Source organism: Bos javanicus, chromosome 2 (assembly GCF_032452875.1).
Source record: "Bos javanicus breed banteng chromosome 2, ARS-OSU_banteng_1.0, whole genome shotgun sequence".
Taxonomy (NCBI): Eukaryota; Metazoa; Chordata; class Mammalia; order Artiodactyla; family Bovidae; genus Bos; species Bos javanicus.
The window spans coordinates 20,060,872-20,205,050 of record NC_083869.1 but is presented as its reverse complement, the minus strand read 5'-3'; the positions used below and the strand labels follow the sequence as shown (position 1 = coordinate 20,205,050).

At 41.6% G+C, this 144,179-nt stretch overlaps 1 long non-coding RNA gene and 1 pseudogene across 1 annotated transcript; one reads left to right on the top strand and one right to left on the bottom strand.

Annotated features, from left to right (window-relative positions):
- Positions 1-43,934: 43,934 nt before the first annotated feature.
- On the bottom strand, positions 43,935-45,622 carry LOC133235759 (tissue alpha-L-fucosidase-like; annotated as a pseudogene).
- A 17,595-nt stretch (positions 45,623-63,217) lies between these two features.
- On the top strand, positions 63,218-113,045 carry LOC133258164 (uncharacterized). The gene is made up of 5 exons (XR_009739839.1): positions 63,218-63,828; positions 84,059-84,190; positions 106,089-106,202; positions 112,156-112,189; positions 112,506-113,045. It is a non-coding gene; the product is annotated as an uncharacterized LOC133258164 (long non-coding RNA).
- Positions 113,046-144,179: the final 31,134 nt, after the last annotated feature.

Sequence of the window (144,179 nt, the reverse complement as noted above, 5' to 3'; positions counted from 1 at the left end):
CTCTGGGGAGAGCCTGGCTTCGGGGTGATCCCTTAGTGGCTCCATAACTGACACCCAAAACAGTTGCTGCTCCAACCATAAGCTGACTTCCCCTCAAAGTCAGTCCTGTGCATCAGGAAGTGTTTTCTAGTTAATAAAATGTGCTGCCATCCCTTTCACCTTCAGGAAACATAAAGGAAACCCTCGTTGAGTTCACTATCTACACTTCCTATAGGTCTATAGCGTCCCATGTTCCAGCTGCAGTAAGGGCCCAGTGGGTCTTCCGCCTGCGTTTACAAAACCGGGCATTTAATCCACAGCCAAGCTCCCCCTTGCTGGAAAAGAGCTGCCTGCATCCCTGTATGACGGTCTGTTTCCAGTCAAACCAATGGTGGCACTTGCTTCCCTTGGCCCTGGCGCCTATCTACAGCTGTGTTTACTGAAGTGCGACTGTAATTTGCTACAGCATGCCAGAGTATTAATAGACAATTATTTATTGCAAATCTGTACCATTTATACTGTTTACTGGCTGACACAATGTAAAATTTTGATCCAAATGTTAATGTGTCCATGACACTGCCTAATTCCATTCCATGCCATGGTTTTTTCTTTTCTAAATGAATCGAATTTGCAGTACAAGGAAATGGCATTTTTAATGGATGAGTGATTTACAACCTCAAACTTAGAAGGCTATTATTTGGGTAACAGGGAGAATTGACTAATTGCAATAACACAGCAAATTAGACAAATTTAGGATTGTACTGGGAATAAATTCATAGCGAGAAAATGAAAATAACTCACAAAGTTCTTAAAGGGTAACTGAATAAATCTCACTTTAGTTTTACAGGGGGATTGTATTTTGGTGGGGGGAGATCAGGTACTTTTGAGGCCAAACAGACTTATAAATATTCAATTGAGTAGAACATAGATAAAAATTACCTCTTCATAAAGAACCATATGTGTAGGAGAGAACACTTCCAATTCTCCAAATGTTTACTGAAATTGCCTACACAAATGTTTTCAGCAGTTGGATGAAAACAAAGAGCTTTATAGTTATGTGGTTTTTCATGAAAAAGACACTAATTTTAGCATATTTACCTTGTGTGGTGTTAAGCATGCAACACAATGCCAAGGAAGAATGATTTCCTAATAGAGATCCTCGTGATTTTTCAAAATAAAATATGTGCAGCAGCAAAAATAATATTTCTTTCTTTCTGAGGTATTCCAGTTAGGTTGTTGATATCGATTCCTGTGATTCTGTTACCTCTGCCCACAGAGAGATTATTAAGATACAAACTGCCTCAATGCAGCTCTATTTAAATCTCTGGGAATTACACTGGGACGCCTAAACACAAGTTCAAAGTGAAGATTCCTTCAGCCTTTTAGTCCAGGTGGTCCCCACAAATTAATGAAGAGAGAAAACAGATTGGAGGAGGTGGCAGCTCTAAGAATAACGATAAAATATCTGTGTGTTCCAAATTACATACAAAAGGGCCTTCTCTTCTCTAGTAGGCAAGATCCGCCCCTGCTCCCTGACTCCAGCATCACTGATCCCTTCCTTGGTGTTCTTTCCTGCCACCAGTCTTATTCCCTCTCTTTCTGTTCTCCGCTGTCCAGCTGATCATCTTGCTAAATGTATGCTTGTCTGAATGGTCAGGATATGGCACAAGCACTTTAGCATGGGACACTTGATCCTTCTGAGCCTCTCCACACTCTTATGCTGGTCCCCTCCTGCCCCTGCCCTACCCGTCCAGAGCAGTCCCCCAACCCCGCATGTGAACAGCCAGATGGAGATAACTTGGGCTGCTTGGGACAGGCCATACACGTGGCTCTTTCTCTTTGGAGGGCCTTCACTCATTCCTGCCGCTTCCCTCTGCTTGCGATGCTCTCCCTGCTCTCTTTACCTGCTTCCTCCTGATGCTCCAGGAGTGGGTTCAGATGATACCTCTGGGAAGCCTTTGCTGAGCCCTCCGGGTGGATGAATGTCTCTGCCTCCCCTCTCAGAGCGCATCCACACCCAGGTGACAGCCTTGCTTCTTTAACCTCCTTCTTCACTGGGCTGGAGGCTTCTGGAGGGCGCGACTTGTCCTCTTTCCTGGACTTGGCCACAGAGTAAACAGTAAACATATGAGAAATAAAAGAAATACCTCCCTTAAAAATCTACTTTGCCCCAGGCACTGAACAAGGCCTGTGAAGAATGGAAAAAATGGTTTTCACGTGCTTCCTACTCCCAAATAGAGCTTTTAATTAAGTAGGGGTGATATAAGAAGGCCAGAAATAACAAAACAGAATTTGCTACAACCACAATAAAGGCAAATTTTGCTATAGGATTTCAGAAAATTGAGATTTGTTCTTTAAAAATCATTATCCTCTCTTTGTTCCTCTCTCATGTTCTCTGAAATCAAGCAAGTGAAAGTGTTAGTCGCTCAGTCATGTCTGACTCTTTGCAACGCCATAGACTATAGCCCTCCAGGCTCCTCTGTCCATGAAATTCTCCAGACAAGAACTCGGGAGTGGGTTGCAATTTCCTTCCCCAGGGGATCTTCCAGGGATCTAACCTGGGTCTCTTGCATTGCAAGCAGATTCTTTATCATCTGAGCCACCAGGGAAGCCTGAAATCAAACAAATCGGAAATTAAATCCTTGTTCAACCACTTATTAACAATGGGATGCTAGACAGTTTACCAAAGCCTCAATTTCCTCATCTGCAAAATGAAGACAATAATATTTACCTTACAAGGTACCATGCCAATTAAGACATGGTGGGAAGGGTCAGTGCATAGGAAAGACTCAACAAATGGTGCTGGGAACAGCATCTCAAGTAGATATGCTACTTGACTTGTGTCCTCAGGCCTGCTCCACTGTACTTCAGCCGTTATTATTTAGCATCTCATTTTTCACCTGTCCAAGTGGGAGCCTTATCTGCTTACTGGCATATAGCCAATAGTTCATTTTTAAATTAGGTCACAATATACTCAGGTCCTTTCAAAACTGATTGTAAATTAATAATTGGAAGGGCTGCCTGGCTACTAATAGGCTTTCATTTGGTTCTTTTTGAAAATTTAAGGACTTAAAAACAGAAACCATACCTTACAATCTGCAGGTAGTCAATGACTTTCTGTTGAATTTGATTGGAGAACTGAAAAACCTGGATTATTTGTTCAGCACACATTTATTGAATTCTTGCTTACACCTTCTTACTGGAGCCATCTTTCCTTCCACAGACTTTTATCTAGAATAGAGAAATGTCAGGGAGAAATGGAAAGCAGTTAGCAACTGCAGCAATGTACACAACAGTGATGTAATGACTGGTTGAAATTGAATCAGACTTTAAGATTATTTGTACTGTCTGTGTCAGATAGAAGGACCAAATGCCACTGCTGTAACTTACGTGGTAAATGAAGCCAAGCCATATTAATAGTGGACCCAAGGCTATATAGTGATCAAGAAATTGAGTTGCAAAATTAGAGAGGCCTACACAGCTGTGTGACTTTGTACTGATCTTTTAAAATTCCAGGTTAGGGATTGTAAAATCTACTTTGGGAGATTACTTTGTGACTTAATTGAGACAAGTCTATGGGTCACAAAGAGTTGGACATGACTGAAGTGACTTAGCACGCATGCACGCATATATAAAACACCACGATAAGAACTCAATACATGGATATTTTTATTATCATTTTGAAGATAAGTCATGGAATCTGTGGTATTTTAAAAGACATAAGTTAAGGATGCCCATTTCAGAGAGAAGATTTTTACATTATTCTTACTTGACTGAATGCCCTGGCCGTAATTATTAGACAGTGCGACCTTGCCTTCCTGCAGACTGCCAAAGAACGAGGCAGGTGTTAAACACACATGGAAGGAGAAAGATCAATAGACCCCACGGCCCTAAATAAATCAATGCAAACAGAAATTTGGCATTGTTTATAATCAGCTACCACCTTCAGTACGTGTGACGTCGCTTAGTCTTGCTTTCTTTGCCATCATGCAAAATTAGAATGCAGAAAAATTAAAGACATTAAAAAGGAAAGAACCATTTTTTAAGCTTTATCTCAGAAAGCCTGGAGAGCAGTTTGGCTCAGGCCTGTGCATTCAGGAAGAGCCTCCAATTTAGTTTTTGAACATCTTTTCTAACCTGTAACTGCCCACAAAGACACAATGGCAGAGTTAAAGAAAGCACACATCTGACAAAATTCAACCTGGGTCCCCACGCTGGATCACAAGGCTTGCAACAAACTATTAAGGAACACTGTTTACACGTTATTTAAATGTCTTCAGAACAACAGTTATCTCGTCCAAAACATTTTGTGTTAAAGGCATGACATCTGTATATTTTATTCATTGAAAATATATGCCACAAGCTTTGTAGCCCTGTTTAGATGTTTCTTCACTTGGTAATACTCAGAGCTTCTAGAAACAGGAGTAGCTGAGCCACTATCTTGACATGTCAGGGCTCACGCCCTTCCTAACTCACTCATCTGGTTAACACTTGATTTGATCAACAGGGGGAAGCCACCCTTTTCCCTATTAAATGCATTTATCTTACTTTCACAGCCCATCCAAGAAGAAAAGCCATAAACGAGATATATTGGTTAAGAGCCAGTTTTTAATTGTGTCCAATGGAAGAATTCCTTGGGAGTTGCGTAGGGGTGTATCACTGATGAAAATCAAGAGGAATTCAGATTTTATATTATTTGTTCTAAACCAGAACATTTTACTTATTATTCATAATACACGTTGAAAGCAGACACCAAAATGGCTCATTTGGAGCATTTCTGTGCTCGCTCACTAACGTACATTAACGCCAGTACACATTCTGTATTACGGATCCATAAAATGCATTTGCATAATATTGAAATTATAATCCCAAATGTGTAGTAAAAACCTTTATGAAAAATTGTTACTGCTCAGCTACTATACAGTGGCTAATTTTTAATCTTCAGCCTCTCTGCTGCGAGTTAAGATAGGGTATTCTTTAAATAAAAACCTCAAGAATAGAAGCCTGGAACGGAGCCCTCCTTTCTTCTAAGTAGGATATTTTTAGGTGGAGGAATATAATCCCTACTGTGTTAAACAGTTGCCTTCACAGTGATCTTGGCCTTTTTTGGCACCCCACTCCAGTACTCTTGCCTGGAAAATCCCATGGACGGAGGAGCCTGGTAGACTGCAGTCCATGGGGTCGATAAGAGTCGGACACGACTGAGCGACTTCACTTTCCCTTTTCACTTTCATGCATTGGAGAAGGAAATGGCAACCCACTCCAGTGTTCTTGCCTTGAGAATCCCAGGGACGGGGGAGCCTGGTGGGCTGCCATCTATGAGGTCGCACAGAGTCAGACACGACTGAAGTGACTTAGCAGCAGAAGCAGCAGTCTTGACTTTAGATTCAGTTGAGCACTATCACTAATTCACCAGCCTCACATCAGCAGTGGGAAGAGGGTTTCTCTCATGACCCCACTCAAGGGTCTCTGCTGAGCCCAGGAAGAAGCCATCTAGAAAAGAATCCCAGTGATTTAGGTGGCAAGTAATTTTGGCAGAGAATCCACTGGCCATGATTTCTTGATCCTGTCTCTGTGCTCACTGCTGTGATGAACTCTTTTTTTTTTTTTTAAGATATATATATTTTTAATGTGGACCATTTTTAAAGTTTTTACTGAAATTGTTACAGTATTGTTTCTGTTTTATGTTTGGGGTTTTTTTTTAGCTGTGAGCCATGTGAGATCTTAGCTCCCCAACCAGGGGTCAAACCTGCATGCCCTGCATTGGAAGGTGAAATCTTGACCACTGGACCCCCAGGGAAGTCTCTGTGGTGAACTCTTGATTAGATTATAACAAAGAGCCCTCATATTGTTTCAATGAGGTAAATATATACATCATTCCTGATGAAACAGACTAAAAAGGTTGAACCCTTTCCAGGGTCTCTCATCTCTCACAGATAGACCCATACCTGTTAACTCCCATATTCCAAGTGCTGAACCCAACTACAGTGTTAAGTACAAATGCTTGATTCTTCCTTCAGGTGATTCCACAGTCGTGTTTTCAAATAATTGTCAGAGAGCTCTAGCTGAGACTTTCCAGGATTAATGTTACCGAATTACATTTCTGCTAGGCTTTATTGACATAGCTCTTAATAAAAGGAGCCCCGTGGTTGGGCTGAACACTCACCTTGTACCCAGAGAGTGTTTCCCCTACGGAAGTGGTCATCTCTTGGTCATTGGCCCCTCTTGCCTTTCCCATGCTCCCAGGAGAAGTGCAGGCTCCTGTGCAACCCCATGAAGCTCTACTCAATTCACGTTTACACAGTGACCAAACTGCAAAACAAGAACGTGTTCTCCAGTGCCCTCTCACAGGGCTCTGCCACCTTCTTCCTCTTCTCTTTCTTCTGAAATTTCAAGCTGCTGGAAGGAGAAGAGAAAATCGAGTCAAACAGGCCAGCCTTCACTGGATCCCACTTTATACTAGGGGTTTTCCTGGCAAGGATGGAGGGAGAGCAGAAATGAGACAGAATAGATCTCTTACTTTATTTGTGGAATTTGGGCTTGGAAAAAAAAATTTTTTTTCTTATTTCCTTAGTCATTTATTTTGGTTTGTTTAATAGGTATACAACGCAAGTCCAAAAGGTATAATAGTTCAAAAGTTATTTTTTATACTGTGGAAAGTCTCTTTTCTATTTCTTAAAACCAACAGGATATTGATATTCAACATCAATTATTCAACAATGATATTTATTGTTGAATAAATATCAACAATTATTCAATGATAATATTTTCATTTTTTCATCTATTAGTATCTTTGAGATTCTTTTTTACAGGGACACATAGAGCTGCCTCTTTCTTTTAACACATATGTGCCTTAACTTATTTAATCAGTCTTCTTTTGATGGATATTTAAGTTGTTCCCTGTAATTTGCTAGTATAAACACTGCTCCAATAAATTACCAATTCATATCACCAATTCTGGAGAAAGCAATGGCACCCCACTCCAGTACTCTTGCCTGGAAAATCCCATGGACAGAGGAGCCTGGTAGGCTGCAGTCCATGGGGTCGCTAAGAGTCGGACACAACTGAGCAACTTCACTTTGACTTTTCACTTTCATGCATTGGAGAAGGAAATGGCAACCCACTCCAGTGTTCTTGCCTGGAGAATCCCAGGGATGGAGGAGCCTAGTGGGCTGCAGTCTATGGGGTCGCACAGAGTCGGACACAACTGAAGCGACTTAGTAGCAGCAGCAGCATCAACAATTCATCACCTTTTGAAATGTGTGACTAGATCTGTAAGATAAGGTCCTGGAAATATAACGGTAGGGACAGAGAGATGTACACTTAAATTTGAGTGGATTTTGAAAAATTATCCATCATAGAGATTTAACCAATTTACAGTGCCCCCTTTCCCCAACCCACTAGCAACATATGAGAGTTCCTTAGCTTAACCTTTCAGATCAGGAGGGTCTGGTAAGCAATGACTAGGACTTGAGAGAAGATGGATCCTGAGGAGGACTGTATGGAGGCCTGGCTTGGTGGATGGCAGCTGGACTGTAGGGGCATGTGACAGTTAGAAAGACCGGGAAACTCTTCATGAGCCCATTCTATCCATTTCAAACTACTCTGAAACAAACCCAAACATATGGGTCTCCTGTCTGCTTCTAAAAGTCTCCAGGAGGTAAATTCCACAGCTTTCTTGGGTAAACTATTTGGACTTCTCACAACTCTTCTGAAGGTCAGGACATTTTTCCTTATGTGTATGTAGTATAAATCTTTCCTGCACACATCCACTTGTGAAAAACGTGTCTAATATTTCCCCAAAGCAATGCAAGTTCAACTAAATAGGCAACATGATGCTATAATTTCATGGCTAGAGTATGTATCCTCTTTTTCAGAAAATAGCATACATCTCCTAAATCATTTTAGAGTGATTTAATGCATACATGAGGGATACCATGAGTGTTTTTTTTAACCCTGTGTTTAATGTAGCTATGGACTTTACAGAGACTGTGTGTATGTGTGTGTACATTTTAAAATTTTGCTACCCTCTCTTGTTTTACTCCTCTTATATATTCTAATCATAGAATTATCTTACTTTCTCATTAGATGCTGATTAATATATAGCTTTCTTAATAACACTTCCAATATCACTTCTGCTGAATGAGAAAATGGTGATGTAACCCAGAGGTTTGTTATTTCTGAGTGTATCTTTCTTCCTCTGCTGAGATACAATAACTATTTTAAGAACATTTGGCATCCAAAAAATCTCAGCATTGTGTAAATTAAAACATCTGCTTATACTTTGACATCCTCATTCTTCAAAGGTTAGTTGGATTTGCGGTTGCTTTGTTCAACAAGACTGCTCTTAGAGCCCAAGGATGCACATTTAATTATTGGGAAGATATGTTTGACAGAGCTGTGGGGGAAAAAAATTACCCTTCATATTCACACCAGTATTAACATTTTTATAGAATGAGATTGCCTGAGAGTCAAAGAAGGGGGAAACTCCATGAAAATAAATATGAATCTATTTGGTCACTGGTCTTCTTCTGCTGATTTACAAGACTTCAGCCAGCGATTCTTCGCTCTGATGCCTAGAACTCATCAGTTCGCTCTCACACTGGCATTGCTGATTTCTGCTGAGGTTAAAGGCAGCAAAGTAAACTCTGCTTCCAACAATAAATAACAGAGGGAGTTATTCTTTTCACTCAAACAGGCTTTAGATCACAGCAGACAACTACAGCCAGGTGCATTTAGCTACATTTGTCATTGCCACGAATGCAAAACATGTAAAGAATCTGCAGCAAAGGGGTCCCTAGCGAGCCCTTTTCCCCCTGGAATATTCTTCCATCCCCAACTGTGGTCGAGCTGAAGTCACCCAACACCAGGAGGAAGGGCCGAGGTGCCTGTAGGAACAGCAGCATCTCCCGACCGGTTTGTTAATTTACACAGGTCACTGGTGCCAGCTAGCAGATTGTGCCCTGGAAGGCTTTCTGTGTCTCTGGCCAAAGACTGGTAATCTCCCCGGGCAACGCCGAGATAACACATGTCAGGAGGCAGCAGTGGCTGGTGAGCCAAGTCATCACTCACCTCGCCCCACCGCCCCTCCTGGCCCCCTCTTGCTGCAGTCATTTCATGGCCATTCCAGAAGCCACAGACCTTAGCTGTTGGATTGGCGGGAGTGGGGGAGGTAACGGAGAAGCGGGATACAGAACACAGGCGGCCAGAGGGATTTGGTGAGGCAGGAACCAGCAGGTGAACAATGACTCATTTGGAACCGAGCAGCTGGGGGTGTGTCATCTGCATGTCAGAGACCCTTTGTTAAGGTGGCTTGCCCAGCTGTGTGGGCGCATCCGCGTGGGAGCTGCCGTGGGGCGGGAGATGAATTCTCAGGAGAGCGCAGTTACTTCCTATCTAATTTGTGCACAAGTTAGGGGAAGGCGCGCTCATCCGGGACCTGCTGCCGCTGAAAGGCTGCGAGGTTCTGAGATTTATTTTCCTTCCGCCAAGTATATTATTTCCAAACTCGTCTTTTCAAGATCTTTCAAATTCACTTGAAAATGATTTAACAATTTAATGAAAACAACACTGAGACAAAAGCCACGTTGATGCGGGGCAGAGGTAAGGCTGGGTTGGAAATGAGTGACGAACCTCGTAATGAGGTGTGCAGCTTTGTATATTAAGCGATTTCTCTGCGGTACTTTTCCAGATGTGATGGAATACATTTATTTTTGTGCTCATCTGAACTGAAATAATACAAATGAGATAGTAAAAAGATATCATTACGTGCAGAAGTAGGAGAAGAATTTAGAATCCCAATTCCGTAAGTTAACAGCTGTGCATGAAGCAATTGGAAACTGCTTCCAGTCTGCAGGTTGCCGGGGAGCCTCTGTCAAGCTCGTATGGACCAGTGATGATCAACGTGTGAATCCTGCATGTAGATAGTTCAAGGCGACTTTATTTCAGACAAAAATAAATAGCTAGTAGTAAGAAGTCCTTCCCCACCTAAAGCCTGCAGTATGGCTGAATACAGCTACTGTGGTAGTGCAATAAAACGGGATGAGTTTTAAACTACCAGATGGTACCCTGTACAGTGCCTGAAATAAAATGGAGAATTAGGGTGCCCTAAGGTGTGCACAGGAAAGGCAATTACATGAAATAAATGGGCCTCAGGCCTACAGGATGCTCAAGTATGCTACACAGGAGACAAATAGTACATCTGGTGAACAGATTTTATCACACACTGGAAAGCCATAAAGCACACCGTTGAATATCGGATCCGCATCTCACAATGACATTTTACCTGTGTTGGTATTCAGTGCTGTTTATTTTAAAAGGTGCTGTAATCTCAATGATGTGTTTTAAAAGCTTCCTTAACATTGTTTTCGACTATGTACTATTTTGAGGGGGATAGATTGATACAAGGCAATGAGATTTTGTGGACAAATAGCCACTCTGGTTGCAGGAGATTGTGTTTTTTCTTTCATTTATCACATTGCTGATGTGATTTTAGTAATAGGATTATACTTGTCAGCACTCCCTGTTTGGGAAAATGCCAACATATTTTTAATGCTAGTTCCCACATCTCCATTTCATTGTCTGTAACTGCACTAGAGTTTCCCTCCTCACCCTACCTCCTTTTTCCTAAGCCTCAAAGAAAAACCAATTTTAGGTGGTGGGGGTTTGCGAGGAGAATTCATTGGCACAAAGCCCTTTCTTCTTTCTTGTCCACAAATGCAAATCTGTTTTCTGTTTGAAAATTGTGTGTTTCTTTTCTATTGTAAAAAGACCAAGGAACACACAACATTCATTATTGTTTTCAGAGTTGCTGTAATAAAATCATCTCACTACTTAAAGATAGTTTTAATGCCCCTCCTAGGATTCATTCTGGCTCTGATAATTGGGTAATTGCATCCCCTCCCCCACCAATAAATATTTTCACCCAATTAAGTTTAAAACGATAATAAATTTTAAAGAATTATAGTCTAAAAATTCATACCCTAGAACCAGTATTAAGTATGAATATTTATCTTAAGCTGTGGAGCAGGGCAGCCTGTTTAAATGTTTCTCTACCTCTGTGCAGCGTCCTTGCTTGAGAGCTGCCACTGGCAGTGTGGATTCTCTGAGTGCCAGGTGTGAGGTAAGGGAGCCCAGAACTAGAGCCTTTCACTGCCTGAACTACCCCCCTTGACTTCCACATTCCAGTCCTTCTTTGTTTCCAGATAGCATTATTCAACCCTTCAGCCACTCACTCACTCACTCCTTCCCTCATTTGTTCATTCATTCCTGTCCAGTAACTTCTAATCCAGAGATGAGGCCCATGCCTGGAGCTGAGGCCAGATGTGGAAGGCTCATGGGATCCACAAGGGAGCTACTTGTGCAGGGCTCACTCTTGACTCCTTCCCACGGCTCCATAAACCAACGTGTCCAACTCAGCTTTCCAGGGCTTCATTACAAGGTAAGCCCTCTGCTGCATAGACGCTCAATGCTAAAGGGCAGTCAAGTGACCCAAGGCACTAACCACATCGTTCGCATGTGTAGTAAAGCTCCAGCCCGCTAGAGACTCACAAACCTCCTGTTCCCTCCTTAACAAAGAGAAGTGCAGTCACAGTGCTCAAAGCCAGTAGCTTTTGGCAGCAGTCATACATGGGGCCCTGGAGCCAGCAGCAAGGACAGAAGGACACCACCGGCACAGCCAAAGGCCAGATCTGTTGTTGTTGTTGTTGTTTAGTTGCTAAGTTGTATCTGATGCTTTTGCGACTCTATGAACTGTAGCCCACCAGGCTACTCCATTCATAGGATTTCCCAGGCAAGAATACTGGAGTAGGTTGCCATTTCCTTCTCCAGGGGATCTTCCCAACCCATTGATCAAACCCACATCTCTTATGTCTCCTGCCTTGACAGGCGGATTCTTCACTGCTGAGCCACCAGGGAAGCCCCACGTCAGGTCTGGGAGAAGGGAAAAGAGCAAGAAAGACTTGGTGCAGCTGCAGCAGGAGAGAGAAGGAGGCAGGGAACTGTTTACTAGGGGAAGAAAGAGAACCAGGAGAGACTCAGGATGCTCAGCTGGTGGAAAGGAGAAACCGACCCTGGATCCCGGGGACAGGCAAACCGTGAAAGTATTCCTGGGCAGCTCCCTGTCTTCCCTCTACCATCACTTGCCACAGATCTGCTGCATCCTGTCATACTCGCTGCCCCCTCCTCTAAGCCAGCCAGTTCTATCGTGCCGCCACCAAGTGCTCAGATGGGCTCTTCCCTGGTCCCCCTCCGCCTCCTTCATCACCCATCTGTCCCATTCCCACACTCTATGACGAAGGCGAAGTTCATGGTGGCACTGGGTGCCCAGGTGGTTGTACTACAAATGAAAAGTGGTGAGAGAAAAATGGCTTGAAAACACAAAAGCAGAGGTGTTAACGATGATTTAAGGTGCTGACTTCTATGAAAGAAGACTGTGCCAGTGATATGATGAGGTTGGTGGAAAAAATATAGGATATTTAGAGAAACTTTAGCTTCTAAAGCTCTGCATAAATTTCAACAATTTTTGAGGACATCATCAGGGAAGTTGTTTTAAAATCAGGATTATAATACCTGAAACAATATCCTGAAAAAATTCAGAATCTAGTAAACTTTGTTCTTCAAAACATTTCAGATAAGTGGCAGTGTTTGTGGTGGCAGTTGAGGCAAATGAGGCAAGCAGGAAACACCCCAAATTTTGAAGTTCAACAGCTGAGCAGGAGCTAAAACCAATCTGATATTTGTCTCACTGCATCAGATGCAGAACTGATCAACAAGATGGCAATAATGTGTGATGTTTTATTCACTTTCAAATACTTAAATTGATTTTGAAGATTTCATTTGGGAAATAAAAGTAATGCATTTAAGAAAATAGCTTATTTAAGCCAAGGGCAGAAAGAAGATGACAAGAAAGAATTTGCAGGGAATCTCTTTTGTGTCTGGATTCAATTTTTACTTATTCAGATTTTTCATCAGTTCTTGATCAGCCCGCAAGTTGCAGGCTAGGATTGCATCAGGGGAAGGCGATGTGGATAGCCATACGTTCCTAGGAGGCTAGGAAGGGAAAGCGTGTAGAAGTGTGAGTTCTTGTTAGGAAATCTGTAAGTCAGTTCCTGTGGTGTTTTTCCAAGGTCACGTTGGACCACAGGTGGCTGCTTGCTGCCTAATGCCCTCTTGTCCTGAGGCAGGGTAGCTGAAGAAGGGATCAGACCAGAATTAGCCAAGGTTGCAGGGAGCCCCCCCCTCCCAGGTGGAAGTCATCTGAGCAGGTGCAGAGAAAGGTCGTTTCCATGGCAGCCATCACTAGGCGCTCTGCCCGGAAGGCTGTCTGGGACTTGGCGGACTGGAGGCGAGAAGTGAGCATCTCTGTCCTGCGCTGCTGCTCCAGCAGTTAGCAAGTCACCCCCAGCTTCTCAGAGCAAGGCCTTCCAGCACAACGGATACAGTGGAGTGCGAAGGTCTCACGCCTGCTAGGTTTCTAGCTCTGTAACCTCAGGCACATTTCTTCACCTAAAAACCTCAGTTCTTCACTCTATAAAGTGGACATGAAAATAGTGGTACCTTCCTCATAGAACTACAATGAAGAATAAATGAGATAATCCAAATAAAGTGCAAAGTCTACTTCCTGGCTCACAGTAGGAGCACAACAATTTTTAGCTCTTGTTATAAACAATAATTGGAGAAGGTAATTGGAGAAGGCAATGGCACCCCACTCCAGTACTCTTGCCTGGAAAATCCCATGGACAGAGGAGCCTGGTAGGCTGCAGTCCATGGGGTCGCTAAGAGTCGGACACGACTGAGCGACTTCACTTTCACTTTTCACTTTCATGCATTGGAGAAGGAAATGGCAACCCACTCCAGTGTTCTTGCCTGGAGAATCCCAGGGACAGAGAAGCCTGGTGGGCTGCAGTCCATGGGGTTGCACAGAGTCGGACACGACTGAAGCGACTTAGCAGCAGCATAAACAATAATGCTCCAGGCAAGAAGAAATGAATTAGAGGTGTAGAGAGAACGAGAGGAAAATGACGCTTTCTTTGGGGTGCTGTAGAAAAGCGTCAGGAGGCGTATAAGAGATAAAAAGACTTGGAGGATGGCACAGTGGGGTGGAGGACACATAGGTGATGACAAATAGAATTCTATCAGACTCACTCTCCCCTTGACGTTGCAGGGCTCCTTAGCACCATGGAGCCATTAGCCAAGGAATGGGACTTGTTTAGGATAGAGAAAAACGATGAACATGGAAGGGTAAATCTGAAACTGTGCTAGAAGCCAGTTGGTGGACCGTGATAATTGTACGGGGACTTACCCAGCAGTTGTTGGGTGTGGTGAAGGGGGGAGCATAGCTATCATGGTACATGTGGGTATAAAAGCTGGAGAAAGGGGAGATGGCCTCTGAGGGTGATTGTTGGCTATTAAGAAGAAAAGTGAGGACAACTTATCATCACAGGGTTATTGCCAATGCCATTTGAAGCTCCTTAGAGACCATGGGACCTGCAGAGTCTCAACATGTAAATGAAGACGATGCAATGGAAAGATTTTGTGCTTGCAGGAAATTGGTGACATTGAATAGGAGAATGAATGTAAATGGTATTAGATGCTGGCTTTCGTTTCTTCTTAAGGTAACAGAGTAAAATGCATTTTAATTTGCAGGGAAAATAAGAAATGTAATGAAAACATGGGAATTGAATTAACCTAGAGAGCCTGGCGGGCCACAGTCCATGGGGGTCACAAAGAGTCAGACACAACTGAGCGACTAAGCACACACAGCACAGAGATAATTCCAAACTGAACTGAAGATGAAAAGGATTGAAAAAAATAGCTGATGTGTCAAAATGCATCAGCAGTAATGTTGGATGAAGCAAAACTGAAACTAGATTGTAGAAATATTTGCATGTCAATCCCATCAATTAAACAAATCTGAGATGTGTAAGGCCTAAGGACCAACTTTGTTGTTTAGCTGTTTGTTCGTTTGCTATTGATATATAATTGACTTAAAATATTGTATTAATTTCAATGGTACCGTATAGTGATTCATTATTTTTATACATTATGAAATGATCACCATGATAAGTCTAGTTACTGTCTGCCACCAAACAAAGTTACTACAGTATTACTGACCACATTCCCTATGCTGTACATTATATCTCTGTGACTTATTTTATAACTGGAAGTCTGTACCAACTAATCCCCTTTCCCTATCCCCCATCCTCCTCTCCTCTGGCAACCACCAACAAAGACCTTACTATATATATAGCTGCCTGTTCAGTGCTGAACAGGGGAATGACAAATGGGATTTCTCTAGGCTATACAGAAGAGAAATAGGAAGAGAGAGGCTAGAAGTTTATGAGAACAATCTCCATGAATAAAAACTCCATATATGTACATAATATTTTTGTAATATAATTTTTTACAGACTTCTGTTTTCTCACTACCCTTTTTCAGCTTACAGTCTTGAATTCTAGTTCTGTCTCTTTGACTCCATTAACTCTCCTGTTTGAAAGATCAGTTACCAAATTCACTTACTTCTATCCATATACTCATTTCTTCAATGCATCTTTACCAAGCATTGGTTACATCTAGGGCCCTACACTAGACATTGAGTGGCATGATCCCTACCTTCAGAAAGCTTACAATCCATATAAAAGGCAGCTGTACACAGATAAGTAAATAGGAGTTCTGTAAAGACAGTGTTTTGAGGTATTGCATATGAGGCAGGAGCTATGCATTTTCAGATTTTAGGATTTTAACAAGGAGAGCAGGATTGTGAGAGGGTATTCAAGGATGTGAGAGAGACGGGAATGAGCCAAGATGATTTCAGGAAGTGACAGGAAGTGGAGAGTTCAGGAGAGTAGAAGAAGCACCATTCAGTTACACAAGGCCCCGTTTGCCACAGGATTGGTTCTACATAATACAAAGGGATTGCTCTCAGCAATGTGGGCAAAAGAGAGACCAGTAGGCCTGGGAGGAGATGACAGCAGCTTGAAAGGAAACTGTAGCAGAGGGAGTGGAGTTGAGGGGCCACATTTGAAATGCTGTGGGGGTGGAATCAACAAGACAGAATGACCTGTGGGGTGTGGGGAGTGAGGAAGAGGTTGGAACACAAGATTCTTTTCTGAGTCCTCATTCTCTTTAACCTTTCCCCCATGACACTGTTCACTACGGCGGACTTCTTGACACTCTCTTCTGCTTCATTTAATGAGGCAGCGCTATCTCACTTCTTCTGGTTATGAGCAAAAATTTGATAAATGACCTTTTGTAAGACACTTGGCCCTTCATTCCAACACTCATCTCTCTAAAAGATTAAGTGATTTATGTGACTCAGGTCAAGTTGGAGTTAAGTGCTAGGTCTGAGACCCTGCAACTTATCTACCAAGTTGAGTTCCATCCTCCAGGGAGGAGAAAGGGGGAAGAGGTTTTGGTTACAGGTGTGTACAGATGTAAGCCGAGAGAACTGAAAGGTTTCTAGAACTCTCTTGGCTGGGGAACGTAATGCTTCATACTGGCAGGCAAAAAGAGTTTAAAGTTCATTCCCAAGGTAGTGAGTTTTAAATAGAGATATGATTTGGAATGATGAACATATAAATCTTCTTCCCAGGCTTCAATGTGAAGCACTAGTTTGATCCAACAGACAGCAATGAGTCTTTAAGAGCTGTAATGGCCCATCATGTCAGAGGATATTTATGGATTTACAGTCTTCAGATATCTGGATCTTGAGCAAGCATGATAAAAGCCCTCTGAATTTTTTTTGTTTTTGCACAAATAAATGAGTGCCTAGCTAGCTGTGTTCTTCAATTAAATGACTCAGCCATTGTTCACTTGTGAAATACTCAAGGGTCCTAGTCTACATTTTGGAGGAGGGTGCTGTTATACTTCTGTTGGATGAACAAAGCAGCTTGGGGCTATAGGAAATCGCTAACTTCTTTTTTGTTTTTCATATGGCTAACTTAATAAGAAATACGTTGCTGAGTACAAGTTTTTATGACAAGCATTTCTTAGGTCATATCTCTAGCGACAAACAGGGACGACAGGAGCAAAACTGTACTGTATTAAGGAGAAAAACTGACTTGGGACATAGGTCGATAGTCTTAGGAGCCATTTTGCTAGACTCTTAATTGATGGGATCTACAAGCGAATCATTGTGCAAATGGAAATCCTGCCTATTGAATCACTGAGTTCTCCCATTCCCAGCAAGTAGTTGCAAAACATTTTTGCTATTTTACAAGTCTTCTCCTTGGATATGGAGAAAAATTGTTATTCTCTGTATCTTTTTGAAATGCTTGCCATGATATGGAATTCAAGTACTCCCTTTCATTCAGTGTTTGAAACAAAATACTTATTTTATAAATAAGGCTTTTCCATAAGAAGTTGGTACTAAAATAGTTGACTTCCCCAGAGGATGTTCAGGCTCCGCAGGTATTCTGTATGCCAGAAGGCAAGCGCTTTGACTTACTTAAAACCAGGGACCCAAAGGTTTCCTGATTTGTGTCAGAGTGGTCCACAAGACCCACAAATCTGGGTCCACAAGAATCATTTCTTTTAGAAAATGCTTTCTCAGTCTATACTTCTTGTGAGATCAGTGTTGAGAAAGGGCGGGATATAATGTCTTTCCCTTGTTTTAGGGGATTGACTTGGGAGCATCTCATACAATGATGGAGCAAGGTCTGAAGCAAAGTCAGAGGGCCTGGGGCCGGCTGCTGCCAGCACCACCTCTGCCCTCCAGGCAGTCTCCCAGATCCCAGGTAGCAGGCAGAGTTCTCTAGTTTGCTATCGTGAGAACTAGGAGATTGAAAACTGGAGGGTCGATGGGGGAGTTGGACCTTCTGCCTCTGCCAGAGGGACCCATCTTGCCTTCGAGTCAAGTCTTCCTGGTTTGTTACTTTACCTATTAAAGAAAAACCCAGCCTTTCTGAAGATGAGCAAGCTCAACTTCCATTTATATGTGATTTAATTGACTATTCAGAGAACACTAAAAAGCCATATGTAATGGAGGCTCCCCTAGGAATTACATAGAATTCCAACCATATATACTAGCAAACATTTAAAGAAAAGTAGAAGACTGGCACATTAGAGGCACTGGGGCAGCAGAGATGAAGACGTGGTTCCAAAGGGAAAAAAGAATCAATTTTCAAAGCTGAATTCTAAGTCCTCTAGAGTGGATCTTCAGGGAGACTCTAGAATCAATGTTAGGAACTGAACAGCTTTTCAGGTCTATGAAGCTATAAACATTTCCTTGGTTGTGAAGACATCTGATCCCCAGGCAAGGGGAGAAACTCATGTGGCTTTCTCTAACTCTTTAAACTGCCTCTAATCCAGACGACTGGGTGAAGGCTTACAGGGAGTGATGAAAAGCCTTCCTCAAGTTTTCCAGAGTCTTGCTAGTATTGTCCTCTAGTGCAACCACCAACTCTACCTGGACTCAAGGCTCAAGTGATTGGCAATGGTGTGCTTAGGTCTAAGGTGTTATCCTTTGCTTCTGGCCACTAGACTTACTTGGGTAAGCAATGGACACCAGCAAAGACCACTGAGCAGAGAAGGGGCATGAGTGGAACTGTGTTCTAGAAAGATCACTCCGGCAGCAGTGTAGAGGATGGAATTAGAGCAGGAAGAGGATGATGGCAGGGAGCAGAGTCAGAGTTTTTCATATCCTTCAAGTGAGAAATGATGAATATTTGAAGAAGGACAGTGGCACTCACACTGGCCCACCCATGGCTATAGTTATTGGTGTTAAGAGAAACCATGGGCCTAAAAAAACCCCTCCACATGACCCCAGACCGTGTTATGCCCATCTTAATGACCTCAGATCTATGCCTACTTTCTCCCATGGGATCTTCCACCCCTTCCTCAAACATGAGTCTACATGTCATAAGCATGTCTGCCTCTAATAGGTTTTAATGGGCATTCCTTACCATAAGAGACTTGTGGTGAATTTATGGTTTTGGCACAGGGCCATTTCCTCATCCTGCTCATAATTAACCCCAGAAGAATCTATCACATTTAACTTCTGATGACAAAGACAGGTAGGGCAAGGATGGGCACATGGTGACAGCCCAGTAAACAGCCTTTCTCTTTTGGGATGAGTAAGGTCAGGAGGGAACTCCACAGCTAAACTCAGTGTGGACTCACAGAATAGTGAGCAGATAATTATTACAGCTTTATACCCAGCACTTGCTTTGTACTAGACTCTGGGCTGTGTTTTGTATATATATTTTCATTTATTTCTCACAAAGCCCCTGCGAAGTGGGTAGTCAGTATTCTTATTAAACAAAGAGAAAAACCAAGGCTTAAGGGGAATTTAAGAAACCCTAAATACACATTAAATGTGTACATTGTTACATGTCAATTATATCCCAATAAAACTGGGAAAAAATACAGAGTCTATGGCACACACAAGCCAAAAAACAAAGCTTAAAATTTCACAGGTAGTATGTTGGCAGAAAGAAAGTGAAAGTGAAGTGGCTCAGTTGTGTCTGACTCTTTGCCACCCTGTGGGCTGTAGCCTACCGGGCTCCTCCGTCCATGGGATTCTCCAGGCAAGAATACTGGAGTGGGTTGCCTTTTCCTTCTCTAGGGGATCTTCCCAACCCAGGGATTGAACCCGGCAGAGCAGAGGTTCAAATCCAGGTCTGATTCCTGAGCTCAAGCTCCATGACCTTGTGTCATGAAGACATGGACACCTTGTTGTTGCCTGCACAGATGCTAATCTATTTCTGTACAACCCCATGGTGTAAGTGAAAGTCGCTCAGTTGTGTCCGACTCTTTGTGACCCCATGGACTATACAGTCCATGGAATTCTCGAGGCCAGAATACTGGAGTGGGTAGTCTTTCCCTTCTCCAGGGGTTCTTCCCAACCCAAGGATCAAACCCAGGTCTCCTGCGTTGCAGGCAGATTCTTTACCAGCTGAACCACAAGGGGAGCCCCCGATAGTTCAGTTGGTAAAGAATCCGCCTACAATGCAGGAGACCCCAGTTCAATTCCTGGGTTGGGAAGATCCACTGGAGAAGGGATAGGCTACCCTCTCTAGAATTCTTGGGCTTCCCTTGTGGCTCAGCTGGTAAAGAATCCAAATGCAATGCAGGAAACCTGGGTTCAATTCCTGGGGTGGGAAGATTCCCTGGAGAAAGGAAAGGCTACCCTTTTCAGTATTCTGGCCTGGAGAATTCCGTGAACTATATAGTCCATGGGCTTTTAAAGAGTCGGACATGACTGAGTGACTTTCACTTTCACAGAGTAAGGTCAAACTAAACTAACCAGCAGGAATTTCTTCCCATCTGATTCAATATAGGAAGAAGAGTCTGCCTCAAGTCATGAGAGATTCTCTTAGATTTAATCCAGTACTTGGAACCTGGACCTTGGTAGAAGGGCATTTATCAAAGAATCCAGACCAGATGAACCCTCAAACCCACTATAGTGTGGGTCCAACCCTTCCTGTTAAAAAGGAATGGAATGTGTCCAGCACCCACAATGTCCCTCCTTCCAGGGTTGATCATTAAACTCATTCCAGTCACCTTGCAGAAACTTCTTGGCATGGACTCAATTCATAAAACTCGTAAACCAGTAGACTGTTTGACAGACTTACAAAAAGGCTCAGGTGAGATTTTGTGCCCGGGCGCTAATAATATGCAACCTTGATGAGTACTAGGTCACGGTGTCTGCCAAGGGAAGCGAGTCTATCAGCCAGGGCTCCAAGATCAAGCTTTCACCTGCCACTGTGAATTGGCAGCTAAAAAAGTCACTCAGTCACAAATGGAGAAGCTGCTTCTGGTCATCAGTTAAGAGTACATTATGAAGAAACTCTAAAAAGTCTGATGGCATAGAAAAAGTAAACAAAAGATTAATACCCAACATTTATATGCAAGCAATACATCATTAATGATCGTTATAGAGAACTTGCTTAGTTCAAATGAGGTTCCAGAAGACTGGAAGCATTTCACTGTAGCAACAGTATTTATAATAGCCACCCTGGGGAACAGCAGGCCCATCAAGTTGACACAGCTAATATGCAAGGTAATGGAAATAAGCAGAGGTGAAACGGAGCCACACGGACACTGAATTATCTTGGGAGCCAAACTCCATGCAAATAATTAGAGACTGCCCTGTTTATTAGCAGAGTGGAGAGGACAATCCTTAGACACCTTAGGTCACTCTTTAACTTATCATTTGAAACGGGCACATCAAGTCACCCTGCTGCTTACAAATCACAGCAAATAACATTCTGAGGAAATGCGAGGACAGAGTTTGTCCACACGGTCTGGGAAGCAGCAGGCTGTTGGAGAAGAGGGTAGCCTCCCAAGTGACTCACCATGTGGCAGTTCTCAATTCACTTACCCTAGCCTTTCATTAGTTTTCCCAACTATAAAATGTGCATAGTGTTGCTTACCCTCCCATCTTACAGTCTGTGCAAAACAAAACAGAAGAGCCCCTGGAAAGTGCTTGGTGGCTTGTAAGACAGGAAAGGGAAAATGCAAACGGCTCAGCGGACCACAGGAGGGCACAGCGGGATTTTGCAAACTGGTGATACATGTCCCTGGAAAGGGCCCTTCAGCTCTTGCCCAGGGTTGCCTTGCAGGATACAGTCCTGATGTCACAGGTCCCCCTGTTTTAAAGCAAAATTGGAAATACTTTTTGTGTGTGTGAGAAATCTCTCAATTTTAAAATGCAGCAATGAAAACAGAGATTTCTAAAACTCTCTTCGTGTAGATGGCATCCTATTCATAGACTGCTAGTTTGCAACCTCTCCCTAATGGATCATCTAGTATAAGAGCAACTGGGAATTTTATTAGCTGATAATAATAATAATTGTTAACATTTATAAAATACTTACTATGTACTAGATACTATTCTAAAAATTATATGAAGTAGTCCCAAGAAGCCCATGAGACAGCTAATTTCATAATCCCCATTTTACACATGTGGAAACTGGGTGAGATTATCACTGGCTAAAGTTATCTGAATTTTATAGAAGCTTTCATTTTTTTTAATTCAGCAGAGTGTAATGTAGAATTCCCCTGCTCTCAACTTTTCGTAACAAAGCCCTTCTCTGTGACTGTTCCAAGGAAATATTTTCCTAAAGCATGATTAGTTGTAGATATTGCCTGTACATAAAGACGGAAAATTTGTTCACATTTCCTCTCATACTTTTCTTTAGCTTGCCCTGACTCATGGAGTTAGTAAATGAAAAAGAACTAACAATTCATTTTCATTTTGTCAAACAATAATCAGTATCGAGGCTGTAAAGAACAAAGAACTTTATTTGGGGTCTTAAGAATTGCAATTCAGGAGACGCTGATTCAGATTCAGGGAAAACTGAAAGCGTATTCTGGGAAAGAGAAGAAGTCTTTAACAAAGTTTGTGAAAGTTGCTAGGTGAGAATAGTGATAGACTCTGATGCAAGTCTGGAAATATTTGTTCTTTAAGGAATCACAAGTTGTTTTAGGGTAAGGGTTTGATAAATAGTTAGGGTGTCACATTATTTTAGGGGAAGAGTCCAATAGATATCTTGAGTAGGACAAGAAATGGTCAAAAGTCAGACTTCATACAGGCTGAGGTCCCACTTGCTCAGTGGTTGCCCAGCTCCATGTCAGAGAGCTCTCTTAGTAATGCCAACTCCATTTTCATTGTCTTCACAGGTTACCTGGGCAGAGCAGGGAGAGACCAGAGGAGACAATGTTTAGCCTGAATTAGCTATTTACTGGAGCTGAACATGGAGTGAAAGAAGTGAGCTACATAATGTCTGTCTTGAGCCAACTTCCAACACAATGGCACTGAGCCCAGAGGTGGCTCGGCAATGTTTCATCTTCTTGTTATCATGAATTAAAGACTCCAGCAGAAGTCCTTCATCTGGAAAATAATGTCTCGAGGGAGTCTTCAAGTTCAAGAAAGGTATTTCCAAGAAGATGTAGGAATAAAGAAAAGCAGATGCTGACCAGAAAGGTCTCTCTTTCTGTGTGAGCAGTCGGGGGTCAGAATGATGGGACTTCCTCATCCCTGTCCCCTTCTCCCTCAGTCGGCCTTGGGCTGTGTCCTCGCCGCTGATTAGCATGACTGCCAAAGAGTACATGGAAGAAAACTTGAACGGCAATATTCCTTGTGGGACAATTAGCGGAAAATGATCATTTGTTGTGATTATTAGAAAAAGGGCTAACGGTGAAAGACGTTTCTGATGACCTAAAATCACAAAGCCTGCAGGAGCTTGTTGTTTTCCCTTCCTAGCACTCCAATTTTCCAGCATTTTCTATTGCCAGCATTCTCTGGCAGCGTGGGCATGAAGGACCAACCCCCAGGTGGTTGAAGGCAGATAAAAGGATGAGGAGCTGGCCAAGGAAGGTCACGGTGAAGGGAAGTAAAAAATGGAATCTTACCAAGGGTCAGTGTGTGGCACTCGGGGGATTCCGGTGCACGTGAGTGATGGACTTGGGCAGAAGAGAAGACGAAGTGGGCAGCCCAGACGCCGAGGAGCCTCAGCCCATCTCCTCCCTGTCTATGGGGCTCGGGGCCTGCACCCTTCCTCTTCCCGTCCGTCACAGGCTGAGTGCTTCCCCAAGGAATCGGGGAATTAGAACAGGATGTGTGTAACCCCCAAGGGAATCTGAAACAAAAGCAAAACAAGAAAACAAACTTCCCTTCGTGTGCCCTTCACCAGAAGGGCGTTCATTCTGAGAAACAGAGAGAGTTCTTTTAAAATGGTGTTTCCTTGGCCTGTGAGAGGGAACTAGTTAGTGAATTCTCAGAAGCCATGATAAAAGAAGAGTCTCGGGATTATGACAACTTGTAGGTATCTTTGGTATTAACCATGAAAGGAAATGTCAACCATTAGAAAATTCCCCAAAATAGGTTATACTGGGACAGACGGGAGAACAGTATTCATTTGTTTAAAAGGAGCTAAACGCCTACCCTTTGCACCACCCCTAAAATGCAGCCTGTGGGTCTCAAGCTTTTTAAAGCAACACATTCGACTGTGTGGGCATTTACAGAGCCTTGGTGCAGGCCTAGGACTATGCTAGGTCTGCCTCTGCATGACCATTAAGGGAAGGCTTCTTTCACTACCCAAGTCATCACACTGGGGATGGAGCTAGGGGGGTCAGGAGTGGTTTTCAAGAGTCAGACACAACTTGGCCACCAAACCACACCGAGCTTACTTGGGAATTTATGTCTCAGTCCTTGACGTGAGGTGGGAAAACTGTTTTCTATACATTCCAGAAGCCAGCATTTCAGAAGGTGAGGGCATCTCAGGTAAGGAAGAAGTCATGGGGCTTTCAGGCAACGTGCAGCCCATTGCAGGCCCAAACCTAAGGCTCTGTGGAGAACTAGACTGCGTTAAGCAGGGGGACCGTTGTGCGAGTGCCAAGTTTCTTGCAACTTCCGATGGATTTGGACTGAGGAATAGAGACAGACACAGAGCAAAATGAGCTGAGTTGGGAAAAGGGAAAATGGATTCAGAATGTAAAAGCAGGGTTCTCTGATGGGCTGAGGAACTGACACATGGAAAATTTAATGCATTATTGACAAACACATATGCTGGCTGCAAAAATAATTAATACAAGCAGAAAAGAAATAGGAATGAAATGGAGCACAAAGACTTTGACGGAATGGGAAGTGGCCGCTGAAATTGCCAAGCTAATGTCAGAGAGATGATTAAAATTTTCCAATAGAACAGGTGAGTAGGTAGTTAGGAGAGTGGGATGTAAACCGAGAGAGAGTGGATCGTTCTACGAATCTGCACTGAGGTACTAATCAGCATTTTATGGGAAACTTTGCAGCGCACATTTCAGCAGATGGAGGAAGGTCTTAAAAGCTGATAGCTAAACCGAGTCTGACTGTCTTTCTGTTCCATAATAGCCGTCCTTGGAATGGGTACTTGCTCCAAGGGAGCACTGCCGGACCAGTTCTCTGAACAGAGTTCCAGACATCTCAATATGCTTACAAAAGCCACGCATCTGCAAAACTCCAGGACGGAGGGAGAGGAAATGGAGCAGTGGGAGGTCTTGGTCTTCCTGAGTAGAGGTGCCTGGATGAATAGGTTCTAAACAGAAAAACTGGAGGCTCACTAATCAGAACTCAAAGTGAAGATCAAGGAGCAACAAGAAGAAAATCCTCCGCAGGCCAAGCTGTACGCGTGCACGCAGACACGCATGCGCGCATTCCTGTGGAAACTGTATTGCTGCCATAACAAAAACAATTAGATGGTGGATTGTGGGCATGTTAAAAGGGAATAATTCTTCATGATCAGAATGACTTTTTCGCTCATTCAACAGAAAAAGACTCTTATTTTTTATTTGTTGGCAAAGCCAAATTAGAAAAAATATATATCTTTACGACCCTGGGAGACAAATGAGTGATACCAAATATCACTAAAAATGCTATTAATCTACAGTGATATAAAATTACCATCTCAGCACAAAGAAAGCCTATATAATCTGAATTTCTCTAGCATCATAAAAACGAATGAGAAGCGAAATTGAGAGTAAGTATGCTTTTGAGATGCCGTTAAGAGTTACATGCATTGTTAACAAATGTGGCTGGGCAGAGTGGTGATTTACCTTGAGAAACAAATCTATAGAGACACAGAAGATTTCCACATGAGACCAGCTCATTGCCCAGCTCATGGGTTGATGAAACCTTTGAGGGTGTCATTCTCCTTTCTTAGGTATTTAAGTGTAGCTGCCTAGTTGTTGACTTTAGGGATTATTTCCCTCTGTTTTCATTTGCTCATTTCCTGCACATTTCAGAAGCCAAAACTAGCTTGGGTGGGGTGAGGGAGTAACAGGAAAGGGAATACAGGTCAGGGGTTTCTGCTTCAGGCACCAGAGGACCCTGAGTGACACCACTGGGTGACCAGTGAGGACCACAAAGCACTGATGGCTCCGTCACTAGATGACCCTCCCCAAATCTGAACAAAGCCAACCCTCTGTTACTCATCCACTGTCTCATGGCCCATCTAGGGACGTGGAATATCAGCCTAAATTCTGGGATGCTTCACAAGCCTTTGGAAGAACTGGAAGAGGGAAATGGCAAGGTCAGAAATCCAACAGGAAGTAGAGGGCAGTGGCACTGGGCTAATGATGGGGTGGGAAGCTAATGAGGATATGGAAAGGAAGGGCTGTGTGCCATGTGCTCAGTCGTGTCCAACTCTTTTCAACCCCATGGACTGTAGCCCTTCAGGCTCCTCTGTCTACGGAATTTTCCAGGCAAGAATACTGGGGTGGGTTGCCATTTCTTCCTCCAGGGGATCTTTCTGACCCAGAGATTGAAGCCATATCTCCTGTGTCTCCTGCATTGGCAGGCAGATTCTTTACCCTCTGGACCATGAGGGAAGTGGTATTGGGCTACTGATGGGGTGAGAGGCTAATGAGGATACGGAAAGGAAGGGCTGAGTAACATAAAAAGACAGAGAAATGGAAAACAGGAGGGAAATGAGTGTTTCCACTTCTTCCATATATATCAAAAGAAAAAAGGAAACCTACCACCACAACCAACACCGCCACTCTGGGGAAGTTTAGAAAGAGACATGTGACGGTTTTCAGTTGGTCTCAAGGGCGGTGTGGGGACAGCATGTTTAGGTGGTAAAGCTTGACCAAGATGCTACCAGTAACCTCAGTTTCCTGCCAGCCAGAGGAATGTGCAAGGAGTGAGCGGGCGTGTGTGCTCACTCAGTCGTGTCTGACTCTTCGCAAACCTATGGACTGTAGCCTGTCAGGCTCCTCTGTCCATGAAATTCTCCAGGCATGAAAACTGAAGTGGGTTGCCATTTTTTACTCCAGAGGTTCTTCCTGACCCAGGAATCATACCCATGTCTCCTGCATCTCCTATATAGGCAGGCAGATTCTTTATTACTGCTGCACCACCTGGTAGCTATGGCTTTTTCCTTTTGGTGGGTCATCTTCTTCTACAAAAGTTTTAACATGTATGTTGCAATACTACATGCAGGAAGGATGAGGAGGCGTTCTTATTTAGAATCCCAGTTTATTAATGGGAAAATACAGTCATGAACTTTATAGTCTCCTGCCCAGGAGCACATAATTAGATCAAAGTTAATCCAGAAATAGAGTTGAAGTCCCAGTCCAGCCCACTGTTGTTGCTATGAAACTGAACTAGGCACCAATTCCTAACATCCCTGTTGGCAGAGATCCCCTGAGAACACAGAGATGCTGGGCACAGCCTTTTGTATCCCAGCAGAAGTTTTAGGAACAGATCCTCATTTGTAGCACCTGAAGCTTAATTCATGGGGCACTCTTTCACAGTGTGGAATTTTCACAGTAAGAAATTCCTTTTCTTAAAAGAATTTTAAAATATGAATGTAAAGTCATGTTTGAATGAGAAAATTAATTTGAATGAGTAAAGAAATGGCATCAAATCAGAAATTTTCTAAAACTGACAAATATCACAGATTTCCAAAAACTTCAGAAAAATAACACTATATTTTTATTGTCTGATATAGATCTATGCTTGTTCCTCTACCTTATTTTTTTTTGCCTTCACACTCTTTGATTGCCTCTTTCTGTGATGACAATCTTTTAATATTTCCTAGAAAGGAGATGGACAAGTAATTCAGTCTTTCCTCTAGCATGGTTGATCAAAATGCATTTATTACTGATAGTTTCAAAAGGTGACTTTTTGCTTGAGTCTTTTATTGGCAAAGTCACATCTGTAAAGTCTTCATCAATTTCTTGCTTGAAAAGTGTTTCTTACCTGAGGCCATAGATTTGGAGACTGTAGCCCTCTAATGGAGCTGGGAGCCTCACCCCCTCCACTACCCCCAGTCTTAGGTCCTCACCTTCTCTGTCTCTCCAAGTCTGACCTGAAGAAAAAGGTCAAGACACCAGGTGGGCCATGAAGCCCACATCAAAGTGGTAATGAGCTGTGGCTGGTTTGAGTACTTTCCCACTGAAGGCGGAGATGGGTCAGGCTGCTCAAGTTTCTTGCCAGAAGAAGCTGTCATTATGGGGCCAGGCAGATGGAGAGGTTGTGCTTAGCCTGCCAGTGCAGCTAGCAGCCCCGGGACCACTGCAGGCAAGAGCAGTGATGCCCCCAGGCAGAAGCATTGCTCTTTGTCCTCTAGCATAGGTAACTATTCTGCCCTGTGGGCTGGAGCCTTGGAAAAGACCTTGAATTTTCAGCTTCTTCAGCTATGCTGTGAATCCGTGTCTAATTTGCCCCAGCCACAGTAGGAAATGGGCTTCCCTGGTGGCTCAGAGGGTAAAGAATCCGCCTGCAATGCGAGATACCTGGGCTTGATCCCTGGGTTTGGAAGATCCCCTTGAGGAGGGCATGGCAACCCACTCCAGTATTCTTGCCTGGAGAATCCCCATGGACAGAGGAGCCTGGCAGGCTACAGTCATGGGGTCGAAAAGAGTTGGACACGACTGAGCGACTAAGCACAGCATAGCACACAGCGCAGTACGAAATAGAAGGCTTGCTTTCAGAGCCTAGTTTTCTCCTTGGAGCATTTCCTGTTTTTGGAATGTAACTGCAGTGGAAAGTCACAGATAAGGTGTTTACAGTATTAAGTTTCGAAGTTCAAAAGAAGTTTTCTAACCTACCAATAAGAAACTATCAAATTGTGATCAATCTTGTTAGAGGAAATACTCAACTATCTTTCTGTTCTCTCGGTAGTAAATATTACAAAACTGTCATATGAAGAGTGAATCAGAGTATGCAACTAAAAAGAGTGCAGAAAAGATGTATTGTGGTGGTATGGCCCCTCAGCAGCCCTAGAACCATAAGACATACCTCCACCCATGAGATACTCCCAACCCTATGGGGACTTATTCTTGGCTTCCTACAAGAGGTCATTAAAAAATGTTTTCCTTTCAAATAAATGCCTGGGAACCTGGGAACCATCTAACCCCATCTAACCAGCTAACCCTTGAGTAACTAAATTTAGTTGAGAAACACTTAAAACAAAAGACTTGAAGGAACATAGCTGCAATTGTGGGACTTCATGGAACCAGAAGGGAAGATAATGTGAGGCTGGAGAATTTCCCCTTAATTAAGCAGAAAAATAGGCACATCCATCAGATGTATGTGTAAAGTCAACCCCAAGTCTGAACTTAGCAGGTTTTGATCATCTACTAGCTGTAACAAATTTCACAACCTTTTTATTAGTCCTGGTTTCGTCACGAGTTAGAAAGGGAATGATGCTATAGTTATACTCGACTTGAAAGATTTGAAAGCACCTATCACAGTGCCCTACATATGGTGCTTAAATAAATGTTCTTTCCTTCCCATGGCTTTACAATATAGGCTCTTGAATTTTACAGATGGTTTTCTATGATGTCTTTCATCTTTACTAAATGCTCCTTTTATGTAACTTGAGTTCCTGCTGACACCCAAGAGACCCCATTGTTTTTAAAACCTTACTAATTTCTGACTTGTACTTTATCTTCTTCACCCAAAGACCAAACCCTGAACTCGCGCTTCCACTCTATAATGCCTGTTCTCTGTGATGTTGACACTAATCCTTAGAATAAATGAGCTGACAATGTTAGATCATTTCTTCATATAGCTTTTGATGTTCAATCTTCCTAGAAAAATGACTACACGTCTCAGAGGGAGTATAAGTCACCACGATACATACCTATAACTTTTTCTGCTACTCAGACTTCTCCAGGCTGTACATATTTCTAATTCTAAGAGTGCCTGTGAACAGTCAGGAGACATGCACTTACATAGTCAATGGTATGGGTGATCAGAGAGCATGTGCATGGTTATTCTGAACCCTTTCCTTTGAAATGGATGCTTTAATACTTCAAAGTTCTCTGATATTCAGTGATATACTTTTCCAGACCTCTTACTAAAGTACATGGATGTTAGGGTCTGCAGTAGAGCTTTTATCTGCTCTTGGCTGTATCTTGCTCACTTATTTATTTTTTTTAAAAATTCTTTGTCTGCTTGTAGAGGGGCAAGAGGCTGGGGACAAGAAGGTAGGTAAGGTAGAATTCTGGTTCAAAGCAAGCTGATTTAAAAGTAGTGATTACCTTTGAGATACTCAGCCTCACTCTCCATCTGAGATAGTTGTTTTCAAAAGTGAAAGGGATGGCTAGAAATCAATGCGCAGGCCTTTTGGGAATGTAAAAGTGATCAATGTGGGCACAGTCCATATCAGCAGAGCCTCTGATTGCAGAGGGAAAGGATACCAGGGCTTCCTTCAAATTGATCTGTGTTTCCAAACTTGAACAGGTAAATGCTTGCAGAAATTTTAACTTGTGCAAAAGGGCTTGTGGTGTTAGCATAGTACTTTGAGTTCTTTGGAGTCAAGGCAATGGCTAGATTTTCCTTGCTAATAAATATTTTGGTCACAATGTTGTATCCAATTCCATTATCTGTTCTATGCATACAAGTTTCTTTGGTTTATAGCAGACTATTTTGTATAAAAGTTGTTTAAAAATCATGATCAGGGCTTCTTTGGTGGCTCAGTGGTGAAGAATCCACCTCCCAATGCAGGAGACACAGGTTCGATCCCTGGTTGAGGAAGATTCTACATTCCATGGAGCAACTAAGCCCATGCAGCACAACTATTGAGCCCGTGCTCTAGAGCCTGTAAGCCACAACTACTGAGCTTACACGCCACAACTGCTGAAGCCCGTGGGTCATAGAGCCCATTCTCCACAACAGGAGAAGCCGCAAAACTGAGAAGCCTGCACACCGCAACTAGGGAGTAGCCTCTGCTCACCACAACTAGAGAAAAACCTGAGCAGCGATGAAGACCCAGCATAGCCAAAAATAAACAAATAAATAAAATGATTTTAAAAATCATGATCAATTGCTAAGAGGTATCCTCATAAGCAATAAATCCATGTCATGACCATAGAAATAAACAGGCTGTTAAAAATAACTTGACCATTGAAGTAAATAGACTATTCCAATTAAACCTTAGGAGTAACTTAATCTAATCTGGTCGTTTGACAGATGAGAGTACTGAAGCCCAAGCCAAGCCATTCATGTGATTTGGTCAGAGAAAGTAGCGAATAGTATTAGCATCCAGGTGTTCTGAGGTCTGCTTGAAACCAAGATATTTTTTGATGTGATAATACTTGTACACCACACTGGAATAAATTGGGGGGACTTGAGGACATCTATGTGGGCTAGGTGAAAATATTTATTACATTTTCTTTAAATTTTATTACTATGATAATAAAAATAAAATGTAGGGTGTTAGAGATGGATGTTAAATATTGAATTTGTATAAAAGCCTCAAATAAAATCTTTTCCAAAATTTGTAATGAGAAATTTGAGCTTGCTTTCATGCACATAACTGTTTCATACCAAGTTTTATATTTGAAATGGCTACAAGCAAGTCCTGATCCAGTCTTTTTAATGATCTCTTCAAATTCTTGATAGTCACCATTGATGAGAAACTTTGTTCCCACAAGTAAGTGATAAAAAATTTAAAGCTATTTTTTACAGCCATTCAAAAATTTACAACAGTTGAAATTGTCTTTAAAGAGTTGAAGAGCTCTTCTTTTTTATTTTCTTTCACCAATGTAAATGTTGAAAATGTCTTTTGTTAATGGAAATGGATTTCATATCCAGTCAAACATTTTTGTTCTAAGAATTTCAAAAGATGCTTGAACATGCCGAATGTCCATGCAGCCAGGAAACGCTCACCCTGCCCCTGTGTGGACTCTGTTAAAGGGCACAGGGGCTTCCCTGGTGGTCCGGTGGCTAAGACTCCTCACTCCCAATGCAGGGGGCCCAAGTTTGATCCCTGTCAGGGAACTAGATCCTACGTGCTGCAACTAAGAGTTTACATGCTACAACTACGAAGTAGTGCAGCCAAATAAACAAAATTTGTTTTTTGAAAGGGCATGTTTAAATGGGCTTAAGTATCCTAGATATATGCAGAAAGAGGTACAGGGCTGCCTTTAGAGCTATACCTTGCAGGAGTCCCACCTGGCCTCCTCGCCTCCCCATCTTCCACTCTCAGTCCAGGCTTGGACTGCACGACACTCTCTGGGAACATAACCCAAGCATCTCTTCAGCCCTCTGTCCACAGTGGGCGGCAGTGTGCTCTGCAGTGGACCCTTGAGGTATTCAGTAAAGAGCACCTTCCTAGGAGCGCTCAGTGCCCTGCGGAGAAGCTCATGGAGTCTGCCATCTCCAGGGGCTACGGGGATGCTGTCAGAACCCTCACATTGCCCTTGATTAGTCCTGGACTGACAACCACCTGGGGACCTCAGTTACCCCAGAGCATAGGGGTTGAGGGTTCACTAGATCACAGTATACCTGTAACCTCTTTGAGCACAGCAATCAGGAAGCCCAGAGAGGTACCAATGCAGCCCGGGTCTGCAAGTAACAGGCCAAGACCAGAAAGGAACTGTCCACCAGTCAATCTGCGCTCTCCCCCCTTTCCAGGGTGTATTTTCCATTAATAATATGCCACTATACCTACATCCAATATACTGGCCAATATACCATCCTTTAGCTGAAGGTAATTTCTCTCCAGTTCTGCTGCTGGACCAGCAAATGTGGTAGGTTTATGTCTCCCACCTAATAAATGATGGTTCTGGAAATTCATACAATCAGGATATAATTGAAATTTTATTTTACAAATAAATTATTATACTTAATCCTATTATACCCACTGTGTGATCACAGAAGTACTACTGCTTCCTTCCCCTGAATGCTCAATGTCAGTGAGAACTGCATCACTGACCACTTTTCTATTTTTTTAGAGAAAAATAAAATCAAGCAATTTCTTTTATCATTTTTTTCACCCAAACTCCATTCATTAGCTGACTTTGCATATGCTCCATCCATTTCAATTCCCCTTGGCTGAGCAGTTTATGTTGTAAAGAGCTGCAGCCTGCACTAAAAATGCCCTTCTTCCATCTTTCTTAAAAAAAAAAAAAACAACACATCTTTTTTTCTGTGTCTGGTAAGAAGTGCTGAGTGGACAGCCCTGGTGGCTTCTGTTTGTACTGTGAGCAACTGTGGCACAAATCAGTACCAAGTTTCTCTTGATTTCTGCCTGGAACAATATTATCCTGCAGGGACCCACTCCGGGGGTCCAGAGGCTGATATATTCCTTACTGTCATATGTATGTGCGTAAGAGAGCAATTTTAGCCCCTCTGATGCTGCCAGAAGCACTGGACAGTGATGAGGTGGCACCATGCCACCATATTCTTTTCATAAGCCATCAACAGCACACATTTATCTAGTGCCTACTGTGTACGATTCTATCTCCTAAGTTTATGTACTAAGCACTGTGTACTAAGTGGGCTTTCCCCTTGGCTCAAGCGGTAAAGAATATGCCTGCAACAAAGGAGATGCAGGTTTGATTCCTGAATCAGAAGGATCCCCTGGAGGAGGAAATGGCAACCCATTCCAGTATTCTTGCCTAAAAAATCTCATGGACAGAGAAGCCTGATAGGCTACAGTCCATGGGGTGTACTAAGTATATGTGCTAAGAATAGAAGAAATATTCAATATTTGTTGAGCATTTCCTATGTGCCAAGCACTAAATCAAATGTGTTATGCATGCATTGTCTAATTAGGCCTCCCTCACTATGATCCTTTGCTGGCAGAGTAATGTCTCTGCTTTTCAACACCCTGTCTAGGTTTGTCATCGCTTTCCTGCCAAGAAGCAATTGCTTTCTGATTTCATGACTGTAGTCACCATCCGCAGTGATTCTGGAGCCCTAGAAGAGGAAATCTGTCAATACTTCCACCTTTCCCCCTTCTATTTGCCATGCAGTAACGGGGCCGGATGCCATGACCTTAGTTTTTTTAATATTTAGTCTTAAGCTGGCTCTTTCGTGCTCCTCTTTCACCCTCATCAAGAAGCTCTTTAGTTCCTCTTTCTTTTCTGTCATTAGAGAGGTGTCATCCATACATCCGAAGTTGTTGATGTTTCTCCCACCTATCTTGATTCCAGCTTGTAATTCGTCCAGGCTGACATTTCTCATGATGAGATCAGCATGTAGGTTAAACAAACAGGGTGATGCAAGACATCCCTGTTGTAGTCCTTTCTCAATCTTGAACCAGTCAGTTGTTCCATACAGGGTTCTAACTGTTGCTTCTTGACCTGCATACAGGTTTCTCAGGAGACAGGTAAGATGGTCTTGGCAGGAAAGCAATGACAAACCTAGACAAGGTATTGAAAAGCCAAGACATTACTCTGCGCACAAAGGTCCGTATAGTCAAGGCTATGGCCTTCCCAGTGGTCATGTACGGTTGTAAGAGCTGGACTGTAAAGAAGGCAGAATGCCAAAGAATTGATGCATTTGAACTGTGGTGCTGGAGAAGACTCCTGAGAGTCCCTTGCACAGCAAGGAGATCAAGTCAGTCAATCTTAAGGGAGATCAACCGTGAGTATTCACTGGAAGGAGTGATGCTGAAGTAGAAGCCCAATATTTTGGTTATCTGATGTGAATAGACGACTCATTGATAAAGTCCCTGATGATGGGAAAGATTAAGAGCAGGAGAAGAAGGCATCAGAGGATGAGACTGGACGGCATCACTGATGCAATGAAAATGAACTTGGGCAAACTCTGGGAGATGGTGAGGGACAGGGAGGCCTGGCGTGCTGAAGTCTATGGGCTTGCAAGGAGTCAGACACAACTGGGTGATTGAACAACCACAACACTCTGATCCAATGCAGGCTTTATTGTTATCCCAACTTTATGCTTAGGCATATTCCCAAGATTATGGCACCTCTCTAAAAAGGTACTCCCTAGTTACTTTATCTAATGCAAGTACCTTTTTCTCCATCTTAGCTCCTGGTTTTTTCTTTATAATGCTCTACACATTTTTAAATTTATTTGTTCATTTATTGGATTTTTTGCCATCTCTCTCACTAGAATGTTATGCTGCATGTGGCTAGAAGTTGTTTATCTTTGGTTTTACTGCCTAGCAGAGTACCTGGACACACAATATGATTTCAGAAAGTGTTAGACGAATGGATGCCTGAATGAATGAGTGAGTGAATGAATACAATTGAAAGGAAGAAATTAAGTTGTCTTGCTCAAGCTCATAGAGCTAGTGAGTGACAGAGCTGGGATTCAATATCCACTTGCTTAAGCACATCTATACTCTTCTAAATATACGACAATTTTATCAGGAATTTGGAGTCTAGCCACAGAAAGCAATACAGGGGACTCAGGGGGTCTGCACCCAAGAGAAAAGCTATTTTCTTGTGTGTGGTCTGGAACTACTTCCTATTTTAGAACTTGATAGATCCTCAACTGAATGTATGTTAAGATACCTTCTAAATGTACTGATCCACCGACCACATCACCCTTTCTCATTCATTTTTTATTTCTTTCCTCCACTTCCCTTTGTGCTATTATCATCCTAAAATGATACAGTGGAATTTCCATAGAAGTAATAGCTTAGCTGTGTTCTTCTTCCAGCAGGGCTGGGTCATTTGTTGAAGCCATTGAAAAAAAGACCCCTCCCCTCAACATCATCAAGATAGCTTTATGGGTACTTACAGTGGGCACTGGGCCAACTAGAACTCTGAATCACCTGCATAAAGTAGAATGTCTCTGCAGCCCATCAATACGTGCATTCAAATGAGGTCCCATTAACATTATCTCAAATGACTTTCTCTCAGCCCTCCCTGCTCCAACCTCTGCCAAACTTCCCAGTAGATTCCTGGGCATCCCCAAAGAGAGTATGGCCTAGCTCGCACACCTTTCACACAAGTCCCCTAACACTCCAGTATCTTCTATTCCTCCGCTCATGACAAAGCTGGAGGGAACCTCACCATGGTAGCAATGGATGAAGCCCATGATGGAACAGAGTTTGTAACCCAGGTGATACCTCTCTCACTCACCAGTCTGCAAGAAGCCAAAGCTCTCTGGGCTCCTGAGCATGAGGGTCCTCACCCAGGTTCTGTGCCTCATTCAGTGTACCCAGGAGGGGCCACTTTGGGGTCCAAATAGCAAAGTCTCTCATGAAATTAGCTCTTTCAGCTTCTCCCATCAACCAACAACCCAGCCCAGGGAATCAGTTGCAGGCAGAGTCTAAACCATGTCTTCAGTTCTCCATGTCTCTGCTGCTGCTGCTGCTGCTGCTAAGTCACTTCAGTTGTGTCCGACTCTGTGCGACCCCATAGACGGCAGCCCACCAGGTTCCTCCGTGCCCCTCTCAAAGCCATGCAACACAAAACAAAACAAAATGAAACAAAGAAACCACCATCAAGAACAATACTAGCACACTCTGTTTCCTTGCTCCAAAAACAAGAGCCCTCCTGGATTCCGATGTATACAAAGTTGTACCCAGAATAGTCACTGGTACATGCTGGTATATGTATATTCTTGGAGGCCCAGAGTAGCCTCTCCTGTTCCACAAGCTACCAAAATCTGACCCTTGCTCTATTTTCAGCTATAGCATCATGCTACCAGGCACCAAAGGTCTGTTCCATATGAGAGCCCCACCATTAATTACTCAGGGACACCACCATGCCACTAACTCTCTGTGTCCTACAAACACTATACAGTGCATATTCCTTGTCTCCTTTGCCTGCTCAGTCAGCAGTTTTGCTTATGTCTGTTACCTACAGCTGCAAATGTTACATAACAAACCACCCCCGATGTTGGTGGCTTAAAGAACAACTGTTTCTTCTCACTCATACATGGGGTTTGTCTGGTCCAGGCTTGATTCAGTTGGCCTTGATCTCAGTCTACAGATTGGATCGAGATCTGCCATCCAGGCTTGTTGTCATCCTCATTCAATCACAAGGCTGGCCTTGGCATTTTCTTCTCATGGCAGAAACATGAGAAGGGCCAGCCCGACTGTACTAGCAGCTTTCCAGTCTTTGCTTCTGTCATGTCTGTTACCATCCCATTGAGCAAAGCAGGTCACGTGGCCAAACCCAGCATCAGTGGAGCAGGAAGGTACAACCCCGTGTGAAGGTATGGAGGGCCAGGATTTGGGGGCAGGAGTGAATATATGATGAATAATCACCTAATGTACCACATACCCACATCTAAATGCACAGGGTCAGTAAACATGCCGTCAGGAGGAAGTCAAGATTTGGCCTGAGACTGTCTGCTCTAAGAAGGTTGCGTGAAAGCACACGCGCACCTCTTATACAGTGTGAATAGTTCAATCGAAGCGTTGCCATTTGACATCTTGGTCAGCGACTGGATGATCTTGCTTGAAACAGTCACGACTTGCCCAGTGAGGGACCCTGGTTTTTAGAACCAATGCAGTCTTGTCACTAAAGAAGTCATACCTTCTTTCTCTGATTTAGTATTGCATGCTATTTGAATTGCCTGGGCTCCAGAACCTTCTGTTTACTTTCTGTCTCCCCATCCCAGGCCCATTTTCAACTCCCCTGTGTTCATACTTTTCTCCTTGTCCCAGACTACTTCTGGAGAAGCCTGTGATGGCTTTGTAAACTCAAAGGAAGAAGAAACAGAGGTCCCTTCCTAACTCCCTCCTTCTTCCAGTTCAAAGGACATGTGTCGGGGGAGATCGCTCTCTCTGTATATGATACACCATGTTCAGTAACCACATGCACAGCACTTGCCCTCCTGCAGTGGGGGAAGTTTCCAGCACTATGCTGGGGCCCCTCTGGCCTTTATTTTTCTGCATTTTACCTTTGTCCTCAAATAGTCACAGAGATGCTTTCTTTTACAGGAACAATGGCATAGAATTTAGTCACATGTTTAATTCTTCAAAGTCAATATTTGCAAAAAAACACATAAGCACAGCATGATACTGCCTTGGAGTTGTTGATTAATCCCTTTCTGAGGCTTCTCTTCTTTAAGTTTCTTTTTTATTTTCAGCTCATCATTAGTCCCGTAATGGGGTGTGTACCAGTTTGTGTGAGTACATTGTCTTGTTGCCCTAAAGCCTGGTAAAGACTATAGTGAATATTCATTCTGGGTGTAGACTTCCTCCTTCCCATCTTGCTCCAGGAAGAATAATAAGAGTGACTTAACCCCGCATCCTTGGGAGATAGAAAGCAGCCATAGATGGCTAAGAGAAGCCATATTGGGACTGATGTAATCTGCACTCAGGATGAGGAGGAAGTTGGTCACCTGTTTAAAAGTGAAAGCTAAACATGACCATGAAGTAAATAGCTCTTTGGTACCCATTTCATGTACAAAGAAAAGGAAGCACGTGGATAGACTAAATAACAAAAGAGAGTCACACTGAATTAGTGGGAACTTTAAATGAACTTTAGGAATCTCTGCTTCTCAAAGCATTGAACTCCTCTTTTGAGACTTAGCTGCTGCTGCTGCTAAGTCGCTTCAGTCATGTCCGACTCTGTGCGACCCCATAGATGGCAGCCCACCAGGCTCCCCGTCCCTGGGATTCTCCAGGCAAGAACACTGGAGTGGGTTGCCATTTCCTTCTCCAATGCATGAAAGTGAAAAGTCAAAGTGAAGTCTCTCAGTCGTGTCTGACTCTTCGCAATCCCCATGGACTGTAGCCCACCAGGCTCCTCCTCCCATGAGATTTTCCAGACAAGAGTACTGGAGTGGGTTGCCATGAGACTTGGCACCATGACTCTTTCACTGCACAAATCCCCTTTTACATGGCGTTGATAGGAGCAAGAAGTGGAATTGAGAAAATATCAGAAAAGTTCTGTTCTGTAAGAGAAAGATGAGCCACTTCAGTCTCCTACCAATTTTCCATTCCTCCCCTCCTAAGAGATTAAACAGATTTTAATCACAAATCTGGCCCACTGGTTTTCCAGCCCATCCGCTACACCATGGGATAGGGAATTTTCATTTTTGTATGTCGGTTTATATGATCACTTATGTAGCCTGCAGACCACAGAGAAATGAAGCATTGGTTTCTTTCAAATATTAGGGCTTTACTGTATTTTGTTTTCACTTCCAAAAATGTAGTCTGAGTATCGTAGCTTTGGATCATTAAGTGGCAAAAAATTAGCCCAGAAACATGGCTCATAGAACTTGGGACAATTAGAGCTTCTTGCAAAGCTGAAAGGAAAAGCTTTTGAGTCAAGGCCATTCATCAAATTTCAGATAAAATGAAAATTCCTTTAAGTTTTGTAAAATCTGTTTGCTTGGCAAGAAATAAAAAAAATAGAAACCAATGGAAAAACCTAAAATTCATTCAGACAGGCTTTTCTGGACAAAGGCCTTTAGCAGGTTTCTGCTTGTTACTGGAGCCAGAACATCTAATGTCCACTAACTCTTGGGTCCTCTTTATTCCCAGAGCTCACAGTCTGCCTGTGTCTAATTCCCCTGTACCAGCATATCTGTTAATATCCCAAGTGGCTTCCTTTACAGCCGCATGATCATCTGTGTATTATTAACTAACCGCAAATTAAAGTCATTACTTGGTGCTTAATTTTATGTAACATTTCTTTGTAATGTGTACAAAAGAAATTTGTTTTTATAGGAGTTTGGTAAATAGCATGTGCCATGATTAATTAGAGAATATAATGGATCTGTTGATTTGAAATTAAATTAAATGCAACAATCTTCTCTAAAAATAATTTCTTAAATGACATTTCAAGGTGTGTGAGCCTTTAAAAAGAAGTGAACATCCTGCATCCATAGTCTTTATGCCTGTCCTAGATCTATCTGTTGGATTTTACCTGCTAAAGGACTTGCTTTTATTTTTCTCAAATAAAAAGTGTGCCTGGAGCACTCTAAGAAATAGCAACATTCAAAGAGCAATTTTTAATCCTTTTTTGGGGGGAGAAGGTAGAGTGTATAAATGAATAAACTAACAAATAAGCAAATCCTTAATTACTTGGAGGTCAGTTACAGTTCAGTATAGTTCATTCCTATGTATGTATGTATGTGGAAGTCACTCAATCTTATCCAACTCTTTGCAACCCCATGGACTATACAGTCCATGGACTTCTCTATGCCAGAATATTGGAGTGGGTAGCCTTTCCCTTCTCCAGGGGTCTTCCCAACCCAGAGATTAAACCCAGGTCTTCCACATTACAGGCAAATTCTTTACCAGCTGAGCCACAAGAGAAGCCCTATACCTTCGCATACCTGATGCGAAGAACTGCCTCTTTGGAAAAAACCTTGATTCTGGGGAAGATTGAAGTCAGGAGGAGAAGGGAACGACAGAGGTTGAGATGGTTGGATAGCATCACAAATTCTATGGACATGAGTTTGAGTAAGCTCTGGGAGTTGGTGATGGACAGGGAAGCCTGGCATGTTGCAGTCCATGGGGTCACAAAGAGTCGGACACAACTGAATGACTGAACTGATAGTTCATTCCCCTCCAGTTACAGGCTCTCCTCCTTGTCTTTATACACACCAAGTGCATTCCTGCATCAGGGTCTTTGCACTTATTCCTTCTGTCCAGACATCTTTCTGCCTGGGTTTTCATGTGACTCAAATCTCAGGGACTTCTCTGGCCATCCAAGCTAAGGAAGATCCTTACCCCAGTCCCTCTCACATCATTGTTTAATGTTTTATTCGCAAAACAAATCACTCTGATTATTATTTGGTTTTGTGTCTGTTCATTGCTTTTCCTCTGTCTCTTTCTATAGAAGATAAGATCCTTGAGAATGGAAACTTGCTGCCTTATCCTCCTTATATCTCGAACACCTAGAACAATGCCTGACATATTAGTTAGTGCTTAACAAACCTTTATGGAACCAAAGAATGAATTGAATTGTTCTCACCAGCCCCTTTAACTGTGTTCTTAACGGAGAGAAAGCACAATTGGCTGTAAAGTTTCCCGAAGAAACAGAAAATAGAAATTCAGTATTTGTTGGCTAAGTATGAGATGCACTGGAAGGAATGAAAAATTAAAATGTGAATAAGTTAAATGACAGGAAGAGCAGAAACAAAGGCTGGTACTAATTGCTTAGTTTGCACAAACACAAAATATCAACCGGGAAGTGAAACCTCCAATTAGTTGGCACCTTCTTTATAAATCCAACAACCAGTTTGAGTTATTCCCATTAAAATAACTTAACCAAGACACTGTCTTTGCTGATAGTAAATTAAAAGATCTGAATATTCTTTCACCTTTCTTATATTTAAGACAGGATTCTTGGGGTTGATGCGATGTTTCACAGTGTAGAGATAAAAGGAAGCATGAGATGAGGTTGCTGCAGCAATGTAAGAGTTTCTGACACAATAAGAACTGAGAGGCATAGATTTCCATGTGAGTTATCATATCATATTTATAGTTTGTCTTCAAGATACACTGAAGTCTCTCTTTCTCCCCAGGCTCCTATGCCTTTTAAAACTCTTCTCAACTCAACAAGAAGTCTACATCAAACAATGGAGCTAGCCTACTAATATTAATAAGATTTTATTCTCCAATTGTAATTAGGATCCAGAAAATATCTATATTCTGATTTTCTCAATGTGCTTAGGGTGAACAGAAGTCTCGGTGACAGTGTGCCGTAAGTGACAATTTCCTTGTGTTCAAATCCTATCTCTGCCACTTACTAACTGCAAACTTTGCCAAGATATTAATTTCTCTGAGTCTCAGATTTCTCCTCTATAAAATGAGCCTGATGTAACTCCTGTGGATTCGATGTAAAGCACCTGTTTTCACGTAATTGTACATGTCAAATTTTGTACTTACTACTTTTTGACTTTCAGTTGTAATATAGAGAGTTATTCCTATGCCAGATTTTAGAGAAATTCACCCAGTTTTTTTTTTTTTTACATATTATTTTTAACCTGTAAATTTCCCAGTCATTCAAAAGTTGTCCTGGTATACACAGAAATATCTCTTTGCATATAACTATCCAGTTGTCCTAATACCACTTATCAAAAAGTATATCTTGTCCTCACTAATTAGGGATGCCCTTTTACTTTACACTAAATTTTTATATGTAGGTAGGTCTATTTCTGAATTTTATGCTCATCTGTCTATTCATGCATTAATACCAAACTGATTTAATTATATAAGTTTATGATATGTTTTAATATTATGTATTTTTTTTTTAAATTTTGAGGAGTTTCCTGGCTATTCTTGCATGTTTATTCTTCCAATCATACTATAAAATCAATGTATTTGGCTCTAGGAAAAAACTTAATAGCATTTTTATTGGAATTTTATGCAATTGTTTAAATAAATATAAGAAAAACTAAGATCCTATTACAATGTTGAATTTTTCTATGAACACAGTTCATCTTTCCAACTAAGTTTAATTTTATGTCTTCATGACTGCTTATAACTTTCTTAATATAAGTTTTGAATACTTCTTGTTAAACAATATTTTATTTTGTTTATAACTACCAGACATTTAGTTTTTTCTTCCATTATGTCTAACTGGTTTTTGTTTGTGTCTCTTGATTCAATAATCATACTGTAGTAGTATTAATATTGTTCTTCTGAAACTTTTGTGTATGTATTAGTAACAAAAATGTGTGTGCATGTGTCACTGAGAACTGAGATTTGTAGCTTTGGTGAGAGCAGGCACAGATATTAGATCAATGAGAGTAAGTAAAAATCCTGTAGTTCTGAAAATGAATGAGGTAGCTAACTAACTCATTATATGTTTTATATTTTAAAAGTACTCATTTTCTAGTTCTGCCCACTGGAAAAGCCTGTAAACAAGGACTAGCCCAACAGCAATGAGCACTTCCAGAACCCTGATTGTGTCTGTAAATTCTATTTCCCACCAAAAGAAAACAAACCTCTTGGAAAGACAACTGATTCTGGGTGTGAGGCAGGAAGTTTATTAAATGAGTCGGGACTATCTTGTCATATCAGTAGCAAGGAAATGATGGAAAACTACTAGGATTCTGTCCAAAGAATTTGGGTGCCAGCTTAAAGAAGATTCAGCTGACTAGAGATGGAATCATCTGAGCATGAGTAGGATGATAAATGCAATGAATTGAAACATATCAGGTATATTTAAATCAGTAGGACACCAAAAAAAACTAAACCCATTAATCACTTTTAGAGGATGCTAAGGGAAACAATCCAATGTGTTAAAAAAAAAAAAAAAAAGATCTCCAAGTAATGGAAGAATCAAGGGGAACTTTCTCTTTGCAGAATTTTTTTCAACTAATAAACAAATAAGGAGTGACAGAATTAGGATATTGCCATTTGCAGCCTCTTAATGAATTAATGGATCTGGGCAATGACCACCACTGGCTGTTGACATCACCAAAGAGACAATCAGGCATTATATACCTCCTAATAGAAGTGCAAAACTCTATGTGTCAAATACTCTTGACAAAATAATTGAACCTGAATCTTATCAAGCCTCTAGATCTAACTACCAATTTACAGCCTACAATGGCAAAGGAACATATTAAACAACATCACAGGGACATGATCAACAAAATTCAAATTGTTGGAAACCCCAGGACAAACAGCCAGTCTCTTCAACAATAACAAACAGCCAAATGAACAAAATTGCAAGGAACGAAAACAGAGAAAGAAATGGTGGGGAGACCTATAAATGTTGTTGACTTGCAAATGTATTTATTTGATCATTTCTGAAAAGGCAGGGTAGAATAAATCCATTTTCTTATAGTACCACTGTAAACAGACTGAATTTCAGAGCTCTTAGTTTGCTTTACAAACTTCTGAAGAGTGAACATAAGCAACTTAGCAAGCTTTTTCCTTCCCCTCCAGGTTCTTCTGAACTTGGAGGTGGGGATGTGCTGAGGGGGTGTGCTGCTTGGGGAGGAAGTGGTGATAATTGATGCTAAATAAATAACATATGGTTGAACTTGCCAAACTCTTTCTACCTCCTCCCATAGGCAATAGGAGGACTTGGCTTATTCTTTAACTAAAGTCATTTAGTAAGCAAGTTAAGTTTATCAAACACAGAGAATGGAGGGAGGCTTCCATTATAGATAATTTCCAAAGGTAGGAATGAATGAAACCCCGAGCTTAATTATTCAGCCCTTTCTTTTGCTGTCCAGAGTGAAGTATGCTTGCAATGGAGCTCAGCTCCTTGGTCCACTGAGTCATTGATATAATGCACTCAGTACCTTTGACTAAAATGTGTTGCAAAAGTCATCTTTGGATGGAGTAGTTAGCTTATTATAATGATGATACTATACAAGGAAAATTAAAGCAGTAAGCAGCAGAGAGTGACCCTTTCCTCTTGAACCCCAATGATCACTCCACTCGTGTCAGCTTTATAGTCCAGGTCGACTCAACTGGGAGAGCAGAGGGTGAGCTCAAAGAAAGAGGGGATCTTTTCCCGGATTTGTGGAGCACACTTCAGAGCTTCCTGGATCCCAGCATGCTTACCTTTGTAGTTGAAGGGTTATGGGGGATTGAAAGTTTAAGACTATTTTTTCACCAGTGCAGTAAAATGATATAAATAGCTGATCTTTTTAAGGTATATCTTACAATTACCTTGTTCTTTTCCCATTGCACCCTCCATGATTTAGATACACAGATAGCCTCCCCATTATGTTCAGCCACTTCCCAGCAGCAAGATGCCTGCCTTGGAAGAGATAACTATTAGCACATCTTTAGCTGTCCAATGTTGAGAAGATAGTTACCTCCCAAACTCATGTCTGAACCAGTTCGGGAATGATTTTGGATTCACTTGTGATGTCCCATGTCCCGGTGACAGTCCTGGGTGCCTTGTCCATTGTGGTGCACATCTCCTACTTGTGATCTAGCAACCTCCCTGGTCTGAATTTACCTTGATCCCCGCAGTATCCTCCATGATATTTCTGACCCCATCGTCAGTTACTACAACTTTACCCTTGACAGGGCTATCACTGTAGAGCCAAGAAAGAAAATCTGTAGAATTCCTGTAGGTATCAGAACATTCTTACTCTCCATCAGACCGAATCAGGTCAGGTTTCTACCTGTTAACCAGGTCATACAACTCTGGCATTGTTCTCACACTGAAAAATGCTGTCATTTTGAAGCCATTTTTCTTAAAAGTAGGTAGAGTGGATGGAACCATTGTAAGAGTGTGATGCAGTCCATACCTGCATGCTCCTCTTCAGGACAGCAGCTCCCAACTCAACTCACAAAACACAATGGAGGCTCAGGTTCTCCAAGTTCTAGCTCTAAGACAAAGGACTCAGCCAGTTTTTGAAGCCTTGGTGATGTTTTGTGGTCAGAACTGTATATGGGGCTTCCCTGGTGGCTCAGAGGTAAAGAATCCACCAGCCAGTGCAGGAGACTTGGGTTTGATCCCTGATCCAGGATGCTCACACATGCCACAGAACAGCTAAACCCATGTGTTACAATTATTGAACCTGTGCTCTACAGCCCGGGAGCCATGACTACTGAGACCACATGCCACATCTACTGCAGCCTGCGTGCCCTAGAGCCTGTGCTCCAGAACAAGAGAAGCCACTGCATGAGAAGCCCCTGTCCCGAAACTAGAGAGCAGCCCCTGCTCGCCTCACCTATAGAAAGCCATTGCAGCAACAAAGATCTAGATAGCCCAAAATAAATAAATGAAAACTATTAAAAAAAAAAAAAAAAAACTATATATGGAGCCTGGAAGAGGCGAGCCCACTTCTGGTGGAAGAAGGTGTGGTGAGCCGTCACCCTGAATCCACATAGCTGAAGCCAGGGGGTGGTTATTGTGCATGACACACTGGTACTGGGGCAGCTGCTCACCCTTCCAGTGTCTCCAGAAGCACGCAATGCCCCAGGCCACTCACCCCAAATGTTGCTTGTCCAACCAGCCTGGAGCTGAAGCTCAATTCACCAGAGGTGCAGCTGTGAGCAGCCTGCACTGAGCCCTGAGCACCCACCTGGCCCTCCCAGCAGCAGCCACTCTCCTGCCACTCCATCTTGAGAGTGGGGACACCTGTCTATTAAAATTGACTTTTACTTCACCGATCCTAATGAATGGGGCTTGTTTGGAACCTGTCTCAAGCAAAGGAAACGTTGTTATGTTCTGTTTTAAGGAAAACAGGACCAGTATAGTGTTCATGGAAAGTAGATGAGGTGGGCTGCAGAAATCAGGAAGTATTGAGAGCACCATGGCCCGGAAGTCAGGGAGGGTGAAAGTACAGGCCAAGCGAGGCAGTCGTGACATCTTCCCCACTAATTGATACCTGTCAGAATGTCATTAGCTAGGGTCTCCAGTTTGGCCGTCTGGGAAATAGTGGGGTTTGAAAGAACGCCAGCATAGGGACCTGGGAAAAGCTTAGCTATATTAAACTGCCCTCCAATTCAACTAGAGATAAAACAAGAGAGGAAGGAGACATATCTCCAAATTCAATTCTCCTATCTTTGCTTATGTTTTATGGAGAACTTATGTCATTCACAAAAGAGATGTAGTTTCCCCAGGGGAGACAGCAGGTGTACATTTCCTCTCAAGGTTATTTAATTGCTGTCAAGAAGACATACGATTAACAAAAGCAAATGCTGGAAATATGAAGTAAAGACAATTTTAAAGTTGTTTATATAGTTGATTACAGTATATCATACACTGTGTTTATTTGCCATAAAGCTGTCTATCACAGGCTGTCTCCACACCTGTGCATTCATACTAAACAGCCCACCGCTTAGCTGTGTGGAAATTCCCAACTGAGACAATGGCCAGTGCCCGGCAGAAGTGGCTTTTTCCTGTAATGTCTCAGTTACCCCCCGGACACCAGCTTCACGCCAATAAAGGTGGGGCCTGAAGCCTGCCGACCCGGCCTAAAGCCTGTTTTGATGAGAGCCCTTTGAGCATTACAGAAGGAAAGCAGTAGGGACGTGACAGACTTTGGGGATCCTCATTGTTCTTTGTGAGGTTGCTGCTCAAAGTGAGGCCTACTGTCAGGGATGTGTTAGTTACTGTTTGGAGATGAGACGAGAACAGAGTTGAGAGGAAGCATTTAGAACTGCTGGGCTTCCTTGGGGGCTCACAGTAAAGAACTCGCCTGCAATGCAGGAGATGCAGGAGATGTGGGTTCGATCCTGGGTTGGGAAGATCTTCTGGAAGAGGGTATGGCAACCCACTCCAGTATTTTTTCCTGGAGAATCCCATGGACAGAGGAGGCTGGAAGGCTACAGCCCATGTGTCACAAAGAGTCAGACACGACTGAAGCGACTGAGCACAGCACAGCGTTTAGAACTGTTGGCAACCATGTGGCAGCTTAAGTTTATTTCTGTTGAATCTAATTAAAAAATGGGACTTGAATTTTGTGTACATTGATTTTTATTCCATTTTAAGTTATTTTTATTGCATTTTATAAAATATTAGGCTGTAACAGACTGGAAATGAAAAAAGAAACAGATTTTTCACCACACATAGTTTGAGAAGGATTGCTTCAGAGCAAAAACCCACATGCATGCTACATCCCAGGGTTTCACTTTGACACTCTGACACTCTGTCCCCAAGGGGCAGCCAATGGCAAAAAAAAAAAAAAAGTGGATTTAAAAAGATGGTCTCCCAAAGGATCAAACGGTCCCTCATAAGTGAGAAGCAAGTATCTAATCTAGTACATATGTTAGGTCCATGCCAAAGGTTGGTATTCCTAATGAAACCAGCCCAACTGATCCCCTGTCAGAACATAATCCTTAGGCTTTTCAATAATACTAGTAATAGTAGTAGAAAGAGTAGCAGCAGCTAAGATTTACAAAGGACTTACCATGATGCAGATACTGTCCTAAATACTTTATATATACAAAATATCAAATCGCTTCTCTCTCTCTGGAGTAATATACAGTCTCACCTATACATGTACCAAAAGAAGTATAGCATCAAGTCTGTTTACAATGATTCCTTGTACAGCTATGAAAATTTGCTAACAACTGACCTCTTTTTTAGGTATTTCAAGACATGATGCCATGTATGCTAGAGACAATTATTAAAGACTAGAAACATGATGCCCAGGAAGTAAGAGTTTTGTGTTCAGATATCGGGCATAGTGCATAGCTGGAAAAAAATTTAATACTGAAACAGCATTCAGTTTTAGAAAAATACAAGGATATTTTGAACTACATTTTCCTTTTTTGTTGTTCCATTTGGAAGTTCTCAGGCATGAAATGGAGATAAAAATATAAATGGAAGAAGCAAAGACAATGTAAGCCAACTCACATCAGAGCATAGAACATCCAAGCTGAAGTCTTCCACCTGCAACTTTTCTCCCCACAACCTGGCTGATTTTTTGAAAAGATAAATAAAAAATTTTAAAACCTTTAGATAAACTAAATAGAAAAGACTCAAATAAATAAGACCATAAATGGAGGAGACATTACAACTCTTACTATGCAAATACAAAGGATCACAAGAAACTATCACTGTTATATGCCAACAAATTGGATAACTTAGAAGAAAAAGATATATTCCTAGAAATAGATGACCTACCAAGACTGAATCATGAGGAAACAGAAAATCTGTACTGACCAGTAACAAGTAAGGAGATTGAAAAACCTCCACACAAAGAAAAGTCTAAGATCAGATGGTGAATTACACCCAACATTTGAAGAAGAACGCCAATTCTTCTCAAACTTCCCAGACCCTGATGCTGGGAAAGATTGAAGGCAGGAGGAGAAGGGGCGACAGAGAATAAGATGGTTGGGTGGCGTCACTGACTCAGTGGACATGAATTTGAACAAGCTCTGAGAGATAGTGAAGGACAGAGAAGCCTGGTGCACTGAAGTCCATGGGGTCACAAAGACTCAGACACAATTGAGTGACTGAACAACAGCTTCTCAAACTCTTCCAAAAAATTAAGAGAAAGGAGCACTCTCAAAAACTTGTTTCATGAGGTTAGTATTATCCAGATAATCAAGCCAGATAAGGATACTACAAGAAAACTACAGACCAATATCCTTGATGAATCAGTTCAGTTCAGTTCAGTTCAGTCACTCAGTTGAATATTGGTACATAAATTCTCAACAAAATACTAGCAAACCAAATTCAATAGCATGTTAAAGGGATCATATACCATGATAAAAACTGGATCTATCCCTGGGAGTAGTTCAGCACACACACATCAATAAATGTGATACACAACATTAAAAGAATGGAAGATAAAGATCAGATGATCATCTCAGTAGATGCAGAAACTGGATATAGAAAGAACATATTTCAATATAATAAAGGCTGTATATGACAAACTCACAGCTAACACATCTTTTTTCTCTAAGATCAGGAAAAAGAGAAGAATGCCCACTCTCACCACTCCTATTCAACATAGTACTAAAAATCCTAGCCAGAGCAATCAGGTAAGAAAATGATATAAAAGCCATCCAAATTGGAAGGTTAGAACTAAAACAGTCTTTTCTTCAGATGATATGGTCTTCTATATAGATAATCCTAAAAACTCCATCAAAAAACTGTTAAAATGAATCAGTGAATTCAGTAAAGTTGCAGGACATAAAATTAACATACAGAAATCAGTTGTGTTTCTACACACTAACAATGAAAAATTTCAAAAATAAATTAAGAAAACAATTCCATTCACAATAGCATCATAACAATAAAATACTTAGAAATAAATGTAACCAAGGAGGTAAAAGATCTGTGCACTGAAAACTATAAGACTTTGATGAGAGAAATTGAAAACACAAATAAATGAAAAGATATTCTTTTTTGATATTGTTTAAATGTCCATACCACTCAACTCATCTATAGATTCAATGCAATTTCTGTTAAACCACAATGCCATTTTTCACAGAAATAGAAAAAAATCCTAAAGTTTGTATGGAATCACAAAAGATCTCAAAACAATCGGAGAAAACAAAGCAGAAGCCATCATTTCCTGATTTCAAACTATAGCACAAATCTGTAGTAATCAGAACAGTATTATACTGGCATAAAAATAGACACAGATACCAATGGAGCAGAATAAAGACCCGAGAAATAAACCCTTGCATGTACAGTCAACAAGTATTTGATAAGTGAGCCAAGAATACTCAATGAAGAAAGGATAGTCTCTTCAATAAATGATGTTGAGAAACTGGGTTGACACATAGAGAAGAAAATTGGACCCCTATCATAACCACTCACAAAAATTAACTCAAAATGGATTAAAGACTTAAACATGAGACATGAAACCTTATAATTCTTAGAAGACAACAGAAGTGGAAAAAACTTTGAAACTGGTCTTGAAAATATTTCTTTAGATTTGACATCAGAAGCACAAACAACAAGAGCAAAAATTAATAAGTGGGACTATATTAAATTAAAAAAACTTCTGAGCAGCAAAAGAAACAATCAACAAAATTAAAAGCCAACCTGTGAGGTGGCAAGATATTGGCCAATCATGTATCTGCTAAGAATTTAATATCCAAAATATATAAAGAACTCATACAACTCGGTAGCAAATAAACCAAACAATTTGATTAAAAAATAAGCAAAGGACCTTCTGAACAGACAAATCCTTTTCACAGAAGGCTTGGAGCATGAAAAGATGCTCAACATAACTAATCATTCAGTTCAGTTCAGTTGCTCAGTTGTGTCCGACTCTTTGCCACCCCATGAATCACAGCACACCAGGCCTCCCTGTCCATCACCAACACCCAGAGTTCACTCAAACTCATGTCCATCGAGTCGGTGATGCCATCCAGCCATCTCATCCTCTGTCATCCCCTTCTCCTCCTACCTCCAATCCCTCCCAGCATCCGAGTCTTTTCCAATGAGTCAACTCTTCACATGAGGTGGCCAAAGGATTGGAGTTTCAGCTTCAGCATCAGTCCTTCCAATGAACACCCAGGACTGATCTCCTTTAGGATGGACTGGTTGGATCTCCTTGCAGTCCAAGGGACTCTCAAGAGTCTTCTCCAACACCACAGTTCAAAAGCATCAATTCTTTGGCGCTCAGCTTTCTTCACAGTCCAACTCTCACATCCATACATGACTGCTGGAAAAACCATAGCCTTGACTAGACGGACCTTTGTTGGCAAAGTAATATCTCTGCTTTTGAATATACTATCTCGGTTGGTCATAACTTTCCTTCCAAGGAGTAAGCGTCTTTTAATTTCACGGCTGCAATCACCATCTGCAGTGATTTTGGAGCCCCCCAAAAAATAGTCTGACACTGTTTCCACTATTTCCCCATCTATTTCCCATGAAGTGATGGGACCAGATGCCATGATCTTAGTTTGCTGAATGTTGAGCCTTTAAGCCAACTTTTTCACTCTCCTCTTTCACTTTCATCAAGAGGCTTTTTAGTTCCTCTTCACTTTCTGCCATAAGGGTGGTGTCATCTGCATATCTGAGGTTATTGATATTTCTTCCGGCAATCTTGATTCCAGCTTGTGCTTCTTCCAGCCCAGTGTTTCTCATGATGTACTCTGCATAGAAGTTAAATAAGCATGATGACAATATACAGCCTTGACGTACTCCTTTTCCTATTTGGAACCAGTCTGTTGTTCCATGTCGAGTTCTAACTGTTGCTTCCTGACCTGCATGTAGGTTTCTCGAGAGGCAGGTCAGGTGGTCTGGTATTCCCATCTCTTTCAGAATTTTCCACCGTAATTGTGATCCACACAGTCAAAGGCTTTGGCATAGTCAATAAAGCAGAAATAGATGTTTTTCTGGAATTCTCTTGCTTTTTTGATAATCCATTGGATGTTGGCAATTTGATCTCTGGTTCCTCTGCCTTTTCTAAAACCAACTTGAACATCAGGAAGTTCATGGTTCACATATTGCTGAAGCCTGGCTTGGAGAATTTTGAGCATTACTTTACTAGCGTGTGAGATGAGTGCAATTGTGTGGTAGTTTGAGCATTCTTTGGCATTGCCTTTCTTTGAGATTAGAATGAAAACTGATCTTTTCCAGTCCTGTGGCCACTGCTGAGTTTTCCAAATTTGCTGGCATATTGAGTGCAGCACTTTCACAGCATCATCTCTCAGGATTTGAAATAGCTCAGCTGGAATTCCATCACCTCCACTAGCTTTGTTTGTAGTGATGCTTCCTAAGGCCCACTTGACTTCACATTCCAGGATGTCTGGCTCTAGGTGAGTGATCACACCATCGTGATTATCTGGGTCATCAAGATCTTTTTTGTACAGTTCTGTGTATTCTTACCACCTCTTCTTAATATCTTCTGCTTCTGTTAGGTCCATACCATTTCTGTCCTTTATCGAGCCCATCTTTGCATGAAATGTTCCCTTGGTCTATCTCATTTTCTTGAAGAGATCTCTAGTCTTTCCCATTCTGTTGTTTTCCTCTATTTCTTTGCATTGATTGCTGAGGAAGGCTTTCTTATCTCTCCTTGCCCTTCTTTGGAACTCTGCATTCAGATGCTTATATCTTTCCTTTTCTCCTTTGCTTTTCACTTCTCTTCTTTTCACAGCTATTTGTAAGGCCTCCCCAGACAGCCATTTTGCTTTTTTGCATTTCTTTTCCATGGGGATGGTCTTGATCCCTGTCTCCTGTACAATGTCATGAACCTCAGTCCATAGTTCATCAGGCACTCTATCTATCAGATCTAGTCCCCTCAATCTATTTCTCACTTCCACTGTATAATCATAAGGGATTTGATTTAGGTCATACCTGAATGGTCTAGTGGTTTTCCCTACTTTCTTCAATATAAGTCTGAATTTGGCAATAAGGAGTTCGTGATCTGAGCCACAGTCAGCTCCCGGTCTTGTTTTTGCTGACTGTATAGAGCTTCTCCATCTTTGGCTGCAAAGAATATAATCAATCTGATTTCAGTGTTGACTATCTGGTGATGTCCATGTGTAGAGTCTTCTTTTGTGTTGTTGGAAGAGAGTGTTGCTATTATCAAAAAGATAAGAGGTAAGCTTTGGCAAGGATGTGGATAACATGGAATCCTTGCACACTGTTGGTAGGAATGTAAACTGGGGCACAGCCTATGGAAAATAGTGATAGAGGTTCCTCAAACAATTAAAACGATCAAATGATCTAAAAATTCTGCTTCTGGGTATATATCCAATGGAAATAAAATCAGGATCTTGAAGCAATGCCTGTACTCCCATGTTCACTGTAGCATCATTCACAAGAGCCAGGATACAGAGACAACCTAGGTGCCCAACAACAGATGAGTGGAAAAGGAAAATGTGATATGCAAGGAATTACAGCCATTATGTTGGCTATAATCTGTGTTCTAGTATAATCAGTAAAAATACTGAACCATTATGCTGTATACCTGAAACTAATATAATACTGTAAATCAACTATTGTTGTTGTTCAGTCGCTAAGTCATATCTGACTCTTTGCGACCCCACAGACTGCAGCACTTCAGGCTTCTCTGTCCTCTCTCCCAGAGTTTGCTCAAACTCATGTCCATTGGTTCGGTGATGCCATCCAACCATCTTATTCTCTGTTGTCCCCTTCTCCTGACCTCAGTCTTTCCCAGCATCAGGGTCTTTTGCAGTGAGTTGACTCTTCACATGAAGTGGCCAAAGTATTGGAAGTTTAGCTTCAGCATCAGTTCAGTTCAGTCGCTCAGTTGTGTCTGACTCTTTGCGACCCCATGAATCGCAGCACGCCAGGCCTCCCTGTTCATCACCAACTCCTGGAGTTCACCCAAACTCATGTCCATGGAGTCAGTGATGCCATCCAGCCATCTCATCCTCTCTTATCCCCTTCTCCTCCTGCCCCCAATCCCTCCCAGCATCAGAGTCTTTTCCAATGAGTCAACTCTTCACATGAGGTGGCCAAAGTATTGGAGTTTCGGCTTTAGCATCAGTCCTTCCAATGAATATTCAGGGTCAATTTCCTTTAGGATTGATTGGTTTGATCTCCTTGCTGTTCAAGCAACTCTGAAGAGTCTTCTCTAGTACCACAGTTCAAAAGCATCAATTCTTTAGTGCTCAGGTTTCTTTATGGTCCAATTCTCAGCTATACTGAGAGTATATCAGCTATACTTCAATGAAAGAAGAATATAGGGTACATATATACAATTGAATATTATTCAGTCATGAGAAAAAAGTAAATTGTGCCATTTGTGACAAGATGGATGAAACTTGGGGGCATGCTAAGTGAAATAGATACTGTCTGGTATCACTTACATGTGAAATCTAAAAAAGCCAAACTCATAGAAACAAAGAGTAGAATGGTGGTTTTCAGGGGCTGGGGGGTGAGGTAAATGGGAAGGTGTTGATTAAACTTTTAGTTATAAAATGAAAAACTCTGGAGGATCTAATGTGCAGCATGGTAATTATAGTTAACAATATATTATATACTTGAAAGTTGCTGGGAGTAGATCTTAAATGTTCTCACCACAAAAAAGAAATGATAATTGTGTAAGGTGATGGAGGTGTTGGCTCACACTGTAATAGTGATTATTTCACAATATATGTGTATCAAATCAACACACTGTACATCTAAAACTTGCACAGTATTTTATATCAATTCTGTTTCAATAAAACTGAAAAAAAAAAGATACTTTCTTTATTGGTAAAATGACAACCTGTGGGGGGAAAAACCCACAAAAATATATTTCTGTGATCATGTCCTGTACACTGGTTCTTGCTGCCCTGAATCAAATGCTTCATTAAATGACTGTTATAATATTATTGCTGATCTCCTCTCTTTAAAATATATACCCAACTATCACTTTATCTTACAGTCCTTCTTGGAATCTGAAACCATATATTCTAAGGATATTCATGAAAAGGAATTTTTAAATTTACTGTTTTACATAGACTGGATTGCATGCTTGCATGCTCAGTCGCTTCAGTCATGTCTGGCTCTTTGAGACCCCATAGTCTGCCAGGCTCCTCTGTCCATGGGATTCTCCAGGCAAGAATACTGGAGCAGGTTGCCATTTCCTCCTCCAGGGGATCTTCCTGACCCAGGGATCAAACACACATCCACACATCGCCTAAGTCTCCTGCATTGCAGGAGGATTCTTTACCCATTGAGCCGCCTGGGATTGGGTCACTATAAAATACAATCTTTTTTGTCAGCTCCCTGTAGCCTAGGCAAAGTATGTCTTTTCTCTCCAAGTCCCTATTGTTGAAAAACTTACCTGGAGCTGCCCCCAAACTGGGTCTTGATGCTAAAGTGCACTCCTAGAAGTGCAAAGATAATGTGTAAAAGAAAAAAAAAATCTGTCAGTGATGTAGATGAAAATGAATGTTAGAGCAATTCCCAGGCAGCAGAGAAAGAACTCAGTGTTTACATAATCCTAATGTGCATACATGGCTTCTTCATATTTTCCTGCTAAAGCTCATCTGGCTTTGCTCAAGACTTCAAATGCAGTGACTTCTAGGCAGCACCTAATATTTATTCATGCCATTGTAAGAGCATCTTTGCAGTTCTTGCCAAGGTCTGTCATAGAATATGTTTATCCAGCTGCATGGCAAAAACATCATACATAGCCATCATTTTACTCAGTCACCTTCTCAATATTTTCTTCTATGATTAAATTAACTCATAAATATTACACCTTTAATGCTGGAAAGCTATGGTTCATCCAGCCAGTTGAATACTTGTTTGTCCATTTTCTAATGGCACTCAGTCATTTCATTATAGAGTCTGAAATAATGAAAATCATTGCATTTACTTAACATGCACAATAAACAGAGCAGGACCCATCTATGAGCTCCATTATTATGCAGTGCAAGCCTGCAGAAGAAATTTTGTAGGAAGAACTGTAGGGATTGTGTTGAAAATGGTTTTGGTAAATACAAGCAAACAAGCTCTGATTGCGTAATGCATAGGATAGAAATGCTGACTCCATTTGCAACTGGCACAATTTTTTGCTCAACCCTGGAGGGTTTCAAATAAACACACACATCTTGGTCTTACTTGTACTTAATTCATTACCAGACTATGCTCATGAACCTGGTAAGCTGTTACCAGGTACTGTGGCATTTTTGAGACTCTTTCCTTTAAACATCCACACTCAGTCTGTTTTTTTTTTTTTTTTTAAGTATTCATCTCCATAGTAAAAGGATGGGAGCTTTGGGCAAGAATCTGCTGTGCCCTCCAAGGCTGACCTTGGTGGCAGCAGCACAATATGCTTCTCTATCGATATCTGGCCCTGGAGGCAAGAGCCACCTACCACAGGAGCCTTATCAAATCACCTTCTGAATGACATATTTATAGTTGGCACTGCAGGGCAGTTAGCTTTTCTAGAATTATATCCAAATATTCTCCATCATTCTGGGAATAGCCTTGGTTAGCAATTGCTCATAATGTCAATGCTTTTGGAAACTTTTTACAGTCATTTTATTGTTTTTATTTCAAAAATAAAACTTAAAGGAGCTTGAAAAGTAGGTTTTTAGATGATCACACGATGGCCTGATTTCAGTGGTTTCAGTTCTGTGCATTTTACTTTATGTGCACCCACTGAAATTAACCAAAATTAATCCATATTTGAACAAAGACTGTGGATACAAACGAGCCCTAACTTCCTAGCTCCTCGGTGTACTACGCTAGCTGAAATGTTTGGAATGCATTGGCCCTGGGAGGCGAAGAAGTTATAGCAAACAACATATGGGCTTTAAAATCTGGAACTATCCAAGACAGAACAAGAAAGCTATTTTCACTTTCCTTGTTCCCCCCTTTTTTTCCCTCCAGAAGATGAGTAATTACTAATCACATTTTATTTTCATCTTTAGAGCTGCACCCCAAAAAAGCCAGGTCAATTTAAAACTGCTGGTGAGTTTGCAGCCCTGTCCAATGATTACCTAATGCATTTGTGTCATCTGCTTTCCCTGTTGTGTGAAAACGCACGAAGGAAATGTGTTAAGTCCAGTGAACTGTTCCCGGCTCTTTTATTCACCTTTCAGCATGCTAGTTCCTTCCCTTGGCATTGATATCATTATGCATTTGTCAAAGGCAGACTCTCACTTCAGGGGCCTTTATTATGTGTGACATTTGGCAGCAAATTTTGCCACTGGGGTTTGCTTATATCCTCTGTATGTTATTGTACTTTTTTGGCATTCAGTAAATTCCGTACACCCACTTCTTTGATGTTCATTCCAGCCCCTAAATGTGGAAACAATGACTGAAATTTTGGATCAAAGCATCTCATAGATGACAGGCAACACAACTCTGATTATTCACTAGAACAGAGGGGATCTCCCCTCCCCACCTCCCCCGGCTAAGATCTAGGCCAGTAGTCCCTCCAGGAACAGCTCTGACTTCCCTAGTGCAAAGGCACGAGAGGAAGCTAAAGAAAACAAGTCCAAGGTTTTAGGAAAAAAGAGACTCAACTAAACAGCTGAAGTGAAGCTCATGGTCATTTCTAACTGTAGGGAAAGCTAACAACAGTTCCAGTTGGTCCTCCCATTTCTTCCCATGGGTCATATTCTAGTCTAGCACTTCTAGGGGCCAGGATTTTTTCAGGTTTTGGAAAAGTCTCTAGATCTAATTTCTGTATAACGTCAGCTATACAAGATGGCCTAGATTTTTTTTTTTTAAATACATATTTAAAAGAAGAGGTAAAGGGGTCCAGGGATTAAGAAATTTTTAAAGTAATTGAAAAAACCCAAAACTACCCAAATTTCAACGAGTTGCTTTTGCAAACTATAATTAGCTGTCTGGAACAGTTTTCAGTGTTTGCTTTTGCTTTACTCCTGGGATCCCAGTGCAAATAATTACTTCATTCAATTTATTTCACAGGTCAACTTTGACTCATAAAAGCATTAAAGCAGGTAACCCCCTAGGGGTGTTGGGAAGACAGATGAGCAAATAGATATGAAACTGTCGTAAGCACTTTGGAGGGGTGGGGGGGAAGCCACTTTATAAATCCAGGATATTTTATGGTTATGTGTTCACTCCATTTGGTATCCAGAATGTGCTAGTTATAATTAATACACAATGTTGGGAACTATTATAAATGTACCATACTCTTTTTAAATAGTGAGGAAGATAATTGTGTTTGAGAAATCTCATCCTGTATAAATTAGAATTCCCAGTAGAGTGCCATAATTGAGAATAGGGCTGAGTGCACTGAGTGGAGAAGACAGTCATCTTAGCGTGATAGCATGTGTTCAACCAAAAGGTGGAGTGCCAAGGAGGAAGCGTGAAAGCCCTTAACATACCAGTTTCAGCTCGCCCAAGCGGGAAGCTTTTACTGCCCAGGCGTATGCAACAGTGACATCCAGCGGTTGTGGAGATAATTACAAGTGAATCTCATTTTAAAATATAAAATGTTTTAAATTATAATAAAATATTCTGTATGGTCAAATGTTGTCTAGATTCTTTATCTGGCCACAGTGTAAGTCAATAATTCAGGCTGGATGCCAAGTGAAACAAAGTTCACTCTACTTCCTAAGTAGTTTCGAAAATCTGTTTTGTTAAGTGTTATTTTGATGTTTTTTAATTTACTAAAATTATAGTGCTCCAAGGGTCTCCCTGACCCTCCTAAGCACACTTAGACATTTTTGCAAGGACAAATGAGACTGCGTGCATGCTGCAGACACAGCAGAAATGAAAGCTATACTTGACTCCTCTGTTAAATACTCCAGGGAAAACATCCGTGACCCTGAACATTTTCATGGTTGTGGAATTGCTCTAAGAAGTTCATTATGATTTTTACCAAGTCATTTAAGATGAAGAGGAAGAAGAAGGGTAAGAGAAGAAAAGGAATGGAAAATAAAGGAGAGAAGGAAGGAAAGAAAAAAGGAAGGAAGATTGGGAGGGAAGGAGGGAGGGAAGAAGGGATAAATGGGAGAAGGGACGGAGAGGGAAGGGAGGCGAGAGAAGAAAGAACAGGACTACTCATTAATCTTCAACAAATTTTGGTAATAAGTCCATGTAGGATAATGTATCTGAAGAGGGAATTCAAAGGGATAATTAGCTCCCCCCTCAACTTCTTGTTTTAAATTGCATTCCTTCAATAACCAACCGATTAACTAAGTTAAAAAATAATAATTTTCATTAAAAAAAAATCTGAAAACAGCTGCTGCTGCTGCTGTGCCTAGACCACTGCCAGTTGTAGGAGGATGCTGGCAAGGTGGCCCCCTCAGTGACCCTGGGAAAGAACTCTCAACAGAAGCCTGTTAAGTCACCTGACCTGTAACTTATGTATATCCATGTCAACGCTGAGTATGTCAGGGGACAGCTTACCAACTTCCCGGGTGGCACTCCCGGAAAAACCATCATTGTGTGCCAAGCTTTTCTCAATTTTAGATGTACCCCTCCTATTGGGGTTCTTTCCCTTCATCTGTCTGCCTCTTTAAATTTCTCAAGTTGGGAAGAATTTACAGGCACCCTCTCAAATCCTGCTTGTTAGAGGAGGGAAATAAACAAACAAATTTCACATATATCCAACAAGATAATCAAGACATAATTCCATAAAAAGCTCCAAATACCGTTCAGCTCATGTACCTCTCTGTTGTGCCCTAATGGAGAAGAAAGCACTGCTCAGAAGCGGTTGGATTGAAGGAGCGGGTGCACAGGAGGCCTGCAGTGAGCACTCTGCAGAGAGCGCCAGCCAGAGACATGGGGAGGGTCCCGGAAGGCATGCCTGGGGAACGACCTGTGTCAGTGAGAGTTCTGGGAGACATGTGTTGACACAGAGCAGGTGAATCTGCAGGTTTTAGCCAGCTTTGTTTGCTTTTACAAGGCCTTTGAACTGCAAGAGGGATTATCCAGATTCTAAAGCAAAAGAACGCGTTCCTAGCACTGCTCTCTCAGGATCTTCACTCAGAGATCCCTCTGGCTTACTGCTTCTTTGTGGGGAATATATGGAGAATTGGCACACCCAGGTGTCACCTCTCCTTTTAGTTCCGCAGGAGTCTGGCCAGGTGGTTCTTATCCAGAGCACACTGTAACTCCCATTTGATAACTTATTTCTAGAATCAAACCCCAGGGTCCCTCGAGAGCAAGGGTAGAACCTTCCCTTGACAGGCTGGAACCTCCTACATCAAGGTGGCCATGGCCACCACATTACTAGGTCCTGCCAGTATGAAGAGCAAGAGGCTGGCATGAGGGATCAGTTCCCTTCTTTTCTCCCTAAAGAAAAATCCTGTCTTGCAAAGCTTCCTTGGATGTTTCAAGATTCCCTAAAAAAGGCAGTTGCCAACATGCATATCCTCTCCTGGCTTACAGCTTCCGGTATAGTTTTACTGCAGTATATAATCTAATAATCCGTTTAATTTCTTTAGAGAGATGTTATATATATACAGGTGGCATTTGGGTGGAATCACATGCCATAAACCTGTCTGCTCCTATCCAGGTTCAGAATACAGAAGAATCTGTTTTACAGACATTCTAGAATTTTTACATGGTCAATTGGCTGGTTTTGTATTCTGGAACGTATCAGAGCATCTTCAGGAAAATATACATAAATTCTATAAAATGGTGGCAAGATTTCTGATTTACTGATACTACTGGTTTGAATTTTCACAAAAATATTTAGCTATAGGACAATGTATTAGGCGTATTCTTAAAGGTAAATAACTGCAGCCAATAAAAGTTGGGCCTATAAAGGGTCCCATCTTCTACTAGTTTTCTGCAGTGAGAATTACTACCAGTATAATCATGGCTCCCTGCACGCTAATATTTCCTCTGATACAGTATGATCAATGTTGTGGAAAAACATTTATTATATTTCTTCTAGCTACTTAAAGGCATTACTGAATTATGGGCATCGCAAAACGAATCCACTGTGCATTTTTTCTTTATGTGACGTTTTTACAATCTTCATTTTCTGCTTTGCAGCCACTGAGCTATAGAGATCCACACTCTGTCCCTCTTACAACTGCCACTGGGGCCACCGTCTCCTTTCTGCTTTACTACGTCTGAAATGCACTTCCTATGATAACATTCCTTTTCATTCTGTGCTGGACTGTTCTCTGAAAGGAGGAAGTGAAGAAAGAAATCAAACAATGTGTTGCTAATAACAGTTCTTAATCTTCTTCCTTAATGAAGGTGATGAAGTTTAGGCTGAGAAAAGGACAAGGGGAGGAGATGGTATTTTACGGAATCATTCCAGGAGAGCTGATGGACTCTGAATGGGTGTGGGTTTTGCAGTTTTGACATTTAACAATTTTATTAACATCTTCGCTTGTTGTGCACCTTAGTCCACAGGATCTGCAGTGGGGAGAGAGTGTCCAGCTAACAGCCCGTGACTCAGGCCCTGCCAGGGGATGAATCAATTAGCAAGAGAAGCAATGATGCAAACACTTCAGGGTCACTCAGGATGCTGTTTGCCTTTTTGATAGAGAAAGCCCGCCATAAATAACATCACACCTCAGGAAATCATTCCGGGAGGCCCACATGCCTGCGGGGCTGCAGCCTGGGACGGAAGGAATCGTTTGCTCATTGTGTGCATTTCCCCCATCTCAGTCAATGGAGGATTTGTAGTAAAACCGGAGTATTTCAAAGGAGGACAGTATGTGGTAACAGAGGCATGTTTAGTGATTTCTTTTAGTACCAGAACCCATGATTTATGACCCAGAGTTAGAGCCAACTTTATTACAAAAATGACTTCACCCAGAATAACCTTATTCAGGGCTCTCAGGAGAATGATGTAGCACCCAACAGCATTATAATCTAGCAGATATTCACAAACAATTCCTTCCTCAGCCTCATTTCTGTCCCCTTTTAAGAGGCGGCCTTCCCCCTTTACCTGCTGGCAGAAGTGGGGTCCCAGGCAGTGCTCTTTCTGTGGTGATCTGCCCAGGTCAGGCATTGACAATACGCCGGGGCAGAAGCCACCTCCTGGGTCTCAGTGGCATCTTCCCCAAGCCTGTGCCCTGAGGAATAATGTGCAGAGGACACCCGTTCACCCTTCATTTCCTCCCTGCACAGAGCTTGCCTGCTCCCTGCACTCCCACCCACCCTTCCAGAACTCGGATCCCCATCACCTCAGAGAGACTTGCCGAAGCACCCCGCTCTTCTGATTGCCATGGAAACCGCCAGCTGCACTAAAACTGCCAAGGCTGGGTGTCCAGGCAGGGTCCCCGGGGCATACCAGGATCTGGGAACTAGCCCTCCATCTTATTAAACTCCAGTGTCAGCTCCTAGCAATTGTTTTAAATTTACACCCTCAGAGTGCCTTAGTGGGATTACATGTCCATTTGCATTAAAACAGGTTTCTGTCATTAAACTGCCATACAGTAAGCTTCCTTGGGACAAATTAATGAGCTCTAAATATCATCAAGTAGAAGTTCACTTCACCAAGATGGCCAACAAGGGGGGCAAGAGGAAGTGACTGCTCAGAAATCCTAGCCCAGGAGAAATATAAGTGCCAACTACAGAAGGAGGTCTTGTCCAGGTCCTTCTTTGCTGTGAGATAAGTGGCTCTGATTTAGAGCTCATCTGGGAGAGTCGGCAACATTATCTCTATTCACCAAGAGCCTGCAGTTCACTTTCTAGTCCCGATTCTGAATACGCGTTTCCCTGTGTCTGCTGAAATTCACCAAGGGACCACGGGCCCCTCTACTCTGTGAGTGTCTCAGTCTACTGTGTTTCACCCTGCTGTCCATCCTTGAGGAACTTGTGTGCATCCGGGTTGTCTGAGGACAACACACACACAGCAGAGCATCAGGCAGCTGGCGTGAATGCTCCCACCTCTAAAGTGCCCAGCTGGCTATTATGGGACAGTCTGGACCATCATCTGGGGGCCTGGACCCTGGATCATTGGTCCTGATAAGGAGCACACCACACTGGTCATCTAGAAGCAGAATGAAAACAGAGAGATGTTGAGGCTGGATTGTCTCTGTTCACAGGATTGCCTTGCCCTTACAAATATTTATATATGTGTGTCTAAGTAGAAAGATCTCATAAAAGAAAACAAGTAAATCAACCTCCAAACTTTCTTGTATGTAAAGGAGGAAAGGCTGGCTGCAAGACAGACTTCCCGACCTGCAGAAGCTGTGATCTCATTTCTGTGTAGACAGAAATTACAGGGGACAGTAATGTATGATTGAGACACTGCTATATTTAGAAATGACAGGATGGGCATTATTAATAGCTTAATTGACATTAAGGCAATTACCCTTACCCTTATTACAGTTTGTAGAATTACATAGAAAATATTGGCTGAGGCCTTTTTTTCCCTAGAGCTACCCAAGGATACAGCATTTTATTTCATGCCAGATCCTGGTTTTGACATTAGATACTTAGCCATAGAATGATTTCAGTAAATCATTATAAATGCATTATAATAAAGATGTTATGAGCTATCAGATATTAACCCCCAACCCCTAAAGAGAGATAAATAGTCCAGTTGCATGATTCCCACTTTTGTTTCATAAGAAATAAGCTTTTGCAAAGAGCAACTGACTAATGAATTATAAAATGGTGTGTTGAGCTCAGATAATTAAACAATGCATTTTAGTGTCTAGTGTAGGATGAACACTAAATCATATACAAATAAAAAGGGAAAAGCCTAAACCCCCAAGCCCAGCTCCTATTTTCAAATAACATTACGGTTGGTCTATAGTCCAGAAATGCTCAACTGTTTTCTCATCTGATTAGAGAAACTTATCAAGTATAAGATCAGGACATAAGTCAACTAAACCAAGAGTCAGAGCAAGATTCTGGAGGTGCTAATTTCAGAGAAGCCCACAAAGTTATTTTAATGGAGGTTTTACATGGAGATTACCTTTCTTTCCAAAGTGTTTAATGGGGCAGAAGTCTAGAAGAATCCAGAAGTTCCCAAGTTTCTTTATACCTTTATATTTTATCTCCTAATTCATAATAAAACATACTAGTGGGGGTGGGTGGGTGGAGTAAAAAGTCTGATACTGATAATAGTCTTGGTCTTGTAGTGCTGGAAAGACAAACAGGAGGAGGTGGAGAAACACACAGACTGGTTTGGGTTCTAACCACCCTCTTCAGGTATATCACCAAGCCCAGCCAGGCGACATCTAGTGGTCAACCTTGGATCACCATGAAGTTTTTGCCTGAATGTCTCTCACGTGGGGCTATTTTGCCATTGGCGGCCCTTTTGGCATGTCCTGGGTTTGTCGCGAGATTTGAAGTTGAGTATAAGCACGGCCCGAATACATGTTTTAGTTTTCCAGCCTCTCAAAGACGTGGTGACTGCGCCAAGGCACTCTACTGTTTCTGTGTCGAACAGCAGGACACTAATGATTGTCTGGACAAAATCAGACACAGCCTTGGGCTCCGTGTGAGCAATGACCGCCGGTGCCTGTGAGCAGGACTTCCCTGGGACACCAGGTACGTCACGTTCCACTCGACCGGCCCTCTCCTGTGCTCCAGTCAGGCCAGCCACACAGCCCTGTGCCCCTCTGCTTCCCCAACCCCATGTGTCACCTGATGCTACGGACCTCCTTCTAAGGCTTCTTTATTCCAGAATAAGATGAGGATGTTAGTAATGCCTACCCAGAGGGTTGTGTGAACATTACATGAAATTAGTTATTTAAAAGTACAGAGTAAGCCTGCAACTAAAAGATTTATTTATCTTGTAATTTTCCTTTCCTGGTTCTTCTCTCTTCATTCTACCTTTATATCTTCCAATTATCTCTCCCTCCCTCTCTCTCTCTCACACACACACATACACGTTTGCAAATCCCTGAAAGGCAGAGGCTCTGACTTGTTCATTCAAGTATTTCTTTCAGTGTCTAGTGTGTGTTTTGCTTAAGGTCACACTCCATACATGCTTGCAACACAGAACAACATTAATAATATAATAGCTACTAGTAACATTATCTGAGCTCTTGGTATGAGCCAGGCACTCTGCTAATAAGTATCATCACCTCATTTAATTCTTACAACAAGTCTCTTAGACAAGTACTATTTTCATCCTCATTTTATGGGAAACTGAAGTTTAAAGACATTCTGTAACTTGATCAAGGTCACACAAGCTCATAACTGGGCACCCAGGATGCAAAGAATCAGCCTAGTTTGGAGTTTCAGCTCTTATTTGCCACATGTTGAGTTGGTTTTCTCAGCTTTTGTCTCTTTTAGGCTGAGCTCTGTTAAGGGATCAGCATGTACCCACTCTTACATGGACGATTTTAAGGACCTCGATCTTTGGTGTTCCAGGAAGTTCAGAAGTATATGCAAACTCTAGTTTATAGCTACTCAGCAGTCACTTATCTACAAACTCCTGGATCATTACATAAAACCATCCAAAAAGATTTTATCATTGCGTATACCGTAAAGTTAATTTCACTTTGAGAGAATGTATCTGAGGGAAGTGATACACTCAGTTACGTACTCAGGTTGGTGGCCACAATAGATGGAGCTGTCTCATCATTCTTGAAAGCCTGGCTCCCTGGCAGCCTCACTCCATCACATGGTCACAGGCAAGGGACGGCCTCCCAGTCTTAGAATGGTTACGCTTCTTAGTGGTTCAAGTCTCACAAACCCCACACCTTAATTAAAGAGGTAAATTAAAAGGAATATTCAACCTCAGGGATGAATTCTTTTAGTAATTTGAGGTGGATGCTTTATTGGATAAAAAGACATACATGGGTTTATTATTCTGCCTTCAGGTACGAGGATCTACGGAGGAGGTTACCTAAGGTGGTGAGGAGTTTGTGTAGCCAGAGATACGTGCTTGTAAAACCGCAACCAGAGGAACAGGCCTGAGGTCTGTTGCTGAAGGACACAGCTTGGCTCTTTGTTCTCTACTTGCCTTTCAGGCACAGCAGCCAGACATTTGGGATCTCCCGTGGCCTTCATTTCAAACTTGCTGACCGAGTGCTGTGCTGGACACCATTAGGGTCACAAAGAGGCAGGCCTCCTCTGCTCTCAGGCACATGGAAGCTGCCACAGCTCGGCTCCTTAGCAGTGGATACTGCTGTGTGCCTGCTCTCTTGTTGTGAGCAGAGGTACCACGTGTCACTTCTGGGCCAAAGCTTTTTATTTTCAGAAGACTCCCCAGCTCTCTCCTCCTGGGCAGAAGTGAGCTTGGAAGCCTGTGTTGAGATGACAGAAGGCCCAGTATCCTGGATTCCTAAATGACTTGGTGGAGATGAGTCCTCCACAGGCCCATGGTAGACATCAGCAAGAAGCAAACTCTTTTTAGATTAAGTCACTGACATTTGGAAGCTGTTTATTACCACAATAAAACCAAGGCAATCCTGAAAAATTCAGGAGCTGACTTTTTGTTCAGAAAATGTGGCCTTTCTTTCCAAGTCTTAAGATCTTTAATTTTTTTCCAATAGCCTTATCCACTGATTCAGTGGTTTACACATTTTTTTCCCCATCCTTTTGGAAAAATCTCAGATGACTAAGATTGCAAAATGACCTTATTTGGAAAGAATGGTGGTTTGTCTTTTGTCCATTGATAAATATCAGTACTATGAAACAAGTGGGGGAGACAGAACACAAGACCACCTTTTGAAAATACCATGGCAGAATGAGATGGTGAAAAAGAAGGGGGAAGTAGAGAAAAAAGAGAACTAGAGAGATAAAGAATGAAAAGTAAAGAAATATAGAAAAGACAAAAAAGAAAAGTAGAGAAGACAACAACACAAAAGATGGGCAACTTATTTCACTTTAGCTATAGTCAGTTGCTCTAGTTGTGTTCCACTCCAGAATGTATCTCGTAGGATATCTTTGACCTTTGGTACCTCGTGTATGTGCCTAGCATGTCAGGGTCCTCCAGAAATGTTGGTTGAAATCATAAATAAAGGAGTGAATGAATTTTCATTTTATAATCTTGGGAGCATGTATTACTTGAACTGGTCTATGACTATGAATGAGCCTCCCATCATATATTGAAAGGCAGTGGAAAATGTGAGAGAGGAACTAGAAATAATTGAGTTTGAATAGCTCTTTATAACCTTTAAACCTGAGTCCTTGAAAAGAGCAACCATGAGGTCAGAGCAATTATTCTTTGTCCTAGAAACAGGACATCACTGATGACTCAGAACAGTCTGTTTCACAAAGTGTTTCAAATAAACTGGCTAGAAATGTCCTTGTTTTGCTTGCCTCTGGCTGAGCTGAACTGAGGGTACAGTCAGCACTGAGGTATCTATGGCCTTGATGTTGTGGAAGGAAGGTGACAGGAGGGAAATGGAATACAATTTGCTGAATGTTTTTGAGAAAACTTCAAAGGGGGCAAGGAATAGCAATATTACCAGAGGGTTAATAAGAAGGTGGATCTGGGAGGCATTTGACTGCCAAGTGGGAACCTCCAGTAGAATATTCACCTAACTGGGAGTAATTCGCTTTCCAGAGATGCGTGCAAGGACTATGGCAGGGCCGCCCCCATTCAAGGATGTTCTCTGGTAAATTCAAGGAAGCCCATTCTGAGGACATGAAAGGAAGTTAGTCCTTCCTCGGGTGGAGTATGAATCCAGTGTCTCCAGTCTGTGGGCTTATCTGTGTGCATGTGTGTGCATGTTGTATGTGTTGTGCATGCACACAGGCTCACACACACTCATGCACAGTTCAGAGGTCTAGGAATTGTGATAGGAATGGAAAGCGCTGAAGAAGCAGAAAGCTGCTAGACGGCAGGCTCCAGGAGGATGACTGGTGTGGGCAAGAGAACATTCCACACAGTAAAAGGGTATCCTGTGAATCACATGGAAAATGCAGCAAAAGGGCTGTTAGCATGTTGGCTGCAGCTTTAGAGAAAAGGAAGTTCTGTTGGGATGAAATTTCTCCTGGAGATGAACACATTCTGTATACCCAAATTCTAATTCATCAACTTCTACCTGCCATCTCGAGCTACACTTGTCTCCCATTTCTTATCAAAGGCACAAGCATTTTTCTTTCCTTGGCTCAAAATCATGAGCTTCTTCTCCTTGCTCTTCCCTTCATTCAATCTCTTCCCCTTTAAAATGTTTCTTGGATTCCCTCTTTTCCTTTCCCTGCCTGGGCGCATACCTAGCTGGTCTACCTAATTCTGGATCATCTCTCTTCCTATTCGAAATATAAGACCCACATGCAAATAATGAAATACTATCTTATAATGCAAAACAGAAATGGTAAGTGTTATAGTAACAGTGGCCCTCTGTCCTAGATTTCCCAGATAATTCAGATTTCATGTAGTTTTATCATTTTCAATAAAGACAATTTGTTAAAGGCACATACGTGATGAAAGACAAGAAAATTTAAATATTATCTGATTATTTTTGCACTTCTTTTTTTCCCCTTTGACCTTCCTCCTATTCAAGCAGTTGGCCATGTCTCTTGCTCGTTAGCTCAAGGAAGGGCTGAAACAGCATTAAAGAGAAGAAGCATTTTCTTCCTAACTTGCATATTTCAAAAATTCACCCTCTTGGGGGGATAAAGACATTATTATTAGGGCAGAGGCCAAAGAGTAGGGTGCAAACATGAGTATAAGCTAGGCTGTTCCTCTTCACCTCTTACCAAGGAGAGACCACCGCTATTGATGGAGGAGGAAGATTGGAGGGAAGCAAGGGAAGCAAAGATTTTGAGGGAACAGAGATGAAGGGACCTACATCCCTTAGAATAAGAACTTGGATCCTGTCAGCTGACTGCAGGTGGTAAGATGGTAAAAACCTATGTAATTGTTTTTGGGAATAGAGGTAGGAGGAGTGAAACTGGAAAATTATAATAGTTACTCTGGAGGTTAATTTTGAAGTATTTGAAAAAAAATTGAAACCGTGGAGAAATTTTTATACATATCTGTAAAGATATTTGTACAAAAATGTTTATCGCAGCATGACTTCTAAAGAGAAAAAAAATTTCTGACAACTTACATGACCATGTACAGAAGAAGGGATAAATTAAATGTGGCATTTTGTGGCATCCATAGACTATTGTAGAGCAATTAAAAGATACTGTCTAAACAACAGGAAGAAATGATAGGGGAATTTAGACCTTAGAATCCAACTGCCTGATAAGCTTTAAGACTTGAAATATAAGTGAGGGCAGAAGGAGTAGAAGGTGTCAGAGGGTGAGATGGCCGGATGGCATCACTGATGCAATGGACATGAACTTGGGCAAAGTCTGGGAGATGGTGAGGGACAGGGAGGTCTGGTGTCCTGCAGTCCAAGGAGCGCAAAGAGTCAGACATGACTGGGCAACTGAACAGCAACAGCCCTTAGAATCCAGTTGCCCTATAAACCTTAGGCCTTGAAATAGAAGTGCCTCATTTTACAGATGAGAAGGAAGAGGGGCCTGAAGTTAGATGGTTTCTCATTTAGAGAACAGCCTGTTGTTTAGACTTCCAACCTCACCTTTTGTCCATGATGTCATCTGATACTCTAAGTTGTCTGGTATAGTTTTCAGTCTATTCCAGGAAGCAGAAAGTTGTTCCTTCCCATCTCCCCAGTATGCTAGCACAGAAGAAGAAGAGAGAGGGAGAGCGAAGGAAAACGAGGAGAAAGCTGTCTCCCCTTGCTCTTGTGGTCACAGTCCAGATGAAAAGCAGAATAAAAATTGGAAGCCATAAAAAGCCCTAAATAATCTGTTCTCACGTTTCCCTCATTCACAGTAAGGGGTTTCCAGGTCCTCTCCAGATCTCCATTGTCTTATTAGCAAAACAAAGAGTTCAGCTAGAAGAATTATATCCACGCTTAAGTTCAAAATATTATCCCTGCAATGAATCTACTTTTAGCTATAAAATCTAGCTGTCCAGATTTCACTGTTGAAATCTCCACCTATAAGGCAGTGTTTTATCCACTTTCCCAAATCTGTTGTCCATGCCCTACAATTTTCCACTGGTTGGTGAAACCTACAGACCATATTCAATCCTTCTTTTCCATTATAATGTTTGATTCTCAACATTCCTAAAAACTAGTGGGAGTGGAAAGGATCTTCTGTCTGGGCTTTCAAGATAGATGCTAAATAAAAATCTCAACACTAAATGTCAGTCCCAGGAGTTTTTCTAAGATTGGCAGCCCAATGTCAGCGAAATGGCCTTGGATCCATCTCTGTGAAAGCCTCAAGTGGGAGTGGAAGTCATCACAGCCCCAGCGCTGACCTCCCGGCATGGTCTGGTGGGCTGAAGAGGAGTGGGAGTCAGCAACTCCACGTAAAGTACTAATTGTGCGACTGACTTGGGCTGTGACATTGGAGGAAACTGTTTCACCTCTAGGCTTCTTTCGCAAAGCAAGAAAAAGTTGTAAAGAGATGTTCTCTGAAAAGTACATTCTGCACTACAGGATAAATGTCACAGTCATTAAGGAAGCGAAAGGAGACTCGGCGTCTTCTTCAGCCAGAACTGCGTCCTTTCGGTGTCCCCACCCACACAGCCAGCGGCAGAATTTAAGAGTGTCATTGTCCAGCCATCAGAAGCATACCAAGTCTAACGCAAATGCCTCAAATTCACTCTTCACTTTTAAAGTAACACACTTTTAAAAATTATTAATGGTTTAGTTGTGTGACCATCCATGAATGAAGGGCATTTCCCTCTCCCACATCTTTAATGGAAATAATTAATGAGGTGTTAGAAATTAACAACAATTAGCAGTGCACAGGAACAAAGGCAGAAGGTCAGAGACTCCAAAGAAATACAGTTTAGCTTCTTGGGTAGAATCTTACCATGTCAAGAAGTGACACACTTCTCATGAAAGAGAAGCATTTTCCGTGTTAAATATGTTGCCATTATACTGATCTTTCAAATGGGGAAAATACAGACAATAGTTTCTAATAGTCTCACTTGTAACAGTACAGATTTCTCTAATAAACTCTGAGAATTCCGAGCTTTGGTATATATCTCTGGGGCACAAATACACCCATTGCTCCAGAACATGGGCTCAAACACCATTATTTTTTAAGATTATGATGTTAACAGAAGGAAGTAAATTACTTGGCACTTCTATCAAGCATACTGGTTTTGCGGAACAAAAAAAAATACTATAACATAGGACATTTTTCAGCTTAGTATTGATAAACATTGCTTGATAGAGCAGACTTACAATTTAGCAGTAGTGGGATCATTTTAGATTGTATTGGATTCAAGTGGATTTCTGGAAATAACTGCCACTTAGAGTAATTATTAATGTATATGAGTTATACAAATTACATGTGTGTTTTTATATTTAGCTATAGGATCCTGGTAAGCATCATTTTATATATCTATGTCTACATGCACAAGGGCTTCCCTTGTGGCTCAGATGGTAAAGAATCATCTGCAATGCAGGAGACCTGGGTTTGATCCCTGAGTTGGGAAGATACCCTAGAGAAGGGAATGGCTACCCACTCCAGTATTCTGGCCTGGAGAATTCCATGGACAGAGAAGCCTGGCAAGCTACAGTCCATGGGGTCACAAAGAATCGGACACGACTTAGTGACTTTTACTTCACATACACCTATATGTATGTAAATTCATAAATAATTTACCTTAACCTTATCTACCTGATAGATAAGTGCCAACGAATATTACTACCAATATACTAGGTCTCCCAGCTTCACTCCATGCATTGTTCCCATTTTCTAAAGCACAGCCAACAGTCCTTGAGCCAAGGTCTTACATATATCCCCAATATTGAAAATATAGTCAGAGGGAGAAAGTCAAGCTCAAATCTACAACTAGATGACCTCACCAAGGATATCCACCAAGGATATTTTACTAGAGAATGGGTATGGGCTAGACCTATTCCACTTCTACCCACAAAGTAATTATAATTATAATTACATTACCTGCAATTATAAACATAATTAATTATATTCCTGCAGTGCTTTAAAGCTTACAAAGTACATTCACAGACATTAATTATTTAACCTCATCAGTACTCTGTGAAGCAGACAGTAGAAAACCTGCAGAATGGCACCAAGGACTTCTCACTAAGACCAGACTTGTTGTCTCCAGGCTCCCATCTCCTCCTGTCTCATGATTATCTCCTTAAACCAAGTGTATGCTGAAAGTGAAAAAAAAAAAAAAAAGACAATCTCTAGAGGCAATGAAGCTTCTGGCTTCTTTGTCAAGCTACTTTCAAACAAAGCAGCACAAGCAGTGTTCAGAGAAGGAATGAGCCAGAATTTGCGGGAGGAGGTACCAGGCTCAGTGACTTCAAGGCTCTGGTTCGGTCCAGGTTTCCAGGATCAGCTCACATACCCAGAGCTACAGTCGGGTTCTTGTGGACAAGAGTCATTAGCAGAACAACAGACTCTGGGAGCTAGAAGAGCAAAATGCCTACAGCACATCTAGGATATGCACCTACAGTTGGGAATGCCAAGAGTAAGTCAGAGCCCCACACAGCTCTGGTAATGGGATGGGATCATGTCATGACACCATGCAGTTCAGCCCTTGGCTCTTGCAGGTTAGAGGCTCAAATGAACTGTCTTCTGCCTGCTTTTCAAGGATCTCCCTCATACCCACCTCTCAAAATGCAACCTAACACATCACTAAAGGCTCCCCCTGTGCCTTCATGTCCCACCCACTCACTGTCTCACGACCACGCCACCTCCTGTTCCTGGTCCCAGGTTCCTCGCTGTAGGGCTCCCAACCCTGCGCTGCTTCAAGGCCCAGTCCAAGGGCTCCTCCTCTGGATAGAAGGGAAAGTATTAATAGATGTTGGCCTTTCCGCTGAGAACTTGGTTCTCTTGAAAAAGAAATTTATACTCAAAAAACTACAGTAGAAGTTGTAAGATGTTCAGGGCCCTAAAATAGCACCACTTAAGGTGTGAACAAGTGACATCTGTAGTACCTCGGAACTGGTTGGAAGTGTAAATTCTTGACTCCCACCCTAGATCTACTGAATTAGGATCTTTAGGCCTGGGCCCAGAAATCAGTATTTTAAGAAGTCCTCCAGGTGAATGAGATAGCTGCTAAAGTTTGAGAGCCCCTGCCTTAAAGGGAGAGTTTTATGCCAAGTCAGAGAGGAAGTGCTTTTGGAGATGGCCCTTTGGGACTGATAGGATTCAGACACCTGGATACAGGTAAGAAGCATTCCAAAGGTGAAGGGAAGGGAGCAGAGGCCTGATCCAGGCAGGTGGTCTGGAAATAATAAGGATTTCCATATGCTACACCTAGGATGGCTGCAGAGTTGCTGGTAACTTTCAATAATAACATATTAACGTTGGGACTTCTCTGGTGATCCAGTGGTTAAGAATCCTTGTGCCAAAGCAGGGGACATGGGTTCAATCCCTGGTCCTGGAAAGTTCCCACACACCGCTGAGCAACTAAGCCCATGCACCATAATTACTAAGCCTACATGCCACAACATACTAAAGCCTGAGCGCCTAGAGCCAGTGCTCTGCAACAAGAGGAGCCACTGCAGTGAGAAGCCTGTGCGCTGCAATGAAGATAGCCCCCTTTCTTCCTTGAAAGAATTCAAGCAGGTTTCTTCCAAACTTGGAAGCAAACAAAACATATCGAGTGAAGCCAAGTTAATTAACTCAGTAATTGTCAACCTTCTTCAGACACCAGAATCACCCGTGGAGCCTTCCAAATGTGCCAGTGATGGGACTGCACACCCAGAGATCAGGATTCAGTTGGTCTGTGAGGCCAGAGCCGCATTTCTTGTGTGTTGTTTGTAGCTCCCCCAGGGGTTCAGTATGTACATAGCACTAAGACTACAGAATTGGCCAATGGACAAGCCTACTGCTTACCTACTCAGTGGTAGGGACTCTGCTTCACATAGTGGTAGACGCCAGGAATGAATAAGACACTGAACCAGCCCTAGGAGTGGATATCTTCCAGGATCTGCAAAAGACCAAGGGGGAAGATAGAAACAGTATTAGGGAGCAGAGCAAAGGAGGTGAATTTAGCTAATGACTCAGAATTAAACCCTAGAGCCTGCTAGGAGAATGGGGGGGGGGGGGACTCAAGAAGGACAGTGTTTATACTAAAGAAAGCAGATAAGGAAACCATCAGAGACTGCCGTGTAAAGTTATGCTTCCTCTTTGGAGGTTAACTGGCATAGGCTTATTTGTCACCTTCTGCCTCCTTTCTTAGCAAGACGAGCTCTGAACAGTTTAGTATCCAGGCCTGGGTCAGGGTCTGGCGCCTATACTGCTGATGGTGGGACATGTCTTTCTCCTGGCCAATGAGAAAAGAAGGAAAACATTTCAGGAGCCGCTAAATGCCAGTGTCTTTATTTGAACTTCCCTGGACCAGGCAAGTTAGTGGTATTTATGGCTTAAAAGAATTTCCATCTGCAAGTTTATCTTCCTGTTAAAAATCAGCCACCCCCTACCCTAAACAACCAAAGACAATAAATCAGGGCTTAAGTAAAAAAAACAAATACTTAGCTCCACAAATTGGAATCCCCATGGTTGCTAACATATTATTTTTTTTAGTATCAGACTTCCTAAGAGGTTAAGTGATTTGTGGACGGGAGTGAGTTTCCCTTCAACTGGGTACACAGAAGGCGTGGAAATGAGACCAGATGTTGTCCAAGCTAAAGGAGGAAGAGCTGGGCTAACATTTCCTGATGAGTCCCAGTGCTTAGTTAAGCTTTTACCTCTCCCGAATGAGCCACACTGGGGCTGCTGTTATTTTTAACCAATTCTGCCAATTGATGAATATCTTCGCCAGTCTGGTTCCCTTCTCTTTCACAGAAACAATGGTGTCAAAACAGGTACGTCTCATTCCTGCCTACTGAACTGATGTACAGCTCTGCCATTGTCACTGACGGAAGGACAGCACAGTATTATGCCCGTGCTTGTTCAGTTGTGTCCGACTCTTTGCTATTCCACGAACTGTAGTCTCCCAGGCTCCTCTGTCCATGGAATTTCCCAGGCAGGAATACTGGAGTGGGTTGTCATTTCCTTCTCCAGGGGATCTTCCCAACTCAGGGATCGAACCTGTGTCTCCTGCATTGATAGGCGGATTCTTTACCACTGGACCAACTGGGAAGAGCATAGCATAGTGGCCACCAACTGGTGCAATAAACTACTACTATTTTTATTAAAATATTTTTTTAAAAAGGTGTTATTTGTTGCCTACTAACCTCAAAATATCCTCTTTCAAGAAGGCTCTATACTTTTCATGTTCACACCTGGGCTCAAGCATAACATCAGTGATGGGTCCAGACAATAGCCTTTCTATCCTGACACCCAAATTGTACCCACTCCCCATCCACATTGCTGGGGGTGTCATTTTCCCCCTGTTCAAAGTCAGCCCTATTTAGAGGTACGGTAGAAGGAACCCGTGTAAATAGAAGATCTTTTTACATCAACTATGTCTACTGATCTGTCAATATCACATTGTCTGAAATGTCTTCTTTTATGAAAAATTTCTGAATAGTCTTTGGCAATTTTGTTTTGGAAAACTTGGGACAATTTCTCACTCTCTCAGAACCTCACTTAAAATGTATATGATCTTTGGGGATTGGGGTTTCACATCTTCAGCCACTTTCTGTTATTTATTCCCCATGACACAGTGAGTTTTCCAGTACTATATACTAAATGATAATACACACAACAGAGTTGTTGAGTTGAATTTGAAACCCACAAATCATGTTCATGGAAATTACTTGTTCTTTACAAACACTATTCCATGTGGGCAAACTGAGCCTTCACCTCTCCGTGTTAAAAGTAGCTGCCTGTCTCCTGGGAGTGCTCTGTGGTGCAGGGTGCAGTGAGAAGTCAAGAGAAGGGAAACCGCCTGTCATCAGAAAGAGCTTTTTCCAGGGGAAGTCCAGCATCCACTCAGCTTTTCTTCCTTTCACAAAGGGAAGTGCACATTGCTATGGTCCGCCAAAGCTCAAAGGGAAATCTATACAATTCTTTTCCCCTGACAGACTTTTCTCCCACCCCAACACCTTTTCTTGGGAAATTTAAAAGACACAGAAAAGTTAAACTCTCACACTCACCCTTCCCAGAGTTAACAACTGTTAACATCTGGTCATACTTTCCTCCAGGTTTTTTTTTTTTTTTAAGAAATAATATGTTTCAGATTCCAAATTTCATCCTCTTTAGCCAGTCTGCTCCTCCCATACCAGCATCCATAGAAACAAAACCACTTTCATGAGTTGGGTGTGGATCTTTACAGTCCATTAAAAATATATGTTTTATATATATAAAACATATACATCCTCATCCATTAGAGGGCTGACAGAATGAAAACCACAACCACAGAAAACTAATCAAACTGATCACATGGACCACAGCCTTGCCTCACTCAATGAAACTATGAGCCAGGCCGTGTGGGGCCACCCAAGACGGACGGGTCATGGTGGAGAGTTCTGACAAAATGTGGCCCACTGAAGAAGGGAATGGCAAACCACTTCAGTACTCTTGCCTTGAGAACCCCATGAACAGTATGAAAAGGCATAAAGATATGACACCGAAAGATAAACTCCCCAGGTTGGTAGGTTGGTTGGTAGGTTGATATTGGTTGATCTCCAATATGCTACTGGAGATCAGTGGAGAAATAACTCCAGAAAGAATGAAGGGATGGAGCCAAAGTGAAAACAACATCCAGTTGTGGATGTGACTGGTGATGGAAGTAAAGTCCGATGCTATAAAGAACAATATTGCATAGGAACCTGGAATGTTAGGTCCATGAATCAAGGTAAATTAGAAGTGGTCAAACAGGAGATGGCAAGACTGAACATAAACATTTTAGGAATCAGTGAACTATAATGGACTGGAATGGGCGAATTTAATTCAGATGACTGTTATATCTACTACGGTGGTCAAGAATCCCTTCGAAGAAATGGAGTAGCCATCATGGTCAACAAAAGAGTCTGAAATGCAGTACTTGGGTGCAGTCTCAAAAATGACAGAATGATCTCTGTTCATTTCTAAGGACTATTCAATATCACAATAGTCCAAGTCTATGCCCCTATCCAAAATCACTGCAGATGGTGACTGCAGCCATGAAATTAAGACTCTTACTCCTCAGAAGAAAAGTTATGACCAACCTAGATAGCATATTGAAAAGCAGAGACATTACTTTGCCAACAAAGGTCCGTCTAGCCAAGGCTATGGTTTTTCCAGTGGTCATGTATGGATGTGAGAGTTGGACTGTGAAGAAAACTGAGAGCTGAAGAATTGATGCTTTTGAACTGTGGTGTTGGAGAAGACTCTTGAGAGTCCCTTGGACTGCAAGGACATCCAACCAGTCCATTCTAAAGGAGATCAGCCCTGGGATTTCTTTGGAAGGAATAATGCTAAAGCTAAAACTCCAGTACTTTGGCCACCTCAAACGAAGAGTTGACTCATTGGAAAAGACTCTGATGCTGGGAGGGATTGGGGGCAGGAGGAAAAGGGGACGACAGAGGATGAGATGGCTGGATGGCATCACCAACTCGATGGACGTGAGTTTGAGTGAACTCCGGGAGTTGGTGATGGACAGGGAGGCCTGGCGTGCTGCGATTCATGGGGTTGCAAAGAGTCAGACACGACTGAGTGACTGAACTGAACTGAACTGATGGCCCTATCAATAATGCTGAAGAAGCTGAAATTGAATGGTTCTATGACGACTTCTTTTAGGAGAAGGCAATGGCACCCCACTCCGGTACTCTTGCCTGGAAAATCCCATGGACAGAGGAGCCTGATAGGCTGCAGTCCATGGGGTCGCTAAGAGTCAGACATGACTAAGCAACTTCACTTTCACTTTTTACCTTCATGCATTGCAGAAGGAAATGGCAACCCACTCCAATGTTCTTGCTTGGAGAATCCCAGGGATGGGGGAGCCTGGTGGGCTGCTGTCTATGGGGTCATACAGAGTCGGACACAACTGAAGTGATTTAGCAGCATGAAGACCTACAAGACCTTCTAGAACTAACATCCAAAAGAGAAGTCTTTTTCACCATTGGGGACTGGAAAGCAAAAGTAAGAAGTCAAGAGATTCCTGGAGTAACAGGCAAACTTGGCCTTAGAGTGCAAAATTAAGCAGGGCAAAGGCTAACAGAATTGTGCCAAGAGAATGCACTGGTCATAGCAAACACCCTCTTCCAACAACACAAGAGAAGACTCTACACATGGACATCACCAGATGGTCAATACCAAAATCAATTTGATTATATTCTCTGCAGACAAAGATGAAGAAGCTCTAGACAATCAGCAAAAACAAGACCAGGAGCTGACTATGGCTCAGATCATGAACTCCTTATTGCCAAATTCAGACTTAAATTGGAGAAAGTAGGGAAAAGCACTAGATCATTAGGGTATGACCTAAATCAAATCCCTTATGATTATACAGTAGAAGTGAGAAATAGATTCAATGGATTATATCTGATGGACAGAGTGCCTGAAGAACTATGGATGGAGGTTTGTGACATTGTTCAGGAGGCAGTGATCAAGACCATCCCCAAGAAAAAGAAATGCAAAAGGCAAAATGGTTGTCTGAGGAGGCCTTACGAATAGCTGAGAAAAGAAGAGAAGCTAAAGGCAAAGGAGAAAAGGAAAGAAATACCCATCTGAATACAGAGTTCCAAAGAATAGCAAGGAGAGATAAGAAAATCTTCCTCAGTGATCATTGCAAAGAAAGAGAGGAAAACAATAGAATGGGAAAGATTAGAGATCTCTTCAGGAAAATTAGAGATACCAAGGGAATGTTTCATGCAAAGATGGGCTCAATAAAGGACAGAAATGGCATGAACCTAACAGAAGCAGAAGATATTAAGAAGAGGTGCCAATAATACATAGAAGAACTATACAAAAAAAGACCTTCATGACCTAGATAACCAAGATGGTGTGATCACTTTCCTAGAGCCTGACATTCTGGAAAGTGAAGTGAAAAGTGAAAATCGCTCAGTCATGTCTGACTCTTTGTGACCCCATGGACTATATAGTCCATGGAATTCTCCAGACCAGAATACTGAACTGGGTAGCCTATCCCTTCTCCAGGAGATCTTCCCAACCCAGAAATCAAACCAGGGTCTCCTGCATTACAGGTGGATTCTTTACCAACTGAGCTATCAGGGAAGCCCAACATCCTGGAATGCAGTCAAATAGGCTTTAGGAAGCATCACTATGAACAAAGCTAGTGGAGGTGATGGAATTCCAGTTGAGCTTTTTCAAATCCTGAAAGATGATGCTGTGAAAGTGCTGCACTCAATATGCCAGCAAATCTGGAAAACTCAGCAGTGGCCACAGGACTGGACAAGGTCAGTTTTCATTTCAATCCCCAAAAAGGTCAATGCCAAAGAATGCTCAAACTACCATACAATTATTGCACTCATCTCACACACTAGCAAAGTAATGCTCAAAATTCTCCAAGCCAGGCTTCAACAGTATGTTAACTGTGAACTTCCAGATGTTCAAACTGGATTGAGAAAAGGCAGAGGAACCAGAGATCAAATTGCCAACATCTGTTGCATCATAGAAAAAGCGAAAGAATTTCAGAAAAACATCTACTTCTGATTTATTGATTACACCAAAGCCTTTGACTGTGTGGATGACCACAAACTGTGGAAAATTCTGAAAGAGATGGGAATACCAGACCACCTGACCTGCCTCCTGTGAAATCTATATGCAGGTCAAGAAACAACAGTTAGAACTGTACATGGAACAACAGACTGGTTCCAAATTGGGAAAGGAGTATGTCAAGGCTGTACATTTCACCCTGCTTATTTAACTTATATGCAGAGTACATCATGAGAAATGCTGGACTGCATGAAGCACAAGCTGGAATCAAGATTGCTGGGAGAAATATCAATAATTTCAGATATGCATATGACATCACTCTTATGGCAGAAAGTGAAGAGGAACTAAAGATCAAGATGATGAAAGTGAAAGAGGAGAGTGAAAAAGTTGGCTTAAACCTCAACATTCAAAAAACAAAGATCATGGCATCTAGTCCATGGCATCTGGTCTATCATTCCATGGCAAATAGATGGAGAAACATGGAAACAGTGACAGACTTTATTTTGGGGGGCTCCAAAATCACTGCAGATGGTGATTGCAGCCATGAAATTAAAAGACGCTTACTCCTTGGGAGAAAAGCTATGACCAACCTAGACAGCATATTAAAAAGCAGAGACGTTACTTTGCTGACAAAGGTCATCTAGTCAAAGCTATGGTTTTTCCAGTAGTCTTGTATGGATATGAGAGTTGGAGTATAAAGAAAGCTGAGTACCAAAGAATTGATTCTTTTGAACTGTGGTGTGGAGAAGACTCTTGAGAGTCCCTTGGACTGCAAGGAGATACAACGAGTCCATCCTAAAGGAAATCGGTCCTAAATATTAATTGGAAGGACTGATGTTACAGTTGAAACTCCAATCTTTTGGCCACCTGATATGAAGAACTGACTCATTGGAAAAGACCCTTAGGCTGGGAAAGACTGAAGGCAGGAGGAGAAGGGGACGACAGAGGATGAGATGGTTGGATGGCATCACCGACTCGATGGACATGAGTTTGAGCAAGCTCCGGGAGTTGGTGATGGATAGGGAAGTCTGGCGTGTTACAGTCCCTGGGGTTGCACAGAGTTGGACACAACTGAGTGACCTAACTGAACTGAACTGATACATTTTTGCATGCAACAATATATAATATTACTTCCTATATGTATTTTGCTATTTAAATGAATGACATCATTATTTTTAGTTTCTGCAACTTGCTTCCCACCCCTGCCTTACTATTTAGCATTAGGTTTTTGGCCATCTACCCATGTTGAGGTACATAGACCTGTTTCACTCTTTCCATTATGCATATATCACATTTCTAGTTCACCACTGATGGATATTTAAATTCTTTCCTGTTTTTCACTATTTTCTGCCAGGCTGCAACAAAAATTCTTGTGCAAGTCCCTTTGTACACAACAACAGTTTTCGTAGGAAATATACTCAGTAGCAGAATCTATGGGCCTAGGATATGCATGATTTCTATTTTACTTAGGTTCTGCCAAAAGACTCTGAAAGAGACCACTGATTTACATTTATTTCCACCAGCAGAAGGTGATTGGACCAATACATACTGGATGATACATAATATTATAGGACATTTAATATTTTTCCAATTGAATGGTTAAAAAATAATGGCTAAGTATTGGTTTTATTTCTCATTTCCATGACTATTAGTAAATTAATTATCTTTTCACAGGTTTATTGGCAATAGTAGTTTTCCTTTATCATATTCTTTACTTATTTTTATTAGATTATTGTATTTTTATTATTATTAATAGTTTGTAAGGGTTTACATGTACCTTGGATAGTAATCTTTTGAAAATTATATACATCTTTTAAAAAATCTTCATTTCTCATTTTTGAATTGGTAATGCATATACATGGTAAAACCTAAAGAATTACAATCTAATCTGAATGCATATACATGGTAAAACCTAAAGAGTCACAATCTAATCTGAATGCATATACATGGTAAAACCTAAAGAGTTACAAGAGTATATAATGAAAAGCATTTTTCTAGGTCTATTACCCTCTCTCCATTCATTTTACTTCCTTGAAGAAAAGTAATGTTCTAGTGTACCCTTCCAAAGAGTTCTATGCATATGCAAAAATAATAGTGTATAGTTTCCTCTACAATTACTTTTTATAAATTCATAAAATAGTATACTATACATTCATTCTGTATCTTGCTTTTTTTTACTTAAAGCTATCTTAGAGATCATCCTAAATCAGTTTATATTTCTTCTCTTTTCTATTTATTTATTTTTGGCTGCAGTCTTTTATTGATGGACCAAAATTTATTTAACTAGTTTCCTACTGATTGACCTTTATGTTTCTTCCCATTTTTATTATTAAAAATTGTGTTTCAATGGCTACTCTTATATATGTACATTATTTCATATATGTACAGATAGATGGAACAGTGGTAAAGAATCTGCCTGCTAATGTAGGAGACACAGAGATGTGGGTTCCATCCCTGGGTTGGGAAGATCCTCTGGAGTAGGAAATGGCAACCCACCCTAATATTCTTGCCTGAAAAATTCCATGGACAGAGGAGCGTGGTGGGCTACAGTTCATGAGGTCACAGAGCTGGACATGACTGAGAAACTGAGCATGCACGTGTACAAATTGTCAGAAGTGAAGCATTATTTAAAGCTAAGTGTTTTAAAATTTTTAATAGGTATTACCAAATTATCCTCTGTAGAGGCCATGCCAAATCACACTTCTACCAGCAATGTGTCACTCGTCTTGTTTAAAGATTATTAGAATAACAGATAACACTTATCGAGTGTTTTTATAGGCTAGGCATGGTTCCAAATCCATTGCTTGTATTTTTAAGAAATCTTTATGGAAAATGTCAAATGTGAATAAAAGAAAAGAATGTAATGAGCTCTCATATACCCTTCATCCAGCTTTAGTAATTAAGAACATATCCACAGTGCTATATGTCAATTATGTCTCAATAAAACTATAAGAAAAGAACATATGGCAAATCTTTTATCTATACACCCACCCCCATTCTCTTTCTCATACCTGTTGGATTATTTTAAAGTGAATTCCAGCACTGTATCATTTCATTCATAAATATTTCAATAGCATCTCTAAGATATATGGATTTTTTAAAAAGTAACCACAGCATCATTATCGTGCCATAAACATTTACAATAATTTTTTATGATCATTTAATCACCAGTCAGGATACAGTTTCCCCCAACCGACCCACCAACATCTTTCTGTAATACATTTGGTTTCTTTGAATCAGAATTCAAACAAGGTCCACACATTTCATTTGGTTGCTACATCTCTTAAATCTCTTGGTTTCTAACAGCCCTTCTCCCTCTTGTTTTCTCACCATTTATTTATTAAAGAAAAGAGTGTCAAGGTGGTCAAAAGTTACAAACTTCTAGTTATAAAACAAATAAGTCATACTGCTATAACATACAGCATGCTGACTATAGTTACAATACTGTATGGTATATTTGAAAGGTGCTAATACAGTAGATCTTAAAATTCCCATTTCAAGAAAAAAAATTGTAACTAAATGCACTAATGGATGCTAACTAGACTTATTATGATGATCGTTTATATACAAGCTTAAAAGGTTGAACACCTGAAACTAATATAATGTTATATTAATACATTAATTATATCTCAATAAAAAGTGTCATTTCTTCTGTTCAATTGTATTTTAACTTTATTTATAGTGGGTTTTATTTGTTTGTTGCCATATAAAATATTTTATATGGAATTTTGCTATAATCAAATTTAAGTACATTTTTCTCTATAGTGTGTGTTTTTTGTATCTTGTTAAAGAAAGTCTTTCCTAATCCAGGAAAAAAATTGTTTTCCACATAGGCTTAAAGCTATGTGATTTACATTTTAAGCCTTTAATCTTGTACTTTATACCATATGCAAATTATGCATATGGTATAAAGTAGAGATCTCATTTTTTTTTCCCCATGGGGTGGGTCCATTCTGTACCCTTTCTTCATTGATTTGCAATATTATCTCCAATACAATGGACTTCCCTGGTGGCTAAGATGGTAAAGAATCCGCCTGCAATGCGGGAGACCTGGGTTCAATCCTTGGGTTGGGAAGATCTGCTGGAGGAGGGCATAGCAAGCTACTCCAGTATTCTTGCCTGGAGAATCTCCATGAACAGAAGAGCCTGGCGGGCTACAGTCCATGTAGTCACAAACAGCCGGACACAACTGAGTGACTAAGCACACAGCACACTCTAATGCAACGCATGGCTCGGTTTATAGGCTCTGTCTTTTTGATTGATCTATTTATCTGATTTGACTCCACTATCTCACTATTTAATGACTATAGCTTTGTAATATGACAGGCTATTGTTAGGACAAATCTGGTTTCAAATTTTTTTAATGTACAATAAAATGAGACTATCAGATCCTTCATATTTTTAAAAAAATGATGGATTTTGGTTTAGAGGGATAGTGACATTTTACAGGTTGTTAGAATTGAGGTAGGAATCCATGTTGTGCTGAAAGATCACATTTAAAAGCTAGATTTACTTTGTAAAGGTTTCATGTAGTTCTTCCACAAGTACAGTACTTTCACAATGTCTTCTCAGATCACAGAGGATTTTACCCTTTCTTCCTCTTCTCCTCCGTCCTTATCCACACACGTGGGTAGAGAGAAAGGGAGAGAGAGCTCATGAATTCAGGAGGCAGGTGAAGGTAAACATGCACGCCTTTGGTTTATAGATTAAGAATAAGAGGTCCCAGAAGTGGGAGAGGGTCAAGCCCCAAGTCACAGGACTCTTGTTATTTACTGTCCTGACAACTACTAAACATAGTAGATTCCAGTGCCTCAAAGAGAACTATTAACTCATCAGATACTTCCTGCTTGAGCAATCTCGAAGATGTGGGAGGGGTGCGGCAGAGAATGTACTGATCAGCTCTCAGATGAGAAAGAAGTGTTCTTGCAACAAGGAAAGAACATGGAGAGCCCCAGACCCAGAAACCTGCCTCACTTCCTCCAGGGTGAACCAACTGAACTTCTAGCTATTCTCCACATGGCCCCATGCTTTCCAATCCCTCCATGCTTTTGTTTATGCCATTCTTGCTGCCTGAATTGTCTCCTCTACCATCTCCATGAAACCAACTTACATGACATCTCTTCTATGACACCTTTAGAAATACCTCAAGTTAGGTATGTCTCTCTACTGCTCTCATCATAGAATCAAATAATTGTTTTCTCCAGGCTGGATTGAAAAGAATGCTAATGGACACCTGTTTCCCTACTGTCTCCTCTTCCAGGGAGTCCTGCACACTACTGCTGGATAAAGCCATACATTCTTCCTTCCATTTGCACTTTTCTCCGTTAGAGAAACTCCAGCATCCTTGCCTAAAATACGTGCCCTCCAGCTCTGCAGTCCAGGGATCCCATGGGTAAGTGACGGAAGCTGACTTTCCAAGCAGAGAAATCCCTCCCTTTTGTCAAATGGGCTCCATCTACATTTCCACCCATGTTTCTTGACTCTTCCTCTATGCTCAGGCCATTTTTTTAAACCCCAAATTCTTTCCCCTCTTTTCTGCTAAGAAATGTTTTATACTAGGAAGACTTTCTTAACTAAGAAGGCTGCTCTTTTTATTTTAGACTTCTTGATTACTTGGCCAGACAGAAATCAAGTGTCTGGCTCTGTAGTGATATGAATTATTTCCTAGCCGTTTGGAGTATTGACATTTTCTCTTCCTACTAGGAATACATATGCATGTGAGCATGTACGCAAGCACAGTTGCTCAGTCGTGTCCAAATCTTTGCGACCCCATGAACTATAGCCTGCCAAGGTTCCTCTATCCATAGAATTTTCCAGGCAAGAATACTGGAATGTGTTGCCATTTCCTTCACCAGGGGATCTTCCTGACCCAGGGGTTGAACCTACATCTCTTTCGTCTCCTCCATTGGCAGGCAGATTCTTTACTGCTGGGCCACCTAGAAAGCCCCACTAGGAACATGAGCTGCCTCATATTTCTTTTGCCCACTCCCACCCACCCAATGTATCTAGCACACAGGAGACAATAAACATTTGTTGATGTTCACTAAACAAGTTATATCTTATCAGCAGCTATCTCATCAAAGAGCAGCTTAAACTATATTTTGTGCTGAGAAGCAAAACTAAATAGAGAATTTTTAAAAAAATTTAAAGATGTATTGCAAAGGGGAGATCAAGAAGAGAAACTGAATATTAGCAGTGAAACAACAAGGTTAAAGAAATCCTTAATAGCTTCCCAAAGGAGTAAGCATGACCACTTTAATTGAAGCAGAAAGACACGAATACCAGAGATGTGTTCATTTCACACCAGGAAGATGAATTAGAGAAGCTGCTCCAAATATTTTTTTTTTCCTGAGTGATGTATTATGTGATGAAAAGCTTATAATATGTTATGGTTGTACCCTTGACATAGGATTTAACCCATTGGTGCACTGTCTGGACTTCTTGGTTTGCCTCTGTCTGAATCTAGCTTTTGGAAAGGAGATTCTGAAATAAGAGCAGAAACAGAGCCTTATAAGGGTTTGATGTAGACAATAAAGTCTTTTTGCAGATTAATGCTGAGACTTCACAGTAGCTTAACAAGAATTGCGAAGCTAAACAGTCCAATATGAAAGTTATTCCTTAGAGACAGATCACTCTGAAGTCTGGCTCCAAGTGGTCTTCCTACTTAAGCTTCCAGGCCGAATGATGGCAGGCGAATATATTGCTAGAAATTGGAGATGCGGCATTTCACTCTTCCAAATGTTTCCAGAAAGGTAACTTTTATTGCAGGAATATCTTCAGTACAAAGCAACACTGAGCCACTGTGAAGATCCTCACCCTGACGCAGGCTGAGGGAGATGGCCAGTGCCTAATTGGCCCATCAGAATATTCTGAGAAGGAAGCTTCAGAACATTCTGACATAAACTTGGCAAAATCAGATCAGAAGTAGAGAAACAGGGGGTCCTCTCTGCATGCCCTTTATGTTCTGTTAACCCATACAACTCGTGGGCATGAGCTTAAAGCTACTAGCTTAAAGCTTATTTTCTTTCCCAGTAAAAGTCTTTTCAATATTTTAACAGAACACATGTTTTCTTCACTATAGAAAGGCTATGCTGCAAGCTCAGTTTTTAAGTGTATTACAATCCCTGAATGTTTTTCTGCCCTGCTTCCATGCAGCCAGCCCAGCTACATCTCATGTTTGGCAAGTTAAATGAGTTTCCTCTCCTATCTCTATTTTCCATCATGAAAATCATTCCTGAAGCATTTAAGCAAGAATGGACTCAGCCCAATACTCATAAACCTTGCCTTTTTCTGCCTTCTGGGTCATATTGACCTGGTCTTGGGATCACCACTCTGGTTATATTCTGTTAGCTGGTTGAACACCCATCTAACAGTAGTGTGGTCTACACAGCATCTTCCTCCAGATGACTGATATCTACGGTATTCAGGAGCACATTAAAACAAAACAAACAAACAAGAAAAAAAACAGAGCACAACAGAAAACAAAGTATGTAATCTGCTTCCTTTCAACCCATCAGGCCCACATCATGGGCGTTGATCCAGGCTAGCTAATGAAACACTTTCTGACTGCCACCCTATTCTCAAAAATAATTTGCTATGACTTTGCTGAGTTAGAATCAGTGCCTCCTTGCATTTGCTAGACCTCTGAACTCCGTCTGTGGCAATTAGCCTTAGATAGTCACTTATGAAGCAGTCTCACCACAAATTCTATATCTCGGTTTCATCTGCACATGATTCAAGACTCCTCCTTCCCCTTGTCTTCCTGCTCCAGGTTACAGCCATAGGATAAACGCTAGGCTATTTATTCTCTGTGATCTCTCTTCCCTGTCCTTTGGCGAATGTGTAGCCCATCTTTTCCTCTAGGATTCTGCTTCACAGCAATGTATATGGATTAAACAATAACACTCCTCATCAGAGGGCTTGGCGAGGTGTGTGTGTGGGGGCGGGGGGGGGGTGTAAAGTGCCTGACTCAGGCTTACCCACCAATCTGAGAAATGAATCTAGAGTGTTCTGCTGTTCTTTTAACAGCTGTCTTTGGAGGGAAAGAGCGTGCAGAGAGAACAGATGTTCTGAGTCCACCTAACAGTTATTTCACTGAATCAGGTGTGGAGTCAGAAGGCCCAGCAGAGCATCAGGCAGACATGACATAACAACGTGACCCAAAAGTCCCCCCAAGGATGGACAAACTGGATGTTTCCTTTTTTAAAAAGCTTCTCCTTTGAAGTGGATGTTCCAACAGCAGGTGGGACTCCTTAGCTCAGACCAGGAATCTAATTTTTGTCTAAAGTTAGGATCTCTATTGAGGGAAAAGAGAAGATAATAGATACTAGATTATCATATTCGACTGATCTAGCACAAAATCTTCAAGAATACTTTAGCGTCTCAATCCATCTAGGATTGAAACGACAAGTGGTAAATAAAAGATTGAACTGAGGAAAAGCAAGTTAGTGTACTTAAAACCTTTTGTTATTAACACTAATAACAATTAATTACAAACATTAATTCTGATTTATGGACACCTGCTTAGCATCAACAGCACAGACCCACCCTTCCAATTATGCAGTGATACAATGGCACATTCATGTTGTAGGTCCACGACTTTTCTCATTTCCTGTGTAGCCACCTTCAGTTCTGTGTATATCTTCCTATTTTAAATTACCACCAGGCCTCAAACATATTTGCCTGGTTTTGAAAGCAGCAGGAGGTGCTTTTTGAAGTTTCTGGAATGCATACACATGGGTGTGTGCACTGGTGTGCGTGCACACACCCAGAGGTCATGCCATCCACCGACAGCATGGTATGATCCCTTTCATACCAAAGTTTTCCAAGGACATAATATCACTCAGATAACAAAACTTTTTTCCCCTTATTTGAGCGATCTATCACAATTAGCTGTGTTTCTTGTTTATAACACTATTTTTGCAACAACAAAAAAATGTGGGATAAGTGATGATCAAAATGACTTTAGAAGTCAGCATAGGACATGATTTTCTGCTATTAGTCCTTACCAATGTCAAGTGCAAAATTTAAATTAACAAGCACTTCCCTTATTGGAATGACTTCAGCATTTCTGCTGCCTTCCATTGATTTCTATTTACTTTGGCAGGCACAGGCAAGAAGAACATATTTCTGTGCTTGAAGAATCAACCTAAGACTACACGAGGCGGTAGAGATGCGAATGTCAGGATGAAATGTTGCTGTGAGGTTATTCTAAGAATTAACATGATACAGCAGGACCACTATTTATGTAGTGTTCCTGCAGGCCTTAACTTCCCGTTAGTGTTGTGTTAGAGTCGTCTACCAGCTGTACTTCTCATATTAACAACTGGTCTATAGTTCTTTCACCTAGCAGTAAATACGATGTCAAAGCCATTTAAAAACTAAACAGCTTACCTGCAAATATGTCATATGCCAGCTATCCCCAACCAGAGGTAACCTTGACCCCAAACTAGCTCTTGGGGAAGAAGCCCATGTTGCCACTTCATCACTAAGTTACTGTTGGTAACTGGTGTCTACAAGGGGTTATTCTTCATTAGAGATGCCAATAATAAACATTTCCATGGTCCAACTTGGCCTCAGAAAGGTATAAAAATCTACAGAAAGGCCAAAATAAGCTTTAGACTTATTGTCCAGGTTTTTTTGTCTTTTAATCTGCTAGTCTCAGGGGTTTTTTTTGAGTTGAAAAGTAGGTGGAATAAGCAGTCAGAAGATATTCCCTCACATTTTTTTTCTCTTCTCCATCTTATCATCTGCAGTAAAAACTCCAGCCATACAATGATATCAGTTCAGTGCAGTCACTTAGTCATGTCCGACTTTTTGCATCCCCATGGACTGTAGCATGCCAGGCCTCCATGTCCATCACCAACTCCTGGAGTTTGCTCAAACTCACGTCCATTGAGTCAGTGATGCCATCCAATATCATCCTCTGTCATCCCCTTCTACTCCTGCCTTCAATCTTTCCCAGCACCAGAGTCTTTTCCAATGAGTCAGTCCTTCGAATCAGGTGGCCAAAGAATTGGAGCTTCAGCTTCAGCATCAGTCCTTCCAATGAACATTCAGGACTGATTTCCTTTAGGATAGACTGGCCTCATCTTGAAGTCCAAGGGACTCTCAGGAGTCTTCTCCAACACCACAGTTCAAAAGCATCAATTCTTCAGTGCTCAGCTTTCTTTATAGTCCAACTCTCATAACCATACATGACCACAGCTTTGACTAGATGGACGTTTGTTGGTATACTATAGTATATTCAATTCAAATTCAGCTACCAAAGGTAACCCCAGGCAGAAATGTGAGTCACCTGATTTTCATGACCCTGTCTTCTTTATCCTGGCATTGCAAACATTTGCCAACAGCCAATAGTTGCCCCATCGTCTTTATAAATAGTGTAGAAATAAAGAAATAAAGTTAAGGTAAATTTGTAGAAGTTCGATCAAACCTAGAAAACTACAGAAGACATTTTTGCACTGTTTAAACTAAAAAAAGACTCTGTTGATCCAATATCAACCTCAGTCCTCCTTCCAGACCTGGTGGTAGCTGGACACAGCCCTGGGGACAGGACAGAGGACAGAGGAGACACTAGCAGCCAGGTAGCTGCGGGGGAGGGGCGGTATTTGACCCGCCAGAGGCAGCTCATTCAGCGGCGCCTTAACCAGAGCGCCTGTGCTAACACTCCCTCCAGGGTGGGAGAGAGGGGCCTCCGCTTCTTAATGACCCCGCAGAGTCAGGACCTCTGTTTTATGTCTTATCGCAATTACTGGGGTGCCGGGAAGGGTAAGTCAAAGCAGCTGCGGGCCCACGTGCGCATGAAGCACGGATGCGCGCCTCCTTCAGATCGCCCCACACAGGCACCGACCACCCCCAACCTGGGCCAAATCCATTTCCTTAAGGCGTTGTACACAAATGCTGCTTCTCAGAAATTCTGAGTTACTTTTGAATGCTGCATTGTGCTTATTATCTTCATCTCTCTGAAACACTGGCTAGTGATATACACAGGAAAAAAAATCCACCAGACCCTACAGAAGTGGATAATAGCTAAGGAGGAAATTTCTATAGCAGAAATGTCTCACAGTGTCTCTTGCCATTTTAATAGGTGATTCCTACGCAGCTGTGCTAGTGGCCTGTCGTCCATTATCTGGTCACTTTATTGACCCACTTTTGCTCTCCCTGAGCAGGTCAACACACCTGTCCTGACTCCTGTAGGAGCCAGGGCCTTGCTCTCATTCAGCTTCTAAGTCAAGGGACAGTTCGTTACTGTGAGGGGTGGTGAGTGTGCAGAAAATGAGAACAAAAACTATAACATCTATGAAAACGGAAGTTCTCAGGCCAGCTACACAGAGACCAACTTCTCTCTGTAAAGGTCAACTTTAAAGGAGGCTAAGAAAACTTTTGAATCACTTTGGTGTAAAGGAACATTTAGTATTTCAGGCCCAGATATGATTTCTGCCTATATTCTTAGAGAGAGGTTTTCCAGGTTAAAAAGTAAATCTAAATGTGAACTTCTGCCTCAGAATATAAGCAAAGACTGGACTTTGTTAAGTCTTGCATTCAGTTACCAATTTCTTTATAAGCTGCCTTCCTCATAGTCACTGGAAAGTAGTATTGGGGGATTTTGAATGCATTTATTTGGTAAACACCACTAGTTTTAACCCATTAAAGCCTCATTGGAGCCCTATGAGAGAGGTGCTATTATTGACCCCGTTTACTGATGAGGAGACTAAGCACTGAAAGGTTAAGTAACAGCCACAGGGTCACACAGCAGGTGAGAGTAGTAACTCTCACACAGTCTTTTTTAATCTGTCTAGACATCTGTCTGTCAGGGAAGCTCTCTGAGAATGACAGTCTGAACAGCTCATCCTCATCCCCAAGGCACCCCATTCTCTGCTACCTGCTGGAAATACTCCCACCTGAACCCTGTGTCCACAGAAAATCTGCTCCATGCCAGGAAGAGGAGGAGACCATCAATGCAAACCCCTTCAGGCCCTGAAGCCAGGGATGGAGGGACCAAAGCAGAGTCCACTCCCCTAGACTTGCAGGAGGAGAATCTTGTGCCTAAGAAATCTCAGGGGAAAAGAAAGTCTAATTATAAAAGTCTTAAAAGAGGCCAGGCAAAACCTCCAGAAGATCTGCAAGAGCCCCTGCTTCAAGGTAGGGAAGAGTTAGAAGGGGGTAGTATGGCTCACACCCACCTTGGCACTCCAGTGCCTGGGTGCTCTGGCTCAGAGCGCCTCCCTGCCCACCCGATGGCTCAGAGGATTTGACGAGGAAAGAGCAAGCCTTGGTTTCTTTCCTAGGAGTCTAGATATCATGTGTAACCTTGACCATGACAGTGTGATGGATACCACCAGTCAAACTCCAAGCATTTTGATGGAGAACTGCTCTTGCAATATAGGCAAGGGGCATTTGCAGTCTTGCACCACAAAATTAACCACCTGCAGTTAACAGAACAGAAGGCATCAACACTAAAAAGAAGACACAGGCTTTTTCAAGGGTGGCAAAGCGAGTTCCTTGACACTAAAAGTATTCAAGCATCACTTGGCCCATATGTTTCAAAGGGAATTCAGGCATCTAGGTGGTTCAATGAGATCAACAGCTTCCAAACCCAGACGTTCACCACAGTCTCTTGGAGAACTTTGAAAAAATACATATTGCCGAGCTCAGTGCCATATGGTCAGATTTATTAGGTCTGGAGTGGAACGTAAGGAATCTATAATTTTCATAAAAGTCACAGCTATTCCAGTGCTCCTGGGACTGGGAACCTTTGGACAGGATAACTTTGGTGGTTCCTTTCAACCCGAGCAACTATGATTTCTTGCCAAGTCTCTGAGCCTTACCCACCACATAATGACAGGTAGAAAAATGCTGGTGTAGGTTGCTTGTCACTGGGGAATGGTTTTTACCCCCACGCAATGCAGTGGTTTGCATATTTGCTGATGTTTCCCCCAAAAGCACGCGGGAATGAATCATTATTGAAACAATTTACTTTCAGTTAGTGCATGAATGCCTTCCCATGATGCTTCGATGCTTTGTTTGTCCTCCTATAAAAATTATTTATGACCCAAGTGTGATCTTTTAAATCAGAATACTTATTCCTGAAATCAAAGCTCCGGCATGCTAATGCAAGTATAAACCTTGATAATTTTTCAAAGCCATGTTGAATATTCAAAAGCTGGAACTGAAGGAAAGGAGTTAACATTAATTAATATTTGAAGCAGTAAAATAAAAGCAACAGTGAAGCTAATTTTGCAGGACAATTAATCATGAGTCTTGCTAATTACACATGGGATTTTGCAAATGATTTTTTTTTCCTCAGGTAGCAAAGTAAAAATGATAATCCGCTACCCATCAAAATCATTGGCTTCTCACCAATGTCCCCAGCAAGAGCAATTAGTGGGAACAGCAGAACCCTAGTAATTGCATGTCAAGAGAGGAGAATGTGAGAATTTTAATTGCTCTAAATAAAGACCACTTGCTCATATGTACACCTGATTGTCCAAAACAACTCTGCAAGCTGGAGCAAGTATGCCTCTACTTCCAGGTGCCCGCATAAAAATAACTCTGGGGGAGCAGTATTCTCCCAGCAACCCATGCAGTTTCTGGAAGAAAATATCAATATGCATTCACATTCTGAACTGCAGTGTCATCACTTGAATATAAGAACTGCAAAAAAAAAAAAAAATAGCACCCACTTGGGAAAATGTGCATATTCTTTATATTTGCCAAATATTTATTGCTGACATTTTTTTTTAAGAACTTTAACTATCTACAAGGTGCCAAGGGCTTCAAATTTACTGAATTTTAGGATCACCAATAAAATGTTTTTAACAAGACATCTCAAGAGGGCATAAAATAAAAAATTACCATATTCATGAGTGTAAGCCTCTAAGATTGCAATGCTATAAACTGGATGCTTATAATTTGCTTGTGGCTTTCTTAATTAAAAACTGGTAATTAGAAACTCAAGTACTATTTTTACACTTCATCTTCTACACTTTCCATGCTACTGTTACTTTTCAGTTTAATATATATACACATGGATGCACACAATTGCAAATGATCAATAATATTTAACTGTGTGTCTAAAACCTAAATGATGATGGATACATTTAAATATTGCTTTCCAGGAGATTATTATTGCAATGGCCATGTCGTGGCTTAAACATTTAGTTTAAACAAGACAGCTACCATTTTTTGCTCTTCCAAACATGCATCATTTACTCTCATTTTTAAGCTGATTTGCTGAATTGCCTTCCATGTACTACTGGTACCTATTGTCTGCACGCCTGGACTTGCATCTTTAAGTACACCATATTGAGGTGCTAAACCACTATGCTCTTCCCGCTATTAGCTTTGTCGGCTGGGTGTTAATCGAGGAGCAGTAACCTCAGCTTCTACCACATCTTCTTTCCAGACCCAAAATTGTACTCTACCATTTACTACACCAGGACATGGCAGGGCTGCTTCCTTCCCTGAATTGCCAGCAGATCACAGGTGTGTATCTGGCCCCCAGAGGTGATTCAGGTAATAACACTCGGATGGTGATTTAAATGGTTAGAAGCTTTTCAGGGAATATGGTCCTCACAGTTGTATCATTTTGCAGCTATTGCTCACAAATGCCAGATTATTTACCCAGACTTCTTAAGTGATTGCTTTTGATTTTTACTGTATTTTAAAAGAGAAACCTTTGAAGATGGATGCTTTCCTGTCAAGGCACAACCATTAAGCCATCCTTAAGTTAGAATTCCTTCTTTGGCTTATCATATATACATATCTCACGAGACCTTAATCTAATCCCCTCCTTTTTTCAAACATCAATTTGGGGTTAAAAAAGGATCTGAGTCAGAACAACCATTATTTACTTAGACGCTTTTTACTAAGACACAAACAACATGCTGTTTATTTTTGTAGGAAGATTTTTCTGAGGACCAGGAATGAATTGACAAAGAAAGCCATGAGGGCAAAAAAAGCTGACTGGGTAACATAGCCTTGTGGCTACATCTTAGGTGGCCCTAAAGAATCTGATCTGAATTATCAGATGATTTTTAGAAAAAGCATAGTTTTCACAGATCAAGATTACAGGGACATACCAATATACTAAACTTCTAAAGAGCAAAAGGAGTACGGTGCAGAATTCTCCAAGTTTCTTCCTTGGGCTGTAGAAGTTCTTTCAGCAGCATCTAGAATGCTCACATATGCATTTCGTTTCCTGGGTTGTTTGGCATTAACATCCAGGGATTGCTAAAGTGCTATTTATATTGGTACTCATTACTGGGAAGGAGAAGGACAAGGAAGCTTTTTGATCAAAATGTGTAATTTCCCAACATTAAATGTTTATAGAAGACTGTTACAGTAATAAGGGGTTTGGTGTGCCAGAAGTTTCCAAATCAAGTGCCAAACCACTTCAGAGCAAACTTGGCCTAAGTATTCCTAGATTCTAACTGCACAGTAAGGGAACAGAGTAGAGCTTGGCCTGACCTTTGACCCACACGACCCTCAGGACCTTTTGTGGTTTTTTGTGATTATTGCATCTGCAGAGATGTTGGTAATTTTTAACACCATGGCCAACTACAATTGTAACAAAGCAAATCTATTGTATTAGCCCTTTCACAGAGTTTAAGGTACTACATCAATTAAAAGGCCCTTTCATAGAGTTTATGGTGCTATATCAATTAAAAGAGACAGTGAGAAGACTTCCTATCACTCATCATTTGGGAAGATATTTGCAGGAAAATAAATTTTCTACACATCTATCAATTTAGCATCAGATCAAAAATAGACATATACATAAAAAGAAAGGAAGAGGATAGCAGAAAAAAATATGAAACTGGACAACCCAAGGCAGGTCACTTACACTTTGGGGCTTTAATTGCCACCTTTGGTCTTGGAGCAGATCAGAGGTTCTTAATCTGGGTTTCCAGTCTCCCCTAGGGGATCTGCCGATGGGCTTGACTGTACCCATGAATCCTTTGAAATCATGGACCAAATGTTCGTTTTCACATATACATATATTTCTAGATTTGGCTTTTATAGCTCTTATGAGATTCTCAAAAAAAGATCATAATCCAGATAAGGATAATGACTTCTGGAATAAATGGTTGTTCAGGCCTCCTCTAGTTCAAGTTTTTATAGTAAGGGAGAATTTGATACAATTGTAAATTTAAAAAATTTAAAGCTTGTAGAAGGCAAAGACATCACTTTGCCAACAGAGATTCATACAGTCAGAGCTATGGTTTCTCCAATAGTCATGTACAGATATGGAGAAGGGAAGAGCAACTGGATTTCCAATCCAAGAGTACTGGATTTTCCAGTACTCTTGCCTGGAAAATCCCATGGACAGAGCAGCCTGGTAGGCCGCAGTCCATAGGGTCGCTAAGAGTCGGACGTGACTGAGCGACTTCACTTTCACTTTTCACTTTCATGCATTGGAGAAGGAAATGGCAACCCACTCCAGTGTTCTTGCCTGGAGAATCCCAGGGACGGCAGAGCCTGGTGGGCTGCCGTCTATGGGGTCGCACAGAGTCAGACACAACTGAAGTGACTTAGCAGCAGCAGCAGCAGCAGCAGCAGCGTGTACAGATGTGACAGTTGGACCATAAGGAAGGCTGAACAGTAAAAAATTGATGCTTTTGAATTGTGCTGGAGAAGATTCTTGAGAGTCCCTTGGACAACAAGAAGATCAAACCAGTCAACCCTAAGGGAAATCAACCTTGAGTACTCATTGGAAGGACTGATGCTGAAGTTCCAATACTTTGGCCACCTGATGCAAATAGTCAACTCATTGGAAAAGATCCTGTTGCTGGGAAAGATTGAAGGTAAAAGGAGAAGAGGGCAACAGAGGATTAGATGATTGGATGGCATCACCGATTCAATGGACATGAACATGGGTGAACTCCAGGAGATGGTGAGGGACAAGGAGGCCTAGTGTGCTGTGGTCCATGGGGTTGCAAAGAGTCAGACATGACTTAGTGACTGAACAACAACAGAATTTGATAATCCTGTTTCTAAATGAAGACTTCCAAATGGCTCTCTCATACTCAAGAAAGCCCAGAGCTCAAACTCTTGTTTTAGTTGTATTGTTTAATATCATTGCTTTCTGTGGTTGGCATACATCTAGAAATTTGAGATCCCTCTGCAATATTTCACAAGGTTTCACTTTAGTCTTTGTTGTCCAACCCTTCTTCAAGGATGCAATACTTAATTGAGATGCATTAATTGCCATAAAGGAAGAAAAAGGAGACAAGCACTTTCCTCTACTGAGGGCCAGAGCCACTTGACTATCCAGATGGCCTGAGCAGTAGCAGGTCTTCTGTGGGTTGATAGCACCTATGGGGTTAGTGAGTTGGTTGAAGTTAGCTATATTGTTGTTACAATAACATTGCAAATTGTATTTGTCTATTTGATTGTTGAAAATGAGCTATTGCTCTAGCCTCTACACTGGATAGTAGTCTTGCTATATGCCAAGAGTTTCTATGGACTGTGTGTCATAGATTTTGAAAGGGTTTTTATTTATTTATTTTAAAATTTATGTATTTTTTATTGAAGGATAATTGTTTTACAGAATTTTGTTGTTTTCTGGAAAACCTCAACATGAATCAGCCATAGGTATACATATATCCCCTCCCTTTTGAACCTCCCTCCCATCTGCCTCCCCATCCCAACCCTCTAGCTTGATACAGAGCCCCTGTTTGAGTCTCCTGAGCCATACAGCAAATTCCTATTGGCTATCTATTTTACATATGATAATGTAAGTTTCCGTGTTACTCTTTCTGTACATCTCACCCTCTCCTCCCCTCTCCCCATGTCCATAAATCTATTCTCTATGTCTGTTTCTCCACTGCTGCCCTGTAAAGAAACTCTTCAGTACCATTTTTCCAGATTCTGTATGTATGCATTAGAATATGATATTTATCTTTCTCTTTCTGATTTACTTCACTCTGTATAATAGGTTCTAGGTTCATCCACCTCATTAGAACTGACTCAGATGTGTTCCCTTTTATGATTAATATTCCATTGTGTATATATACCATGACTTCTTTATCCATTCATCTGTTGATGGACATCTAGGTTGCTTCCATGTTCTAGCTATTGTAAGTGGTGCTGCAATGAACAATGGGATAAACGTCCTTTTCAATTTTGGTTTCCTCAGGGTATATGACTAGGAATGGGATTTCGGGGTCATATGGTGGTTTTATTCCCATTTTAAATGGCTAATGTGTTAGTTGCTCAGTCGTGTCCAACTATTTACAACCCCATGGACTATAGCCTGCCAGGCTACTCTGTCTGTGGGATTCTCCAGGCAAGAATATTGGAGTGGGTTGCCATACCCTCCTCCAGGGGATCTTTCAGACCCAGGGATTAAACCCAGGTTTCCTGCATTGCAGGCAGATTCTTTACCATCTGAGCCACCAGGGAAGCCCAAGCGTCCCATATTTATGTTCAAAAATGAAGGGAAAGGGAATTTAAGAAGCTGCAAAGAGTTGAACGTGTGGATGCACAGGAAGTCTGGGATTCTCTTGAACTAACTCTTCAAACACAATCAACAAAATGAAATGAAAGCACACACCATGGGTTATTCCAAATATACAGAGCTCTAAGGTTGCTTGCATAGTCTGACAGTGACGGAATTTGAAGGGGAAATTGGCAGCTGGAGAGAAACAGGTAATAAAAATAATCTACTGCTGCTGCTGCTGCTGCTAAGTCACTTCAGTCGTGTCCGACTCTGTGCAACCCCATAGACAGCAGCCCACCAGGCTCCCCCTTCCCTGGGATTCTCCAGGCAAGAACACTGGAGTGGGTTGCCATTTCCTTCTCCAAGGCATGAAAGTGAAAAGCGAAAGTGAAGTCACCCAGTCGTGTCCGACTCTTAGCGACCCCATGGACTGCAGCCCACCAGGCTTCTCTGTCCATGGGATTTTCCAGGCAAGAGTACTGGAGTGGGGTGCCATTGCCTTCTCTAATAAAATAATGTAACTGAATTCTTAAACGGCAGTTTCTAATTTTTAAAATGTAAATATGGGTGTCCATTTTCTCAACTAAATTGAAGAGGTTACCTAAAAGGTCCTCTTTAGCATTACTACCCTGAAAATATAATACTAAAGACAACATAGAAAATACTGCTCTTGAAAATTATGAGAAGAGGTTATAGGGAGGATTTTACAACAAAAAGTTACAACAGGAAGACGGAAACATAAGCAGGATACGGTAAGATGCCACAGGAGAGCAATCTTCCCTTCTCTCATGCTCACATACTCTGGGGCTCATCAGGGCTGGAAGCAGACAGTATCGGGTTTGGTGCTCAACAAGGACACATATTGCAAGCAAAAGGTGGCTCAGTAGTGAAGAACTTGCCTGCCAATGCTGGAGATGCAGGAGATGCGAGTTGGATCCCTGGGTCAGGAAGATCCCCAGAAGAGGAAATGGCAACCCACTCCAGTTGTCTTGACTGGGAAATCACATGGACAGAGGAGCTTGAAGGGTTACAGTCCATGGAGTTGCAAAGAGTCAGACAAGACTGAACCTCTGAACATACGGTTTAGTGACTTTAAATTTATGTGGTCCTTAAATAGAAATAGATACAAAATGGAACATGGAAATAGATACAAAAATGACATTTTATTGTGCAAAAGTCTGCATGCTGACCCAAATTAAATAAAGTTATTGGGCTTTTATTCAAACAGATGACCTCCAAGAGAAAGTCCAGCAGGGAGAGAATATACTGTGTATACTAAGGCAAAAGCAGCCTCTCTGAAAGCCAAAGGTGTGGCATGTCAGTGAGCTGCCCCAGGGAGCAGAGTTCAGCCCTTCGAAAGGGAGGCTGAGAAGTGTCTTGGGCCCCTCACCAGGCAGGCCCCACAAAGTCAGGCCTGTGCTGCCACCGCAATCTCTCCTTCCCAACCAGATGATTTTCCAAATGCTCTGAGAAAACATGCCCAGGTAGCTTTAGAGTCTCTGGGCTCTGCAGTTAAATGAAAACACTGTTAATAACCCAGGAGTGTGATAAAGGGGTGAGTGAAGATACATGGAAATTTAGAGCTCTTTGAACAAAGGAGGGAGAACCCTGTGATTCCACTTTCTCTGTCTTCTTAGTTCCAAAAAGCATCATCTTCACAAATTCAAGAAACCTCTTCCTCATGCAGTAAAGGAAGTCAGCCTGAGCAAATCATCATCTTTACAGACATTAATCACTCCCCCGCCCTTCTGCCCCTTGAACAAAACATACGTGCCTTCTCCTTTGCTCTGTTAAGTTGTCCTTCTTGAGAACTCCCTTCTTAAAAACAGCTGTTCCATGTCTCTACCATATTTCTGTTTCTCTTCTCTTCTTGACCTTGTAAACAAGCTATTGGCCTGGGATCAAATGGGGAGCACTGAGAAAGCATGAGGAAAGGAGAGGTGCAGAAGTGTTCAGGACACCAAAAAGAAATGGCCAAATAATGATGCCCATGGGAGCCTATGCTAACACCCATAAAGACTCTGACTCCAGAAGGAGCCTAACCATCCCTGCAATGCTGCTTTGCAGATCAGGATCTGATACCCTCCCTTCCCCCTTGCAGATTGTAAAACTGGTTAAGAGTCCTCAACACACCATGTGTGATACTAGGAATGTGGATTATGGAACACAAAGAGAGGTGAATTATTCTTTGACATAAAAATGTAATTTTTTTCTCTTTAGTTTTCTAGATACTGGATTAAATTTTCATATTTTTTCCACTTCACTCTGCCAGATATTATCTGGTCAGTGAAGTCTTTATAAAGCATTTAAAATAGTGCAGACTTTGCATGGCAATTTAAACAAATATGCATCCTATGAGACATATATGCCATCAATCAAAATATGTCTTATCATTTTGTTAAGAGTAAGGAGACCTCTTGAAGAAGGCAATGGCACCCTACTCCAGTACTCTTGCCTGGAAAATCCCATGGACGGAGGAGCCTGGTAGGCTGAAGACCATGGGGTCGTGAAGAGTCACACACGACTGAGCGACTTCACTTTCACTTTTCCCTTTCATGCATTGGAGAAGGAAATGGCAACCCACTCCAGTGTTCTTGCCTGGAGAATCCCAGGGACAGGGGAGCCTGGTGGGCCACCGTCTATGGGGTCACACAGAGTCGGACACGACTGAAGCGACTTGGCGGCGGCAGCAAGGAGACCTCTAAGAATCTCAAAGCATTTTGTGATTATCACATTTTGAGAAGGGGACTAAAAAGATAATCTGAACAGCTAACATCAGAATTCTTCTTCAGGAGTAAACTATCTGCTTGGGAAAATCCCTCAATAAGCTGTGACTGGGAGATGATGAAACCCAAAGGACCCAGGAGCTAAGGTAGAAAAGGAGACATAAAGTTGCTCTTCAGGTGATGAAGGAGAAAGAAGAAAAGAAAACCAAAGGAGGACAGAGAAGCCAGGATGATGGCCTGAGACAGGGCAGGCAGAGATGATGAAACTAGTGAGAAATAATCTCCTATGGTAGGGAGGGTATGGGGGGGACTCTTTAGAAGAAAATGAATAAATTCAACTTGATGTATTCACTTAATATTATGATGTAAGTCCCTCCTGTGTCCCCAAAAGCCTCAAAGAAAGTGTATTGAATATGCCTTGGATTTTTTTTTCCTTTTGGTCGAAGTCAAAGAATGGATCCTATCCCATGTCACATTCTGAGGTGCTGGGGGTTAGGATTTCAGTAAAGGAAATTGATGAGGGAAAATAATTCTGCTTCAACGCATTGTTTCATGCAACATTGTACATGACTTTTAAATGCATATACAGAGTGAAAGACACCAGTCTCACAAGGCTATATAGTGTGTAATTCCATTCAATGATATTCTGGAAAAGCAAAACTGAAAGTACAAACAAAAGATCAGAGGTTGCAAGAAGTCGAAGGTGAGGAAGGTTACCCATTCTGCTAACCAGAAATGGGTAGCACACGGTAATTTTAGGGAACAGGGGGCATGGAGACCATTTGGTAACTTGATTATGGTGGTGTTTACATGACTCTTTGCATTTGGCAAAACTTACAGAACAGTAGACCAAATAATGAATATTCCTGCATGTGAATCAAAAATTAATTTTAAAAACTTGGGTTCCAAATTAGAAAAAGAAATGGTTTTAATTTAACAATCTGTCAATTTAGAGAAAGACCCACCTGTGGAGCAAATAGATGAGGTGTGGTTTGCCCCATGATAGCTCAGTTGGTAAAGAATCCACCTGCAGTGCAGGAGACCCTGGTTTGATTCCTGGGTTGGGAAGATCCCCTGGAGAAGGGATAGGCTACCCACTCCAGTATTCTTGGGCTTCCCTGGTGGCTCAGCTGCTAAAGCAACAACTGGTAAAGCCTGCAATGTGGGAGACCTGGGTTTGATCCCTGGGTTGGGAAGATCCCCTGGAGAAGGGAAAGGCTATCCATTCCAGCATTCTGATCTGGAGAATTCCATGGACTGTATAGTCCATGGGGTTGCAAAGAGTTGGATGCGACTGAGCAACTTTCATGTTCAGGCATGACCTTTCCACATCATTTTCATCTCTTCTCCTCAAACTGAAGAAATCATTATTAAGAAACAAGGTTCATTTTCTCTTTTCAGGGTTTCCTCCTAACACGAATTCTACTCAGAAAGTCAAGGTGTAGCTGTTTCCATAGGTTGGTCTCCATGGTGGGCTGGGAGCATGCATCCTGACTCTCACAGTCAGGAGAAAGGAACCACTGTCTGAAATCCTGAGCCTCAACTTCTGCTCTTCACCAAGGGGTGGGGCTCTGATTCCTGCTCTCTAGTTCCAGCTGCTCCCTTCTCCTTGTATCCTTTTTCCCCAAACTCCATAAATCGAGAAACTGTAGCTTTCCCATGCTCTTCCACACAGGGGAATCTGTTGTTTTGGTCATATTTATAGAAGGCAATGGCAGCCCACTCCGGTATTCTTGCCTGGAAAATCCCATGGATGGAGGAGCCTGGTGGGCTGTAGTCCATGGGGTCGCTGAGAGTCAGACATGACTGAGCAACTTCACTTTCACTTTTCACTTTCATGCATTGGAGAAGGAAATGGCAACCCACTCTAGTGTTCTTGCCTGGAGAATCCCAGGGATGGGGGAGCCTGGTGGGCTGCCGTCTATGGGGTTGCATAGAGTCGGACACGACTGAAGTGACTTAGCTTGGCTTATAGTCACGGTTATTTCTAGTAAATCATTTTCTGTTCATTCAAAGCATTGATAGGGCCATCTTTTATTTACATTTATTCATTTATACCTTGTCTACTTCCAAAAAGGTTCTGGGTGAAGTTGCTCAGTTGTGTCCGACTCTTTGCGACCCCGTGGACTGTAGCCCACCAGGCTCCTCCGTCCATGGGATTCTCCAGGCAAGAATACTGGAGTGGGTTGCCATTTCCTTCTCCAGGGGATCTTCCTGACCCAGGGATCGAACCCAGGTCTCCCACATTGCAGGCAGATGCTTTAACCTCTGAGCCATCTGGGAAGCCCAGCTTAGTTTGATTTCATTAAATAAACATTTACTGAGTTCCTACTACATGCTAGGGGGCTGGGGATATGGGATGAAATCATAGTCCCTGCTCTCGAGATCCCCACAGACTAATTAAAGGACAAATGAGAGCACAGATGGAGAAGGCAATGGCACCCCACTCCAGTACTCTTGCCTGGAAAATCCCATGGATGGAGGAGCCTGGTAGGCTGAAGTCCATGGGGTCGCTAGAGTCGGACATGACTGAGCAACTTCACTTTCACTTTTCACTTTTCTGCATTGGAGAAGGAAATGGCAACCCACTCCAGTGTTCTTGCCTGGAGAATCCCAGGCACGGCGGAGCCTGGTGGGCTGCCGTCTATGGGATTGCACAGAGTCGCACACGACTGAAGTGACTTAGCAGCATGGTCATAATACAGTGCAGTAAGGGTCCCGGCAGAGGAAGACACGGGCTGCTCCAGAACCTCAGAAAGTGAAAGTTGCTCAGTCATGTCCAACACTTTGTGACCTGATGGACTATACAGTCCATGAAATTCTCCAGGCCAGAATACTGGAGTGGGTAGCCAATCCCTTCTCCAGGGGATCTTCTCAACACAGGGATCGAACCCAGGTCTTCCATACCAGCTGAGCCACCACTCAGGGAAGGAGTGTAAATGCCTGCTTGGGAATCAGCAAAGGCTTCAGAGAGTTGGATCTTGAAATGTGAGCTGGAGTTAACCAAGAAGAGTGAAAGGGGGTGCAGAAAGGGTTGAAGTTGTTCTATATGGCTGGGACATATGTGGGACAAAGGAGGGAGAGGTTGCTGGGGAAAAAGGCAGAAACCCATCATGAAAGGCCTTATGCCTCTGTGAAGGAGTTGATCCAACAAGCAGGGGCATGGCGAGGTCAGATACAGAAAGGCCTCTCTGGCGGCTCTGTGGAGAACAGGTTGGTCCAAATGAACCTGGAGGCTTGGAAACTGGGGGACACATTTCTATAGCATTTCAGGTAAGAGAAAGTGAGTGGACCTACACAGATTCAGGAGATAAAGAAAAGACAGATTAAAGGCACAGCTGCAATCATTTGTACACTGTACTGAACAAGCCTGGGTGACATTCATCCACTTTAGCTGGATCTAAATCTACTTATTGATCTAAATACAATAAGTAGCTATTACATGGACAGTTCTCCCTTTTGATAGGAATGCACATTTTTCATTGTTATGTTAGGTCCTCATTTTCTATTTTGGAAAATAATTGTTTAATATGAATGTGAGCTTTTTATATATGTAAAAAGTTTAACAGAATTATTCTGGGTAATGGAATATTGCACGTAAAGATTTACACACTTCAAATAGAAGTGCATTAGACATGTTAATATGCCTAAATGCACAAAAGGAATTTAAATATGACGATTAATTCATCACCTGTTGACAAATAGCATTTTATACGTAATGTTAGAGGAAAAATATTTTTCATGAAATGGCCAGTTCTAATAAATATGCCAAATGTGCTTGTAAATTAAAGGTGATAATGTTAGGCAGCACGTTATAAACCCTCTGAATTCAATCTACTCAAAGTGCTGTGAGTGCAAAAGAGAAGGGTAATAACACAGTGACAGAAGAAAGAGCTACAGCTAACTTAAGGGGGAGACGTTCCAGGTCTGAAGGCAAAGACACATGCATGGTTCACCTCACCTGTTTTGCTTTCCTGATGCTGTAATTAATTTTCAGGAGGACATCACAAAACATGTGTTCCTGGGTAAAGCCCTAAATTCTCGGGCTTTATCACAGGCTGGGATAAAGGGTTTCTTTAGTCAGTGGCATTTTTCCTTTTAAGAGCAAGTTTCTGTTTTACAAACTAGGAGGGACTTCCCTGGTGGTCCACTGGTTAAGAATCTGCCTGCAAATGCAGGGGACATGGATCTGATCCCTGGTCCCAGAAGATTCTACATGCTGCCCGGCAACTAAGAGCTGGAGAGCCACAACGACTGAAGCTCGTACCTTGCAACAAGAGAAGCCACCTCAATGAGAACCCCTTGCACTTAGAGAAACCCCTTGCAATTAAAGAAAGCCCGTGTGCAGCAACAAAGACCTGTTTTACAGCTTAGTAAAATAAATACATAAATACAAACTTTAAAAATAATACATTTATTTAAAAAATAAAATTAGGTATAACTTCAAACATCTCTATATTTGAGAGAATTTTTTGATTATTAGTTGCTTTTAGCTGCTGCTGCTGCTGCTAAGTTGCTTCAGTCGTGTCCGACTCTGTGCGACCCCATAGACGGCAGCCCACCAAGCTCCGCTGTCCCTGGATTCTCCAGGCAAGAACACTGGAGTGGGTTGCCATTTCCTTCTCCAATGTAGAAAAGTGAAAAGTGAAAGTGAAGTTGCTCAGTCATGTCCGACTCTTAGCGACCCCATAGACTGCAGCCTACCGGGCTCTTCCATCCATGGGATTTTCCAGGCAAGAGTACTGGAGTGGGGTGCCATTGCCTTCTCCTGCTTTTAGCTAGTGATTAATAAATCTAATAAACAAACCAATAAAACTGGTTCCTGGGCTATTTTTCTTTTTGAAACAAAGGACTTGCCATACACTGTTATGACCATTACGAGACCAAGTATACAATGCATAAACTATCACTATGAAATGGAGTTCAAAAAAAAAAAAGGCGGGGGAGGGAAATTAAGCAGTGTTTTAATGTGAGCAGGTGACCTATTCTTTGATGTTAAGCTCACTACGTTTTCTTTTAAAATTCTTCACTGGAAGAACTTTAAAAAGATCTCTAACTCATCTTTTCTCTCTTCAGCTTCACAGAATTAAATTTGTTTAAAAGTTTATAATACACGAAGTTTGCTAGGATTTATCTGGATTTTTTTAAAAGAAAAATTTCTACTACCCAGCAGAAGTTATATATACCCTTTTATATCCACAAGACAGGATAATTGGTTTTTCATAACAATAATCATAAAGTATAGTAAGATTTTTCAGAATTAAAAAAATTTTTTTTCTTTTCTTTTGGAATTGAAGGATAGTTGATTTACATTGATGCAAGTGTACAGCAAAGTAATTCAGATATAGATAAGATAGATGACAGATGGATATCAGGGAATCTTTTTCAAATTCTTTTCCATTTTATGTTATTACATGATATTGAATATAGTTCCCTGTGCTATACAGTTCTTACTGTTAATCTATTTTTAATATGGTACTATGCATATGCCTTTTCATACTGTCCATGGGGTTCTCAAGGCAAGAATACTGAAGTGGTTTGCCATTGCCTTCTCCAGTGGACCACAGTCTGTCAGATCTCTCCACAATGACCCATCTGTCTTGGGTGGCCCTACCTGGCATGGCTCATAGTTTCATTGAGTTAGACAAGGCTGTGGTCCATGTGATCAGTTTGATTAGTTTTCAGTGATTGTGGTTTTCATTCTATCTGCCTTCAGTCAGGTAAGAGGCTTATGGAAGCTTCCTGATGGGAGAGACTGACTGTAGGGGAAACTGGGTCTTGTTCTGATGGGTGGGGCCAGGCTCAGTAAATCTTTAATCCAATCTTCTGTTGATGGGTGGGGCTGTGTTCCCTCCCTGTTGTTTGACCTGAGACCAAACTATCGTGGGGGTAATGAAGATAATAGCCACCTCTTTCAAAAGGTCTTATGCATGCACTGCCACACTAAGTGTCCATGACCCAGTGGCATCACCGACTCGATGGACGTGAGTTTGAGCAAGCTCCAGGAGTTGGTGATCGACAGTGAAGCCTGGCGTGCTGTAGTCCATGGAGTCTCGAAGAGTCGGACACTTGCCATTCCCAACCTTCTAATTTTTCCTCCCTGATCCTTCCTCCATCAGATCAGATCAGTCGCTCAGTCGTGTCCGACTCTTTCCGACCCAATGAATTGCAGCACGCCAGGCCTCCCTGTCCATCACCAACTCCCGGAGTTCACTCTGACTCACGTCCATCGAGTAAGTGATGCCATCCAGCCATCTCATCCTCTGTCGTCCCCTTCTCCTCCTGCCCCCAATCCCTCTCAGCATCAGAGTCTTTTCCAATGAGTCAACTCTTCACATGAGGTGGCCAAAGTACTGGAGTTTCAGCTTCAGCATCATTCCTTCCAAAGAAATCCCAGGGCTGATCTCCTTCAGAATGGACTGGTTGGATCTCCTTGCAGTCCCTTTCTCAAGACTCTCAAGAGTCTTCTCCAACACCACAGTTCAAAAGCATCAATTCTTCAGTGCTCAACCTTCTTCACAGTCCAACTCTCACATCCATACATGACCACAAGAAAAATCATAGCCTTGACTAGATGGACCTTTGTTGGCAAAGTAATGTCTCTGCTTTTCAACATGCTATCTAGGTTGGTCATAACTTTTCTTCTGAGGAGTAAGAGTCTTAATTTCATGGCTGCAGTCACCACCTGTAGTGATTTTGGAGCCCAGAAAAATGAAGTCTGACACTGTTTCCACTGTTTCCCCATCTATTTCCCATGAAGTGATAGGACTGGAGGCCGTGATCTTCGTTTTCTGAATGTTGAGCTTGAAACCAACTTTTTCACTCTCCACTTTCACCTTATCAAGAGGCTTTTTAGTTCCTCTTCACTTTCTGCCATAAGGGTGGTGTCATCTGCATATCTGAGGTTATTGATATTTCTCCCGGCAATCTTGATTCCAGCTTGTGTTTCTTCCAGTCCAGCGTTTCTCATGATGTACTCTGCATATAAGTTAAATAAACAGGGTGACAATATACAGGCCTGATGTACTCCTTTTCCTATTTGGAACCAGGCTGTTGTTCCATGTCCAGTTCTAACTGTTGCTTCCTGATCTGCATACAAATTTCTCAAGAGGTAGATCAGGTGGTCTGGTATTCCCACCTCTTTCAGAATTTTCCACAGTTTATTGTGATCCACACAGTCAAAGGCTTTGGCATAGTCAATAAAGGAGAAATAGATGTTTTTCTGGAACTCTCTTGCTTTTTCTATGATCCAGCGGATGTTGGCAATTTGATCTCTGGTTCCTCTGCCTTTTCTAGAACCAGCTTGAACATCAGGAAGTTCATGGTTCACATATTGCTGAAGCCTGGCTTGGAGAATTTTGAGCATTACTTTACTAGCATGTGAGATGAGTGCAATTGTGCGGTAGTTTGAGCATTCTTTGGCATTGCCTTTCTTGGGATTGGAATGAAAACTGACTTTTTCCAGTCCTGTGGCCATGGCTGAGTTTTCCAAATTTGCTGGCATATTGAGTGCAGCACTTTCACAGCATCATCTTTCAGGATTTGGAATAGCTCAACTGGAATTCTATCACCTCCACTAGCTTTGTTCATAGTGATGCTTTCTAAGGCCCACTTGACTTCACATTCCAGGATGTCTGGCTCTAGGTGAGTGATCACACCATTGTGATTATCTGGGTCGTGAAGATCTTTTTTGTACAGTTCTTCTGTGTATTCTTGCCACCTCTTCTTAATATCTTCTGCTTCTGTTAGGTCCATACCATTTCTGTCCTTTATCGAGCCCATCTTTGCATGAAATATTCCTTTGGTATCTCTGATTTTCTTGAAGAGATCTCTAGTCTTTCCCATTCTGTTGTTTTCCTCTATTTCTTTGCATTGATCACTGAAGAAGGCTTTCTTATCTCTTCTTGCTACTCTTTGGAACTCTGCTTTCAGATGTTTATATCTTTCTTTTTCTCCTTTGCTTTTTGCTTCTCTTCTTTTCACAGCTATTTGTAAGGCCTCCTCAGACAGCCATTTTGCTTTTCTGCATTTCTTTTCCATGGGGATGGTCTTGATCCCTGTCTCCTGTACAATGTCACGAACCTCATTCCGTAGCTCATCAGGCACTCTATCTATCAGATCTAGGCCCTTAAATCTATTTCTCACTTCCACTGTATAATCATAAGGGATTTGATTTAGGTTATACCTGAATGGTCTAGTGGTTTTCCCTACTTTCTTCAATTTAAGTCTGAATTTGGCAATAAGGAGTTCATGGTCTGAGCCACAGTCAGCTCCTGGTTTTGTTTTTGCTGACAGTATAGAGCTTCTCCATCTTTGGCTGCAAAGAATATAATAAATCTGATTTTGGTGTTGACCATCTGGTGATGTCCATGTGTAGAGTCTTCTCTTGTGCTGTTGGAAGAGGCTGTTTGTTATGACCAGTGCATTTTCTTAGCAAAACTCTATTAGTCTTTGCCCTGCTTCATTCCGTATTCCAAGGCCAAATTTGCCTGTTACTTCAGGTGTTTCTTGACTTCCTACTTTTGCATTCCAGTCCCCTATAATGTAAAGGACATCTTTTTTGGGTGTTAGTTCTAAAAGGTCTTGTAGGTCTTCATAGAACCATTCAACTTCAGCTTATTCAGCGTTACTGGTTGGGGCATAGACTTGGATTACTGTGATATTGAATGGTTTGCCTTGGAAACGAACAGAGATCATTCTGTTGTTTTTGAGATTGCATCCAAGTACTGCATTTCGGACTCTTTTGTTGACCATGATGGCTACTCCATTTCTTTTGAGGGATTCCTGCCCGCAGTAATAGATATAATGGTCATCTGAGTTAAATTCACCCATTCCAGTCCATTTGAGTTTGCTGATTCCTAGAATGTCGACATTCACTCTTGCCATCTCTTGTTTGACCACTTCCAATTTGCCTTGATTCATGGACCTGACATTCCAGGTTCCTATGCAATATTGCTCTTTACAGCATCGGACCTTGCTTCACCAGTCGCATCCACAGCTGGGTATTGTTTTTGCTTTGGCTCCATCCCTTCATTCTTTCTGGAGTTATTTCTCCACTGATCTCCAGTAGCATATTGGGCACCTACTGACATGGGGAGTTTCTCTTTCAGTGTCCTATCATTTTGCCTTTTCATACTGTTCATGGGGTTCTCAAGGCAAGAATACTTGGTTTGCCATTCCCTTCTCCAGTGGACCATTCTGTCAGATCTCTCCACCATGACCCGCCCATCTTGGGTTGCCCCACAGGCATGGCTTAGTTTCATTGAGTTAGACAATGCTGTGGTCCTAGTGTGATTAGATTGACTAGTTTTCTGTGAGTATGGTTTCAGTGTGTCTGCCCTCTGATGCCCTCTTGCAACACCTACCAACTTACTTGGGTTTCTCTTATCTTGGGCGTGGGGTATCTCTTCACAGCTGCTCCAGCAAAGCGCAGCCAATGCTCCTTACGTTGGAGAAGGGGTATCTCCTCACAGCCGCCCTTCCTGACCTTCAATGTGGGATAGCTCCTCTAGGCCCTCCTGTGCCCGCGCAGCCACGGTGTGGGGTTGGTCCTCCTGCCCGCCCCCGCTGGCCTCAGGCTTAGGGGGATGGGGTAGCTCCTCCCGCCTGCTGCCCCTGACCTCGGACATGGGGTATCTCCTCCCGGCCGCCGCCCCTGACCTCGGACGTGGGGTAGCTCCTCTCGGCCGTTCCTGCGCAGTCGCAGTCTGGCACTCTTGGCCGCTGCCCCTGACCTCGGACGTGGGGTAACTCCTCTTGGCCACCTCTCTTCGGCATGGGGTCCTCCCGGCTTCCGCCCCTGACTTTGGACCTGGGGTAGCTCCTCTCAGCCGCGCTTTAGCGCCTGTCGCAGCCACCTGCGCTTTCCCTTCCTCCTTAGGTAACCAAAAGTTTGTTTTCTATGTCTATGAGTCTATCCCTGTTTTGTAAACAGCTCATTTGTATCATTTTTTAAGATTCCACGTGTAAGTGATATCATATGATACGTGTCTTTCTCTAACTTACTTCACTTACCATGAAATCGCTCAGTCATGCCCGACTCTTTATGATCCCATGGACTACCTACCAGGCTCCTCCATCCATGAAATTTTCCAGGCAAGAGTACTGGAGTGGATTGCCATTTCCTTCTCCAGGGGATCTTCCCAACCCAGGAATTGAGCCCAGGTCTCCCACATTGCAGCAGACACTTTACTGTCTGAGCTACTAGGGAAGCCAACTTCACTTCGTATGATAATCTCTAGGTGCATCCATGCTGCTGCAAATAGCATTATTTCATTCTTTATATGGCTGAGTAATATTCTATTGTATATATCCTTGTTGTTCAGTTGCTAAGTGGTGTCCGACTCTTTGCAACCCCATGGACTGTGGCACACCAGGATCCTCTATCTTCCAATATCGCCCAAAACTTGCTCAAATTCATATTCATTAAGTAGGTGATACTGTCTAACCATCTCATCCTCTGCTGCCCCCTTCTCCTTCTGCCTTCAATCTTTTCCATCATCAGGGTCTTTTACAGTGAGTCAGCTCTTCCCATCAGGTGGCCAAAGTATGGGAGCTTCGGCTTCAGCATCAGTCCTTTCAATTAATATTCAGGACTGATTTCCTTTAGGATTGACTGGTTTGATCTCCTTGCTATCCAAAGGACTCTCAAGAGTCTTCTCCAACACCACAATTTGAAAGTATCAATTCTTTGGTGCTCAGCCTTCTTTATGGTCCAACTCTCATATCTGTACACGACTACTGGAAAAACTAGAGCTTTGACTATATGGACCTTTGTCAGCAAAGTGATATTTCTGCTTTTTGATGTGCTGTCTAGTTTGTTAGAGCTTTCCTTCCAAGGAGCAAGTGTTTTTTTAATTTCAAGGCTGCAGTCACTGTCTGCAGTGATTTGGAAACCCAGGAAAATAAAATTGTCACTGCTTCAACATTTTCCCCTTCTATTTGCCATGAAGTAATGGGACTGGATGCCATGATCTTAGTTTTTTGAATGTTGAGTTTTAAGCCAGCTTTTTCACTCCCGTCTTTCACTCTCATCAAGAGGTTCCTTAGTTCCCCTTCACTTTCTGCCATTAGAGTGGTATCATCTGCATATCTGAGGTTGTTGGTATTTCTCCTGGAAATCTTGATTCTAGCTGGGGATTCACCCAAACTGGCATTTTGCATGATGTACTCTGTATACAAATAAGCAGGGTGACAATATACAGCCTTGACGTACTCCTGTCCCAATTTTGAACCAGTCCAGTGTTTCATGTCCAATTCTAACTTGCTTCTTGGCCCACATACAGATTTCTCAGGAGACAGGTAAGCTGGTCTGGTATTCTCATCTCTTTAAGAATTTTCCATAGTTTGTTGGGATCCACACAGTCAATGGCTTTAGCATAGTCAGTGCAACAGAAGTAGATGTTTTTCTGGAACTCCCCTGATTTCTCCATGATCCAACAGATGTTGGCAATTTGATCTCTGGTTCCTCTGCCTCAAGCTGTACAAACCCAGCTTGTACATCTGGAAGTTCTTGGTTCATGTACCAAGAAGCTGAAGCCTGATTGAAGGATTTTGAACATTACCTTGCTAGCATGTGAAATGAGCACAATTGTACCTCAACCTAGACATCTCCTACTTGGCCACGTCCAATTTACCTTGATTCATGGACCTAACATTCCAGGTTCCTATGCAATATTGTTCTTTACACCATCGGACTTTAATTTTCACCACCAGGCACATCCACAACTGAGAGTCGTTTCTACTTTAGCCCAGCCACTTCATTCTTTCTAGAGCTATTAGTAATTGCCCACCACTCTTCCCCAGTAGTATATTGGACACCTTGCAACCTGGAGTGGGGCGGGGGGGGGGGGGGGCGGCATCTTCCAGTGTCATATCTTTTTGCCTTTTCATACCGTTCATGGGGTTCTCACAGCAAGAATCCTGGAGTGGTTTGCCATTTCCTCCTCCAATGGACCACATTTTGTCAGCAGTCTTCACTATGACCTGTCTATACTGCATGGCATGGCACATAGCTTCACTGAGTTATGCAAGTCCCTTCACCATGACTAGGCTGTGATCCATGAAGGGGCATTGTATATATATGCCACGTTTAAGTTGTTTCGATATCTTGGCTGTTGTAAATAGTGCTGCTATTAACATTGGGGTGCATGCATCTTTTCAAATTATAGTTTTCATCTTTTCCAGATATATACCAGGAATGGGATTGCTGGATCATACAGTAAGTCTATTTTTAGTTTTCAAAGGAACCTCCATACTGTTCTCCATAGTGACTGCACCAATTTACATTCCCACCAACAGTGTAGGAGGGTTCCCTTTTCTCCTCACCCTCTTCAGCATTTATTATTTGTAGACTTTTTGAGGATGGCCATTCTGACTGCTGTGAGGTGATATTCATTGTAGTTTTGATTTTCTGCAGAATCTTATAAAACATTAAAGCAATATATTATGGGAGGTACCATTTTAGAGTTAGCATATTTTATCATAATTTGAAAAGTGTCTGAGTATTGAATATATATATCAATGTTATTTTTCAGAACAATTGATTCAACAGGCATGCAAGTAATAAAGTTTGAGCAGCTGGTCAAGGACACATCTGTTAAGTGTGAGAGACTTGATTTGGAATTCCAGTCCTGCTTTTTTATTAACAAGTGATTGCCTCAGTTTCCTCATCTGTAAAACAGGGTTACATTAGTACCTATCCTATAGTGTTGTCATGAGGGTACCAGATCATATAGTGGAGCATTTAGCACAAAAATAGGCACAAGATATACACTCTAAGGGAGTAACTAATATATTATTTTGAGTTTACTGACTATTGTGGGAAGCACATGATTATCAGGCATGTTGTTAGGGAGAAGCTGAGCAAAAATATTCTCCAAAAGGCTCAACACAAGAAGGGTCACTCTGAATTATCAAAGAAAGGAGGGAAAGAGAGAAGGAAGAAATGAAATGCTCATCTCAAGGCCTAAAATAATTAGAAAACAATGGTTGCTCTGAACAAAAGGATAAATTTCTCTAAAGGGAAGAGAGTATTACTTTAATACAGTATTAAAGAAAGCAACAGTCCACATAAACAAGTGTTTTGAAATGAGTCTTTAAAAAAAAGAAACTAAGAAAGGAAATGCCCAGTCCCAAATTCACCTAGAATTGCCAAGGTCACTGCGATTTTGGTGAGGAAAGCATCTGGGGTGTAGAAGGGAGCAGGGCAGGGCTGCTGTGCAATGCAGGTCCAAGGCACCATCCACAAAAGACACTACAGAGAGACTGTCTCCTACTCTCGCTTCAGGCTGTTAAGTGAACAGAAATGGAAGAACCGCTGTCACTATAGCTTTTCACTAGCTTGTTTATTTACCCATCAAGAACCATAAGGACCTTTACTGCATAAAATGCCAAGTGTGGTGGTAATTGACATCAAACGATCCATGTCTACCAACAAATAAAAGACTAAAGTAATAAACATAGAGAGATGAGTGTTTAATGACCTTCAACAAATTTTTATTGTAAGATCCATAACAGTTAACTATATACACTGACATCTCTGGCCTCGAGCAGTCTCCGTTTTCAAAGTCAGAGGAAGAGGCCCAAATCCTGCTTCACTACAGTGGCTCATGAAAACTGGCTCAAAGGTATCAGCCTGGAATGGCTTGCCAAAACTGTTCGGGTCCCTGAGACTCCCATCATGTCCATAAAATTAGAATTTTTCACCTTGAGTGCCACCTCCCACCATACCCTACCCCAACACAATCCATTAACTCCTTCCATAGCAGGATAAAATACTACAGTCAGCAGATACTCTTTCACTTCCCCAAACTAAGATATTCATGCGAAACATAATAAATGCCATCATTCAAGATGCAAGAATGTTTTCTAATACAATAAATGCTTTCTAAATTCTTGTCTATGATAGCTGTTTTGGATACTAAATAGAAAAAAGATGGTTTTAATTTTTTATGTTTTCTAAGATATTAATTAAATTATAATGTTAGTTTAAAAAAATTTTCAGAGGCTATGAATTCAATTGACCATGGCAAAGAAGATTGGTAGAGGAATATCAGTTTAGAGAAGACAAAATCAGCTTGGTACCTCAAAATCTTCAAAATCACTTTTATAATGATGTAAGCTTTGGGCTTAAGCATGACCCTAATTTCTTGTGATTAACAAGTTTCTATAATTCAGGGAAGGAACTCTCCAAACACTGGATAAAACTGAGGTAGAAGTTCAGAGTTCTGGACTTTGACTTTAGTTGTTTTTTTGTTTGCCAGAATAAGATGTTTCTTTAGGAAATGCTCCTTCTAATATGTGCTTCAAAGAGGAGTGGCTGTTTTCTAACAGATCATATGTTCCACATAATGTGGGTCTAGGACCAGCTATCCCACTAAATCTGAGCCAATCATTAAGCAAAGCCCTCTGGTCAGCGTTGGTCCAGGGGATGGCACTTAATCCTAACAGACCAATCAGAGTTCTTTCTGGGCTATTTTTACCTTGAGATAAGGACCAGTCTTAGTGCCTCTTTGCCTCTCTGGGACTGAAATGAAAAGTAGGCGTCTACTAGATACAGGTTAATAGGTCCAAATCATGTAAAAGAAACTGGTTTTCAGTAAAAGATGAAGATACTGACATTCAGAAAATAGCAGAGCAGGATAAGGAATGCAAATAGAAGATGCTGGTAACATCCCAATCACTGGATCCAGCTGCTCTCCTCCTTGTAATCTGATTATATTATATTTCCACTGAAATAAAATAATTGTGAAGAGATAAGTTGTTTTATATATTTATTACCTTGTTCTTAATACAACTTATTTAATTGCAAGTGTATATAATTTAATTTTTAATGATTGTTTTGTTTAGCAATGGGCTTCACTGATGGCTCACCAGGTAAAGAATCTGCCTGCAATGCAGGAGATACAGGAGACTCAGGTTCAATCTCTGGGTTGGGAAGATGGCAACCTACTCCAGTATTCTTGCCTCAAAAATCCTGTGGACAGAGGAGCCTGGCAGACTACAGTCCAAAGGGTTGCAAAGAGTCAGACCCTACTGAGAGACTAAACCTGCACGCACTGTTTAACAATCAGCTTGCAAATTCCTATTTAACCATCAGGTCTGATAAGAGATGGATGATGCAAGCACACACCTGGACCTTGGTAATCTTAATTAGCTGAAGTTTTTTTCATACTAAAATTTTAAATTCTTGTATAGTTAGAGCTATCAAAACTTTGTGAGTTTTGCCTTTAGTATTATATTAGGAAAGTTTTCTCTTAATAGAGGATTATAAAAACATTCATATTTTACTCCAGCATCTTCAGCTGTCCATGATAAAATAAAACAAAACAAAAAATCTTTATCTGAAATTCATGTACACATAAAGTATGATTCCCCAGGTGGCTCAGTGGTAAAGAACCTTCCTGCCAATGCAGGAGACATGGGTTTCATCCCTGGATCGGGAAGATCCCCTGGAGAATTGATAGGCCTAGAACAGGATGATCAAATAGTTGGCTTAGAAACCCCATTCGAGAGTTAGAGATAGAGAGGGAACTTTAGGGGGCTTTGGGAGACCACAATAAGATTAATGATCACTGAAGAAAGTAAAGGGAAAATTCTGAAACAATGTGGGCTTGCTTGACTCATAAAGCAAAACAAGTCACTTACTATCAAAGTCAGACTGGCTTGCTTAACCAGAAAATCAAGCTAACTTGCTTAGCAACAAAACCATGCAACAGATGCATAGGACATGTCCCAAGAACAATAAAACAATGGTGGCATGAGACCTACATCCTTCCCAGTGAGCTCAGTAAGTTAATAACCCCCAAGACATGCTCTTTGGCTCTTCAGGCATATTCGTGGCACAATGCCTCCAAAACAATAAAGCAATAATAGAAAATAAGGCCTACAACCTGCCCAGTGGTGTCATCAAGTTAATGACCCCCAAAGCATACTCTGTGCATACAAAAAAACAATCATTTGTGCAAAGGTTGACTTTTCAAAATGAAAGACCCTCATTGTACTGAGACCTGAAAATATTTTTCCAAAGTTCTATGACAGTCCTGGGCCTGACCATATAGGGGCAAGAAAACTTCCCCACTCTACCTGGGAGAGGAACTGATGATGGAAACATGACGTCTACTCAAGAAAGAAAAGGATCTTCTCCCTCTCCCCTATCTTCCTCTGATTATAAAAATGTAACCCACTGAGTACCCAGGGCAGTGCAATGCTTACCTGACCACTTGTGAACTTTATAAATATCCTAATAAATCACTTTTCATCTATCAGTTTGCCTCCTGCTGAATTCCTTTCTGCACTGAGGCATAAAGGACTGTGGTGCCAGAGCTCTTTGGAGCCCTGGAAACAACACCTAACAGTTTCAGAAGGAAATGGCAACCCACTCCAATATTCTTGCCTGGAAAACCCCATGGAGAGAGGAGCCTGGCAGGCTATAGTCCATGGGGTTGCAAAAGAGTAGGATACAACTTAGCAACTAAACAACTACAACAATGAGATAAAGACCTAATCTTTTCCTCCTAAATGTTAAAATGTTGTCATAATACCTTTTATTTGAATAAACCATCATAGTTTACCTTTATAATAATCCTGATGAATACTTGGATGTGTTCCCTGGATTTCTGTTCTTGCCCATTGATTTATCTGTATTTTTAAAGACTAGAATCACACTGTTCTAATAAGTGAATCTTTACATTTTTATATCCTTTAAAATATCTCTTTCATTTCTCTTTTAAATCTTTCTGAGCTATTTTTGTATGAATTACATAATCATTTTTGTCAGGTTTCAAAAAAAATCCCATTAGGATTTTGACTGCATTTATATTAAACTTTTTGCCTCTTCACAATATTGAATCCTTCCAAGAACATGATATTTTATATCTATAGCTATATGCTTATAATTATATCTCAATTTATTCAAGTCCCCTTTTATTCTTGCAGTTAAGTTTTATATATATACATAATACATACATATAAATTTTTAAATTTATGTTTTGTACTTTTCTTTTTGCTTATTTCTACAAATTTTCTATTCTGTTGTTTCCATATTCTATTGTTAGTGAAATTTCTCATTTTAATCAATCAGAAATTTTTATTTAAAACTACAAAAGAGTCAGTTTGAAAGGCTATTGTTTTGTTTTGTTTACATACTTATAACTCAGCTTTCTGGCTTTCGTACTAATTCTAATAGTTCTTATTTGGTTCTTATCTACAAATAAATATGCTTTTACTTTATCTCCAATTTTTATAGCTCCTTTTTTCTTGCCTTGTCTGATTGCATGGGCTATGACTGCCAAACAATATTGAATAATAATGATAAAAATGGACATGATTATCTTATTTTCTCTTTATGCAAATTTATATAGCTTTTGCCTTTAGATAAATACTTTTTATTACTTTAGAGTCATTTCATTATAATCTCATACAGCTAAAGGATTTTATTGATTGAATATTGATTTTTATCAAATGTTTTTCTGCCTTACGAGATTTATACTGTTTTCCCTTTATTTTTTAACAAATCTTTTAATGTTGACATATTCTTTTATTCCTGAAGCCTCCTTAGCCTTAAGTTATTTTTTAATATTTGATTTAATTGTAGCATGATGACTTTCACAGAACAGATACAAAAAATACTGATTGATTTACTGGCTAATCAATTAGAAAATGAAAATCAAATTCACTGATCTTCTCTATTAAGAGTAACTGAAATTGTCATGATGACTTTCTTTTCCTTAGGATTCTGAAGGAAACAGACTCAAATTAATGAGGTCCAGGAGTGATGAATGCCAAAGATGAAATTCCTCTCGGTAGTAAGTCTCAGTTTCTGGGAGAAGGTAGTTACTGGCTTTAAAGTAGATTTTTATGCTAAAGTGAATTGGATAGGTTAACATCTGAAAAAGAGATCTGCTGTGGGAACCCTTAGGAGATATCACTCTGTCTGAAAAAGTTTAACTGGAATAACTAAAATAGTAAAAATTTCCTGTGGCACAGTGTCTGCCAATATGCTCTCTTTTGCACTCCATCCATGGTAAATGGTTTCTTCATCGCTTCCACTCTCCAGCTGTGGAATCTGAGCCCAGATGGGGGACCACCCCTTCCTCCCTCAACAGCCCTACTTCCAGTGAGAACTGAGTCTAATTCACATTACCCAATATTCAAAATCTGTACAGAAAGCTGGGAACATTGTCCTAAAGACAATTTTCAGGTTTTCACAGTCATCTTTGTCAAGAAAGTCTTCCTAACGTCTAGCCTCAATTCCTCCCACTCTCTTTCTCTTGTAATTGGCATTTCTTAATTTCTCTTGTCAAAATTCTGCCAGAATAGTTCTTGCCCTTCCAGGTAGTCTCCCTCATTAGGAATAAAAACTAACTAAGAAATCACTACAAAAAAACCCTGACTCTCCCAACTTCCATTTCCCCAGCATGGGCTTGCTTAGCACCTATTTTGTACCAAGTACCAAAGCAGATGCTAAAAGGAAGTAGAGAGGGGAAGACTGGGAAACTTGTAGCATAAAAAGGAATCAGACCTGGTCCTTGCCCCTTTGAAGCTTGCTCCTTACCTGAGGAGCAAATCCGGGAAACATACTTCCCTGTGGGTACTTTCCAGGGCTTGTGACTTCAAAACGCGGATCTTGCTTATGGGAGAACATTACCTGCAAACATTCAAAACAAAGTGTTTCACACTATTTGATGTTTATATAGATCATTTTCCAAGAAAGTAGAAATGATTTATATATGTTTCCTCAATATTTACACATCCCCCTCACCCACCAAGGGCTCTGCTTCCCTTCACACACACTTAGGGCTTTTATCGACTTCAAAGGAGGCTTGGTGCGTAAGAGAGAGACCCACACAGGCTGAAATGGACACACACTGCCATTAATCTCAGAATACTTCTCTGAGCTGGGGAGTCAGGAAGTGCTGTTACAGGCCTTTAAAGACAAAGGAATTAGACACAAAGATTAAACAACTTTCTCAGAGCCCAAATGGTTGCTGGTGTTGAGCATGGTGGCAAAATGCTTTGGTTCTGATGTCAGATTGTTGGACTGTGAATTCTGGCCCTAATTCTTGTCACCAGTGCAAACTCAAGCAATTAATTAACTTCTTAGTGAAGGCAATGGCACCCCACACCAGTACTCTTGCCTGGAAAATCCCATGGATGGAGGAGCCTGGAAGGCTGCAGTCCATGGGGTCGCTAGAGTCGGACAGGACTGAAGTGACTTAGCAGTAGCAGCAGTGGTTTCTTTATCAGTGAGATGGGGATAAAAACTATACCTACCATGGTTTGAGGATTAAACAAGTAATGCATGCAAAGTATTAGAATACTGCTTGTCATTTATTAATTAATCATTCCTAAGCAGAGACATTACTTTGCCAACCAAGTTCCATCTAGTCAAGGACATGGTTTTTCCAGTGGTCATGTTGGACTATAAAGAAAGCTGAGCGCCGAAGAATTGATGCTTTTGAACTGTGGTGTTGGACAAGACTCTTGAGAGTCCCTTGGACTTCAAGGAGATCCAACCAGTCCATTCTAGAGGAGATCAGTCCTGGGTGTTCTTTGGAAGGAATGATGCTAAAGCTGAAACTCCAGTACTTCGGCCACCTCATGCGAAGAGTTGACTCATTGGAAAAGACCCTGATGCTGGGAGGGATTGGGGGCAGGGGGAGAAGGGGACAACAGAGGATGAGATGGCTGGATGGCATCACTGACTCGATGCACATGAGTCTGAGTAGACTCCGGGAGTTGGTGATGGACAGGGAGGCCTGGCGCGCTGCGATTCATGGGGTCACAAAGAGTCGGACACGACTGAGCGACTGAACTGAACTGAACTGAAGCATCTGTAAACATTGTTCTGGCATAAATAGTACAGGTTAGTTTCATGTCTTCTGCATAAGTATTAAAGTCGCAGAAAACCCAGAAATTGAAACATTAAAGACAGAAGTCACTCTTAAGGCATCTCGCTAAATTAGAAATAATGGAACTAGGTCCAAACTAGTTCAGCAAACCCCAGACAAAATCGGGGTCTGTCCTCCCTGCCATCTTCCTGTAATGTCTTTCTTTCCATTATCCTGAGTATCCAAAACCAAAATTTCTTTCAGCTGAAATTACATATTTCCATTGCCCTGTTTCCATTTTTTATGGCAAGATCACAAAGATGACATAGAGCCTGAGAAGGTTCATTTTGCCTGAGGAAGATTACCTGGCTATTTCCAAAGAGACATTGCATACAAGTCTTGAGGAAGGAAAGAACATCTCATTCTTATGGCCAAGCTATAAAAATTTCTTATACCTAAATCAAATTGTCAGGTCATTCTTCATTTTTAGTTAGTTTCATATGGGAAATATTACTATATGGTCATGATTATAAGCTGTGCTTTTAAAACATCCATACACCAAACAAAACTGGATGTTAAAAACCTTGATCTGTAAAATCTTGCTTCCCATCACATATAGACATATAGTCCTCATATAGGAATCTATATTATAAATTTATTGTGCTATAATAGAAGCAAGATCCATACCCTCCCCTCAGCCCAGAAAAGCCCTAGGTTAACCTCCATTAACCAGAAGTAATGATTCATCAGCCTTAAGCAAAATTCAGAATTCCACCTTTATCTGAATCATTTACCTTGCCCTTTCACATGGTTACAGATGGGCACCACTGTCCCCAGCCTGACTGAATTCAGCTGGTGTTGAATTCAGGGCCTTGCTCAAGAGCCATTAGAATCAGACTAATTATGAATTCAGAAGGCTTGCCCAAAGCCCCACAGATAGTGTAAGCTTTAGTTCTGTGTGTCTGCTCCCTTACAAACACTTTAAGCAACACTATCCATTTCCATTCTTGGAAAAAAATGACATTTTGATCCAACTGATAATGCACTAAGCATTGGGGCTATTTAATTAAGAACATAGAAATATATTACTTATTTTTTTTATGTGCTTAAGTATAGAAGAGGTTTTTGAAATGTCTGCTCTGACTCCACTGACCAAGCTTGTCTGAGAGCTGCCTGCCTCACCCTCCAGGGTAAATCCTTGGCAGCTATGTTTATAGCTACATCACCTCCTTCAAAAACAGAAGTTTTGCACTGGCCCAAGTTGGACCAATCATATCTCCTTTCCTGAGAATTTGGGGTTGACTCAGCCCCTTTGTCTGGACTGGACAAGATGCGAGTAAAAAAGATTCAAAGTCCTCTTTCTGGTCTCTCCTCAACAGGTTTGCGAATAGCATGAAGGGGACTGGGAAACCCAGTCTAGGGGCCTGCACTGTTGTCAGCAGAAGCCAGAATAATGTCGCCTTGTTGGAAGAATCACTTCCTGCCTGGGGAGTTGCCTGGTGGTCTAGTGGTTAGGATTCGGCACCAAAGGATCACTTCCTGCAGGAAACAGTGTCAATGACTGGAGTCCTGCTGACATCACAGGAAAGTGGCCCTGGCGTCAGCAGCTGAAAGCCAAGACAAGGCCAGGCTGTGGGACAGGCGGAGGACACAGCCTGTCATGTGAGAGGATGGCGTCCTTGCTTCAGGGTGGCTGGCAAGTTGCTCCTTCACTTTCTGAGCCCCTTCCCTGGCGCGACCTCCGGCACTCTCTGGGTACCAGTTTCTTGCACACTCTCCAGGCATTTAGTCACAGAAGGTGGTGAGTTCACCCCTCTTAGGGAAGTCCCTATAAATAATTCTAAGTGTTACTTCCTTAGGTGTTAGTTGTTCAGTTGTGTCTGACTCTGTGTGACCCCGCCAGTCTCCCCTGTCCACAGTATTCTCCAGGCAAGAATACTGGAGTGAGTTGCCATTCCCTTTTCCAAGACCCAGGAATCGAATCCAGGTCTCCTACATTGCGGGCAGATTCTTTACCACCAGGGAAGCCCAAAAATAAGATATTTTTTTAAACAGAAGTCAGTATTGGAGTGGGTTATCGTTTCCTTCTCCAGGGGATCTTCCCTAGCCAGGGATCAAACCCACGTCTCCTGTGTCTCCTGCATTGCAGGTAGACTCCTTACCAACTGAGCTATCAGGGAAGCCTTTAAAGGATGTTTATATTTCTCCAGGCATTACTACTACTGCAGTAGTAGTAGTGATATTAGGACTCGTACTCCACTACTAGTAGTAATGATGATGGATAACAGTTTGAAGACTTCTCCTAAGGTACCGCAAGCCAGACATCCCCTGTATGCTCTGCTACTCCCCTCAAGCACTCTCTCCTACACGGATACCCGCCCTATCCCAAGGAGGCCCTGTGAGCTCCAGAAGTCCCGGTGAAGTCTCTCACAGTGACTTCCACCTTGGATTAGCTCCTTAATTGATTTTATTCAAATGTTTCCGAATCCAACACACACAGGGAGACAGGCAGAATGGGATCTGGGATTGGGAATCGTTTCCTGAGAATGGAACCCTCAGAGAAAGAGAATAGAGTAGGAATAAAGCCAAAGACTGATTTCTGGAGAACACAAGATATAAGGGGCAGGGGGCAGAAAAGAGGAACTAGAGACAACAAGGAGGAACCAAGGGAAATATCAGAAAGGTGAAGGTGGAGAGAAAGTGTTTAAGGATGGAGGCTGGACAATTAGTGCTGTAGGTGGAGAAAGATGGACTGGGAGGAGAGTCAGCACCTGAGAGGCAGTGGGGACCTGGACTCTCCCATCTCAGGCTGGCACAGGATGACGAAGCAAGCACTGGCCAGCTCGGGTGGTCAGAATCTGCCAGGGAGGAGGCAAAACCCAACAGCAGTAGGAGGCCAGAGACTAATTGGCTAAAAGTAGTCCCAAGGAGTCACAGATATTGAAGTTGCTAAACTGAGAAAAATTAAGTCAATATTATATAGAAAATACTTTAAAAGACTATTCATCAATGTCACTCTCCTCTCACCACCACCAAAAAGGCATTGTGTGGGCACGTCACACTGTCCCAGAGGAGTGCCACTATGCCTGGTGACAGTAATGAGACCAATATATTGACCAGCTATCTGGAACTTTAATGAACCAGATTTTATCCATCTGTCCTCCACTTCTAAAACAGGGAGGAAAGGTATTTTTTTTTTTTAAAAGTACTACACAGTTTAGAGATTTATTCAACAAAGAAATATAGAATCTGTACAGATTCAACTCAAAACCCTCATGCCTCTTCCAGCCATACAAGAACAGATGTTTGGGATAATAACCCTGAAATAAAAGATCCCAATCACTGAAAAACTACTTATGCTCATATACTTTACTTAACAAAATCTTATCCTTCAAAAAGTCCTGTTCCACTTAATCTTGTCAACAACTCTAAGAGGTAGATATTACCTCATCAGGATTAATCAAACTCAAGTGGAGTTACCATTGGTTGTAGAGATTCACGGTAAATTTATTTTGACAATATTATAGAGTCTTGGTGCTCCTATGAGTTTCAGAAATCAAAAATTAAATCACTTATGAAGAAAACAGCCTCATTTGTTCTGAGAAAACACTTTTTGAAATATTCCATTCCTTTTTGTAACTATTTTTAAATTATTGAGATATGAAATGAAAAAAAAAATTAAAAAGCAGTATGTTTGGGAGGTTTCCTTGTATTCCCTAGGCTCAAAAATAACAAATTTAATAGGATTTTAAGTCTCTAACTTGGGTGAAGGGGCTCTACTGAAATATCTGTCCCCCTTGACTATTTTACTGACAAATTATTAGGAAAGTAGGAGAGGATATTAAACCGGTATATAGAGAAGCCAAGTTTTCACTCATTTTGCCCAATATCCTTTCTTTTCTCTTTTATTTCACTCTATTGTTTTCTCATCCATAGACTCTCTAAACTAACGGCAGACTCTTACTAGAAAAATTAAGATATGTTACTCTAATATGTTAATCAATGAAATGTTGCATATATCAAGACTGACCCCAATGCCCAGATGCTTCTGTCCATGGTTAGGAATCATCATATTCAGCTAGAATGCATGGTGCCTCTCATATTCTCTCTCTCCTCAGTCAGCCTTTCTGACTAGGATGCCTTGTGAAAAGTTATTGGGCTGTTGACTGACTGTTGACTGACGGATCCCTCTGGGTACCCAGTAACAGCTGACTCATTCTCCTTTTCCACTGGCCAAGCCATGTAGTCAGAGGAAAGATGGCCAGCTATGAGAAAAGAATTGCTCCAGGAAAGGGCATATGTGCTAAGGGCAGCTGTTTCCCTTCTCTCTCAGGACATCCAGGTGCCATTACTAAATTTCCTGTATGTGGGGCCCTGGAAAAGTTCCCTGGCCTCAGACAGGGATGTAGGGAGGGGCAGGGAACACTCTTCCCTTTCAAACTGTCTTTCTTTACCCATTGTAACAAGAGGATCACTGCTCACTACGTTGTCTTATAAATTATTCCTGTAAGATTTATAGTCATTTCTATGCTTCAAGTCAAACATTCTTTTAAGGCCAAACAGAGTAATTTACTGGATTGTGTCTCTGAACAATCTTATAAATAGTTGCTCTCTAGTTCAAGGTGAATAACAGTCGGTGGCAGGCTGGTATCAAAGAATACTGATTGCAATTCAATTTTATTACCTCTGAGGTTTCACCCTGAGGAATAGGGCAGACTGGTCAAAAATCTATAGGCTGATCATTGTGGGTCTACATTAGAAAATCCTTTTCAAGTAAACACCTCTTATAAGGATTTTTGCCTTCTCTCTTCATCGATGACCATATATATTTTTTCTTTCCTAGAGACGCCAAGATGACAGTATTGCTAATCACACCTGCAGTTATGGCTGAGACGGGCAGTGCACGTTCTTTCCAGCTTGCTTGCACACAAAGCCTAATCTCTAGGTTGTGGCTGCAGATGCTTGTTTAGACCCTGACACACCCCATAAACGCCCTCTATCCCTGACATCATTGCAAGTGGCAGTGAACACAATGTTAACACTCATTAAGCTTCTCATTCTTGGTTATTTCACTTGCAATGTAAAGCTCAGATAGATGCTGGCAAGATTTTCAGGAGACTAGATATTCTGTCGGCATATTTAACTCTCATGGTTCTAGATATATTCCTATTAGCCTATGCTTTTTGATTTGGCATGCAGTTTGATAACACATTGGTAGCATTTTCTGCCTGTATCCCTACCAAAGAATACACAAACCTCTTTTAACTTTCCCCAGAATTATATGGAATATTCCAAAATGTGCCACTGGACACAGTCACCCCAGGAAAACTGTGGTAAGGAAGTGCAATACTGTGAAAAAAAAATCTAGAATATGAAACTCAATTCTGGTGGTGATTTTAGCCTAAAGGAACACAATAAGAGTAAGTCATGCTTACATCTGTTTTGTTTCATGTCCTTACAATCCAGAGAATACTTAGCCAAAGTAAAAATTTAACTTTTTATCAAAGATTCCTCTCTCTCATTATCTCACTTTTCAAGTCTGAAGCATTTCAGACTTCAGTGCTTCTCCAGGGCCAAACTCAGTACTCAGTAAACAAGATTTTGCCAGATGTGCGTGTGCGCTGCCTTAGCAACTAGATGTCAAGGGTAAATCAAAGGTGAGGAAGAGGAAATGAAGTGCAGATGAAATTGTAATGTCTTGCCATTGCTGATGTCTGTGAGATAGGAACCAAGTCATCATTGTGAGGTGCAAAGGATTTGTGTTAATGTTACAACTAGGTAAACTTTATTGAAACTACCTTTCAGCTTCCAAAAGAATGCTACTGCATTAAAGCTAGCTACCTTAATGTTCATCCTGTTATATTGCTGGTTGCTATGGCAATATCCTCCTAGGTATTTGTAAGGTCACAAAAGGAAGAGCTAACCCTCTTACTCCTGGAATAACTAATGCGGTTCTGTTACTTGCTTGATGTAAATGGTCTCAAGTGACAGTGAACTGTACATATAGTCAATTATAACTGCTCAAAGGAAATGATTTGTTGTAACAGCCGCTGTTCAACCTCTGTGACATCAATGTTTCTATGGAAACAGTTGCCTATTGCACTGCTTTGAATTGAGTATTGATCAAACTAGGACCAACACTATTTCAGAGACTTGCTACTTTACTGTGTGGCAATTTACGATAGGAACTCATAACATCACTGTATATTTCAAGCCCCAAGGAACCAATTTAGCAGACAGTTACAGTAGAATATTAACAGAGGTCAATAATGGAAGTCTGATTATAGTCCTAGGACAATTATTCAATGCTTTTGTTGTCTGCCCTTCCAAATTCCAGCAGCGATTACAGTTTTCAAATAATAATATTCATGCCTGAAGAAAGTGCTATATTCATTCATCTCCTATTTTAAACTTTATTTTTCATTGTTATGTTATCTATCAATAAAATTATTTGGCTATATTAACCAAGCTGTGACCCCTCAGAAGTAAATAACTATTGATCAAGGAGTAAAGATCTACTGGTGCACAGCACTGTTTTCCATTAATGATCTTATTGGCCCAGCCAATAAGATGGTCATCCTCAAACAACTGAAAATGCAAAAGCAAAGAATAATATAGGGATAATTTCCATAAAGAACAGCTAGGTTTGAACCCCTATGCTTGTCAAAGAATGGATTCTTCCACCTCAGTTGAAGGAGTAGTGAAGATAAAAACAGTGTCATGCTGAATCCTTCTGCAAGCCTTTCACTCTGTGCAGTATTTCCTTTGTCTGTGGATGTTTCATTCAATCTGCTTTGGAAACAACCTTCATGATGGTCTCATCCAACCCTCGTCCTTTACAGATAAGGAAACAAGGTGACATGGCCTCTCTGGTGTCTTTCATAAGATAAATGTTCTCCTTTCAAATATGTGTGATATTTTATGTTGAAAAAAATTCATGATTTACTCATCTGAATGAAAATACATGCCAATTATCTCTACTCTGAGACTGATTTATCAAGAATCTCAGTCAACAAATTCTATAAAATTATTTATTTCTATCCTTCCTTATCCTGCAAAAGGTCAGTTTTCATTCCAATCCCAAAGAAAGGCAATGCCAAAGAATGTTCAACTGCTAAGTCACTTCAGTACTGTGTGACTCTGTGTGACCCCATAGATGGCAGCCCACCAAGCTCCCCTGTGCCTGGGATTCTCCAGGCAAGAACACTGGAGTGGGTTGCCATTTCCTTCTCCAATGCATGAAAGTGAAAAGTGAAAGTGAAGTCGCTTAGTCGTATCCAACTCTTAGCGACCCCATGGACTGCAGCCTACCAGGTTCCTCCATCCATGGGATTTGCCAGGCAAGAGTACTGGAGTGGGGTGCCATTGCCTTCTCCAAAAAATGTTCAAACTACCACACAATTGCACTCATCTCACACACTAGCAAAGTCATGCTCAAAATTCTCCAAGCCAGGCTTCAACAGTATGTGAACCGTGAACTTCCTTCAGGCTGGATTTAGATAAGTCAGAGGAACCAGAGATCAAATTGCCAACATCCCCTGGATCATCGAAAAAGCAAGAGAGTTCCAGAAAAATATCTACTTCTGTTTTATTGGCTATGCCAAAGCCTTTGACTATGTGGATCACAACAAGCTGTGGATAATTCTTCAAGAGATGGGAATACCAGACCACCTGATCCACCTCCTGAGAAATCTGTATGCAAGTCAAGAAGCAACAGTTAGAACTGCACATGGAACCACAGACTGGTTCCAAATCAGGAAAGGAGTACCTCAAGGCTGTATATTGTCACCCTGCTTATTTAATTTCTATGCAGAGTGCATCATGTGAAATGGCAGGCTGGATGAAGCATAAGCTGGAATCAAGATTGCTGGGAGAAATATCAACAACCTCAGATATGCAGATGACAACACTTTTATGGCAGAAAGTGAAGAAGAACTAAAGAGCCTCTTGATGAAAGTGAAAGGGGAGAGTGAAAAAGTTGGTTTAAAACTCAACATTCAGAAAACTAAGATCATGGCATCTGGTCCCATCACTTCATGGCAAATAGATGGGGAAACAGCGGCTGACTTTATTTTCTTTGGCTCCAAAATCACTGCAGATGGTGACTGCAGCCATGAAACTAAAAGATACTTGCTCCTTGGAATAAAAGCTATGACCAACCTAGACGGCATACTAAAAAGCAGAGACATTACTTTGCCCACAAAGGTCCATCTAGTCAGAGCTATGGTTTTTCCAGGAGTTATGTATGGATATGAGAGTTGGACTATAAAGAAAGCTGAGCACCAAAGAATTGATGCTTTTGAACTGTGATGTTGGAGAAGACTCTTGAGAGTCCCCTGGACTGCAAAGGAGATCAGGCCAGTTAATCCTAAAGGAAATCAGTCCTGAGTATTCATTGGAAGTACTGATGCTGAAGCTGAAACTCCAACACGTTGGCCACCTAATGCGAAGAACTGACTCATTGGAACAGACCCTGATCTGGGAAAGATTGAAGGCAGGAGGAGAAGGGGACAACAGAGGATGACATGGTTGGATGGCATCATCAACTCAATGGGCATGAGTTTGAGTCAGCTCCTGGAGCTGGTGTGGACAGGGAAGACTGGCGTGCTGCAGTCCATGGGGTTGCAGAGTCAGACACAACGGAGCAACTGAAATGACTGACTGATCCTTCCTTATTCCAACAGAATTTGAGGCAGATAGCCAACCACTTTATTGCAGTGACATTGACCACAGCACAGATTGTGAAAATTAATTTTTGCAGCTGAAGTTATAAAACTTCAGAAAGCACTTGAATAACATGGCTACATGCCAAAGTAGGGCAGGTATCTATGAATGAAATCTGTTTCAATACCTAGATAGAACCACTAACTTTTTATTACCATAATTGAAAAATTATGGCTTGGGGAATGATTCTTGTCAGGTAATAACAAATTCATCCACCTGCTTGAAAGAAGCTGCTCCTTAAATAAGGGAAAAGAATATTCTCCTAGCTAGCTATTGATTTTTAAAATCCTATATGGATAACTTGAAAATAAAAATCAGTTTAAAAAATCAGTCTAAGTCAAGTATAAAATAGTAGTTAAATCAGTCTGGATCTCATCACACATTTTTAATCACTAAGACTTTGAGTATTCTTGGTAATAATTACTGTCTGTTTTAGGAGATGAGCTTTCCTTGTTCATACAGAAAGTATTTATTGAGCACTCACTGGATGCCAGATACTGGTCTGAATATGAAGATACAGGGCTGAATGAGGCTAGTTCTCAGTAGTAAGTGGTAAGAGTCCTTAGTCATGTAGAGTAAGGAGTAGGAAAGACGTGGTCTCTGATCCCTTACTAAACGTTCTCCCTTTGTCTCTTTTACCATATTTTAGCACCATTTTTGCCTGCTTATATATTTATATTCTGCTTTGCTATAGAAAGGATTTGAGGTGGATCATAAATTTGATTCTGAGCTTCCCAGCAGCCAGCACAAAAAAGGAAACATAATCAGCCACGTGATTCTACATCTGGAAGATTAAAACAAAACTAAGCAAAACAAAAAGCATGTGTGCAAAAATGTACAACAACACTTTGTGTTGAGACCAGAGAGAATTATCTCAGGTCCTTAGAAACCAAACCTTGACCATGTGAAACAGCATCTTCTTCAGCACAATTCCCATAAATATACCACTGTGTTTTGTAGGGCTAGAAGTGTACAGCTTTCCAAAGTCCGTGAACAGACACCAAAGTGCAATTCAATAAACACAATCCTGTAGGAGAGCCAGATAATGCCTTGTCTGAAATGCTGTTTTCTGTCAACATATAGATCTTGAGGAGTCATAAAAAGTGAAACTATTATTAAACCATCTATATAATACCTAATTTTGAATAATGTACCTTCCTAGTCTACCCTGAAAGTCAAGCAGGTGCCAATATTTACACCTAAATATTAACAAAGAGATGAGTTGGCTTACTCTTCAATCCCTCTGTCTATATCCATCGTGTGCATCTGTAATGTTTACTCTGTAAGTGAAATAATGTAGAAGAGCTTTTACCAAAATGTTAATTCTGGTTTTAGTCTATGGATCTCAAACTGTTTTGACTTGGACCATTCCTAGCTTATCCAAACTAGATCATCTGTATTGAAGAAGAAGGAGAAGGAGGAGGAGAGAGAGGGGGGAAGAGGGAGAAGGAAGAGGATGACAAGGACAAAGGACAAGGAGGAAGATAAGGAAAGGGGGAGAAAGAATTATATGAAATAATCCTGGATCTAGCTAATCCAGTGGTGGCATGAAGTTATTTAAAAGCATATTAAGCAGGAAAGGCTGGAACACAAGGCTGCTTTATCTCCACTGAGTCATCAAAAGGCCCTACATTGAATTCATGTTGCTTAATCCATACATAGAGGAAAAGCAAGAGAAGGGCTCAGCAAAATTCCACCACAAATCTAACGGATCACTCTGTGGAGCAGTGAAACTCACATCAGAGGTCACAGAGGAATAGCATTAAAGCCCCCTTCCTCCTCATGCTCTTTGTGACTTTTCAAAAAGGAAACTGGCTTGCATTTGACTTACACATTTACAAGTCTGTAATCCAGAAGAACCCACAGTTAAGGCAGCTTGAGAGTTACAAAGTCCAAGGTAGTTAAATAGGGAATAGTGAGTTTCTTAGGTGTCACCGGAAACTGACTTTCACTTACAACCAGTGTACCTGATCAGGGGTTAATATCCAAAATATACAAAGAACTCATAAAACTCAACTTAAAATAAAAAACCAAAAACCTGATTTTAAAATGGGCTGCTGCTACTGCCGCTAATTCACTTCAGTCATGTCCGACTCTGTGTGACCCCATAGACAGCAGCCCACCAGGCTCCCCCGTCCCTGGGATTCTTCAGGCAAGAACACTGGAGTGGGTTGCCATTTCCTTCTCCAATGCATGAAAGTGAAAAGTGAAAGTGAAGTCGCTCAGTCGTGTCCGACCCTCAGCGACCCCATGGACTGCAGCCTACCAGGCTCCTCCGTCCATGGGATTTTCCAGGCAAGAGTACTGGAGTGGGGTGCCATTGCCTTCTCCGTTAAAATGGGCAGAGGACCTGAATAGACAGATGGCCAACAGACACTTGAAAAGATGTTCAACATCACTAATCATCAAGGAAATGAAAACCAAAACCACAGTGACATATCACCTCATACCCATAAGAATCATCAAAAAGATAGAAAATAACAAACGTTAATAAGAATAAGGAGAAGAAGGAATCTTCATGTACTGTTGGTGGGACTGTAAATTCATGTAGCCCTTCTGGAAAACCATTTGGAGTTTCCTCAAAAAATTAAAAACGGAACTGCCTTATGATCCAGCAATTTCACTTCTGGGTATTTATCCAAAGAAAACAAAAATACTAATTCAAAAAGATATACACATACCAATGCTTTTTGTAGCATTATTTATATTAGCCAAAATATGGAAGCAACTTAAATAATATCCATTACTAGATTAATGAATAAAGAATATATGATACATATACATATATATGTATGCATATATACACACAATGGAATGTAGGCTCAGTTGCTCAGTCGTGTCCAACTCTTTGCAACCCAATGGACAATAGCCTGCCAGGCTCCTCCGTCCATGGGATTTTCCATGCAGGAATATAGAAGTAGGTTGCCATTTCTTCTTCCAGGGAATCCTCCTGACCCAGGGATCGAACCCACATCTCCTGCATCTCCTGCATCTCCTGCATTGGCAGGTGGGTTCTTTACCTCTGAGCCATCAGGGAAGCCCCAATGGAATACCACTTAGGTATAAATAAAATGAAACCTTGTCACTGTGATAGCATGAATGAATCGAAAGGTTATTATGCTAAGGAAAATAAGTCAGACAGAAAAAGACAAACACTATATGATCTCATACATGGAATCTAAAACACAATGGAATCTAAAAGAAAAACACAAAACAAAATGAAAGCAGACCCTTAGATACAGAAAATAAACAGGCAGTTGCCAGAGGGGAGCCTTTGCAGCTGTGTCTGAGTCCTGACCAGATACTGCCAGCCTCCTGTTTGCTCCCCCCAGCAGTGTTGAAAACTCAAATTTGCGTGCTCTCTCCCAACCACTCTGACTCAGGCTGGCTTTCTGCACGTGCTCACTAGTCATCTATAGAGGCTCGCCCTTGCTGCCTTCGGGGTCGGGCTCAGGGAGTTAGGCACAGGGTAGAGATGGAGGGCGATTGTGTCATGCTCAGAGCACTGGGGGTGCCTGTGGGCCAGGTGAGGGGATCCCCAGAAGCTCATGGACAGGCTCCTTGTTGTACTCTGTGAAGTGGTTAGCAGGCTTGGTGTCCTCTGATGCTCTCTGACAGAGCTCGCTGCTGTTCTCCCAGTTCTTCCTGCCCCCCTGGGCAGTGCAGCCCAGCGTTCTGGATGGGGCAAGACAGAAGTGGACCTCTTTGAAAACATCCCACAGAACCAGAGAACCCAGATGCTCAAACACAGGCTCTGATTTTCCCTCAGCGGAGTAGCATGGGCCATGAAGGTCTCTCTTGACTCTCACTTGTGCTGTCTTGGAAGAAGGGAGATGTGAGTAGAATAAAGCTGTCCCTCTTACCCTCTTCAATGCATTCAGTCTTGACATTTTTCCTTCAACAATGTCCTGGAACTTCTCTAGTAAACCCCCAGCATTCCATAAAGTCGCCCTCACCCACTGGAGTTTGTCAAAGTCAGCGTCCTTTGGGGGAAAGACAGTAGAAAGTGGTATGCCACCATGTTGGCGTCACTCTGCTAGCCCCTGCCCTTCCCTGCCCTTTCTCCTCAGCGAAGGGGAGCTGTGGGTGCAATGAAGGAACACCGGGACGCAAGCCCCACCTCTGCTTCCTACTGCTTACCTCACCTCTGACAGTTGTAGCAAGTGGCTTTCAAAGTCTCCTAGTTGAGTCAACACATCATATATACACATTCTCTCTTCCAAAGGGATTTGAAGATTCATTGAGATACTATATGTGAAACTGTCTTGTAAACTGCAGAACATTATTTAAATAGGAAAGGATACTTTATTGAGCGCATTTTTTTTTCATGGTCTGCCTAAATCTCAGAACAACTAGGTGGTACTTTGGAGTTTCTGATCTCTTCTGATATATTTTAAGAAGAACTGCTGGAAACAGATTAATACAGAGAGGAACAATTTAGCTAGGTAAGAGGAATCCATATACTGTCATGGGAAAACCACAGGTCTCAGACTCTGATGTTTCCAGTGGGCTCCGGCCTCATCACTCTCCCATGTGAGAGCAGGCTTGGTGCTTGGCCCTCTGAGCTTGTAGACTCAGGTTAATGACCCCCAGCCTGAAGAAGCCTTGTGATGATTAGTAATGAAGGACATTCAAGGGCACCTGGCCGGTAGCAGGCGCTCGTAAGTGAGAGCTCTTACAGTTTTACAGAGAAAGGAAACAATAAACTGGAGAGAACTATATATATCCTGTTCATAATATTATTCTCTCTCAGGGAGATTTGGAATAGGGAGGTTTTGTCTTGGAACCCATCCAGGCAGCTTTAATCACTAGGGTGCCACGTTACCTCCAGGAGTCTATTTCAACAATGTTCACTTAGTAGAGGAGGTATTACCTTCATTCTCATTTTACAGGTGAGAAAAATAAAATGGTTCTATTAATTAGTGGGACATCAGAACAGGACAGGAATCAAGGTCTTCTGATCATCATAGTTTTTGTGTCCTCCACAGTCCGCTCCCATGTACCCTGTAAGGCAGCCCCAGGACAAGCAATCCCAAAGCATAGATAACATCCTAACAAAATGCCAGCACTAGAGGGAAGTACAGAGGGATGCTACCTGTCAACTTGGGGTATTAAGTTTTAGCTGGCAAAAAATCATCTAAAGAAATCCTAAACAGGGCATATCCCTCACCCAGTCTTGAAAGAAACTGTTCTAAAAATGCCAAGTTTTAGTGTCAGTCTAGAAAACAAGAAGGCCCTGTCACAAGATAGGTAATTACTTCATCTACTTCAAGGTCTTCCAGCACCCCTGATCCTTGTATTATCAAATCTGGGCCATCTGAGCAATTCCCACCAAATCTAATGTCATCCTAGACATGCTCATTGGGAAAGACCATGATGCTGGAAAAGAACGAAGGCAGGAGGAGCAGGGGACAACAGAGGATGAGATGGTTGAATGGCATCACCAACTCGATGGACATGAGTTTAGGCACATTCCAGGCGGTGGTAAAGGACAGGGAAGCCTGGTGTGCTGCAGTCCATGAGGCTGCAGAGTCAGACACAACTGAGCGACTGAACAACAGCAGACAAGGCTTTAAGGATCTCTGATGGCCAAAAACCCTGCTGGTTTGGATTATCCAAGGCTTTGGGAAAGAAATATGGGAGAGGACAAGAAAATTATTAATGGCCTAAAGCAAAAGATTTCAGCTAAATGCCACTGCACATTTGTTCTTCGGGACACCAGCACCAGCTTAGAATTCAAGCATAGAGGTCATAGACCCAAAGGGCTGTCAGTATACACCTTAGGTCATGAGCTCCCCTAGCCTGACAGTCGGAAAATAGTCACAACTATAACCACTCCATCTAAAACCAGCTCCATTTCCCCATCTCTCCAGTACCTCCTACAGACTTAAAAGTTGCCACTCTCCTTTGAAAAAACTATTGCTAAGATGTGCCCTAGAAATTCACAATGAACTTAGTGAGGAGGTGCTATCAATTCTGGCTGATTTATTAATCACCTAAGGAAATTATATATATAACATATAATAATATATTATTACACAATAGAAAATTTCTTTAAGCAAAGACTTCAGTGGAAATTTGGACTAGCCGAACTTTTCAATTGGATACCTAATATTAATATTTTGTGGCTATTCCATATGCCTTGATTTCACAATTATTTTACACATTTTCCCAATATCTTTTCCCACCCTCTAACTGTCCCCATTAGGAAGGTCAACATGACCAATCTTGAACTTTGAAGTAAGAGGAAGGTGGTCGTATATACCCCAACATTTATTTGTTCCAGGCTTCTGAAACAAATAATGACTTGAAAGACCTTTATGTTTTTTTCTTAGGAAACTGGTGAAGTTATTGGATTGGGCTGGGAAGATGCCTTCTCCAAAAACTGAAATTTATATTGAAACTATCTCTGGAAATACAAAATCCTTGAGAGTATACCATTGCATAATTTTCTGCCTTCATTGCCGGCATGTAAACAATGAGTTATTGATGTTCTATGAATCTCCCTGCTGCTGCTAAGTTGCTTCAGTCGTGTCCGACTCTGTGCGACCCCATAGATGGCAGCTCACCAGGATCCCCAGTCCCTGGGATTCTGCAGGCAAGAACACTGGAGTGGGTTGCCATTTCCTTCTCCAATGCATGAAAGTGAAAAGTGAAAGTGAAGTCGCTCAGTCGCGTCCAACTCTTAGCAACCCCATGGACTTCAACATACCAGGCTCCTCCGTCCATGGGATTTTCCAGGCAAGAGTACTGGAGTACTGGGGTGCCATTGCCTTCTCCCTAGCCTCTGACAATTTTGCACTCTATCATATCCTAAGTTTAGCAAAGTAGGTAGAGCCACCTCCCTGGAATTTATAGGTCCTTCATGAATGAAGAGCAGCTACAGTAGGAAGGATGACCTACTCCAGTGCCCACGCCCCGCCTTCCTGACCTGATCTTGTTCTTTCTCCTGGGGACGTACACAGAGAACTGGAATCACTGGGCTGAGTGCACAAAGACTGCAGTACTGGGGGAGGGGCTAGCACAGGGGGATGGGTAGGGATCAGGCTGAGAGCTGACGGCAGAGCAGGGGATTCTCTCAAATGCTGAGGATGTGGCGGAGGGAGCCTGCAGCCTGTTTCACTTCATGACAGTTCACCCACAGATATTCATCACTTCCTGTATTCCAACCTCAGACTCGGCACACAATGGACATTTTGCCACATATGTACCACGTGGCTCAGACATGTGGCTTCCCTGATGGCTCAGACAGGAAAGAGTCCACCATGCAATGCAGGAGACCTGGGTTTGATCCGTGAGAGGCGTCTTTGTCAGGGCTACACATCATAAGCACACAGACCAGGAACAGGAAGCCCCCGAGTCAGAAGCCCTTGACAGTGAGCTTCTTAGAATGCTCGGTCCTCCCCTTGGGTCATCCCTTGAGCGGTGCATGGGAGCACCTGTGTCCCACATCCTAGTGCTGCCCTTGGCTTTTCCTTCACTCTGGTCTGGGTCACCTCATGAGGAGGACAACTTACAGCTCAGTAGTGCATTCCTGAGTTTCTCTTATTTATTTAGTCCTCAAACACAAAAGCCCGGATCCAGGGACGGCACTATAAACCTCCTTAAACCCAAAAATAAAACTTGATATTTCCATAAGGCCACAAAGAAAAAGCATTGGGTCTGACTTAGCTATTCCCCTGAGTTCTCTCCAGAAGTCAGGGGTAAGGAAAGCTATATTTCCCAGCATGGACACAGCATACACCTTTATGACTGAAAGAGGATGTTTTTATTTGCACTGCATTATACTCATAAATTCCATCCACTCAGCAAGTCAAATTATTGCTGGCCTCCAAAATACATTAAGTTTGGGTTTAAATCAGTCACTTTTGAAGATATACTGCAGCCCACTTCCTAGCCATATTTGTAATATATTCACCCTGCAAATGTTCTTTAAAATGCATTGTTTGTGGAGTTGTCTTCCTTCAGTCAGCCATGTGAAGATATAAGGAATACAAGCTCTAATTGGCAGTTTCTTTGTGTGTGCGATTGCTCATGATCCCTGCTCATGGAGCTAATGGCTGCCAAACTGCTTTCGTGCTATGAAGAGAAAGAGCTAGCTGAATCTGAATCAAATTAGAATTAGTGGTATGATAGTAAACAGCAATGGAAAAATATGGAGCCCTGAGCAGTTTATGTTAGATTTTGGTAACAGCAGACAAGCTTTTCCAGAAAAGACTGGGAAGGGGAAAGCCAAGGAGTTATTTGGAATGCTTAATGGTGTGTGACAAGATTAAGGTATGCTTAATGGCGATGCTCCAAGTTTCCTTTCTTTACCTAGAATTACTATTTTACCACATTTGACTTCCTCATCAATTGTTATTCAAATAATTCCAACACAATGAACTGATTCAGAGAGTACAAAAGCCAGATCGATGATCATTTTAAGAGGCGGAGTAAGAGAGATATAAGGTTTCCATGGTTCTCTTGGGGAAGAAGACCTGTTTTCTCTGAACTTTGTCGAGTTGATCTGTGCTTGAAGGGGTGGAGATGGGCTCCATGAATGGGGGGGCGGTGTTAGGGTGGAGGTGTGAAGAGGGGGCACCTAGAGATGCTCAGTGTTTCTCTGAGCTGAGTAAGGAACTTGGAGCTTTCAAGCCTGGGAGAAGCAGCACATTTGGATAGTTTTGCCCCTGCCCCTCTTGTTTATGCCACCTTATTTCAAAAGACTGGTTTTTAAAGATAAAACCTGCCAACTCCTCACCAAGAAGGCAGACGCGACACACATTATCCACGTTGAAGGTAACATCTTTAAAATAATATAGCATGGAGGGTTCTTTGTCTTTCTCAGAAATCAAGCACATATGTTTTTCCTTTTCAAGGTTATTTATGAAGCAATTTCCCATCTAGGTACACAAGCCATAATTAATATCTGGCCAATATTAAGATGTGTATTTCCCATAACCCAAATGCCAGGACCAATTGATATGTATAATATTCCACATTACCTGATAATCAAAATATTTCACATAGGTTTAGGGACTGCTATATGTAATCTAAAGATATAATAATACAAATAACAATCACCATTTTTGATAACTTACAAGCCAAGGTCCTTGCTGGGTACTTTCTTATCTCCCTCGTACAGCCTATCTACTTTATGATAGGTATTATTTCCATTTTGCCACTGAGGAGACTGAGGATCAGAGAGGTTAAACAGCTGGCTAGAAATCACAGAGCTGGGAAGAAGCAGAGCTAGAATTTAACCTTGGGTATTACTCACTCTAGAGCTACTTCAATCACTCCCCATGTCTTTCACCGTGATTATTGTACACTGGGGACCAGGGGCTTGCTGGAGCCACTTGCGTCACCTTGGAAAAGCTAATTCTTAAATTTTCAAGAAGGCTGTGAGCTGGTTGTTGTCATGTTGGTGGCTTAAAATTGGCCACAGAGGGAGTATTTACACAACGGAAGTAGGCAAACCGAACAAATAAGGGCTTTTTTTAAGGGAATGAGAGCATGAGTTTTTAAACATTTACCAACATGGCACAGCCAAGGAAGAACATTTCCAAGTACCATAGAATTATTTGGCCCTTTCTTCCCCTCCATATTGTTGTCTCCAAAACACATAATATGACCTAGTCAGCAATAAAGCAGGACTAATACCCTGAAGGCAATGGCACCCTACTCCAGTACTCTTGCCTGGAAAATCCCATGGATGGAGGAGCCTGGTAGGCTGCGGTCCTTGGGGTCGATAAGAGTCAGACACGACTGAGCGACTTCACTTTCCCTTTTCACTTTCATGCATTGGAGAAGGAAATGGCAACCCACTCCAGTGTTCTTGCCTGGAGAATCCCAGGGACGGGGGAGCCTGGTGGGCTGCCGTCTATGGGGTCACACAGAGTCGAACACGACTGAAGCGACTTAGCAGCAGCAGCAGCAGCAATACCCTGAAAAATGGTGCCAGTTTCTAGACCACGTATGTCCCTACGCAGTCTCAACATCAGGGCCCAGTCAGACCTGATTCTGCCAGTTCTCTTCAACTACTTTCTTCCCTCACCTCACCTGTGAAACCACAAGGGGATTGGCAGAGCAAATAGAAACATTTGGTACAGTTGTTTTGATGAAAAGTTCTGTCAGCCAAATTCAGTTCTTGGACTCAAAATTAATAACCCCAGCCTAAGGCACTGATTAGTTCTTTCTCAGCTCTTTCTTTCCATCAGATGACTATAGCGTAAATCCAAGGAAAGATACATTCTCAACACAGAGGGCATCCCTTTATGTCCACAACCTGATTTTCACTGGGGAGTCACGCTCAATGTTCTTTATTATGACACAGTTAACATTTATTGAGTGTTAATAGTGAGCTTATATATAACACAGAGACCATGACTATACCTGGCTTCCTGGCAGATTGTGGGAACAGCATGTTTTTGATATCTTGGATGGCACTATGCTCACTATAATTTCCCAATGAAGTCAGTTGCTCTTAATTTCCTGAACATCTGTGCATCAAATTCATTAAATGGCTAATGAATCCAGACATAGAAGGTTCATAAAAATATTTATATCTGACATTAACAAAATGGCACCTCTGCTTTGTTCCTCTACGTGACACTCTTAAGACAATCGAGTTTTTGTCACTGGCTGGAACTTGGTAGAGGAAGGCAAATGACTGAAATCAGTCATTTGCTTTGTTTCTTCCATGGAAAGAAAAGATAGAGAAGCCAGGGCTGAAAGTGGTTGGTGAATAAAGAACAAAGAAGACGGAAATAGGAGCCAGGGGTGCAAAGTCAGAAGATGTCCACATCCCATAGAGTCAAGTATGTGAAGATCCCAGAACACATGGATTGAAGCTTCACTAGGGGTAGAGCATTGTGTGGGTGTAATCAGTGATTACACACGTAACCCGCCCCCCCTCCTCCATGCTCTACAACCACCAGCCAAGTCCGGGGTCTCCAGGCTAAGCCTCTACTTACAAAAAATTAATAATCATAATGCTCTATTCTTAGAACTTTAAGTATTCTGGCAAACACTTCAGAGACACTATTTGCATGAACACTGAGCTAACAGTCAAATGCTGGGGTTCTTCTCTGAACACTGACATTCCCTGACTAGGTAACCTCGCACCTGCAATTGGATTCCTCTGTTGCCTCAGGCTCTTCCACCCCCATGCACAATGGGTGTGTTGGAGGTTAGATTCCCAGCCCCTTCCAAATCTAAAAGTTTTAGGCTTGTTCTACGGAGGCAAGTAGAAGGCTGGCAATTAATGTTTGCCACTAGAACTTTAGCCCAAAGTTTACAAACATTGCTCATTTTTAGTTTGCACACTCTAAGGAAAGGGCTTCATCAGAGCCTGGCAGGAGAAACCTGCAATTTCATATCATCTCTGCAGACAGCTTTTCACTTCCCACTGGAAGTCAAGTTTGCAAAACAAAAGCAAATTTGATTGGGAAGAGAAAACCAGGAACTCAGAGATCTGTGAGCTCCAAAACATCTTTCCCTGGTTCACAGAGGAGCAATGCTTGCCAAAAGCATCAAGTTAGGTGGTGGGATTGGGCAGCACATCGCCTAATGCGGGGACCTGTAACCCTTAACACAGAAACAGGACCCACTAAAGGGCCTTATTTATCACCAGGACCATCCACGGCAGAAGGAGTTAAGGAGAAGTCTTCCAAATTTTATTTGCTTAAGCAAAACTATCTCAGGTTGAAAGTATACATGTGTTAATAATAAATGCTGGAGAGGGTGTCGAGAAAAGGCTTCCTACACTGTTAATGGAAATATAAATTGGTGTGGTCACTATGGAAAATAGTATAGAGGTTCCTTAAAAACTAAAAATAGAGTTGCCATATGATCCTTCAATCCCATTCCCAGGCATATATCTGGAGAAAACTCCAATTCTAAAAGATACATACACTCCAATGTTCATAGCAGCATTATTCACAACTGCCAAGACATGAAAGCAACTTATGTGTCCATTGACAGATAAATGTATAAAGAAGATGTGGTACATATATACAATGGAATATTCCTCAGCCATAAAAAAGAATGAAATAGTGCGATTTGCAAAAACATGTATGTAAATAAAGATTCAGTTCCGTTCAGTTCAGTTCAGTTGCTCAGTCGTGTCCGACTCTTTGCGACCCCAATAAGTCAGAAAAAATATACCATATGATGTCACTTATGTGTGGAGTCTAAAAAAATAACACAAATGAACTTATTTACAAGGTAGAAGTAGACTCACAGACATAGAAAACAAATTTATGGTTATCAAAGGGGAAAAGGGAGAGTAAATTAAGAGTTTGGCTTTAACAGATACACTCTGTATAAAATAGATGAACAATAAGGTCCTATTGTATAGCACAGGGAACTATATTCAATATCTTGCAATAACCTATAATCTAAAGAAAAGAATCTAAATTTACACACACACACACACACACACATATATACAACTGAAGGGCTTCCCAGATTGCTCAGCAGTAAAGAATCTGCCTGCCAATGCAGGAGACACAGGTTCAATTCCTGGGTCAGGAAGATCCCCTTTCTTTGTGACTCTGAAAGTCACAAAGAAGGAAATGGCAACCAATTCCAGTATTCTTGGGAAATCCCATGGACAAAAGAGCCTAGTGGGCTACAGTCCATGAGATTGCGAAGAGTCAGACACAACTTAGTGACTAAACAACAAAAATATATGACTGAATCATTTTGCTGTAAACCCAAAATGAATACAATATTGTAAATCAATTATACTTCAATTACAAAAAATATGCTGTGCTTATATGCTGATTAATTCTGTTAAGTACTGAACTCTCAGAAAATGTTCCTCACTTATTTTTTATCTTAAGTTATGAAATGGTGAAAGAACTTAAACAGAGAAAGAAAAAGTATATAAGGAGGAGTGAGACTCAGAACGCCCGGGGGGCACATTTGCAGCTTGTGACTCACCCACAGTGTCAGTGCCTGGAAGGGCCCCCAATACCTTGCACCAGCCCTTCTCCCACACAACTCCGCCTCCACCTATACTCTTCACTCCTTGAAACTAACTCACCCCAAGGAGTCACCTCCTCGTTCTCAACTTCTCCAAAGCAATCCATTTTATAATCAAGTACCGCTTTGTGATACTGCTCTTCACAGTTTATTGTTCTGATTTGATTATAAATTCCTTAAGAGAAAGCTTTGTGTCGTTCACTCCAGAGTGTTCCCACAAGACCCTGGTAAGTTGCTCTAGTCGGCTCTGTACCTGTTTTTTCATTTGTAGAATGGGGGATAATGATGGTACTTACTTTACAGACCTATTGTGAAGAGAAAGGGAGACTGTGAGGAGGAAATTATGACTGATTCAATCATTGTCGGATAACATATTTTATTAGTATTATCAATATTCCATTAGGGCAAAAGGAAAAATACAGTGCTAGAAATGAGTAAAACTGAAACCTCATTCCACTTCTATCAAAGAGTAGCTTTGTGACTTTCAGAGTCAATTAAATTACCCAAAGCTCAAATCTTTCACTCAGAAAAATCAGAAATGCTGATTTGGCATTTCTGTTGGCACTCCCTGCCAACATCCCATTGCTGTGAAGATCAAATAAATACTTTGAAGGTGTTTTACACATGTACAATTTATTGTTACTCAGTAAATATTATTTGATTTGAGAGTTATGTTGTCCTTACTTTATCACTCAAACAGCTTATTTTCACCCCTTTGAGGCTGACAGGGCACCAGTCTAGCATCTCACAGGCTCAGAGCAGAAAATGGGGAACTCTGGATCCTCTGAATTCCCAACAACTAGTTTTGTGTTGCATGATTCTCAGCATCTTGGCCTCCTAAGTTCATAGCCCAGGCTTCTCAGTGTTTACTTTAAATGGATACTTCTATAACATCAGAACAACTGAAATAAAAACGTAAAATGTCTGCCAGCTATAACCTGTCATTTCGTTAAAAACAAGTAACACATAGTTCTAAACAGCCAGTTGATCAACTCTTGCTTGATTGTTTACACCTGTACACTCACTTAAAAGAGAATCCTAAGAGAACCAGAAAGCTCCGTGAGCCCCAGGGATGGGCCAGGGTGCCTCCCTTGGGGACAAAAACCTCCTCCAGCCTGGGCACAGAGGAGCCTCAGCACAGACACAGAACAAGGTTCCTAGCCTATGCCTAGACAAGGCCGTCAGTTTCAGGAAAAGCCAAATGCATCACTGCTTCCCTGGCAGCTCAGATGGTAAAGAATCTGCCTGCAATGAGGAGACCTGGGTTCAATCCCTGGGCTGGGAAGAACCCCTGGAAAAGGGAATGGCTACCCACTCCAGTATTCTGCCTGCAGAGTTCCATGGACTGTATAGTCCATGGGGTTGCAAAGAGTCGGACACAACCAAGAGACTTCCACTTTCACTTCACTAAACATATCACAGTTTAAAATTTCATGATTTGATTTCTTAACTTCTTATGGTCTAAACTTACTCCTTTACCTGCAAACCATAAATATGACCATTCTTTCCTTTCCAACCTCATGAGGTCATCTAAGTTATAGTAGCAACACACCAAATATTCATTTATTTATCAAATAATTATTTAACATGACTATGTACAAGGGACACACAAGATGAATGACAACCTTTTTTTAAAAAAGAGAAAGTATTATTCAAGTAACAACATATGGTTAAAATACTTAGAATTTAGTGTTCTTATCCATTCTTTAAAGACAATGAAAGGTGAAAGATTATTTGAGAAAAGTATTTGATATTCTGAAATGCTCACCTTCATTGCTTCCTGTTTCACTGTACAAGTGCATTTTTACCAGGTATAACAAAACAACCCAATAAAAAGGTAAAGTATGGTTGAAGTATACAGGCTTTATGATATTTCTTGAAATTACTCTGCCTTTATAGAGGATGATATTCATGCTAGCAACAGCTATAAAAATATGGAAATGTAAAAGAAGAGAGATTAAATATGGGATTTATCTATAAGCCCTGGTACATTAAACCCTTAACATACTTGAAATATGATAACAACCTAGACCCTCAATATCAGGATCATAAAGGGAATTGTAACGCTGACCCGTGTCTTCTCTTCCAAGATTTTAATTTTTGTTGTTTTAAAGGTGTTTTACATATATACTCAACTTGTACAATCACAGACATTTGTCAGTTTAACCAACAGGATTGAAACCATTTGACATTTGTGTTGTCAGGTTTTCCATCTTGATCTGACAGGCAACAAGTAGAAACCGGTCCTTGGTTTCCCTTTTCAGAAAATGGGAGTCTCCCTTCCCACAAAATGAGAGTCTAGGCTATGCCACCAGGGTAGACATCGTGGCAGCAATCACCGCCGTGGGAACAGGCAGCATGCCCAGTTCCAAATCCTCTGCCCATGAAACACGCCATACCTGTGCATCAAAGTGGGGTCAGTCTTGAATCTGCAAGCTACTGGGAAGCAAGGCTGTCATCCCTCCACCTGCTACCTGTAAGGGCCTCCCAACCAAGGAACCAGCTGACACATTAGAGTGGGAGGAAAAGGCAAGTTCACCCAGCATATACTGTATCTGAACGATTGAGAACATGATCATCAGGGTCTACCAAGATCTTGATGAATAAAACCAGATGAAAAAAACCTTGGGGAGGCAACAACAGAATGAACATAATGCCTGTATTAAGTAGACCTGAGGGAAT